This window comes from Apis mellifera, linkage group LG4, assembly GCF_003254395.2.
Source record: "Apis mellifera strain DH4 linkage group LG4, Amel_HAv3.1, whole genome shotgun sequence".
NCBI lineage: Eukaryota > Metazoa > Arthropoda > Insecta > Hymenoptera > Apidae > Apis > Apis mellifera.
The window spans coordinates 5410108-5531446 of NC_037641.1; the positions used below are offsets into that span (position 1 = coordinate 5410108).

Here is a 121339-nt window from a genome sequence, read left to right on the forward strand (position 1 = left end):
TGATACAAAAATCTTACTTTTCCGTTAGGTTTGTAGCACGCTCTGACGTCTACCATATTGTTCAACAAAGTATTAGTATCATCCGCGCCGTCCAGACCTAATTTCTCCACCAATTCCTCCCTCGTGCGTATCATTTCCCAATTCGCAATATTATATCCCATAGAAGCTTTCGAATCGTTTCGAATTATATTCACCTCCAACACGAATCCTCAGTGATAACTTTAATACTTCTTCAGTTATACTTCGATAAATATGTATTTATCAACGTATTCTTCAATATTTTCCAAATTTGCTATTACAGATTCTCTATGTACCTAAATGCCAAACAAAAAGTACATTTACATAACGCGATGGATAATTATAAACCACGTGCGAACTTTTCCACCATGCACAAATTTCATAATCCACTCACTAAACTCGGTCGCATATGCACACGACGTATCGATTTGACGTACGCGCAACATGTAAACATGAAAGCACACCATTCAAGTGCTCCGTTTTGTAATAGCAAATCGAACAAATATCTTGTATTTATTAAACTATATTCATTTTATACTATCATCGATCACATGTATTCGCACGTATACAAATTCTTTTATATAAGCATCGTCGAATAATATTTGCTCGTGAGTAGAAAGCGCAACTTTTTATTCGCTAAGAGCGCGCCTCATTGTGTCTCTTGCCTGCTGAATCTCGAAAGGAGGGGAACAACGAATGTCTATAGGCAAAAAATCTAGTATCACTATTAATATTTATTTCTGAATTAATAAGAAAAAAAATAAAAATGAATTTAATGGAAAGATTGAAAGTACTTCATTTGACTTGAAATTTAATACATATATTTTTTGAATGCTTAAAAAGATTTTGATAATTTCTTTTATGTATGTGTATTTATGAATTACCGGTTATAATCGACATTGTAACGATTGTATGATTAAATATTTATAGATTTATATTATTGCTCATAAAAAATAAATTTCCTTTACAGAGAAAATGAGAAAATGTATCGAAACAATTTTAAAACTCGCGGTCAATATATATATGATTATATAGCAATGTAATTGGTTTAATCTAATATAATACTATCAAGAGTTACTCACCATTTCATCCGTATAACACTGATTTACATATCGATTTTGTACTATGAGGCTATAAACACGCCGTGATGGAAGGCAGTTTGCTCGAGAAACGGTATATAAAATAATTAAACTATCATTGGATTTAATTAAATTGAAGAAATTAATTAAATTAAAATTACATATAAACAAATATATATTATATATTAAATATATAGAAAATCAAATATTCAAAAATTAAAAAGTCACAGATTTCAATTGAATTTAAATCAATATATTTATAAAGAAAATAACATACATTAATATTTTTCAGATATTTCTTCAAAAAAAAAGTGATTCAAGAAAAAAAAGAATTATAAATTATATTAAAAATTATTTAAAATTGCTTCAAACTGATGCACTATTGTAATTATATTATATTATTTTATACATCTAGAAGCGATAGTTTGGCGTCGCTACTGTTATTGATACAAGGTATTTTAAACATAGTGAATGTTTGAATTATATTATAGGTTATAAAATATATAAAATGTTTAATTAATATTTATTTAAAAGTAATTTATAATTTATAAAAGTGATTATAAATAATATTTTAACAGTATTTTAAAAATGGGTTCCGATCATATGCATAGACGATGGAGTAATTTACGAAAAGTATTAGAAAGATCGGGTCCATTTTGTAGACCAGATTTCGAACCATCAACAGAAACTTTACAATTTTTATTAGATAATTGTAAAATTCTCGTTGTTGGAGCTGGTGGTTTAGGATGTGAATTACTTAAAAATTTAGCATTAATGGGATTTAGACAAATTCATGTAATTGATATGGACACCATTGAATTATCTAATCTTAATCGGTACGAAAATATGCGATAATTTGCCAAAATATTTCTTATTAAATTTTGCTAAAATATTTTTTAAAAAAAAGTATGAAAAATTTTACCAAAAAAAAATTACAGGCAATTTCTTTTCCACCACAAAGATATTGGTTCATCAAAGGCAGAAGTAGCTGCAAAATTTGTTAATAATAGAATTCCAGGCTGTAATGTCATATCTCATTGTTGCAAGATACAAGATAAGGATGAAGAATTTTATAGACAGTTTCACATAGTAATTTGTGGTTTAGATTCAATAGTTGCAAGAAGATGGATTAATGGCATGTTGTTATCATTGTTAATTTATGAAAATGGAGAATTAGATCGATCAAGCGTAATACCAATGATTGATGGAGGTACAGAAGGTTTTAAAGGAAATGCAAGAGTAATATTACCTGGTTTGACTGCTTGTATTGAATGTACTTTAGATTTATATCCTCCTCAGGTAAATTTTTCTAATATGTTTTACATTTGATATAATATAGTTTTTCTTTCTTGAATTATCATTATATTGGAATATAGGTCACATATCCATTATGTACAATAGCAAATACTCCTCGTCTACCAGAACATTGTATAGAATATGTAAAAGTAATTCAATGGCCAAAAGAAAATCCATTTGATTGTGCAATAGATGGTGATGATCCTCAACATATAAACTGGATTTATGAAAAATCTAATGAAAGAGCAGCACAATTTGGAATACAAGGCTTAACATATAGATTAGTGCAAGGAGTAGTAAAAAATATTATACCTGCTGTAGCATCTACTAATGCTGTTATTGCTGCAACATGTGCTACAGAGGCATTTAAACTTGCTAGCAGTTGCAGTGCTTCATTAAATAATTATATGGTATTGTTATTTTAATTTATGATAATTGTAAAAATAAAACATAATATGCAAGTAATTTCTTTTTGTGAAGGTACTCAATAATGTAGATGGAATATATACTTACACTTATGAAGCCGAAAAAAAAGAAGACTGTGTGGCATGTAGCCAAGTTCCAAAAGAAATCAAAATTAATAATCCTAAATTTAAATTAAAAGATTTGATAGAACTTTTATGTGAGAGATCTGATTTGCAAATGAAAAATCCGGGTCTGACAACATATATTGATGGAAAAAATAAAACATTGTACATGCAAACTGTAGCAAGTATCGAGGAAAGAACTCGTGAAAATTTAACGAAAACGCTAATAGAACTGGGGCTTAGAAATGACAGTGAAATAAATGTTGCTGATATTACTACTCCTAATACAATTGTGTTAAAATTGAAATTTTTGTATTGTAATATAGATGTATGATAATCACACAGAAAAATCTTCATTTTTTTTTTTTTCATAAATTTATGACTATAAATCATATATATTTACAGTACTTATATTACTTTTTTTGTCAATTTAAAAAAATAATGTTGAGATAAAAAAATTCATTAACATTATTCTTCTTAAAATAATAAAAACAAAAATTTTTTGAATCTATTATTTTTTTACGAATCTATAAATGGACACGATAATGTTATTTTGAACGTTATTTTTAATATATTGATTCTAATTTCGTGTAATTAAGTGGTATTGCTATTCTTTTATAGTACTAATCTTTTTTTGACTATTCTTATATATAACAGAAGCAAGTATTAAAACTATATTTATACGACATACCTGTTATATTAATAAGACACAGCTGCAAATATGATTTTATATTTCTGATGTTTCGCTTTTCTTCACATCAGAGATTATATATTATAGAAAAATTAATAAGATATATTATTCATAAAATTCTATCTTTTTTGATCGTTAATTTTTAGTCAATAAATTTTGTAAATTTTTTAGAAATAGACAGTATCTTACAGATGCATCAGTATAATTATTTTGAAAGAGAAAAAAAGGAGCAATATAATGATTCTCGAAATATGCACGTGTCAAAATACTTGTTAGCTTGTCATTAATATTTTTTAATAACAATTTCTCTTTCATATCACCATATTAAATTTTAAGTTAAGTATGAAATTTGTACACAGTCCTTTTTTTGCCTTATATAAACATATGCATCATATATTGATAAATTATTTGTAATGAATTTTTTTCATATTTGTTTCAATTATTAATATAATGTTTCATTAAAAATTTTAAAGAAAATATCTAAATAAATACAATCTTTCTATATTTGATATTATCTATATTTATAATAAAAATATTAATAAATATTTTTTAGTACATATTTATTGTATTTTTATTATATAAATATAAATGATATCAAATATGAAAAGATTATTTACTTAGAGCAAATGAAGGACAGTGCACAATAACCTAAGACATCTTTTGTTTTACAAGCACACTCGATAACATTCGACATATGCACAACTTGAGTAGAAAAAATATCTAGAACAAATACATTATCTATCTTCCTTATACAAAACTATCATTACATTGTATTAATATTTCATAATTTCCGCCTTTTTACTTCGATAAGATCAAAAATCTTTTGCTCTTAAATAATCCTCTTTTTATTCACTTGAATGTGAATAACATAAAATGCTTCTATGATTATTTGAGTAATATTTACTCTCAATATTACTTTTCTTCAGTAAAATTGCACAGAGTCAAAATGGATAAGAATAAAAAACTTTTTGACGGTTGGGAAGTTTTTGCAACGAAACACTTCGAAATTCATTGGCATTTCATTGTTTATACGGAATTCCAATATGGACATTCTAATTCCAATTGTACAATTAGAAATCAGATTTTTTTTATGATATTGATTATTCATTCACTAGACACAAGATGCACAAAATCACATAGTGCAAAACTAGCATCAGGGTCAAAGTGAATTATCACGTTCGGCAGTGCATTCAGAAACTGTAGAACGTATTAATTATTTTGTTAAAATAATTTCGTTAGCATAATTAAGTAGACATTTAGCATGAAATAATTTTGTAAAAACATTTACAAAATCAAAATCATATTTTATTGGTTTCTTTTACGAAAGAAACACACAGTATGAATGCACGTGCGATTCACTTTCTGGCTCGGTCGAATTAAGTTGCACAAGTCATTATATTTCGACCATTATTTGCAAAATAGATTTCATGTGTTTGAAATGTAATACATTAGCTGCAAAATGACTTATGAATAATTATTGTTTAGTGTATAATAATACCATGGTCCATGAAAAAGATACTCCAGTATAAAAACATAAGTGTCAATAAGTTGTGGCATAATAAGTGTCGTAAAGTCCGATTCATTCAGGGCAGAACTCGACACTTTTTTTTTAAACTAATATAGATACGGACATTCCTGAATCAAGAAATGTAAATATAGTTATGTAATTAAACAAACAATAATATGAGTATAGTAAATATATAATGATATAAAGAATCACAATTTATCAATGGCTTTCCAATCAAAGGAAAAATGTTTAAGGTACAGTGACGCTGAAAAGTGTCTAATTTCTGCTCTGAAGCTGCTCAACCAAGAATAACGTAAAGTGCACGATGTTAATACGTTATAAAGAACGTTAAAATGGTTGTGTTAGGCCTTAGCATCAACTTCCATTGTCACTTCACCTGCAGCTTTTTCGGCCTTCTTTCTCATCCTTTTTGTAGTTCTCGGATGTACTGAGGTATACAAAAGTGTCTATGATCAAAATAATTAATTAATAAAAAAATAAAAAAAATTCATAAAAAAAGAAACAATTAAAAAAGATAATATTCGATTTATACCTTCAATTCAGGATCTTTGACAACATATTCTGATTGATAAATATCAAGATCTAAAGGAATTCCGGTAATTTTATGTTGTCGATTGTGCATTAATAGTACTGTAAATTTAAATTGTGCAGCAAATTCATTTGGTTTTTCATATAGTACCTAATATATGAATTATAATATAATAATAAATTATAATAAAATCTTATGATAAAATATGAAAATTATATATAATTAATAAAAACTCACTTGGAATGGTTCAATCAACCTATGATTTACGCATTCCACAACTGCCATTTTTGCTTTTTTCTCATCTTCAAAAGTACGTAAATTAAATGGCATAAGACCATGTTTATGAGTGACTTCAGAGTAAAACATGCGTGACGCTTTTAATTTCAGCTGATATGTTTCCTCTGTTTTTTTAAATATAGTAACTCGAGTGTCTTGTTCTCGACCTACTCCTTCGCCAGTACTAACCAGCACATCCATGGCATATACCTGAACCAAAAAAATCCACATAGATTTTGTCTTTGTTTTATTAGATTACATATTATTATTATTATTATTATACATAATTATACCTCATATGCTTCAAGAGTATATTTTTCATGTTCTTTTTTTTGTGCATCATTTGGATTTTGAATAATAGTTTTTTCTCCATCTATTTTAAATTGTTTCAATTGATGGCTTAACATTCCTTCAATTGGTTTACATTTGTATACATCACAAATCTTTTCTACTGTCTCTGTTATTGTATAAGTCTATAAACAGAAAACAAAATTATATAAAGGCTTTTTCTTGAAAATTTATAACAATTTATAAACAATTTATAAGTACAAAATATGTACATAACATACCTCTGTACCTGGCTGTAAAAGCCTAAGTGCAGCTTGTGATGCGAAATGTGCAGCTAATACTACATCTGCTTTTCTACCAGTAACTTTTTTTGTTGGTGAAGAACCTATAACAATAGTATGTGCTACAACTGCTATAAAGCCATCAACATGTGCTCCAAGATCTCTAAAAATACAAGTTATTATTTAAAAATTAAAATTTTTAATTAAACATATATTATATTTATATACCATAAACTTACACTTTTACCATATCTTCATCTTTAAGAATAAGATCTGGCTCGCTTGCAATTGGTGAAAAGTGACATATGCAATTATTAACAGATATGCATGTAGGAAAAGCAATTCCTTTCTTAAGTTCTTTTTCTTTTTTAAAAACTTTATTAGTTTCATCCAATATTAATTTATCTCCAAACTCACAAATTTCTCTTACAGATGCTCCAGCAACACATTTATCTAAAACTTGTTTTAATACCCCTAAAATTATAAAATGATAAAAATTTGTTATTAAACTATTAAAATTATTAAATTTTTATAATTTATCACTTATAATTACTAATTAATATTTTAAGCATTATATACAATGGAATATTTTAAATATTATTATAATAAAAATAAGATATTTAATATATATATACATAATATTAAATGTTAAAAATAAATTTAATACTTTGCAAAATGTTAAAAGAAGATATCAACATTCTCTTCATAATAAAATACTACAAAAAATTCAAAAAATCTTTAATATATTTTATTTTTTTTTATATATAATTTTCATTTTTATTTTTTACGAATTAAAAAAATACTAATTTTAATTAATAAACATATCCGTATTTTGTTTCGACAAAAAGTTATAGTTACCAATTTGTTTTGTAAAATATTCATTTTTAATTTTTTTCCATTTTTATTTTTCAAAAAAAAATACAAAAAAATTAACATTAAGAATCGATAACTTATTTATATGTAAAATTTTAAACAAATCCATTTCTAGTTAATTTTATAGACATTTTAAATATAGGTTTTAGTCAATATATAAAAATATAATTAAATATATTATTCAAACAATAATAAAAAGTAAAACATAAAAATATTCATATAAAAATATTCAATATAAAAGTTTTCATTGAACATGCAAAATCTATTCTTTTTATGGAAATGGAAACACATTAATATAGAAATAAAAGCGAATTATGGTTCCTATTAAAATTATTATGTTGCAATAATGATATAAAATAAGCATTTTTTGATATTTTATAATAAAAATATAGTAATTCTTGTAGATCAATCATTAAGAAAGTATAAAATATTCAATGCATCCATAAAATATTAAAATATAATAGTCAATGCTATCTATCCCACATGGTAAGAAAGCCCGGCATTAGCGCGCCACATTCCATATGGCCAGGCAGAAAATATGACATTAAGGAGCCTGTGCATGAATCAGGCAATTTCACTTTTGTTTGACAGGCTTCATTAGTGAACATTAAGTCGTTTTCTTACGATTTACGATGTCACCGGCCATTTTATACTTGGTGACAACGATGTCTTCGGCGATGGTCCTTTCTGTCTCCTCTTTGTCCGCCATGTCTTCAGCACACTATGTTACGATCACGTGACTTAGAGCCTCTTTGCAGTTGCTTCCTGTAACAACGCTACTCACTCTTAAGTTAACCATGTGTTCCGAAATTTTCTATGAATGATCTCTATTGGTTTCTTTTAATTAAAAATTGCAAAAAATACCATCTTAATAATATATTAATTATATTATACTTTTAATAACTTTTATTTCTATGATTATGAATATTTTTTTTACATTAATATATAAATTTTAAATAATACAATATTATTTTATATTTATATTTCTGTATAAATTTTATAATTAATAATGTTAAAAAATTCAAAAAATTTGATTAACATTTTTGGTAAAAGAATATGATAATAAAAACGAATAAATATTTTTAATCGTTACTGTAATAAATTTAAATTATTTGTATATTTCATTTATATAGAATATTTACATAAATACATAAACTTTCTGTCTGAGTTTGTAGTATTCAATGTTGGTTGACTTGCATCTTTCTAAAACATGTTTCATGCCTTATGGATCCTGAGGTTGGTCGTGTGGTCTATTGGAACGCGGATTTGATTTGCATTACTTTAAATTCGAGTCGTAACCATGTCTTCAGGTAAACATTTCTATTAAATAAAATTGAACTATTAATACTTCGATTATTTGAGAATATTTTCGATATGAAAAATTATAATATTATTCTACTTCTATTATTTTTTTCACGACATAACCAAACTTTTTACAAAACGCAGCATGCTTTCAATATTGCATTCTTATATATTGAAAATTTTTTAAAAAAATGTTAGCTTTTATCTATGTTTATTTCTATCAGGTAAAAAAGGAAAAAAGAAGAAGTGTAAAACTGTTGATTTAATGTCATTTTTGGCTGATGGGGGTGGAACACCCACTGTGCCAGTAAAACCATTCAGTAGTTGGATTGATGAAATGGAAGAAGAACATGGTATAAAAAATTTACATATTTTCCTAATTCCTTACATATTTATTTTTAAAATTTTATATACATATATATATAATATTTTATTATACATATATAACAAATGTATATGCTTATATGTATACACATATGCATATACATATATATTAATATATTTTATATATATATATATATATTTATATTTATATACTATTTTAAATTTTAAATTTTTGTTGAATATAATTTAAAATACATATCTAAATACATATAAATTATTATTATTTATAGAAGGGTTTTCATCAAGAAGTAGCAAAGAGCCAGTAGTTTTACCTACTGCTCCAAGAGCTGCAAGAGGTCCTCGTGTTGCAGATGAGGATATTCCTACTAATCCACCTTATGTAGCATATCTTTCAAATCTACCATATGAAGTGGATGAAACATATTTAACAGAATTTTTTGCAAATATGAAGGTTAGTATCTTAACAATTTTTTTTCATTAAATATTAATAAACCATTCACTTTATACTAGTTTATGCTAACTTAAATTATCATTTTTTTTAGATTTCTAATATACGTTTACCAAAAGATTCTAACAAACTGAAAGGATATGGATATGTTGAATTTGAAGATCGTCAAAGTTTGATTGATGCTCTTTGTTTATCTAACACAGTAAGTTTAAAAACTTATTTATAATCTGAAACATTTTACATCAAAATAACCACTTATCACTTATTGTACAATATTGCTTAGCCTATGAAGACAAGAAGAGTACGAATTGATGTTTCAAATAGTGTTAATGATGATCGTCGTGGAGGTCGAATGAGCCGTGATAATCGTAGAGATACTTATGATGATCCTGAACGTACATCCGGAGACTGGAGAAGTGGTCCACGAGACGAAAATTTGACATCAGAAGGAGATTCATATCGAAGTCGATATGATAACAGAGATCGAAGAGATGATCGTGAAAGTATGTTTATATTATATTAATTCTCGCATGTATTTATTTATAATTCATTTAGATAGGAAAACTAAAATTAATGTATTTATCATCTAGATTCTGATTATGATAATAAACCTGGTGCATGGCGTGAAAGTAGTGACAGAGGAAGACCAACATTTAGAGATAGAGGTGGCTTTAGAGATGAGGATAGGGATAGAGATTGGCCTCGTTATGATAGGGATAGTAGAGATCGAGATGGTGGAGATAGAGGAAGTAGTTTTGGTCCGCGTCGTAATTATGGAGATTCTGATTGGGATCGTGATGGTCAACGTAGACAAGGAAAGCCCCCTACAGAAAATAAACGTAGGTATTATTTATGATTATAGTCAATAAAATATATAAAAAAATTTCTTTCAATTATTATAGCTGAACCAAGAACTAGGCCGAAATTGCAACTTCAGCCTCGTACAAAACCTATTGATCCTATTATTGTAAAAGAAGAACAACAATCTGCAGCTCAAACTGCTGCTACACCTGCTTCATCAACAAATATATTTGGTGCTGCAAAACCTGTGGATACTACTGCTAGGGAAAGAGAAATAGAAGAACGACTTGCAAAATCGTATGCTGAATCAAAATCCAAAGAAGACGGGTATAAGAAACATAAAAATTGTTTATATTTTTAATCATTAATTAAATAAATAAATCATTAATTTTAAGATATTTAACAATTATTTTTCTTGTAGAGATTCAGAAAAACGTGGTTCTAGAGAAGGTACTTGGGGTAAACGTAATGGAGTAAGTATGTCAATAATTAAAATTTTATGATATTTTAAAAATTAAATATATCGCATTATTTTATTTATTATATTATTCTCATTAGGAGGGTCGCGATGAAAGAGAAAGGGGTCGACAAACTTGGCGATCGGAAGATGACAGAAGTCGACGAAATGAAAGATCGGCACCACGAAATCATCCTATTCATTCTGGTAAATATGATTTAATATAATTATAAATAAATAAATCCAAAATAATTTATATTACTTAATATCATACTTAAGATTTTTTAATCATTTAGATCAATATGGAGATTCTAAAGGTCAGCCTTCTTCCCGTGGTGGACGACCATCTTCAAGAGGTCCTCCACGATCAAATGATACTCGTGGTGGAGATAGGTAATAATCGAACAGAAATACTATTTAAAAATATATTTATGTTATTGCATTAAATTGCAATATATTTACAGAGACCGAAGAGAAAAAGACGATATTAGTAGGATGCCAAAGGCAAAGGATGAGCAAGCTCCAGTAAGTGGAAAAATTTTTTTAATTAATTTTAGTAAATAATTGTAAATGATCACTTTTTGTTTCAGAATTTTGTAGCTTCCAATAAATATTCTATGCTACCTGATGATGTGGATCCTGACAATATTGATGATTAGTCCTAATCATTATATATCATCCATTAAATTGTGCCACATGCATCATAATTAGTCTATATATGCATATTATTAATTTGTTTTACCTCTATTAAATACTTATCGAATTGATTCATGAATCAAACTCTAAGCTCTTGGTATTATTTTACAGGAATTATTGTTGATTTATATTTAATCTATTTTATTACTCGTAATATAATTATCTATCTACATATGTATTTACTTTATATTTCAATATGAATGTTCAGCATCATTAAATCGATGTGAAAATTCGGATAACTTTAACGAATTATATTGATTTCTTTAATATTTAATTTTGAAGATAATTACATCTGTAAGACTTAGGAATTGGGACTTTATACATCATACTTTATTCACTGTACAGTTATTGTACAATATGTAACTCATTTACATGTAAAATAATAATGAAAATTTAGGAGGAAAACAATTAAAATAATAAGTGTAATGGGAATTTACTGATGTATTACATTCTATTGCCTGAAATTCAAATGAAATTGTTAATAATTATAAAAAAAAATGATAGTAACATAAATATCAGAAAATTGATATCATAAGCACAATAAATATAAGATGACAGTACGAAAATCAATATGCATGTTAATAATCATTGTATCATGATAATAAGGAATCATGTGATTGATCAATCGAAATTTTGTCACAATTATTTTATTAATAATATGTTTTTAAATATGCTTTATATATTAAAAATTATATATTTACAATCTCTTTGAGGTATATACATAATGACTTTAAGTTCATTGTTGTTGTGTCGTTTGTGCTAATTGACGTAATTGTTTCAATACAGTTTCTAAAAGCTTTTTCTTATCTCGTTCACTTTTCTTTAATACAGAAAATACTGTTTTTTTATCGGATTCTTTTAATCTGTAAGTATAATATTTTTATATTTTAAGATATAGATAATGACAATACTGCATTATTTCACACATAAAAAATATGATACGTACTTCTCTAACAAAAGTACAGCCATATTTGGAGTTACTAAATGATATTTACTTGATTCATGGCCATAGTCATGAAAATACGTAGGCCAGTCCCAACTCATAAATAAGTCCAGTAATTGTCTTAACTGTGCAAAATGTTGGAGTAAGGTACCTTCGGGTAAACCAGAAACAGGTTCCGAGGCAGCAAATTCTAAAAATTAAAAAATTTTTTTAGAATAGTATATTCGAATCAATTCAATATCGCCACAAAATATTTTGTAACCGTATGTTGTACGTTTTATTTAAGAATAAAAAAAAATACATACGCTCACATTGTATTGTATCTAAATTGACTTGTTGAAGAGCACCCATAGATATTTGTTTTACGTCTTCACTAACTAATATTCCTAATATAGATTTTGCTATATGAGAACAGGCAGATTCACATGCAACTTGTGCAACTTCATCCTGAAATATATTATTTACTTTAATATCTATAAAATAAAAAATATAAAATTCTATAAATTAATAATATATGTAATACCGGTAAATTAGTAAAACATGTAAAGGTGCTTTGCAGAAATGCTATGAGATCAGTAATAAAACCAGATGCATGTCCTTGAGGTTCTGCCAAATTCCAATCATAGTTTTCCAATTCTAAAAATTCATCAAGTTTATTTTTTAATTTTTCACATATTTGTTTTTCAGCATCATCTCTTGCAACTCTAAACATAGCTGATTCAACATCCATACAACTCAATTGTCCTTCATGTGGTGTTCTGTAAAAGTATATATTTATTCATATTATAAAAAAATACTTTTTAAATAATTTATTTATTACCCTGTAATATTAGACACAAATTCTTCCAAATATTTAGTTGATTTTTCAAGATAACCAGTATTTATTATAATTTGAACTACTTGTAGAAGTGCTAATGATGGTTTTCGAAATAATGATGATAAACATCCACTAAATGTTCTCGTTAATAGTAAATTTGTTGATTTGCAAATCATTTCATCTATTTCGGTTTGAGTAAAATTTAAATCTTCGGAAAATTTCAAGCAAGCATAAATGAATTCTTTTACTTGTTGATAAACTTTTGGTACCATATCCGAAAATGGAAATTTTTTAGGAAATTCTATTTTTTGTAACTCTTCATCATGATATGGGAATAAATCAAGAACGTTATCATATTCTTCTTGTGTTGTTACCTAAAATATATATATATATTAGTGTAAATAATATAACAAAACTTTCTATAGTATTATAAAAATATACATGAATTGGCAAAAAACTATCTTCATCCAAAATATCTCTAAACACTTGAACCCAATGTTGCATTAGAACTTCATTATAATGTACTCGAATTTCTTGTAATAAATCCCAAAGTTGTCCTACTGAATATCCATAATTCTGTTTTTAAAAAAAAAAAAGAAGAAATAAATAAGAATTATATATTATATCATAATTTTATAATTAATAATAAATTTACAATATATTATAAATTACTTACTCTTAATGTTGTATTGAATAGCATTATAAGATTTTTTATTTTTAGAATAAGTGTCGCATCTGTGCAGTACGCCTAAAAAAATATCTTTTTAACATGGTATATTATAATTTAATAATATTTTATCATATTTTAAAATTATTAAAAATTATTAAAATATCATTATTACTTACGGAATGGGTACGTAATGCATTTACGATTTTCGATAATGCCATCTGCCATAATTCATCTAAATAAGTGCGTGTAGCTAAACCATTACCGGTATTTAAAATATGATCTTCTACTACGAAAAATCCTACAATGCCTTGTAAATATGTTTGATAACCATTTATACTTTCATGCTAGAAACAATATATATCAAAATAACAAAAGTTTAAGATATAGGAAATATTTTTGTGAAAATTAATATGTACCATATTAATAGGTGGTTGTAAAACTAATCTAGCTTGCTGTTTTCTTTGTTGCCTATAATATGCTTTAAATGTTTCTCCTTCACGAAGTACTGTATAAATATGCATACAACGATAAACGGGACTAAAATCCATTAAGTCTTGAGCGCTTAATTCTTCCTCTGATTCATTTGAATTTGTTACATGTGATCTTTTCTTTTTTCGACCAATAATTTCTGCTTCGACAGTTAACTGTTCTTGTGTCTAAAAGCAAAAGAAAACATATTGTATGTATAAAAATTAAATTTTCAAGACAATAAGTCCTCTCAAATTTATTTGATAATGGATTATATATTAGATTTATATACAATTTTATACAAAATTTTGGTTCTGTATTTCAACTGAAAAAAATTTGAATAAACTATTTTTTTGCATATTTTTTTCATTTAAAGAAATACAAAATTTTGAAAAAAAAATCTGATATATTATAAAATCAAACTTATATTAGAAAATTTTTTCAAATTTTTTTATTATAAATCTTTTAGATTAATAAGTATAAAAAGATTAAAAAGCTAACAAATTTTTAAAAATATGAATTTCATATAAATTTCAAAACAAGTATTTTTATTTTTGTAATAGCAATTTATTAATATAATTACTATTTTCAAATGTTTTTATATTATTTTGAATACATTATAATAAATTCCAAATTCTTTTTTGTGATATTTCATGCAAAGAATTAATTTTTTAAATATTTCTTTTATTATATATTAAGATTTTAAATATTTCTACATTAAAAAAAAACAAATAAATTAATACTAAATTAAAGAATATAAATTAATTCCATTAATTAAAAATAAATTTAAAATAAATTTAAATAAATATGTAAATTTTAATAATTATATATGTAAATCAGAATTTTTTCAAAATTTTTTCACATTTTCTTAAACATGAAGAATATAGCAAAACTGGATAATTCAAATTTTACTTTTAATTATATTTTTGAATTTCAGGATTGAAATTTGAACGTACAATATTTTCTTAGTAATTCTCAGTAATCATATAATTCATTATTAAATGAATTTAATTCAAAAAAACTTATTTTTCTTAATTTTTATTTTCTTTCTTACTTACATGTCTCATAGCAACTTCACCAATTTTTGGTGAATATTTTCTAATATTTTCTAAAAAGTCTCTTAAATCAGACATGGAAGCATCCTTTATATTTTCACGTAGTCTAAAATTATTGTAATCTGTCAATCACTTAATGTCACTTAATATGTCTGTGTAAATTATTCTTTAGTTACATTCTGCTGTAAAAATAAATAGTTTTTTATCTTATAACACTACTCACTGCGGAATTTGTTGAGTAATTTGTGAAGAAAATCTGTAATTTGTTACTTTTGGTAAATCATGATGTTCTAATTGTTCCAATGTCTTTAAAGCTGGATAAAATCGTTTATCTTTTAATTGTTTTTGTAACTTTGCATAAGCAGCTAAAACAGGAAGACACATAGTGAGACTATCTACTGCTGCAGCCATATTACTTTCTACTTTACGTGCTTTAACAAGCTCTTCTCCTTTTTCTATTACTTTGGTGGCAGTGGCAGTGATACGTTTATCAAGTTCTAATATCTCAGCCTATAAAAAAATATTTTGTTATCATTACATTTTTATTTTATATAGAAAATTAATTTTAAGTTACAAACTAACATTAAGCTGTTGAGCTTGAGAACGAACTTGTAATAGTTCTCTAATTGAATCAATGAAACCTTGATAATGATGATTGCACATTCTTTCAATATCTTTATCATGTGCTTTAATGCGCTCATCAAGCTTTTCCATAAATTTTTGATGTTCATGGCCATCATAAATTGCTCTAAAAAGGAAATAATAATAATAAGAATAATAATGATTGATTTTAATTTTTTTTGGAATTTTTTTTTCAATAAATGTCTAATAATAATAATAATAATAATAATAATAATAATAATAATAATAATAATAATAATACCTGAAAACAAGGCCTATACTATTAGTATCTGTAGATTCTATTTCATATAAAAGATATTCGTGTTTTGGAACCATAGTTGACAATAGATTATCAACTTGATTAGTTGACAATCTTGACATAATAGAACTCTAATTAAATTTTTCTTTATTCTTCTACGGGGGTGCTCACCCCCTTTTCAACCCTTCTAGTGCGCATATGCATGATAAATATCGCATCTGCGTGAAGGGATAATATTCCAAAAGCGCGTCTTTTAACAAAGTTTTCAATAAAAGAAAACTATTTAATTAAACTTACCGAAAAGTTGGACCCAAATAATCATCTATGGCTTCTATCTCTTGAATAAGAATATCGTATCGTTGCATTTTTATTAAACTTGACGATTCAAATGAAATGTCAAAAATTTTAGCAAATAAATTTATATATCCTTATATTAATAATATCAGGTAACTTCCATTTGTTGGATAACAATAAATTATATCAATAAACAAAATAAAATTCTTTGATTTAATTATGACATTTTCGTTATGAAAGTTATGGTTATCCCAATAACATTGTTAATATCGTTTAAACTGCCATCTTCATATAACTATAGTATTACTCTATCTTTTATGCATACGCATCATTATATGATGTAGTTAGCAAATTTAACAATATATAATATTTTGAATTAAAATGTTCAGTAACATTTTTTATATCAATCATTTATTATAAATTTATTATATTTAATTCTATAATTTCAATTATATTTATATTATTAAATTATTATGAAAATTAATTTTTTGAAGCAATTTTTGGTTATTTAACCAATAATTTATTAAATCAATAGTCAATTGTTTAGAATGTTTAAAATGTTTAAAAATATTTTTATTGTTGTAAAATATAATATTTATTTTACAAATAAATTTAAAATATCATGAAACTATTAAAATTTTAACTAATTATTGTTTTGTAGTGTATTTATATTGTTTTCGATATAATTAGCAACATTAAAAAGTATGAGTACGGTTTACTCAGATAAATTGTTCTATAAAAGTAAAATATAATGAAAGATTTCATTCATTTGAATGTTAAAATAATTTACTTAGAAACAATTATTGCATACTTTATCAAGAGAAAAGTTTCAAATGAAAAAAATCTTCTATTCATATTGTATATTCTCCTAAAATAAAATAATTTATCCGAGCAGACTGTATATGCATTTGGCGTCTGGGTTGGAGACGCCAAGACGTCGGATGCAGTTTCTGTGCACTGTGAACCCCGGTTGATTCTTCCCTATTGATTGTATGTAACAACGTACTGGATATTCTTTTTCTACTCAATTTTTCGAGAAATTTAGTTAAGAATTAAAAGTTATAAAGGAAAGTACAAGTAAGTACATTGATGTGAAGTTAATAACTATCTGTGAAATCATTGGCGCGCAAGCCTTTGATATGTTACTATTCAAGATTTGTTTTATAGCTTATACAGAATCCATTGTGAAAATTTATTATCTTAACAATTTTAATAATGAAATTTCATTAACAATTTTAATAATGAAATAAAATTAAAATATATAGTCGTACACTATTTGTATTCCTTTTGTATTATATATATTAACAAATTTCTCTAAGTGTAAAAACAGTTTTGTGTACCTCTGAATTTTTAGGTAAAAATGACACCAGAAGGATATACGCGTGTTTATGTCGGTGGATTAAATGAAAGTATAAAAAAAGAAGATCTTCAAACAGAATTTGAAAAGTATGGCAAGCTAAACAAAGTTTGGGTAGCATTTAACCCGCCAGGTTTTGCATTTATCGAATTTTTGAATATGAATGAAGCAGAACTTGCTTGCAGCAGTATGAATGGTACAGAGATTATGGGTGCAAAATTAAGAGTTGAGATTTCACGGGGTAGGGGTCGTGGTGGAGGCAGGGGTGGTATGGGAGGATTCAGAGGAAATCGAGGAGGTACAGCTAGGGGTTATGGTTCTGCTGCCTCTATTGCATTCAATTATAGAGGAAATAATATGTATGCAGATTATGGAGGTTATTATGCAGGCAAGGGTGGTGGAAGTAGAAGTAGAGACTATTACGGAGAAGATTATATGACTAATCGTGCCAGTGGGTATGTTACTCGAGATGGATATACACAGGATGTCTATAATAGTGGAGATCCAAATGCTGATTATTATACCAACAAAGGCACTGGCACATCAAGGTATCGAAGTCGTTCCCCAGCTGGTCGTGGCAGGTATTAATAATACCCAGTCCTTGTAAAGTTATATTGTATTTACATGAATTCAATGAAATTAGTTTCTTAAATGAATTGTTCAAAGATATAACAATAATAATTGATTTGTCTATATTTTCAATGAAAACAAATTTAATCATATTTAAATAAATAAAAAATTTAGGTTTATTATATAAATATATTGTTAGGTAGATGAATATTCAATATCTAAATATTAGATTTATGTTCAAATTTAAATCATTGGTTTTTAGCACAAAAAATATTTATATATATTAAAAAAAGAAGCATGATAATATTATCAATTGGCACTGAATTTTATTGCATGTGCAGATATATTGTGCAATATATACTACAAAAATATACTTTCAATTAATGAAAGATATTCGCCAAATAAAGGCGAAAATTATGTGACATTCTATTTTGCACTTCCATGTTCACAGTCATCGTCATCTTCGTGAATGCACATAAAAGATCTACACTGCATTGCCAATCTGAACTGTGGGCCAATCAACAGCCCATCCTGATGACTACATTTCTATCCAATCTACGCAGCGACCTGTATATAGACAAGAACTACCATTGCAGATCAAGTTGTGCAATACCATTTGTATAGTATACTTTAGTTCTACAGTTTATAATCGTTTTCAGAAACATTACCCATTACTCACAAACAAAATCATTGCAAACTTTATATAACATGAAAATGAATCATGAACGAAATTTGAATCAAGCTATATGAATAGTAGTCTAAAGTATTTATATATACAATTTCTATTTTATTTAAATCTGGGGTATTACATATATTTTATAGTTTCAAATAATTTTTTTTACATATTATTATTATTATTATTATTATTATTATTATTATTATTATTATTATTATTAATATTATTATTATTATAATTATTATTATTATTATAATTATTAATATTATTTTTTTTGTGTACTTTTTTAAGTTTCTTATTATAGAACTGAAAAAAATATAGATAAAAAAATTTAACATTATATTATAAAAAGATAAAATCATTCATAATTAATTTTTGTTATTATTAACATTTAATATTAATTGTCTATAATTTTTTATTATTTATTATAGACATGTTCATTATTGATTAATGATTAATAATATTATTTTAAAAAATGAAAAATTACAAGGAAAATGCCAATTTTAGCCAAATGCACACTACTGCTCGTATATATTGAACTGTGCAATTTTGCCTTACGAATTTTTATATGGCTTGCAAAATCAAAGTTTAAGAAGCTGCAAAATTGATTTGTTATAGATAATTCAAACTATGGCCTTGGAATATATGTGCAGAAATAGTATTGCATTTGGAATGTTTGGAGTATTTATTATTATGGATACTCAAATGAAAGAAAGAAATTGTGGTAATAATGTTTGCCATTGCTGTAAATGATATGAAATTGGATATCAATTAAATGATTTGCTCTCACTACTATCCGCCACCCTGCTTGCCTGCTTGCCTACTTTTTTAAAAATTTCAATATTTATCGATTTCTTATTTGGAATGATAAAAAAATTTGAAAATATTATGCAATAATTGCAATGTTTGAACATCATTGGTACATTGTTCAAAGTTTATACATAATTAATAGGTAGTAATTCGTATTCTAATGAATACATGAAAAAAATGTTTAAATGATGATTTTTATACATTTTTATACCCTGTCAATAATTTCGGTAATATTTGGGGTATTAACGTAAGTATTAAAATATACAAAAACTTAAAAATTTAAAAAATCTTAAATAAAAGATATGTTAACATTAATAATATAATCAAGTAACAAATATAACTTAAAATGAATTTAATCATATTATTTTTTCATATCAATTGTTAACATTAGTGATAATTTGTTATAAAAATTAATAAATGCAAATCATTTATTTCATATATACATTTTTGAATTTAATATTATTTTATATTAACTAATAAATTCGATCTGCGTTCAGTATTTTGAAACAGCGCTCTAATTAATTGTTTAACTTGGGATGCTGTAAATTCTCGTGCTAGTGGTCCTTTACCGCTATCCCATCTAACTTCGATTTCTTTAAGTGATGCACCTAATATTTGAATTAGTTCTAAAAATTTTTCCCATTTTTTAACATATTGATAAATCTTTTGATGATCCTAAAAGTATAATATTGTTTTTAATATTATCCTCAAAAAGTATTATCCAATTTAATTTTATAGGAATTTTTCTATGACATTATGTACGAAATAATGTTTTAATTTTAAGTTAATTTTAATGTAATTTTTTATATAGATTGAATTAATAAAAGTTTTTATTTAATAAAAGAAATTAATAAAAAACTTAATAAAGAAATTAATAAAAAAAAGTTATATCTTTTTGGCGTAAACTTACCGGAAATATTTGTGGTGCACGCTTAATAATTAAATTAAATAATGTTACCAATTCAGTTGCAACATCAGCTGGAATGTCTTCAACAGATAGTACTCTGATTATTAAATCTTCAATCATTGAATTCATAATGCATCCTAAAACATGGAATTATCAATTAATTAAATATTGAAAAATATAAAACAAAAAATATGAACTGACCTACAGCTCTACAATAAATATTTTCAGGTAATACATCTAGCCAAACTGTTTTCAATAATTCCAATTGTCTATTACACTGTCTCATTGCGCGTTCAGTATTAGGATGCAATTCAGAAGTTTGACCCAATGCAGATAAACCTTATTTGAAATAAATCATTTAAATTATTAATTAAAAAATATAAAAAAAAATATATTAAAATATATAAGGGAATACTAACCAGATTCTTTAAGAATATCAAAAATGATATTTCGTTGGTATTTCATATGTTCTAAAAAACATGATGATCCAACATCTCTTAATACCAGTACTTGATCCGCAAAAGTTAAGTTAAGATTTTGCAAGGATTTTGGTAATTTGTCTTTATATTCAAATCCTAATGTGAGAAGATGATGTGCGAGATACATACAATTGTTATGAAACATAGCTAGATAAAACATACATATGATTAAAATAAAAAAAAATATTATCTTTGTTTAGGTATTTTATTTATTAAATTATTTGTTTCTTACCAACTTGCTGCGGTATCGTTTCTAAAAATTTTCGATGATGTTCTGGTACCAATCCTGCATACATTTCAAAAAAGTTTCTACATGTACAAAATAATTGTATCGCACATGTATCCGAACTACAACAAGCTTCGTCTAAGATATTTCTTGCGAGATCTAGGATTTCTTTTGCATTTTTACTAAAATATAATTCGAGATATAAATTTTTTTTAACTTCATTAAAAAATTTTGAAATAATTTTGATACCTTATTTGGCATTTTGGAAGTTGAAAAGTATTGTCATTAATTTTTTTATTAACTTTTATCTCATTGTAATTGTCTATATCTTCTAAAAATTCAAGTGGTTCCTAAAATTTGTATGAAATTAATAAAAATTTGTATCAAATTTGTATATTTTATTGTAATATAAATGAACATGCCTGTGGTTCATATATAATAGAATCATGTAAATCTTTCTTCATAATATTTCGTGCTTTTGCTAATAAATCTTGACAAATTTTTTTTATAAACAATTTATCAATATCCTTTGTATATTCTGATAAAAAAAGTTGATCATTTGTAATAAAACCTAAAATATTGAATATTGATTGCTATAATTATATTTAATTTTAAAAAAATGAAAAAAAAAACTTACAAATTTCCTACCAATTTTGACCAAGAAATATTGGAAATCATTGATTGCTTGGACAATAGGTGTAAAATTTTTTAAATCGGCGCTTGATGTTGGTGTAATTCGTGAAATACAATCATTCTTTAATGATGTTGACAATTGCTCAAGCAAATGAGGTTGTATCTCTTTCAGGAATGTTTCATCATCATAAATTGTAAATTGAAAATGCTGATGAAGAAACTTAAACAATAATTCCAAGTTATACAGCACACTTTTATAACCAGGTAATTTTTTTTTTTTTAATATTTCAACTGTGAAAATTTTTTCATCAATTACATATACAGAACAATCATCATTAATGATTGGATTAATTATATAATCCATAAGTGTCATTGAGAATTTATGCAAATAATTTGAGAGATTATCAATATGATGCAAACTTTGAATTAAATCTTGTATATCATCAAATTCATTTTTTATACTTAATGTAACAGCTTTTGCATTTTGATCATCAATACCTATCCAACAAATTCGTTCATGTAATAATAATGATGTATCAGATAAAAAAGATGTATAAAGATTTAAATATTCTTCTTCAATTGCTGTATAAATATCAAGATCACGTAAATCAGTTTGTGAATTATACAAAATAGTTTGCATATGACATAATGTTTTAGCTACTTTCACATATAGTTTTTCTTCTTGATAATTTTTAATGGATTTAATACATTCATGTAAATTTAAAAGTTGATTAGAAAGTTGTAACATAATATTTGATTCTTTTAATGCTTGAGAAAGAGTTTTTAATTCTTTTGTGGAACCAGATAATTCTATTTTGACCTGAAATAAATAATATAATATGATGTAAATTATGATATAACATTTTAACAATTTATATTTTATATTTTTAATATTATATTTTATTAAACATACATGATTATCTATTCTCTTTTGCAATTCATTTATTTCTTCAAGTAATTTTTCTCCTTTTAATACCAAATGCTGATCTCTTGTAAGTTTTGATGTAAATTCAACATAATTATCATCCATGAAATCTTTGACATCATATTTTAATTTTGTTATTTCTTTCTGTATTTCTGATATCTTTTCGTGTAAATTAACCTTCTCTAATTTTCCTAATAAAAAAAATTTCAATTTTTTATAAAACACTTTTTATTTTTGAAATATAAATAAAAATCACAACTATTTATTTAAGAATATATACAAATTAATGATATATTTTTTATATACATTTAAACTTGTTTTAAATCAATTTTATATTTTTCATATTAATAATGTTATTAGTAATTAATATGATACATTTGACTATATCATATATTACATTTTGTATACATACCTGCTGTAACTAATACATCAGTTAAAAATGATGTCATATTGATAAAAATTTTTTCAAATATTTAGATTATTAGAATTAAAGATTAATTAATTATTTCACTATTAACTTAATATTAAATATATCTAATTTGTATAATAATATTTATAGAATATTAAATTGCAAAAAAATAAAATAACCTGCATTGCACCGGTTTATATGTTATAAATTATATGATAATGCATTACCATAGACTATAGAATATTTAGATATAAAATAGATTTATCACCTACCATCTAATGATATATTAATATGTTAGTTATGTAATTTGGAAATAAAAATAAAAAATATATATAAAATAGATATTATACAAAAATTATATATAAAAATTATTATTATTTAGATATATAATCTAAATTTTATTATATATTTAAATTTATTTAGATATATAATTATAGCTAATATATAATTATAAGTGTTAATATTTATGCAATATAGACAATAAAATATCGATAATTTTATGAAAATTTTTTTATAAAATAAAATTTCATAAAAAAAAATAAAAAAAATAATAAGAGAAAGATAAAAATTAAGAAATCAATGTCATTTTTAAAATAGATAAAACAAATATAAAAAAAAATTGTAAATATAGAGAAGAATAAAAATGAATAAGAATTGATTATCAGAGCTATTTTTGAATGCTAAAGATATTCTTAAAAAAGCTGATAAAGTGGGAATTAATTATCAGTGCCATGTTAAAAATATTCTAAAAACATTCAAAAGATGGCTCTGATGATCAATTCTTATTCTATTTTATATTTCTATTTTATATTTCGTTCTTTATATTTATTTCATCTATAGCACTATATATATGGCGTTGATTCCTTAATTTTTTACTCTATCTCTGTCCTTTTCTTATTATGCTTGTTTATACTTTGCAAAATTTATGCCTTTAAAAAAGTTCCGATATTTGATTGATTTTATTATTTTTTATCTAAATAAACAACAATTAAATATATGTAATTAATATCTAATATCAAATTGTAATTAATTAAATAATAAACCTAAATTAAATATAATTTTAAATTATAAAGGATATATTAATTTTTTGCATGATTGATTATGAAAATATCGTATGAGATATAAAATCTATCTTATTTCTAGTTTGAACGATATTTGTTATCATTAAGTAGCGCCATTATTGTTTAACTACTATTGTTTAACTACTCGAAAATTTTTCTGAAATAATAAGAATTTTATCTTCTTTTCTTTTCTATCTATTTTTTTATGTTTTAAAAATATTAATCATTATTATTAATATTAATTATTATTAATATATAGTTTATTAATATAAAACGCGTTTAAAATATAAATTGTTTTAATTTAAATAAAGTTTTAAAATTATGTTTAATAATTATATTTTACTTTTGAAATATTTTACGAAGTTTACGAATTAAAAATTGTTTGAAAAAGCATTATAATCAATATTATAAAAATCATATAAATATAAATAATTTAATTATTTGAAATGCCTATATAAAAATTAGTATTTTAAATATTTAGATTAATAAAATAATTTTTTTTTATAAATTTATTTATATTATATTATATTATTTTAATATGTTTAAGTATTTATTTTTATGTATTTATGTTTATGTATTTTATTTAATTTAAAATTTGGATACTAAAATAATATAATTGATATAATGAATTCAAAATTCTCAAAAGTTATAAAGGATTAAAATAAAAACAGGTTCTGAGCTTGAAAAGGAACTCACCTGTTTCACAACCTGCGTGACGTATTATACTCAACCATGTCACGTGACAACCTTTACCTTTCAGCGTTAGTAGGTGGTAGTAGTAATAATACTATAGTTCCTTATGGTAGGAACAGTGGGCCTGGAGAACGACGCGAGGTAAGATGCGATTACTAGAGAGACTACAAGAATATAACGAATTGAAAACCAGTTAAACCGCGCCCAATATGACGCTAGGTGACTATCGTACTATAAATTACAATTTATATTTATTTGTTCGTTATTAATATCATAAATTACTCAAAATCTTTTAATATTACTGAATGATTGTTATTTTAAGTATAATTTCAAATATTTATTGCATTGCAATATAATCTTGGAGGAATCTTGATGTAAACTATAATATATGAAAAATAGTGAATAGATTTTCTTATTATATTATTAGAATACATAAAAATAAACGGCGTCTTTCAGATTGGTGATTGGTAAAGACTTTTCATGACGGGAGACTAACAACAGCGGTGTAACCGAGTCGCCACAGTCGAGCTGCAATCTCTCGCGCGTGAAGAAGCACAACGAGAGAAAGGTTAACGCTCGAATTTAAAATACAGTATAACTCTGCATTTGTGTAAAAGTTCCAGTATTGTGTCGCGTGAAGAATTAATCTTGGTTGTGATTTATAAGATTTAAACTGATTATGTTGAGAAAAAATTGTGATTTAAATTAATCAAAAGAAATTTTCAATGAAATGGTAGTAAAAATATTCTAAATAACTAAAAAATTACTTAATGTGATTAATAAAATATTGACTAATTTTTTAAATTTTCTGAAATTAAAAATTTATCCAAATATTATGTTTCTCTATAAATATTAAAAATATTATATTGATAATAATCAACGATCGTTGCAATGATACATTAGTGAAAGTATAGATTTGATTATGTATTAACAAATCGAATTATCGTTTATCGATGTAGTGTCACAATAAATAACGAAGATTCATAAAAGGAAAATCGTAACAAAGTACTTAATATCTTTGATTTTACTTTAAATAAATATCACTATTTTTTTAAAAGACAGTGTATGTAGAATTATCAAAATGTTGCAACAAGTGTCATCAAAATCTAATGAAATTTTTAAACGAAATAAGAAACAATATAAAAAATCAAAACCTATTATTATTCTTAATTAGTGATAAAATTAGTGATTAATATTGTGCGAAGAATTTTATTTTTTAAAATGATTCTATTTTTTTAAAGTGATGAATCATTCAAGTGATTTTTTAAAGTTTATTTAATAATAATTATTATATTAAAAAAAAAATCTGAAAGTGTTGAAAAAAAATGCGTATTTTGTGTTTCTTATTAACTTTTTTGACTGTTTATGGACAGTCAGAAGAAGGATTTGATCAAACATCAATTTATTACACTGAACCAACTTTCGTCAATATCAGTAATTCCGATGACGATCTTACGGAACTACACGGTGGCCACATTGTTCAGGGCCAACGATTATTGGAAAGATCAAAGAGTCCTTATCTGGTACGAGAAGATTTGTTCGTGGAACGTGAGGGCGAACTCGTGATAGAATCAGGGGTAGAGATCCGATTTGGTCCCATGATTGGAATTACGGTTCGTGGTATCATAACTGCAAAGGTAATGCTTTAGAAATAATTAAATTAATTTAATAATTAAATTAAATTAAATTAAATTAAATAATAATTAAATTAAATTCATATTATTATAATATACATAATAATAAAAGTTATCGACAGAATAGAATAAATTTATAGATATATATATAGAAAGTTATTTAAAATAATAAAATATTATTAAAATAAATTAGGATTATTTGAATCAATAAATGAATGTATTTAATAAATATATTTAAAAAAATAGAAAATTTAATCATTTAATTTGAAGTAAAAAATTACAAATATTAGAAAAGAATAAATTGATTAGCGATAAAAATATGAATTATTATTATGAATATTTATATAAATATATGAATATATGAATATGCTACGTTGAATGAATGTGAATCATCTATATACATTATACACGTGTTACTATGGACATGCCTCAAATGACGAATAGTGATAATTCAAGTTCCAAGAAAATTTTATGATTATATTTCCAATTAGATTTTGCCACAATTCACAATAAAGGATTTTTACAGTTTTTTACGAACTTATTCATATAATTAATATCTAATAATTTTTTTTATAATTTTTATTCTTAAACAAATATAGCATCTCTCAGAATCGATATTACTATAGTGCTGATAAATAATAAAAAATTAAATTTATCTTCTTGTAATTTTCTAAAAAAATATATGATATTATCCATAAAAATATGATTTATAGAATTTTAATCATTTATTAAGCTACAATATTAATTTCATAAGTTTTATTTAGTTAAGTAATTAAATTAAGTAATTCTTATAATAACTTTAATAAATAAATAATATTATATTTAGCAATTAAATGTATTACAATTGATTTTAAATATTTTGAATAATATAATAATAATTTTATATTATAGGAAAGAATTTATTAATTATATCTAATAATTAAATATTTAAAAGTATCTTAATAGATTAATTTTTTCATATTATTCTTTCGTTATCTAGAATAAATTCTATACAATTAGTTCCTTGTAAAAGTATATGTTTTAAATCTATCTTTTCAATATTAAAAATTCGCCTAAATCTCGAATACTTGAATACTAAGATTATTTCATTTTTTATTACGTGCTTAAGTTCCATTTTGTTTTTATTCTTCGTCTGTTTCCGTTTTCTTCCGAGAGAAGGAATTGACTGAAGAAAGTTTCATAAATAATGAAAAATAATTATTTAATCTCATCATTTTCTCCTATGAAACAGATTCGAAAGTAAAGTTAAAGTTACAAAATCAAGAAAATCGCGATATATTTAAACCTGTTGTGAAAAAAAGGGATTTGAGGGATAAAATGTCTTTTTTTCAAAGGATGCTGAATGACCGGAAATTCCAGAAACACGCGAGTTAAGTTGATTGTTAGTTTATTCGCATCACGTAGGGACAATGTAGGATTGCACTACTCATTTGTTACGTACGTAAGTATACAGGGTGATACACAGAATAACCATATTCCAATCGTTAAAAAACAAATACTTATTGAAATAAAGAGAATTAGAACTATGGAAGGTTCGTTTATAACCTGATCTTATATCTTATCTTCTTTTTAGATTTTTTAGTTTTTTCAACGAGATAAGGATATAGATAAGGCTTCGAAAATGATTTAGATAAATTTTGAAATTTTTCAGGTATTTTATATAAATTAAAAATATTTTTCTATTAATATTTTAATCTATTAATATATTTTCTAGCATAGATATATGAATATGAATTATAAATTTTTTTAAAAAAACTAATTTTTCATTTCTAATAATTTTGTTTAAATAAATTAATCGCCACTATAAAATAAAGAAAAAAATCATTTATATTTTAAATTAGAATTCTGTTTTTTTTTTGTTCATAAATGAATATACTGAAAATAAAGAAATTCCTGTTACTTTTAACGATATTACCCTCGTATGATGTATATCTGATAAGTATTTAAAGGCTTAAAGAATTGTTCACCGATGTTGTAGCAAAAGAAGCCTTTAGTGAGATTAAGAGAAAACGAATGCAAGTAATCTATTTAAAGGGATTTTTAATCATAGCGTTTCCACGAGACCAGTTAGCAAAAGCTATCGAGAAGATAACTAATAAGCTGATTAAAGAACATAATACGGAGCACACTGTAAAAAAAAATAATATGAACGAGTGAATCAGCTCTCTATGCTATACCGCCTCCATCACGCGGTGCGTCTTAGGTCACAGATCAAACAGCAGTTCTTGGCCTGAATTGTTAACCTCTGACTTTGCTAATCCTCTTATACTTGGACTCAAATGAGATCTTCCTTTCACCTTATACGCGTACATGAACCATTCTTGATTACGGATAAACCGTAAAGTTTCCTGATTAATTCTTAAGAAAATATAAAAGAAATAGAAAGAAAAATTTATTTCCAATCTATGGCTAAAATTTTGTATTTTTATAAATATGTCCAAGTTCTATCTAAAATAAAAAGATGATTTGAAATTGAAAGAAATTGCTTGTAATTTGACAATTTAATATTAAATTGGATAATCCAATATTTAATATCAATCGAAAAATTAACATCGAAGAATGAATTTGGAATATTAAAAAGTGGAATACTAAATAAATATTGAATAATATTGATTCCAAAAAGATATACAGCGAGCATTAAGTATCAAATTTGGAAATCTATTATTTCGAATGGGAATAGAAAGAAATATCAAATTTATACATATAGATAACATCGTTAATTTCTGATTTAAGGGAGAACCACAAGCACCAATTGTACTAACCGCAGTAGAAACGAATAATCAAGTTCATCCCGTCGAATCACCACTTTTGATACGATTAGTCGATGGATCAACTCCATTTGAAGGTAGATTGGAACTTTTTCATCGTGGTGATTGGAGAGCTGTATGCACAAATTCTCGGAAGTAAGTATTCATCGTTCATTTATGTAAGTATAAATATTTTATATAAATATTTTTATTCTTAATACATATATTGATATCTTAATATATTAATGTACAGTTGGACCAGAGCTGATTTAGAAACGGCATGCAGACAGCTGGGTTTTCAAGGTGGAAAATGGTGGTCGTGGTTGGACCGACAATGGCCTGCAAAGCCACGATTACTTTATGAACAACCGGGTTGCCGAGGCACGGAGATATCTTTAATGAATTGCGAGAAATGGTCCGAAAGACAACTTGGTGGTGGTGTTTGTGGTAAAGTTTTAAATGAATTTATGAATGTATATGTTAGTGAAGGAGCATCAATATCGTAAGATTTCAGATTATCATCCTGATTTGGGAATATCTTGTCTACCTCGTCACGATGGAACCACAAAGGCGATAAAACATTGGCGAGGTATTCGTTTTGAGGAAGCGTTATATACTCGACCATTGATCCAAGAGAATACACTTTATATACGAAGATCAAAATCAATTTTACGAAACGTTATAATAGAGTAAGTATTTCTATTAAAATAGTTTTTTAGTTTTTAAAAATTTAACTTATTTTTGATATTGTTTTAAAGACATGCAGGAACAGGCCGAGAATACAATGTTACTTCCGCGATCGATATCGAAGGTGTTCCACCGCAAATGGAATCGATTTCAGTTCTTCACAGTGCCTTTACAGGCATTAATGTTACTAAACCCGATGCTCCTGTCATAATTAACAACTGTACTGTTCAAAACAATAGAGGTAATTTTAAATTTATTATCATATTGATTAATTAATCGTAAATATTATTTTATGTTTAAATTACAGGATATGGAATTTATGTGAATAGTTCATCTGGAATGACATGTATTAATGATTGTAACATATTGGACAATGGTGCTGATGGAATTAAATACGTTAATTTTGATGAACGACCCGATGAAAGATTAGATCGTACAGAGGTGTTCGATTTATGCACATTCCCAACTACGGCTAGTCAAACCTTTCCTGTTATAATATCTATGGAACAAAGCAAATATGCGCCTAATATAAAACATTGCCCACAAGTAAATGAATTTATAAATTATTTTATAATTAGTTATTAAAAATATATAAAAATGTAATATTTGGTTTAATATTAGCATATCTTCACGAGACCAGGACACGTGTTGACTATGCATTTTTTGCAAATGAAAAGTGATAGAAATAATAGTGCTATGATGGAAATTTATGATGGCATAAGTGAAACGGAAAAGTTATTAGCCAGAATAAAAGTGAAAAATGGTACATTGCCTCAAAGTATTACGACAACTAGACAGAATTTATATATAAAATTTATTGCTGAACCACGCACAAACACGATTGTTTTCGTTCGTCTATCTTCAGGCTATAGTAAGTTTCAAAGAATTAAAAAATTTTAACAAATTATTATGAAATAATTAAAATAGAATTTTAATAGAATTTTCAAATAAAATAAAATATTTAGTTATATAAAGATTTGAATTTTTGTAAATTGCTAAAAAAATTTTAAACATAGCAATAATATTGAGTTTTTATAATTATGATTTAAAGAAATATTTTTATGTATTTGTTTAGAATAATTATATTAAAAACTAGCATTTTATTCTAGAAAAAATCTGCGATCTTAATGTTACTGGAAGTATTGTAGCTGGTAATAATGGAAGAGGAATTGCAATAGAAAAATTACGATCAGCCCTACATATCCATGAAACCTCTGTATCTGGTAATAAACACTTAGCAGGTGTGCATGTATTAGGTGGTGCCGCGGATGTGAATATTACAAGTAGTCGTATATCTTTTAATATGGGAGATGGTGTGAACATTACACTCACAGGAGGAAATCGCAATTTATCTCGGACAAGTATTTCCTCCAATCAAGGTTATGGTTTTGCAGTATGGTTAAATGATAGTGTAACAACAGAATATCTCTATTTTAATCAAACCACTATAATAGAATATTCTCAGATATTTCGAAACAAAGATATTGGCATTCTAGTAAGTATATATATTTTAGATATATATATATATATATATATATATATATATATATATATTAGACTTAATATATCATTAAATAATATAAATAAATATTCGTAGTTAATGTTCATATTATTTACAGGTTGGAAATGCAACTGGTAATTCATATGTGAATGTGACGGGTAATTGGTTCAATAGTAGCGCTGAAACTGCGGTGCAAGTGGAATCTAGTTGGAGACACAATGAAGGATTATTGAGACTTCAAATTGGTCATAATTCTTTCGTACAAAATGCAAAATTTGGAATCAAACTGTTTCCTGTTCTCAATTTAAAAGCAACAATAGAATATAATCACTTTAGAGAACAATCTAATGGTTGTATATTGATCAAAAATCCACTTTATGAAGAATTTAATATTCTACCTGCGGATATCGTTGTTAGATATAATGAATTTTATAATAATCGTGGTGCCTTTGTAGTCAACATTGGACTTTCACCCTATAGTGATGTACAAAAATTATTATTCACTAGAAATTTTTTGCGAGATAATCGTGTTCGAGAGCTATTTGATAATGGCAATACCATAAGATCCAAATTAATTCCGCGTTCCAGAGTTGCAGCTGCAGTTGTTGTTTCATCAAGCAATGTCGAAATTTTTCGTAATATTTTACATAATCCTGAATCACGATATGAAATTGGTTCGCATTTAGAAGATCAAAGTAAAATTATTAATTGTACTTATAATTGGCTTGGATTTGCTGAAGAGAATAAAATATTTGAAAGATTGTTTCATAGGTTTATATTATATTTTTTTTTTTCCATTCATTTATAAAAACTTAGTTTTAATAAATGATTTTTAATATGCTATTTCATTTCAGAAAAGACAGATACAATCTTGCTAAAATTGAATATATACCATACTTGCTACATAGTAGTAATCCAGGGGCCAATACAATTGTTTCAAATCCAACATTTGTACCACGATTCTTGACGCCTGGTACAAATTTAGTTGGTGGTGAAGTTGATGGCCTTGAATCATTAAGTTCTGGTGAATACATCGTCGAACGAGATATCAATATACGACCAGGTGGAAAATTGATTCTTCAGTCTGGTGTCACTTTACATTTTCCACCAGCTGTAGGCATGATGGTTGCTGGAGCATTAGATGCCCATGGAAAACGACCAAGTGATATTTTATTTACACTGAAAGAAGAAATAATTACGGATTCAATTAACGAAACTTTTGTAAACAAAGGATTCAATGAAATAAATGAAATGGAATTTGCATCTGTGAGGCTTCTTGGAGGAAAAACAAATCTTGAAGGAAGATTACAAGTAAAATTTATTTATACAAAATTATCAGACATTGATTTGTAGAATAAGTTCTAATTTATATTCTACAGGTAAAAATAGGTGAAAAATGGGGAACAGTTTGTAATTATGGTTGGACAATTCGAGATGCAGCTCTTATCTGTCACCAATTAGGTCTCACTTTAGATCCTGATAATTGGTTTATGGAACGTTCTCAAATTCCAAATGCTGGTATCAATGAAGACATTATCCTAAGTAATGTTAGATGTACCGAGGATGATAATGATATATCAAAATGTAAAGCGGAAACGGAGCAGAATTTTGAAAATTCTTGTACTCACGAAAATGATGTAGGTGTCAGATGTTCAGAAGCAGCATGGGCGGGTTTACGATTGGGACCATTAGCTTTGAGAAGTGATCTCCAATTTGTAACAATAGAAAAAGCAGGCTTGCTGGACTATACCACTAATTCTTTCAAGCCAGGTAATATTTTATATTATAATTGTATCTAATAATTTTTATGTTATAAAATAAAAATGATTAATTTTTAGCTCTTCAAATCGATTTTTTAAGACATTCATTAGATAATGTTCGAATAATTGACAATCTACAAGATGGTTTAGGAATTTTATATTCAGATATATATTCAGCGGATGCGGTAAATACTGTCAGAAACAGCGATTTTTCACGAAATGGAGGCAGTGGAATCAGTTTCAAACAATTAGGAATGGAAATTATTAATTCTCGAATTGAAAACAATAAAATTGCAGGAATAAGACATAATCCTGCTCTTTCTGCAGTTCAACAAAGAGAATTCGCAGGATGGTTTTTGCGGATACCAGATTTAATTGATTTATCATATAATCCAATAATTATACCTTATGTTATATCTCATGTACAAGATATTGAATTGGCTAATGAAGAAACTAAATATATAATAACAACTAAAATTATTGGTAATCCTATTAAAAATCGTATTGTTATTAAAGTAAGTTTATCTATCAAAAGAATCAATATTTTTTCCTGTTTTGAAAGAAATAATATGATTTCTTTATTTTATTTATAGTGTACACCGGGATATATTATTGGTATTCAACTTTTAAATCCTATTGAAAATCGTAGTACAGAACAAATTATTTTACATGATTCACAATATGTTGATCTTAGTCGTGAAACTTGGAACTTAAAACGCGATTTGGCAGTATTTCCTGTAACATCAACCTCTTTTGCTATAATTCTAGAATATGATAGTGGTATAAATGCACTTGGAGGAGCTGTTTTTGTTATTACGTCTCTTCAAGCTCCGATACAGGTATAAAATTAACATATTAAACATTTAATAATATAAATATAATCCAATATAATAAAATAAATATATTAAAAATTTATAATTTTTTTTACAGGATATACGAAGCAAAATTGTAAAAGGTCCTATTCCAACATTGCTAGTAACTAAATCTAAAATAAAGAATAACAAGAAAGGTATAATTGCATCATTTTACAATCGATATTTAGATAAAATTGGCGATCATTTTCTTCGAAAAGCAAATGAAACCATACAATTGGTTGCTTGTGAGATTTCTCACAATCAAGAGGAAGCTATTTATATATATTCACCCCATTGGAATATTTTCCAAAATAACATATCTGAAATTGCAATTCATATTAATGATAGTTTAATTACGGACAATGGTAAAGGTATATATCAGTTCAGTCGTGATGCAAGATATTCGAATAATCTCTTCCATTGGATAATGCAAGATAGTACAATTGAAAGAAACAAAAGAGGAGGATTTGAAATACTTTTACCTGATGTATGGCAATACAATGAAAATTTCACGCACACATTATATTTTGATAATAATACTTGGCGAAACAACGAGCAATTTGGCTTTATAGTTGATGGACACTATGCTACTTTAAATATTTCTCATAATCGATTTGAGGGAAATCGATGCAAAACTGGTTTAATTTCTATTCAAGGAATGGAGAAAAAAATGAAGATTAATTACAATTATATTGAAAATAATACTGGAATGTATATGGTGGAATTCAAGGCAAATAGTCAATCGGAAATTTTAGGAAATGTCGATGCACGTTTTTATGAGAATGAAATTAAACGAAATAGTTATGATTTAGATGGTATGAGCACACGTCGAACAGACAATAGTCCTAGTTATGTTGTTGGTTTTCATGGTATACAAAAAGTACAAATAAATAGAAATTTATTTGGTGAAAATTCTTTAGATTATGAATTATTGGCTGGCATTAAAACAGCTAAAATTAATAACGAAGTCGATGTGACGGAGAACTGGTGGGGAACTGATAATGATACTAAAATAAGGTAATTAATTATTTCATGAAATATATATATAAAATAAATATTTATACATATTTATTTATTTAAAATTTTCTATTATTATTTATTTGTAGACAAAGTATTTTTGATTTTGATGATTGGAATGATCATGCAGTTGCTAATTATCGACCTTTCCTAACCAGTAATACTTTTGATTCTTCAGTATCTGCATCCTGGCAGATTGCAAGAGAAATAGATTTAGATAATTTAGGTGGACGCATAATAGAAAATCTATCTATTCACGCTAGAGATAAGCCTTACATTATAAAATCAGACATTACAATCATGCCAGAAGCTACATTACATATTTATCCAGATGTTGTTATGGAATTCGCTCCTAACGTTGGAATTCTTGTTCTTGGTACATTAAAAGCTATAGGAGCACCTAATCATGAGATTATAATGAAACCAATGAAACGTGAAGATGTTAACAATTCGAAAACGAACGAAAAATTAAGAAGAAATGGAAAAATCATTTCTATGTCCGAGGAAACTATTCGTCTTTGTAAAAATGGACGATGTTCTTCCTTATATAATGAAGGTAATTTTAAATATAATAATAAATATATTACGTATATTCATGCATATATAAATATTAATATTTTATTATAAATAAATATTAAATGTTTTTATAGGATTCTTGGAATTTTTTAATAAAACAACGTTACAATGGATACCTTTATGTGACACTAGATTTACTGAAAGAAATGCACAAGTAGCCTGTCGACAATTAGGCTACGATGTACTTAATGTTTATGTGTCCTATGATCGTAGATATGAGCTTCATCCTGGTTCTTTAATACGCGTTTGGTCGTGGCCAGAACCACTGCAGGTATATAAAAATTTTAAATATTTTAAACTTATGTTTCTTCATTTTCTAATAGATATTTTAATTTAGTGTACTGGAAAAGAAGAAAAATTAGAAGACTGTCAAATTAGATTAAACAGTGAATTATATGGGCACCGACATGAATGTTCATGGGATAGTCAATTCATTTTCATAAGTTGTGGAAAACGGAATCTAGATGATATATATGATTACTGGGGTGGAATACGAATTGCCAATAGTGAATTTGAACATCATTTATATGAACATCGTATTCACGATGTTGTAACTCACGAAACTGTAAGACGTGTTGAATCGATCTTAAAATATATTAATATTATTGGTGCTGGAATTTTACATTTTGAAAAATCAGCTGCTTTGCAAACAATTATGAAATCTCCGATAATAACGCACGTTAATATCACTCATAGCGCTTATCATGGAATTAACGTAATATCACCGATTCATACGGTTTGTATTAGACTTTTTTTTTGTTTTTTAAATGAAATCTTTTCTATATATATATATATATATATATGAATGTCTATATTATTATTAATTTACTTAGCAATATTTATTAATGTAGATTGAATTATTATTCAATACTATTAATAATGTTCTTGGAAATGGCGTGAATATACTCTCAATAACGGGAGAAGGTCGCGAGGCAGATGAAAGTTCGTTTACGCCAATTAAAGATCTTAGTATTCCTTATCATTTATTTAGTATGATTGATATTTGTGATACTACTAAGGAAATTATTCTGGAAGAACGAGTTATAGTTTATTATAAATATGATAATCATCCTGTAAATTGTGTTAAAATTTTTCGCAGTGCTTATAGAGCAAAACTCTTTGGATTTAGGTTTGTATTTTCTTCATATAAATCATTTTATTAATTTTTTATATTTACCTATTTAAAATTTAACATATATTTTTTAGGCTTTTGCAATTTAATCTATTTAACTCTACTGCAAAACCTGGTCGAACAGATACAATTACTTTATATGATGGAGATATTTACAATATTAGTGCTAAAAGTATAGGTCACTTGGAAGCTAATAGTATTAATGAGAAAAAATTATTTAGAACTCAGGGACCAAGTCTTAGTATAAGATTATTTGCTAATGGTGCAAGTAATGTACATGGATTTATAGCAGAAGTAGTTACTTTACCAATATCTGCTATTGGATTCAGTAAGTAAACTTAATATATAACTAGAATACAGAATATTAATGTTTTTTTTCTTGCACATTTAGATCGTGATGTGCAACATAATATTTCTTATTCTGTGATATCTAACTGCCGTGAAGGAGCAATTAAATATGCTAGTGCTGGTGAAGTAAATGCTATGATGACTCTTGAATATAATCAATTCATGAATAATTGTGAGAAACTATATGGTAATTTTTCAACTTGCAAATCAGCTGTATGGTTAGATGTGCAAAATACACAATCTTTATTCTTTAGAGTAAGCATTTTTATATTTATTATAATATTTTTAATAATATTTTTTATTTTTTCTTAATTATATTGTATTTATTTTTATTCTAGAACAATGCTGTTCGACGAAATCAAGGCGGTCTTTCAATTCGAGCTGATTCTAGAGGCTCGGCGACTTCTTTAGAAGGATGGATCCATAATAATGTTTTTGCAGAAAATTTTAATAAACCTGCTTTATATGTGGAAGGTCGTCAAAGCAGTCCTTATCAAGAAGTTACTATATTTAGGAATTATTTTACAAAGAATAATGCTCCTTATGATAATAATATTATTTTAAAACAAGTAGTTAGTAACATGACTCTTAATTATTTGCATGCCAATCTTGGTGCACATCTTTTAGAAATTTCTGGATTTGATGGAGTTCGTTTACCTATTTATCAAAGCACATCTCACAATGGTTTTTATAAGTATGCATTTTTTTCATTCTTTTATTTTTTATTTAATGTAATGAATTTTATTTATAAATTCTATAAAAAATGATTTTAGAAATTATGCAGTAGACTCTAATGGTCGCAGTACAATAGTTGCTGGAACCCCTGGACAGCAATATGTGGATAATGTTTTCTTCAATCCAGATAATGATTATGAAATGCTTACAACAAATAGATCACAGTATGTATTTATTATGTAATTTTAGATATTAGTATTGTTATATTTTATATATTAACGTTATATTTATATTTTATAATTATCAAATATTAAAATTATAAAATAATTTTTAATTATACAGGCAACTAGAAATATGGAGATCTCATATAGATGCACGACATAATTGGTGGGGATACAATGAAACACTAGCTGTAGCTGGTAGAATTAAAGATAGAGGAGATTCTCCAGAGTTATTACAAGTTGATTATCAACCTTTTCATATGAACAATGAATCCGTTTTAAATGGTAAATGTCCACCAGCATGGGATTTGGTAGGTGATACGTGCTACATATATATTGGTGCCCCTATGGATTTCTTTAGTGCTCGAGAATTTTGTAAAGTAAGTTAAATCAATTCAATTCTTAATGTATTTAATTATCTAATTTATAAATTCATTTATTATAAATATGTTCCTACATTCTTAGTCTGTAAATGCATCTATGCCATTCATTATGGGTAATTATTTGGAACTTTGGCAATTTTTGCGAAAACAACAGATTCAATATGATTATTCTGATCGTGCTTGGGTACAACAATTAGATCGAGTAGATCAATGCACAACTTTCACTTATCAAAGTATTGAGATTGACTACTGTAATCAGCTAAGTCCTTTCATTTGTGAAATTGGTATGTTAATTATATATTATTTGTTAATTTGTGAATTCTAAGAAAATATATATTAAAAGATCTTTCATTACAGATCCTAGAGTAAATATTGATCCATTATCCTGGAGAAAGGATATAATTGCAGTGGCTGTGTTAGGATCAGCTGGCATAGCTTTAGTATTATTAACAGCAGCTATTGCACTTTGGATATCTAAATCAAAAAGAAGAAATCTCGAAAGATTAGAAAGACGAAATTCAATCAGACAGTCTTTGCATTCTTTACGATCAGTTGGCTCTACATCTGGATTTACTGAACTTGCATATCGACGCAAACCTATTGCAGTAAATATTTTCTTATTTCAATCAATTTTTCTATAATGATTTATCGTATTAATATAACGTAATTATTATCAAAAATATTTCTAGACAAAACACTCTACAGATACTTTAAATTCAAAGTCATTAGATTATAGAAGAATGTTAAATGGTGGAAGCATAGATTCAATGGATAAATCTCAATTAAATTCTTCTATGGAAGACAATCAAAGCTATGATGTATATGAAGCCCACAATTTAAGATATTCTCCAAGCACAAGTGACTTCAAAAGTAATACTCAAAAATATGGCGCCTCACAAAGCGGAGATAATCCAGTATTTGATTTAACTTATCGTAATGAAGGTTTTAGAAATCATTCCACATTTACTTCAAGGAGCACCAATGTGTGGCCTATAGAATCTGCTACAGAAATTACCACTGACGAAACTGCAGCTATTGATGCTACTAACGAAAGTTCTTATCTTAATACTTCTACTCTTCCATTGAATTCTAGCCTTGCCTTGACTGATTCAATTAGTGAACTGAAACGTGACATTGAAACATCAGTATCTTACAGTCCAATGGATTATGATTCAAAACGCAGTTATGATAATGCAACATCAACTCCAAGTCAGACATCAGAGCCTGTTCCAGAATATGCTCCAAACTTTAATCCTCCAATACCACCTCATCCTTATCATTATCATGAAGATAGACCTAGGAGCGAGGTATTATTAGAAACTAATTTGGATACTGGAGAAGAAAAACCTTTACGTTCAAAAAGTGAAGTTTTGTTAGAGACTAATTTGGATGTATTCTTGGTAAATGAGCCAACAGAATTGACACAGCTTTCAGTAGGAACGCGAAGTAAAAGTCAACCTTTGGAGACAGCAATGTAAATTGTTGATAAAAAATAAAATAATTTCAATTATTTTTTATAAATGTAAAAAGAAAAACTGCCAGAAATAAGTTTATTGTTAGATTATAAATTTTATTTTATAATATATATTATAGCTTATGATGAATTTTTATGTGGAGAAAATTTCGATTCAATTATTATTGTTTAGCTCACCGAACTTAATATTTAAGTTACTGGAACTCAAGAAGAAGATAAAATGAAATATTATTGAATAAAATATTTCACGTTTATCTTTTTTTTGTAGTTTGAAATCGAGATCTCGATATTCGGTTAGCTCTTAATTTAATAGATATTAATAGATTTTGAATTTGAAGAACTATAAAGATTATTATATATTTTATATAAAAAGCATTTGCATACAATCTTAAAATATAATTATGTAAAAAAAATAGTATATTTACATATTAAACAAAGTAGATAAATCTTTTACATATAACAAAATTTTATAATTAAAATGATAATATCTACAATTAAGATAATTTAAAGAATTGTTTATGAGACATATCTCTAAAATAATTTGTGTAATTAAGATAATTTAAAAAATTGTTTATAAAATGTATCTAAAATAATTTGCATAATTCTTAAGAATTGCTGAATAATTAAATAATTAATCTAACAAAGAAAATAAAAAAACAATATAAAAATAAAAAAATGTCAAATACATGGTATTACACTGCCAAATATATAAAACAATATACGTTATTATACTAGCACGATGAGAAATAAACTCGCGTGTTAACGTTGTGATAAATAGCTCTAACCGAGCATAAATTGCATTTTAATTTTGTTAAAATACATTTGTTCTCATCATATACAATTATACATTATATATACACATTAAACATACACAATATTTGATTCAGCATATGAATTATTTAATTTTTTTTTTTTTTTTTTTTTTTAGTAAGTGATCTTCGTACTAAGCGTCTTCGTAAAAATTTTATAAGTATATTAACAGATTATCCGTCCATACATATAAGTTTATTATAATGATAGTGTCTTATTTAGCAATGCAATATATGTATTTATATATATATGTATAAATATAAATATCAAAGAATATCTTTTAATTGACTTAAAATACTTTTTTCATATTTTTTTATATTGTTATTGTAATAAAGATTCAGAAATTTACATTTTATATACAATTTATCAAGCAACAATAATTCAATAAACAATGATCTATTATAATAAATATATTTTTCCAAAGAAAAATTAAGAAATATTTTAACAAATAAGAATAAGCGTCGATTTTTTTGTGCAAAATATTTTTTATGTATTTTTAGAACATAATTATGTATTTTATGTTTAAATATTATTATATATAACTTTATTAAATATTAAATTATATATATAATATTTATACATTGAAAATTGATAAAAATAATAAACAATATAATTAAACAAATAAATAATTTAATTAAAATTTTTATTGTTATTTTATTATGGTGAAATTAAAGAAAGACAATTTTACTTTTTTTATATATGCTATAATTAAATAGATATTTTGAAATGTGTATACAATATATTACATGACATAATGAAAGGATTGACGAATAAATTATGGAAGACTATTTTAAAACAATATTGAATATATTAATATTAATATCGTTAATAACATTATTAAATATCAGGATCAGATTACTATTCGTCGTAGCCGCTTTTTTAAATCGCAAAAACGATCAATCGGCAACAGAAGATCGCCCATGTTTATAATAAGACGAAAGTATCTTACATTTTTTTTATTTTTTTATTTTTTTTATAAAGTTTTTTATGTACTTAAGATTATGGTGCACATATAAACAAAAAAACGGCTTTGTTTGCTCTGCATCTTCTAGATGCAATTTTTTTCATTTAAATATGCTGAACCTTGTTATAAGATAGGCATATAAATGTATATACAATTTTCTAATATACTTAAGTGATAAGAGAAGAGCCGAGATCGAATAGATAAAAATTTCTATCAACTATTTTCTATTAAATTTACACAAATTATTTAAATATTTTCCTTCAATTTCTTTTTATATAATACATAATATATAATATTTTATATAATATCTTTTAATATTAGAAAATGAAAAGTATAATTTAAAATAAAAAAATTTTTGCAGATTTAACATGAGAAAATATCTTAATAATTAGGAACTATATTCATAAAATCAAAAACTTTTGATGATTTACTGTTCTTTATTTTAAAAGAGCAACTATAAAATAATATTTTTAAATTTTTCAATTTATTATTAAAGAAATAAATTTATTTCATAAAAAAGAAATTGAAGGAAAATTATTTAAATAATTAATATTGAAACTTTATTTCAGAATTATAATTAAATTCAAAGTAATTAATTTAGCAAAAATAACAATAGTAGTACTTTACCTTATATTTTTTAATATGGGAAACTAGTTTTTTTATTTCTATTGCACACATCACAACAAAAAACAAAAAAATAAAAGAAATTATTGCACCAATATCATGTGATATAGCACGTTACGGTAACGAGAAACATAATCAACAATGGAATTTGTTCATGGTACTCATTATTAATTTAGAGCACTATTTTATCTCTTATAATTTAACTTAATTCTTAAAACATTTAACACGAATTCTGTCTATGAATCAATAATATTAACTCGGAGCACTCGTATTTTCGAATCACCTCGTCATTTTTCATTGCACACTTCATCGCGACAAGAATCGCTGAATAAAATACAACAAATCGCGTGTCACTAACAGTTTTGGCGCGTACGTTTAATCAGATAACTTCAGGTACTTTCGAGAGTTTTTCAGTAGTGAAAATGTGTTTTAAACATCTCAATATTATCGAATTAATCTGTATTACTATCTTTCATTTTTTGTTTTTTCTTTTAATTTTATAATTTGTATTTATAAAGTAAAGTATAAATTATCTTGTAAAACAAGATTATTATATATATTTTGATATTTTTTTTTCTTTTAGAACGTACGGTAAAGTTTTTGGTGGTTATTGCTACACATCGATTGTCGATTATTGAAGCTCGTTTCAAACTTAGCTATAATATAATATTTATGAAAGATATGTATATTTATATGTTCATATAATTTGTATATACAAATATTGTACATACATATATTTGTGAAATATTGCATAATTCATAAGATATTTTACCAAATTTAATTCTTAATTTTTATCCATAAAATAACCCTGGTTTTTTGAATGTATCTTTTTACATCTAAATTGCAGCTTTATACACGAGCGATTTACAGGAACAAAAATAGAGAAAAATATTTGCAAAACTGCAGAAATATGTTCTCTCAATTGAAATTTAATTCAATATATCTAATTCATTCCTCTCCCTATCTATAAAAGCCAATTATTTTTAATATTTTTAATATATTTAAATTTTCAAGATTTTAATTTTAAAATTAAGTTCTTTTTATTCAATAAATATATATTACTTTAAGATAATACATTGAGAAAACTGAAAATTAATTACAAAAAATATTAATATCACATTGCCATGGGAAAGAGATGAAAAAGATAATTAACTGTACTATTTAATTAGAAAAGAATAAAGTTGAAATGTTATACAGAATGTTCTATAATAAAGGAGGAAATTTTTGAAAATTGATTCAGTCCCTAAAAAATTTAAAAAAGTTTATATAAACATATTTAAAATACAAATGAATGATATTTTACAAATATTATACTCAACTCATAAAAATTAAGTATATATAAATACATTCATATATTCATTAATATATATATTAATATATATTCATGTTTATATAAATTTCTTTCATTGTTTTAGATGCTGAATGAGATTTCCAGAATATTTTCCATTTCCTACGGAACATCTTGTATAAACAAATTATGTAATTGAGCGATCAGTAAATCTCAGGTATTAACATTCTCAATCTAATAGTTTAACAATTAATAACATAACAAATGTATCATATAATAAATCACTGTAGAAGAATTATAATTATAAATATGTATTTTACTACATACAAATAAAATCGATTATAAGAATGAATCGACATTAAAAATCGAGGCAGTAATATTTTAACGGAAAATGTTTGTGAAATATTTATAATATTGATACCAGATTCAATGAAAAATAACTATAAAACCGCATCGTGCGATTCAAATAGCCTCCTACAGCGATTCAAATAAACCAATGAACCGAAAGCTAACATGAAACGTTACTTTGGAATTGCAAATAACTTATTCGGTATAATAAAATTTGAATCTTTATAATGAATTAACGATAATAATGTATCTCTTTGAATAACAATCAGAGATAGGGTATATATTAAATTTCATATTAAAACTTTAAATTAAATTAAGTAAAATTCTAAAAAATAAAAACGCTATTTCGCTAGTAATTTTATTTCTTTTTTTTTTTTTTTTTTTTTGTTTTTTTCCTTTTTAATATCTTCGAGCACTTTCATCATGTTAAGCGAAAAAGATTAACATGGTAAATGTGATCAAACGTAAAACTTTAATTTGATACACGAAACCACAATGTTACAAACAGAATTGTCAAAATCGAAATACATATTCCGAACATATTTCGCCAACATTACAGTTAATTTTATTAGAATTATTTAACATCACGCAAGTGATGTTAATAATGAAACAGGAAATTGCTAACTGACAAATAAAATTCCTCTGATTAGTAGAGTAATAAAATTTGATATATAAACATTTACGTTTTAAATAACAAGTCAGTATAAAATATACATTATTATTAGTAATGAATTATTAAATTCTTAATAAAACTAGCAATGTTAATAAAACATTGGAATATGCTTTTTTTTTTTTAAAAAACTAAATTTTTTTAAAAAAACACCCGCATAATTCGATTTTGATAATAATGTGATCACCGAATCATGAAAGCATTAAATCATTGCGAATTGGTATTTATCAATACGAATTTATTAATACGATGTTCATCAAATTTATTATTCGAATTTTGAAATATCGAATCTACATTGTGGCCATTCATTTTTCTGCAGACCTATTTAAAATAATTGAAAATCTAACACAACCAAACGACATTGCTCGATCGTGATTCTTTATCTCCAGGAATGTGTGTAGCACTCTGATCACTTGACTCATAGAGCACTGAATGGAATGAAAAGAAAAAGAAATACAAAGAAGGAGTAATAAAGTCAAAGCTCAGAAAAAAAAATGAAGGGATCAAGAGAATAGAAAACGTGCTGTGCACGTTCTGTTCCAGAAGAATTGAAATAAACGATGAGAAAGAAACGACATCACTGTGTTATGCTACGACGACTTGCATCTGCCTCTAGACTAGAAAGAAACGTGCCACATTGAGACACGTTACGTTTTATGGGGGGTAGGGGGGGAGATTGGGAAAGGCTTCTTTCGAAGATAAGAAAAAATATATGAATCCTGTCATCATTCTGGATACTTCTCGAGATCTTGTTTCACAAATTTCCTCGACGATTTTAGACAAGAACTCTTCTTATCGTAAGTATATACGTACGTTTTTTTTTTTTTTTTTTTGCAAGTAGTAGGAAAGCAGTTTCTGTCGTGCGAGGCTGAAAGATATACTCAATTCTGCCGATGATCGAACGTACTGCAGAATATTTAAGATGAATTTTCCATACGAATCTTGATCAAACGATCATCAAACCATAAATACTTCAACGAAAGGATTGCATTCTGCTTGAGAAGGTGCAGGAACAGGAACACGTTTTTCTAAATCCATTCGTGGAAGAAAAGCTTCAATGCGCGGTTCTGCGGTTGGTGTATTTGTAGCAGGTACAGTCGCTCCTGGTGCTAATTGCAAACATTCGGCTGGAGTTAACTGAAAATGCAATTATATGAAATAAGAAATTATCAAAAATACTTTTCGAATTAATTTATTTTTTTTTAAAAAATTAAAAAATTTTAAAAACATCGTTTTGGAATATTTACCAAAGCTGCTTGCTGAGGAATCGCCGCAATACCACCAACATTTGCTGGATTATAATAATTAGTTGGACTAACTGGTGGCGAAGGATAAGGCCAATAGAAAATTGGAGGCGGATAATGTGCTGCAAATTGTGGTGGTCCACGTGGTAGCATTGCAGCCGCGGGTGGAAATATTGCTACTGGTGGCGGCGGCAACATCGTGCCTCCTATAGATAGAAAAAAAAAGAGGAAAGATAATCAAGGTTCGATCAAATTTATCTGATTATTAGTATTACATCAAATATTATAAATATTTAAAATATTAATATTTCTATTAATAATGCGTTCAGTATTAAATCATATATATATATATATAATTTCAAAATATTGATAATATATTATACCTGTATGCATATAATTAAATTAATGATTTGAAAGTTTCTTTCTTCGAAAAAGAAACTTTAAAATTATAGAAAATATAACTAATATTCAAGATAAAAGAATCCTTTTATATCCGTTTTGCTTTCAAGCAATTATTTTTAATTAATTTACGATTTTCAGATAATTTTTAAAAAATTTAAAAAAAATTCAAAATAAAATTCAATACCCATAGATTCTATGTATATACAAATGTAAGAAAAGTGCCCAACTATGTAACCACACCACGACTCGTGGTCGATGATATCGTGCAAAATATTCGAATATATTCATTATTATTTGCTTCGTTATTTTTTTTTATAATATTAAGCTTATAATTTTTTATATATTGCTTTTCTATTCACGTGTTCCCGCAACCTATACGATTTCACGATTAATCTGACGTTTTTCTACGGTCCATGCGAAAATTTTTTTCTTTCAAAGTTTACTCTTCAATTATTTTTTCTAGATTTTTATTCGTAATCTCTCGCCTGGATCGTATAAAAGCATGTCATCCAATGGAATAATGATTTGGACTTGGCCTACCTGGAAGCACAGGAGTTAGTATTTGTAGATCCCGCTACCAAACAGCAATCGACACTGCACCATTGTAACACGATATATACGTATGTTTTATATATATGTAGCACCAACTTGCGATTTCGCCCCTCTGCCAAATCACCAAAATTCACTCAGACTCTCCCTTTTTCATTCTTTCTCTCTCTCTCTCTCTCTCCCTCCCCCTCCTTGCTTATTTCTTCCTTGCTTTCCTCTCTCAAATCGCTTTTTCTCTTCCTTTTCTCCCTTTTTTTCCTGCCTAATTCATTAAAATCTCTTGTGACAAATAACAAAATATTATTTACATTTTTTTAAAAATTTTTGTACCGAACAATATTTATTATTAACAATAATTGTTCTGTTGTTAATCCCCTTTTATTTAATTTGAATTCTAGAATTATACTTTTAATAATAAGTGAATTTTTATTAAATCGAGACATTGCATAAATGAGAAAGTTCACAAGGAAGTTTCTTATTCTGAACAGAAGTTAAAAATAATCGGAATATGTTACAAAAAAGATTGAAGGAAGATTTAAAAAATGAAAAAAAAAAAAAGAAAAAAAATTAAGAAATGAAAATAAATCCGAATTAAAAATTAAAAGGCAAGTTTTTAAATTAGATCACATTACATTAAATTAAATTAGAATATTAAATTTCATCATAGATCTTTATCTTAACGTTATATTAACATCGATAGAAAAATTATAATATATTATAAGTTGTAATCTTTTTAAATTTTTTGGAAATAAGTACAAAAGACAAATCGATCTAATATTAAAGGAAGATAAAAGATGAACAAAAAAGGCGAGAGAGCGGAAGAAACGGCAATGACGTAACAGAAAAAGAGAGATAAATCAAAAGATTAAAAGAAAGAAAGAATTTATATGTGAACCAAAAAAAACAAATAAAAAATAAAGAGGAAAGAGAGAGAGAGAGAGAGAGAGAGAGAGGGAGAGAGAGGGAGATAAAAGTTACGACACAGAATCTCCAACTTGATCTGTAGACACCAAAGATACCTGCGAGCCCAGTGAAAAAAAATGTATAGAACCTAACAGGGTAACAGTGGTCGCAATTTTCACAGACTACCATAAGGATAAAAAAAAAATCATCACAATACTGTCTTACAGAAATGCAATCTTGGTTCCATCCTTGAATACTTGTAAAATTCATTCGATCTATTAGAGTATTATTATTATTTATCTCTTATATTAAAAGAGAAATTTTTTTATTAGATTAAAAAATAAAAAAATTACGATTAAATAATTAAATATTAAAATGTCTACGAAAATTACCACCACCAGGCAAGGTAATATAATCAGGGTAAGAGTCCACCAACCCGGCAAGCAAAAAGATATGTATGTCCACAAGGCACATTTATTAAACATGATCGATTAATCATCGATATAATCTTCGTTATACAGAAAAAAGTGTGTATACAAGGAATAAAAAAAAGATATAATCCTGTTTCGTATATATGTGCCTGTTGTGCGTATATCTTGTATTTTTTTTTTTTTTTTGTCTGTTTCTGTGTATATGCATATTATGTATGTTGTGTACCCTATATCCCAGTATAAATAAAACGCAATCGGAAAAAAAAACAATTTTTCATAACTGGGATGGGATTTGAGGAAAAAAAAAAAAAAAGAGAGAAAGTGTATCGCATAGTTATGAACTCGTCCCATTTTTGTTACATCTGTGGACAGTATGCATGAAGCTAGTACTGCGTCATAATTATTAATTAACTTTCGCCAGGACAATCACGATTGGCCGTGAAAATTCTTAGAATATGATTAGAGTCGTTGATGACTTCGGAAACTTTTTGCCCTTCTCGTAAACTTCTTGTGAATTTTCAAATTTTATATATATTTTCTATATATTTTATGTAGAATCAAAATCAAAATTCATAGGACAATATTATCAATTATATTAATATATCAATTATATAATTAATTATAATTTATATAAAGTAGATTTTTTCGAGAAAGGCAAGAATCTGATTCTCATTTCACCTAAATAACCCTTAAGAAGATCTAAATGAATCATTAACATGAATGTGCCGCTTTTTATCTATTTTAGTCAATTTCCAAGTAGCGACAGATGTGACGCACTAACAATAATATAATAACTATTCACGATTAGTCAAAATGTAAATTTATAAAGGGGTGGGGAGGACGACACTGTCAATCACCAGGTTAGCGGATCACAAAATACCAAAGACAACACATTCAACACATTCAACGCAATGAAAGAGAAAAAAATTATTATGCCACGCCTTTTAATGGTGACGAGCTTTGGAGTTAGTACGGAGAACAATAATAATAATTATTATAATAATAATAATAATATTAATAATGATATTAATAATAATAATAATAATAATAATAATAATAATAATAATGATAATGATAATGATAATAATAATGATAATAATAATAAAAATAATAATAAAAATAATAAAAATAATAATAATAATAATAATAATAATATAATAATAATAATAATAATGGTGGTGGTGGTGGTAGTGATGATGTTGATGATGATGATGATAATAACAGTAATTGTAATAATAATAATAATAATAGTAGTAGTAGTAGTAGTAGTAGTAGTAGTAGTAATAGTAGTAATAGTAGTAGTAGTAGTAGTAGTAGTAGTAATAGTAGTAACAGTAATAGTAATAGCAGTAGTGGTAGTAGTAGTAATAGTAGTAATAGTAGTAGTAGTAGTAGTAGTAATAGTAGTAGTAATAGTAGCGATATTAGTAGTAGTAGTGATATTAGTAGTAATATTAATAATAGTAGTAGTACTAGTAATAATAATAATAACGACGATGATGGTGATGATGGTGATGATGGTGATGATGCTGATGCTGATGATGATGATAATGATGGTGATAGTGATGAAGATGATGATGATGATGATGATGGTGATGATAATAATAATAATAGTAATAGTAATAATAGCAGTAGTAATAATAATAATAAAATAAAAATGCTATATTTTTTTCACACTCGTTCTTTCTCTCTTTTCCTTTCGTTCCTTCTCACACTCCTTCACTCTTACTCTCCCCTTGGGTACCCCATAGATACGTGTATAATACGGCTCGTGTGAGTGCCCAGCGAAAGCTAATGGCAGATAATACACAATTGGATAACATTATTACAACAATAGTATCAAGCGGCTTTATGATATGAAAAAAATAAATTACATTTTATATAAGAAATAATGATTGATTGAAAAGAAAAGAAAATTTATTTAAAGATCATTATAAGTGATCTTAGCATTATGATGGATTTAATTATGTTTCAATTAGTAAATTATTAGATTTATAATTGAATCATAGATTTTATTCTTTAGACGCTTGTTGTATCTATTGATGTATAAGATTGTCCATTTAATGCACACATTATCTCGTTTTTTTTCGAGAAGGCGCATCTCATGTACACCGTTACAGGCCGCAATTATTGATGATCGTAAATATGCAATATATCGAGGAATATAGAGGAATCTTTGCGAGCATTGAGCGTATCAAGAGGTTCTCACGTAGTACAGTTTATGCGAATAAATACTAATAAAGAATAATTAATTTATTAATAATTCTGTTATTAACAAACTTTCAAGTTTACGAAAAACTTGGAAACTTCTTAATACTCTCGATCGATACATTTCTTAATTATTTCTCCATTCGAGTTTTGAAAACATACCAAGATGCGCCCCCAAGGTAGCAACGCGAAACGGAGATTGTATAAATCTCACCTATCGGGGGATGCCTTTTAGAATAAAAAGTAAGATTAAGTAGATCCGTTTCACGTTACCTTGGTAAAATTTAATTTCTAAGATATCTATAATGCTATATAAAAGCCGAATCAGGAAGCGTAATCCCGACATAAATATTATAATATCGGCAGGCAATATCCCGATTCTCGAATTACATCAGTAAAATGGAATGCAAAATGTGCACGAGCAGAATATTAAAATATATATCCATCACTTTATAATTTTAAATAATTTTTATCAAATTTTTGGTCAACGATTCTATTCTATATAAAGGATTTCTATTCATTTACATATAGATTTTGTTTTTTTTTATGAAGTATTTATTGAACGTCGTACACACTTTACACTGCAATGTTTTAACAACAAAACAGGACTAGGTGTATATCAAAGGTACTACTCATTTCTATGTAATATGCTATCGTATTCTGTCAAATAGAGAGAGGCATTGTACGAAAATTATAGGATACGTAAAAGTATTAAAGAGAAAAAAAATTGTTATCAGATGTATTGTTGGATATTGTGTGCATTATGGTATGGGAAAGAATGCGAAAGTAATAGAAAGGAAAGGAAAGGGCGACTTAAACGACTTTTCAAAAGAGAAAGAAATACAAAATTAATAATGAATATAGTTACGCGTTAAGGGGGGGTGGGGGGAAAAAGGAAAGAAAAGATAATTCAACGCGTTACGTAATGTCGTCTCATGAATGATAGATAATGAAGGATATTACAGGTACTTGTATGCACGTCCCTCCACAAAACCACGACATGCAAACCAATCATTTCTATGCCCATGGACTTTATACTTTGGAGCAATAACAATCATTGCGATTGAATGCATTTTCATACTATTTTTATGATTTGTAAAATTCCATTCTTTAAATAGCATTTTTTATATTTATATTTAAATATCTAAAAGAGAAAAAGAAACAAAAAGAGAAAGAAAAAAGAAAAAAACGAGAAAATGTGGCAAGAAAAAATTGCATAATTATTGAACAACACTTCACGCTGCTCCGCGTGAACACTGAGAGATCGAGCGCACAGAAAAACCAAACAAGTAAGAATAATAATGAAGAATGAAAGGCTGAACGAGTTTCGTGATTACGTGGATTATTTTGAAAAAAATAATTCTTTCATAAGCAACAGCAATAAAAACATTGATTCATTATCATTCATTCTGCGAAATATAAATTTTCCACGTACACTTCTCGTCAGGTCCCTCAATATATCTTTTTCCTCCAGTTTTTCTACCATTCACAAAAATATAAAAGAGAAAATAATCAAGAAAATAAATGCCGCTGACACCAAGTAAAAAAAAACCACAAGCTAAAATGTTTAAATATAGCACGAAGATCTCATTTTGATTATATTTTATGAAAAATATTTGTTTAAAGAGAATTAAATTATTGTGCAAAATAATATTTAAGCATTGATCCAATATTTTTTTTGATGGCATTATCATCATCTTATAACATATGCCATATTTTGAACAATGAGAGATAAATCTTATAATATGAATTTTATCATAATAAACGTATAAAAAAAAAGTTGAAGAAAAAACATTAAAGAAAAGAAAGAAAAATATTTCATGATTAAAAGGAATATCTATGATGCCTGTAATACTAATATTCATTATTTAACAAATAATGAATCATAATTTATATAATTTAATTGATTTTTCTTCGTGCTTTATATAATCTTTCACCAAATTCACCTCATTCACACTACTTTAATCCGATCAATAAATATATTTGCACTACTAGGATTATCAATCACGTAAAATGTGTCAAGATATGTATTGCTTCAATTGGTTTTCCTGTATCGAGTTCAAAGTGTTCTCTACGCGGCACAGAGAAAAGCAAATTCTGTTAATGTATAGCGAGGGCTAGAAATAGATTTGTAAATCCTGTCGTGGGATTTTGGTCAATCACATAGAATTGGCTCAGAAAGCTCTCTCTCGCGCTTTGCAATTGCGAATATTGTCCTAATATGAAACTACAACATAATTGCAGGCTCTTTCTTTTTTAAAAAACTTTTTTATTAGACGTGCGTAAAGTAGATGCCACGCAAAGAAGGTGCTACTCCATAAATTGGAGCTTAAAAAATTGATAACATTGGATGGAATGTCCATTTACTTATCGCTAATAAAAATATTTTTAGCAAAATATATAAATCATTCGTATATATATATATATATTTATATGTTTATATCCATATTTCGATTTTTATATTTATATAAATCTATATGTATATATATATATTTACATGCGCATATAAATCACGAAATCTTCAAGAAAATAAGAAAGTATCTTAGATCGAAGAATTCTTGATTCATGATAAGGCACTTTACACTGCACACATTATACATTAAAATACAAAATAATTGCTCTTGTAATATATAAGAACTTGTTTAACAAAAAAAAAAAAAAAAAGAAGAAGAAGGAATACACGATCACGTTCCAATGATATATATATATATATTCTTTCGGATGCAACGTGACCGCCAAAAAACTTATGTTATATAAGAAAGTAACATAAGAAGAAAATCATTCTAAGTACTGTTGCACAATTAAGTATAAAATACCAACTCTGAAATGATTATATATGTAACGTGTATATTCTCTAAAGAAAAAGATTTAAGAGAAAATGAGCTAATAAAAATAACAGTCACCGTATTAATGTACCGATACGAAAAAAAATGGTTGCACAAAATATCATGCGGAATGTCGCTTGTAAATAATTATCATGAACAAAAGTATTTACCATATATATTCGTAGAAGAATATAAATCATCCATTGTAACACACTTTCACACAGTAATGATGCAATTAAAATAAGTTTGTCTATACGTCATATAAAGAAATAAATGTCTCAAAATCACAACCTTTTGTTGCAAGCTACGAGAAATGTATGAAGGAACGAATGATTATTAAACGTTTTTCAAAATCTACTTACAATGGCATAAAAAAATACATAGAAAAAAGATTCGTTATAAAAGAAGACACATCGGCCACACAGTGTACGATCGTAATCAATATTTTAACAATATTTTAAATTTGAGGATAAAATTGAGCAGGATAAGGCAAGCCTGGTGCCGCAGCTGGAGCTTGCGCGTGAAATGCAGTCGCCGGTGTGTGCCATGTAGCACGTTTCGCGACGGTGCTTGATGTATCAGGTGGAAATGCAGTTTCCCAAGTTCTCTTTAGTCCCATTATGGCAGCCGGATTAATAGGGGCAGCCTGAACAATAGGTGTCAGAAGACTATGCGGTGCCGGTGCCCGTAAAATAGGAATTCGAGAGGGTACATTAAAGAGTAAGAAAGGTGTTGGCGCGGGTGGTTGAGCATGAAGCGCTGCAGCAGCCGCAGCGGCTGCAGCTGCTGCTGAAGGTGCCATGGCATAGGCAGGAATCTGATGCTGTGGATTCGGACCCGGTAGAGCAAGTGTTTTAGTTGTAGCTGATGAAGTAGGGGAAGCAGGAGTTGTAGAGGTGGGAGGAGGATTTGAGGCTAGAGCCATTAACCAAAAATCTTGATTTCGAATTGCCTGCGCTTGAGCCTGAGCTTGAGCTTGCGCTTGAGCCTGCGCTTGTGCTTGGGCTTGAGCCTGTACTAACGCGTGAATGTCCCAGAGGGGAGGTTGTGCCGTCGGTACCGGTACCGGTACCGGCGTCGGCGGAGGCGGATGTGTCAAAGTTGCGGGAGTTTGTGTGGTCAACGTACCGGGTGATAGTAGAGCCTTGGTTGATGGTGGAGTTACTGCACCTGTCAATACCAAATTCATATCGTCCCCACTGCACTGAAATACTTCGATATACCGTTGTTTTTTGCCATATATCATGTAACGATGATGTCGCTGCGATGCACATGCATATGCTGAACTTTCACTGTCCATTTGAATAAATGCTTCACCGGAAGGTTGACCCTGAATAAATTAACAAAATATATATTAATAATTTATATATAAATACGATTATGATATAGAAAAAATATATATACGTACTTGAGCATTATAAACCATATGTACACCCTGATAAACAATATTCTTAGAATGTTCGCCCATGAACTCAAGAATGTGTTCAACGAGAGCTTCATACGGAAGACCACGTAATCTAACACAATCCTTACGCGTACCAGAAGTGATAATATGCTGTGGAACTATGGGAGGAAGCTGTGGAATAGGTGGTGTTGGAAGTACGACTTGTTTAGGATCTATCGCCCTATTTAAAACCTAATCAAAATTAATATGCATATATATAATATTTACTTTTAATTTTTATTTAGTTCTTTTTTTTTATTTTATTATTCTCGTTATTTATACGTACTTGTTGAACTTCAGCAATCGTACTTCGAAAAAGTTCAATGTATCTACTTCCGATACAATCTCTGTGTTTACTTAAGGCTTTCACAGCATCTTCCTCTTTTGCAAAAAGAACGAATGCATCTCCAGTTGCCCTACCATCTGGCTTTTTCACAAATAAAACACCATCTTCTCCATCCAATACATGACAAGGCTTTTGCCCTGATAAAAAGAAGTCCAACTGAAAAATAATGTATGGATAAAATAAGAATAAAAATCATATCATAAAGAAATATATAGAAAATGTTATATATATACCACTTGTTTAGCAACACAATCATATGGTAAACCTCTCATTCTAACAATAACTTGAGCTCCTCTAGATAAAAATGCATGAGCTTCACCACTAGTTCCACCAGCTACACCAACAAAATCCTCTCCAGATGCCTTATATACTTCTATATATCTTCCACCCATATGATGTTTATGCCTTTTTAATGCCATGTCTCTGTGTTCTTTATTAACAAACCGTACTAATGCTTCTCCGTTACGTCTTCCCATAGGACTTAAACACAGAGCTACACCACCTCTATAAAATAATGATATTTTGTAATACAAATCAATGTACTAGTTAACATTTTATAGATAATGAGAAATAGTAAAAAATAAATAAAGAATAATGAAAGTATAGATATAAATATACAAATTATATATATTAGAATTATAATTCTTGAAAATCATTAAAGAATTCTATACAAATAATTCACAAGATTCATGACCCAAGATAATACTTATCATTGCATAAGCAAGAGATAAATATTAAAAAATATTTTAAATTTGTTCTAAAAATCTTATATATAAATTATTGTTCTTATAAATCTTATTTATGTAAAATAAACATTACAATTTGAATAATATTCATCCATAAATCTATTTATAAATTGGATATAAATTTTTACCTTTTTTATACGATTCCAAGTGGCTTGTATACAAATACCACAACAATTATTACAATATACTTTATTAAATTTCAATTTTAAAACTAAAATTTATAAATGTCACTTACTTAGCAACATTTAAGCCACGAAAAAATTTTGCTATGTCCTGGTCAGATGATTGCCAAGGAAGACCTCTAGCTCTTACTACACAGCCATTATCAACTTCTTCATCTTTTGAGCTATAAAAAAATATTATAAAATTAATAAAATAAATTTAATTAATAACAAATCAAAATTCAATGAGAACTTACCATATACCAGGTTCTAAAATAATATTAACTGCTTCAGGATTTTGGAAGATATGACCTATAATAAAAATAATAAGTAAAAACAATGAAATAAATATTGAAATGAATATTGAAATAAATGATTGATAAAAGCATTTTGATAAAATTTATAATAATACAAAAAGAACAAAATAGCGATTAACCTTAGTTGCTTATGTCATAATTGCAATGACTCACTTGAATCCAAAAAACGATTATCAATCGTTCAAATATTAATCATTAAAATATTTGTTTAAAAAATATTATATTCGATGAAATTAAAATATAAATGTGATAAATTTCAATATCGTACGTAACAGAATGTTTTTAATATAAATCTTATTTTATTATAAACAAAAAAATTAATTCTCCCGCAAAAAAAAAATATAATCATCGTTCCAAAATTGCTATTTAACACTCGCATTTTCTTTGTAATCATACACCGGCAAGTTTGTCTCTGATTTCTCAAGCTTGAGCAAAATGCTTAGTTTCGATTTGCCTACTCAATGTAATGTCAGCACATCTTTCAAAAACTTTTTATATTTTATGAACTGAAACTTTCCTTTCATTATCATTTTTAAAATTCTTTTTTATAAAAATATTTATACATTATATATGAAGAAAATTTTATCTGATATTTATAAATGATACAATAGATATACATACATATAAAAATTTTGCAAAATTAAATACAACAAACATTAAATACTTATAAAATAAACGTGCTTTCGTGTCTTAAAACAAATAATAACTCTTTGCTTATTAAATGCGCGCACGCACTTGTCATAGTTGGCACGTGATATGTAAGTACAAGATTGAAAATTAAAGTCAGTTTGAGTTGAGCACCATTGTGATAAGAAATATATTATGACCGTCACTGCTCATAACGTTACATAGCTTGACCTGCACTCATAAACTATGAACACACATAAAGAACTAATATATAGATCTGAAATATACACAACATTATTCGTTCTATTCTTTTATTCTTTTTTTTGTCTTCATCTTTTTTCTGTCGACATTTTTTCATTTAAGCAAAGCAAGCATAAGTAAGTAAAATTGGAAACTAAAGATGAATATTGTATATAGAAACATATTTATAATATGAATATCCAATAAAAAATTAATATGTTTACGAATGAAAGAATTTTAAATTCATAATAACTTATACATTGCAAAATTACATTTAACATTACAATTTAACATTTTATTATATTCTACTATTGCGATAATTATAAATATAAGAATATAAATATAAGAAATTTTTTTAAATTAAATAATTTTTTTTAAAATTAAGACATCAAAAATGTTTTTTTGCATATACCTCATATCATAAAAGGAATTTTTAATTTTTTTGAAAAATATCCTTAAATAATTCATTATTAATGACAAAAAAAATAGAGTTAAAAATTTAGTAACAAACTAATTGAAATTCAATTACATGGAGTTGAGAATAGAATGGCATTAATTTATAAATCTATATGTAGTTCTTAATTACAGTATTATCAAAAATCGATCAATCAAAAACGATCATGATTAAATATTCAAGTACGTTTACTGAGTGCAAGCAATACAAAATATATGTTTTTTGCTCATACTTCAAGAAAGATAGAGATATCATATGTGGTGAACCTTAATCTTTGTTGAGAAATAGATTACTTTTTTTTTAATATGCTACATTGACACATTAATTAAAAAAAAAAGAAAAAATTTATATCATGTATAGTGATAGAAAAAATATATTTTTTTTCTTTTTGGTTTCTTTTCTTTTTTTCTTTGTTTTTCGCATTGCACTCAAACTTGAAAAATATATAAAGATTTATTAATCGACTTACCATCTTTTATCATTCTCTGTATTACACAGATCATATCTTGTATTTCTTTTACATGATAATCATTCTCAGTATCTAATGGTAGACCGAAATCTAATTTTCATCAGTCAAGGATAAATCAGTTTTAATTTAATAATAGTAAATTGTTTATCGATATCGATATTAAAATGAAAATTTCAATAATTGATTCTTTTATATAAACATTAAAAATGTATTGAGATAAATAGAAACATTATTATAAATATACTATCATCAAAAAAATTATAAATTAATCACAAAATAATAATTAATTTTAACCTCTTTTGTTAAAATGATGTAGATTAATTAAAATTATGATACACTGATAAAAATTACAATATTATTTTTGTAAAAATAAAATTTTTTAAATCAGAATATCAATATGAATTTATAATATTTCACAAAGAATAGACGTGACTATGCGAAAAACATGGGTAACTAAAATGTCGAGAAATCGAACGAACTTGTTACGCGCATAATTATCCACATATCTCAGTTGGTCGTCAGGCTGTTAGCAATATCTCTACGAGCATGACCTTTAAACCGTGTTCTGCGCGTGATAAGACTGCGATGATTACTTCTTGAGACTTTCTTAAGTCATTCGATTGATATTGGCAGTACATTTTGATTTCATCTGTTTCCATCTCTTATTTGAAAAAAATTGATATCATTTTGAAAATACAAACAAAAAATATAAATAACCATAATAATTTTAATAAAATTTTTTATAATAAAAGAATATTACTTCTGATTTATTTATCAAGAATTTATACGAAGATGAAACCAGATAAATAAAAGATTAAGATGATCCAAATAATTATAAAATATTTCTGGATCATAAATTTATATAACCATTATTATTATTATTCTTAATTGAAATATTTTAAAAAATTTTCAATTGGAATAGATAAAAACAAATCAAAAAAAAGTCGATTGATTGTGATATGACACTGATATCGATCGATATTTGTGTATATTGTATCTCGTTAGCCACAGGTGGTTCTGTTTTATTAACGACAGACACATCGACACATACACGACCAGATAGTGTCGTGAAATGATTATAATACTATAGTCTTTACTCGTGTTTAATAGCGAGATTGGATTAGATTCATGATAGATACTCATTTGTATTAAGAATATTTTCTTTTTTGGATTAAATCTCATCTATAAATATATCTATAACTTTCATACAAATAAAAGAAATTATTGAATGAAGAAAGAAGTTAATCTAATATATACCCAGATGTAAAAGCGGATTTTTAATTTTAATCTTAAATATAAAAAGAAATATGTAAAATATATTGTAAATATATAAATGAATATTATATTATTCATACATATTCAAACAAATATAAAAATACAAGTGATATATCGAAAAATAATAAAAAATATTTTCTATGCAATTTTCATAACTACAAATACTACTTTATAAAAAAGAAATGCATATTAAAATATAAGTGCCATCAAATAAAAAATAAGTAATATATGTAAAATCAAATGATTTCCTACAAGTTTATGAATAAATGCTTCAACAAATATTACATGTTAAGAATAAAAAACATACCTTAAGTTTAAATTTTAATTTATGTTTCAGTAAATTATGCCTATTATCAAAATATTTTTCACTTTTACAGTACACTTTTACAATACATAGATTGAAGTAATAAATACAATTATACACTTTCACACGTTATTTAAAAAAATCTATTTCACGAAAATTAAACCAAGAGATATAGTTAAAAAATTGAATTATAATTTATTATAATCGTATACATATATGCTGACCGGTAGGAACGCAGTTAACACGATACGTATACACCCTCCACTCACTTGCGGACTGACTTTGCATCAGCGGTTAGTTCGTCATCAAGTTCATCGAATATGTTGGATTCGACTTCTGTCGCGCCGCCTAACGGCTGCACGCTTTGGAATTCTCGTTTCGACCATAGTCGTCGCCTTAAGACAATCATACGATATCGAAAACTAAACTTTCAATTTTGAACAACGAATTACGCTCATGACGACCAATCGAGTTCAATAATTAACTATGAATAAAATATCATCAAATTATAACATTTAAATTTTAATATGTTATTTTTTTTTCGTTTTTTTTTTTTGAATACTTTTTTAAATATCCAAAAATTAAAATATTTCGTCCTAACATCTCGAAAGAGGGAGTAACTTGATATTAAGATATCTTACGTCTGTTTATGCAAGGCAAGCTGAAAAGTATACGTATACAAGTAAACATATACTAAATGATTACTAGTAAATATATAGTATGTTTTGCCTAAATTTATCACTTGAAATATCTTGAAATTCGAAATTCGACTTGTAAACTTAATTTTTTCAAGTTGTTAAAGTCTCTTGTGAATATTTTATTTAATTTTCAAGTTTTAAAAACATTTCATTTATATCAACATAATTTTGTTTCTCTTTCTCAATTTTTACAAAATATAGGCAAAATATTAACATGAATATCATCATGATAATAAATATAATCAAGAATTGTTTAACATATTTAAATATGCATGTGACATTTAAAGTATAATGACAAATATGAAATATTCTCAAGAATAAACCAAAATTAAACAAAATATTACTTTATTAATGGAATATTACTGTGTCAATGGAAATTTTATTTATATAAATTTTAATGATTTAGATTTAAATTAAAAATTATAAAATGATATTGAAATTTTCTTTAAAATAATTATTATATACAAAAATATAATAAAGTACAATATTTCATTTAAAAAAGGTAAATTATTTAATAAACTCTTTCTAATAAAATAAGATATTATATATATTATTACCATATATAAATAATAAATAATATATATAATAATCATAAAATATTTATTTTTAAGAAAATATTTTTATGAATTCAAGACTTCAAATGATAAAGATAAGCAAAACATTCTATATAAAAATAATTCTATATAAAAATTCTATATAAAAATAATATAAAAATCAATATTTAATAAAATTTAAAAAAGGATACACTCCAACATCTCTTGTATCCCAAATGTTGAAAGTTCTCCATGAGTTGAATAACAGGCAACAAATTCCTTTCGAAGATCATGAAAGAGAGTATAATGTTCTGGCACGTCGATGTCTTTGTTACATGCCTCTGGATGCAAGCATTGTCTCATCGGCGCCTGACCGTCTACGACGAAACGTGGTGCAGAACCGGATGTCATGCACGACATAGAAGACCACCATGCTTCAAACTTTTATTAAAAATGAATTTTTTTTTTAATATTTCATATATTCATGAAAATATATATTTTTTTCATTTTTTTTGTCATTTATTAATTATAGATAAAAGATAAATCCATATCTTTTTTATTTATATAATATAATTATTTAAAATCATGTAGAGCTTTTTAATAAAAATCACCTGTTGAATGGCTTGCTCTAAAGGAATTCCATGTTCTCGAACTGTCCTCTCAGTTAACGCTGGAGCATGCGCCAATGCTGCTTCACTGATGACTCCGCTACTTCCGGCAACTGCCGGATTGTCGCTACCGGTTCCAGGTGTACAACTTTCGTCCATTACCATCGGTCGTACAATATATTGTTGCCTTCCCAGCACCTATGAAAATTGTTTTCGCAAATAATCAGTATCTACAATATATTTTCACTTATTCGTTTTTTATTAAAAATCTTTGAAAAAAATATGAATTATTTAGTTTTAAATATTTATGTAACATATTAAAATATTGAATAAAAAATTCAATGATATCTATATATTTTTTTATATAATATTTAAATATTTAATATTTAAAATATTAACAATATTTATTATGCTATTCAATAAAAATTATATGATTTATCAATGATAAAATTCAATAATTCTGATATTCAATAGACTCCTGTTACTATGCAACGTGTTATGCATTACCTACTTATTAGCCGAACAGGTTGCATGTACAAAGGGGTAGGTTAATGAAACGAATAACAAATATTTATCTAATACTTTTTCTTTTATAATCAAAAATACTTTGTTAAATTATGATTTTCAGTATATTCAATATATTCAATATAATTATAACAAATTATATTATTAGCAGTAAACTGTATTACTTTTTTTATTTTTTTCTTTTAAAACATAGCATGAAATTATTTTCATATTAAACATATAAAGATTATTCTGAATGTTCATCAAGTAAGTACTCATAGAAAATAAAGATTATAAAAAATATTATATCTATATTTCAAAAAATTTTTTTGAAAGATTAATTTAATACTTAAGAATTAATATAAGAAGAATTAATATACATATATTTATTATAATTAGAATAATAAGAATTAATGTATATATATATATTTGTTATAACAAGAATTAATATATATATTTTTTATTATATTTTATCATATCATATTATTATATTATTCAGTAAATTAAATTACATATCATCTATATACATATTATATACATATCACTTTATATTATGTTTTATGATTACAAAATTAAATTATAACAATTTTTTTTAATAATATTGTTATTATATGTAAACAATTGAATTTCATTGATAAATATATTAATTAATTAATTATTATTAATTATTATAAACCAGATATTTCAATTAATTTACAATTAAATTAAAATAAAAATAGAAATCTTTTTTTAAACAAATAAATTCTTCGACTATTTATGTTAAAATTTCATTGTATCTTGAAACACAGTAAATTATCTGAGTTTAAAAATGGTACGTAGCTTCATAATTAAATTATTAATAATTATTAATATATATATATATATATATATATAATATAATAATATAACTGTAAATTATTAATAATTATTAGAAATATGAAATAATTATTTATAATACACAAAAGAATATGAATGATAAAACAAACGTTGGAAAGAAAGGAAAAAGTAATATAAAAATAATGATCATCAATATATCATCAATTCTATTCAACAATCGTTGCGGCTTAAACTTTTACTACATTTCAAATACGGATAGAAAGTATCAACCGGTTAGAAATGAAAACTTCTTCATCAGAATAAATGTGAACACTGAACCCGATTTCTCAATTCGATTGGAGGGAACATTGAAAAATTTATTCATATACACTTTTAAGAAATAAAAGAAATGATTTACCAATATAGAATATTTTTAAATATGAAAATAAAGAATAAGTAAGGAAATATATCTGAAAATTAAATAATTATTAACATTTAAGATGTTTTCCTTATTATCAAAAAACATATATATATTTTTTTTAAATTTTTAATTGATACAAATATTTAAACATATTTTCTTTCGAATATTTGTAAAATATATCGTAAATTTATAGCGTTTCATTTATTAGATTTTATTCTATGTATTTAAATAAAAATTTTATATGTTCGCGAATGTCACATGGTAGTCACACATCGACACAGTAGAAAAACGTAAAAAAGAAGTAAAGTAAGTACAAGAAACTTAATAGGCAGGTTCTTTGATGTGGGGTTAACGGATCAAGGTAGTTCGGTAACAAGTAAGCCATCGTCTTGGACTATCTTCGTCGATAAAACCTCGTATACGACGTAGATGAACTAGTATTCTATTACGTAAATGCTAATTATATTAATTACTAATTATTCAGTTTTTTTATAAATCATCATTTTGAATAAATATTAAAAATATCATAATGCGATGAAGTATCACGATGAACAAAAATATTTCCTATTTAAATTTAAAATTTTCCTATGATAATAATTAATTAATTTTATTAAAAAATGCAAAGCAATAAATTTTTACCAAGTTGTAATTCTGCCTTATTAAAAATTATATTTTTAATATCATATTCTTTTAAAAAAATTTAATAATATTTTATTTTGTAAATGACATCTACACCATATGTACAACTTTTACTTGCAAAAATTTATAATCTTCACAATTTAATTTCACAATAATACTGCTATATATATATATATATATATATATATATATATATATATATATATGTATAAAATTTTTGACATTTACATATCTATAATCCATAAGAATATTCATATTGCATAATCATTGAATATAAATGTACAAATATTTTTTTACTTATTTGTATAATAGATATTTTTCCAGTATTTATATAGTAGAATGTATAATTGCATATGGAACTTTGATAACAAAATTCTACACCTGCAAATCGAGATTAAGGAAATAATGATAACGTTCTATGATTAGAATTTATTCTCAAAGAAGGCTTACAAATATTTGAATCTTTCAAGACAAGTTGTCAATTATATACGTCAATTATATAATAGGTTGAGAAGGTAATTTTTTAAAGATTTTTTTCGTCAAACAATTTTAATATAATCTTTCATAAAGATTTTTATTATAAGAGATTTCATGTTTTTAATTTCAGATTTGTTCTTAATTCTTCGAATCCGTAAAAAAATCGATATTGATAATATGAAATAATATGCAACAAAGTTAGAAATATATAATTATTATTGAGTTAGAAATTTTCATTAATTAATCGATTTTTTTTTATTAGATATTATTATAAAGGTAACGATCATGCTTGATTGAATAATCTTATGATAAAACGAATTAAAATATGATGAAAATAGGCAATATAATCGCATATTAAAATGTCATAACCCTGAATATCTGTCGTGGCAACAAAGTAAAGCGTGAAGCATGATTCGAAGCAAACTCATAAATTGCAAATCTTACAAGTCAGAGCGCAAATGCGAGACGGTCAACGAGCAAAAGAATGATATTTGCTTGGAAGGGAAAGGGGCGGGGGGTCAAAAGTCGCGAGTTGCGTTGCTCACAGAAACTATCTTGTCCTCGTTGAGGATAACAATGAAGCAAAGGAAACACCAAATTCCTTCAATTGAAGGTCTTCAATTTTCTGTATATGTATAATAGAAGAAATATATCCTGTAAACAATATTAATGACTACTTTATAAACTGTTATTTATCAGTTTAAAATAATCAAGAAATTTCAATTTCCAAAAAGTATCTAAATCTTTTGATCCGATCAAAATAATTGGGGGAAAAAAATCTTTTTTAGCCTACCATTCTCGAACTAGAGAGAGAATTTCTATCGGTAAAGTAAATAATAGTGACCTATTAAGATATAAATTTTTTACAAAAAAGAATATTGTCATTATCTACAAAACGGTTATCTTTCATATTTATATTTAGATATTGTAAGTAACATACTTTTATGCAAGTCTTAATCATATAGAATAATCGGAATAATTATTTCTATCGTTGAGTGACGACAGTCGAGGAAAGGATTTCAACGTCCTTCGAGCTCTTCTCGAATCTTTTTCCCACAGAATACATTATATCTTAGCGGTATTTACAAGACTAGAACCCGACGACATCAACACAAAGAAGGAGAGAAACTATGGAGTGAAGAGAAAAAGCTTTCAGAATGGTGAACCGGAATGGGACGGACGCAAATAATAGACTACACGCGTAATATCTAAAGTCCAGAAAATCGAAAAAAATAAAAAAAAGAAGCGGTTCTTGGTGTATGCAGAATCGAATAAATATTAAAATGAGTTAACGCAATCAAAATCATATTATGATTTTACATGACGTAGAAAGAAATGACACGTAAAATTAATAATAGTGAAATAAAGATACATGTTTTATTTAAAAGAAACCATTTGAAACGTTGAATAAGGAAATACACAGCAAAGGTTAAGCCTATAAATCAACGTCGCTCATTATAGTTCGACTTGACGATCGACTTTAAACGCCGGAAACGAATTACAATAGGTGAGTTGTGCAAGCATTTTTTAAACGAATTATGATTGCGATCAAATTAGAATTAGACAATACTTAAATCGAAAGTTAGGAATCTTTCCTAACCATTCAAATAATATTGAACATTTTAATTGCCATTTTAATTAAAAAAAAAAAAAATATATATATATAGAAATAACTATATATTAAGTTTTATTAATAAAATTTGTTTCATATTATGAGTAATTTTGTGATAAGTAAAATTATGATAAAAATATGATTATATATATATTCTGCTTTCAAAAACTTTTTTTAAACGGACAACATTTAAAAGAATTAATTCCCTAGAATTACAGGAATTATATACAACCTGGAGATTTTTGTTTGCTCAAATAAAATCACACGATGCTTGTGCTTTCGTGTTTCAACCTTAGCACAATTTTTCTTTTCTGATTTAAGTCAATGTCCTCTCTTTTCACACGGTGAGAGACATTTCACAGATCTTGGTGAAAGAATAAACCGAGGAGAGAATAAACAAGTTATTGCACTTGTAATGTACGAAAGGAAAGCGAGAGGCAATTTGGCGTTTGCTGACAATAAAAAATTCAAAGATGTATAGAGGGATGTATTTACTTACATATGTAATATTTATCAAGATATTCAATCCACTTTTAAATAGATTTGAATCTTTAAAAGGCTGTATATCTCATACCTTGCAATCTTTATTTCTAACAGAGAAAAAAGTAAAGTTTTCACAATCCTATATTAAAAGTTACTAGAAACTAGAAACTTTCGATTTTCCTATTGTATACGAATCTTTTGATACTTCTTTGATATTTAATTTATATTGTTACATGAAATCAATATTATTTCAGATAATATAGGATGATACAAACATTTTGATTAACCCGATTGTCTTTTACATTACATTAAATATTAAGTAATTTTAATTCCTATAATTCAAATTTCAAAATATACAAAATTTTGTTAAATCTTTTTCGTTGTTGTAATTTATAAAACTGCTTTTTAATTTATAAGGTAAAAAGTTTTTTTTAATGTATATATAAAACGCGCTAATATATATTTAACGACTAGTAGTATCGCATTTTGATAACATTATTGAATGCGCAGAATACACTGATAATTAATCGACAATGCTATTAGTATTTTATTTAGGAACGTATATTAATATAAAAATACCTATCGGATACCTAAATGATGCTAAAGATAAAAAATTTTAAATACCGAACAATTCGAATCATACAACGATTTATTGATAGATAATATTGGATAGTTATAACAACAATAATAATACTTATAAATGTGTATATATATACACATAAGATATATACTATATTTACTCCTTGTAGATAGATATATCAATTGTTAGATTTGCATGAAGACTTAACAAAACGAAAGGGCCATTGTCCACGATTGGTTTTGATTGGAGATAGTCAGGTATGTAACTTGAGGGAAAAAGGAAACGATCGTCCAGCTGGAACTCGGATGCACTCGTGCAAGACGATTCACAACAAAGAATAAAGAAAACTAGACGCACCTGTTGCAGCGCTAGATTCTCCCTTATTTCTCAAATTCATTGGTGAGAAAATTTTATTTTGTCACAATCAAATCGAAACTCGAAAGTTCTTCGAAATAAATATAAAATTAGACGCATAATGTAAATTATATAAAAATTTACTTTTTTTCAAACGTTTCTTAGAAAAATTGTTTCATTTACTTTTCTATATAATGATCGGTTTATAAAAGTTTGTCAATATTTTACGAAAGAATGCGATTAAAATGAAAATGAATCGAATATTACTTAACTTTGAATATTAATGAAAATCTCGATGTGATAAAAGTCCAATTTCAATCGATCAAGTTTAATGCAAAAAACATTGAATATTAATGGTAATATTTAAATAATTGTGAATTCTAATCAATATTCTTGTGTATAATCTACGTTAATAAAAAAAATATCATCATCTAAAATCACAAGATGATTTTATTGATCATTATTTTACAACATCTATAATTAGTTTGAAAATAATTTAAAATGATTTTTTTCAATTATATTTACAAATTATACGATCATGTATGTTTTCTATTTTCATTTAAAAATTCTTATGTACTTTTCAATTAAAACAATCATGAGAAAAATATTAATGATAATAAAAATTTATATTTTATATGATATTAAAAAACGATAAATCTAAATAATTAATATCAAATATCGATTAAAAATCACGTTTCAATAGGAAGTACAGTTTCGCTATCATAATATAAGAGAATTAATAAGAAACGGAATCCATGGCGCCAGATAATCTCGATGGCAAAGCTGGAGGTAATGGACGACCTTTCGAGGGCGCGACGCTCCGCCCCCACCGGATAATTCGAGAAACAATGGCAGCCGGAGACATGCAGAGGCACGGCGACACGGTTTCAGTGCAAACACGAAGATTGACAGCGGTAAAGAAACTTTTGTGAAAATTAAATGATATATCGATAATTTTTGGTATCACGGGTTCGATGAAATAATTAATTAATTGTTTGGAATCGTTCATTGATAATTATCTTCGAATCGAAAACAGAAACACGAAGGGAAACACTATCGATTATATTTCAGATTACTCGAAAAATTTGAATAATTTTTTAAAATAAGATATTTTTTAATCACTTAATATAATATATGTGAATCATATTCCATAAATATCATAAATCATACAAAGAATTGTAATTATTGTATATATTGCTCATAAAAATCGCATGCAGAAAATGAGTGACACAAATCGGTGAATCATTTAATACTATTTTATATTCTTGAATTAATTCAACTTTTCTTTTTTCATTCCTATCTTTTTTTTTTTTCTTTCCCAATAATTATTCTACATATGTAACATACCTTATTCTGTAGTACGTCGATAAGCACATAAACCAATAGCGTGATTTCCTCTTCATCAGAACCGAGAGCATTACCCTGGAGACCGGCCGTCGCCACGTAAAGGGCAACCAGGTGAGTCGGTCCCCTCGTAGCGCCCATAGTCTGCATCGTGCCAGGGTTTACCTTTCGTTTCCGTCGCGATCCGTTCCGTTCGGACACTACTCACTTCTGGGTCAATGTACACCTGAACCCTATTATCAAAGTAGCACACCGTACGGACACGGATTGTACGACACGTAACCGTGTCCTGGACGAGGCTGAAAAATTGACTCCAGGCCTCTTGTTATGCTCTTTTCCCACCTGATAAAACCTTTACACGTTCCACTAATGTTAAACACGTTCACAGATCCTTGGTATCCTTTTTCGATGACATTGTTGTCTTATTTATTGTTTGAGGTTAAGGATCGACAACCGTGATCGCGAGCCGATGGATGATATCACGATGTGCGACGCGCCACGTTTGCGCAAGTATCGCGTAATAATAACTTGACTAATTCGGCCCCCCAATAAACGTGAATAAAAATTTGTTTCCGCGGTTCTTTCACCATCAACGAACCGCCGCGTCGCGAGTGGCAAGGTTTCGTGCAACACTGGCGAACCCCAATCGTTGCGCGCACACGTCGTCGTTGCCTCACCTGGCGACTGCGCATCGAACCCGTCGCTCGTTGGCTAGAGAGACCCTCTTGCTCATTCCCGTGCGCTTCGTTTCCCGCACGGTGAACTCAGTACATGTTCGTGCAACAAGGATAGTTAACATCGACGGAACGAACGTACAAGACAAGGATCGAGCAAGTCACGTTGAAAAAACGCGGAAACTTCACACGATGATAACGGACATTGAATGTTTAAATTCGAGAAACTTCTTCGATGGATATTTTCTTTACAATGATTTGTGAAATTGGTTTCAGAATACTAGATTCGAATGTCGCTGCACGTTGCCATGACGAAAACGGAACATTGCAGGTTAAAGAGGCGAAGGGAAAGGCAGGTCAAAGCAGCGACGCACTGGCCAGGTGCGCAGACATTCCACTCGCCTTGCGGTACGCTCACCCCTCTTTCCCCGGCCGCGATTATTTTCTACCTGGAGCGCCACGTTTATTTCTTCATGGCGGATCGAACGATATATTCGATACATCGAACCGATCCGAAACGATAGTATTGTGTGTATGAATGAATTCTCCACGAAGAAGGTAAACATTCGAAGTGTAGAATGTTCGTCCTTTTTGATCAGGAATATATATGGTTGACAGATTCGAAGAGGTAGTAGGATGGTGATCGAAAGAAACAAAAATGGCGGCACTTCTGAGTTATAAGGAGCCTCTATAAATGATCACAGGTACGTATATTGTCGACTATGCCCTCGATTCGAGGTGCTCCCTCCATAACATGATCACGGCCTTGATAACGTGCGTGTATATATGTCTTATTTCATTATCGAGATTCTCTTTTTCTCTTTCATCAAAAACTGTGAATTTTTACAAATACAAATACAAATGCAAATATAATACATTTAATATTCTGAAAAATAAATTGAATATTTAATACAATTTGTTTACATAATGATTAAATTAATCTTCTTTTTTTAGTTTGATTTAAATCAGATTTATTTATCTATGGAAACGGAAGATATCAATTATTAATATTTTTTTCTTGCTCTCTATTTAATAATATTATTGTAAGCCATTTAACAAAATATATGTCCATATATGTTCTTATTCATTAGATATGAGAACTGAAAAATGATAAGTCATTTAAGAAATCTTATTTATGTCTATTTTCAAACATGCTGATTATTCGCATAGAAAGATTAAAAATCTCGTATCAAATTTCGCAAAATTAAAATTTTAAATTATTTGTTTGTTATATCTATTATAAAATTCGTATAATTATATATAAATAGTAATATTATATCTATAGTTTACATTGAATTGAAGGAGAATGAAGGAAACCTAACAAGCAACAGGTTGGCACGATCTCCGTATGGGGTGGGGAAATGAGAGAATAAGAAGAGCTATGTAAGTACTTATAGACAGAGAAGCAGAAAACGGGAAAGCAATCATCGTTGGATTTGGTAGGAATATCCGTAGAAACGAAATGCTTAGCACTACGTAAGAACAACGATATCGTGACAAGGAGACCGGATTGGTCGGTCACCTGTTGCCCGCTAGCTGTGATTGGTCGGACTCGACAGCGCGTAACGACAGCCAGAGGAAGACAAGTGCATTGTCGGTTGGTTTATGATGGACCAAGATCAAAAATAAATACTACAAGAATGTTAATTTCGTATTTTTGTTATATATATTTATATACATATATATTATTTGTTTTTCTTTGCGAACAAATTAACCATATTGAGATTACAAAATAGATATATGTTTATTCGCATAAATTTTTGTTATAGAATCCTTGTGTTATAGAATAGTAAGCAAATTCCGATTATTATTTTAATGAATTATTTACAATGAATTAAAGCTGTTTTTTATAACATAAATATTTATCAGCATTATCTTCGAATTATTTACATTTCCGGATAAAATTTAAGAACTTGTACGTGAGATAAGAGAAAGATATATATATATTTGATGAAAAATTTAATTTATTTATTTAAAATATGATTAATGTTAAACGAAATGAACGAATGTGATAAATAATGAAGATGAGATTTTTGTAAATTGAATAGATATAGAAAATTAAATAGATGACAAGAATTGCGCGAGACTAAAGTCTACGCTTGAGGAGCAAAGTCTGCGTTGATGATGGAAGGAAAGCCGGTTTACAATATCGGACTCTGAACTTTTCGTGTCTATATCTAATATCGATTCTCTATACTACTATGCTGTTACAAAATAAATGCAAATTTTAAGTGTTTTGTACATTCATTTGATGTTTTAAGACTTTTAACGAATTCTTTTTTTATCTGAAACGATAAGAATCAAGAAAAATAAACAAATACATAATCAAAATCGTTATTACAAAAATTATTAATTATAGTCAATAAAATATAATAAAAGCAATTGATATTTTGATATCATAAATATTTATAGAAAATATAGAAAAAAAAGAGTATAAAATATAATTATGATAGATATTAATAATCGAGATTAAGTTTGTCATACGATTAATAATTGAAATTGATAATTTTCTTAATAATATAAAAAATTATTATTTATTTAATATTCATTCTTTAAAAAAAAAGCGAAAGAAGTAAAATAAAAGATATAAAAAAGTTACTTTTTAAGTTAAGAACATCTATCTATCAGACATTTATTTTTTATGAATCTCAAATCCCAAATCCGATTTTATCTACATAAATCTAGAATTATTAATCGATAATATCAACAATTAATGTTTCTATAATTCAGAATTAATTATAAATATAAAAATTACATGAAAAAACAATTTTTGTTAAATAAATTGATAAAAGTAAAATATATTATACAAAAATTATTGTATAATTTAATCTGATATTTATAATTTCAATGTATATATATCTCATTTAGTTAGGAATAACTTTATATTTGTCGTGTTATCGAATTAACATAATACGATAAAAAGAATAATCATTAATCTATAATAAGGAAAAAGTATTTAAAATAAAATTTGATATATTTTTAATTGTCGGTCTTTTTTACATCGTTTAAAAATATTTCAATGTAATAGTTGGGTTTCTTATATTTTGTGATGAACAATTCATTTTGGATGCTCTTTTATGATAGAGAAGGAAGGGGAGTGGATTCACCGTTGCACAGAACTTTCTCTCTGACAAGGATTATATCCATACCTTTCGTACACGTAGCCGTACGTAACTTTCAAACCGTCACAAATCACAATACTTCTTCCGCAATGAATTGTTTCTTATATTAAATTATAATGCTATTCGAAATCGGAGAAATTCATCAAACATATGTACATTCCGATAACTCGTTTAAAATTCTTTCGATCGATGAAATGAAGTATAAAATAAAATTTCTAATATGGAAAAACAGCTATGAAGGAAGAGTATCATGATAGAGGAAAGGACACGAGAAGAAGTTGAGAGAGAAAAAGACAGAGCTGGTCGCTGACCCGCTCGGAACGTTGACTCCATGTAGTCAGTCCCCTCTTTATATTTTCTTCCATCCCACTTGCACCATTTTACTGTACCTTCGATTATAGCCACGAGTTACCTTACTTTACTTTGCGATATTTTACCACGTCCGCTTTTCTTTATTCGTGGTTACGACTACTATATTCTTCGACTTAACATCTTATGGATAACATCTTTTCTTCATTTCTCTTCACATTTAATTAATTTCTCTCTCTCTCTCTCTCTCTCTCTCTTAATAATGAGACATGATATACTTTTAATTTTAAAAAAATCAGAAATTTCCATTAGTTTTGTTTAATTTATTGAAAATTATTTGCCAATTGAAATAACAATCTGTTGTATAATTCTATAACTTTATATTGATATTCGCATAAACAATATAATAATTAAATATTTTGTATTGTAAACAAATTGATATTTAATATTATAAAGTAATATTATGTCACAAAAAATCTTTATTCAATTAATATAATTAATATTGAAATCAATATCATTGTACATATAAAGATTCTAAAATTCGAAACTATTTGATATAAATTAATCTTTCAATCAATTCAATTTTTTATCATCAAAAATCGAATAACAATCATTATCTATCTATAAATATATTTTATATTTGCAAATTATGATTTTAATAAAAATTTTTTTATTTTCCTTTCTTATTTTCTATTTATTATATTTGGTTATTACGTTTTATTCAATCCATCATTCAACAAAGTATAAAATTTAATTATTTTTATTTTATAATTTTATTATTTTTATTATTGTATAACTTATAATTATTGTAATAATTTATTCTACTAACTTGAAACTGAAAAATTTATTTGTTCATTTATGTTTATATAAATAAATATATTTTCCATAATTAGATTGTGGAAAATGTGTATAAAAAACTTCCGATAATAATTGATAATGACTTAAAAATCGATCTATTTTTGGTACAATATTATCAAACAATATTATATAATTCGGAATAGTAATATTTTTATTAATATCATAATTTTCAACCAACCATTGCATTGGATTTGTAAAAAATATGTCCGTTTCATCCATATAGTTTACGTTATTAATCAAATTAGGTTCACAAGTTAATATTTTAATAGATACATTTATATGTAAATGACTATATAGAGGAGTAGCATGACATGGAGTTAAAAATAATATGTTGTTTGTATCCTTATTATTAACAATTTCTTTATGAAGAATATTCATTACATCTAATGATCCACGTTGATGTACTAAATTAAAATAAAGACCAGGTAATACATTAGATAATATTAAAAATCCTACAAAAATTTTTCTTGCTGTTTTCATAAATTTCATATTCAAATGGAATGTACAAGAAGTACATATATATATACACATTGGTAAAAGAGGTAATAAAAATCGAAATTCTTTATGAGACAACAAAGAATAAATAGTAAGTGTCCAACATATAACAAATAACATAACTGCTTGATAATGAAAAAAAGATGGGTGTTTCATTATTTGCCAAATACATAATAAAAACACAATATAATAACACCCTAAAAGTACTGGTAATCCACATATAATATACCATAATAAATGTTGCGTACCATATGAATTTCCAATTTTATGAAGTATATTCATACGAAAAAACTCCCAAGGAGAAATGACTAAAACACCATAACAATAAGTATCTAATAATATTGAAGTTATGCAACAAATAATGCATATCACACTATATTGATATATTATTTTCCACTTATTTTGTAAATTTGTACATAAATGATAAAAACATAATGGTAACCATACAACAACAGCAGTAGGTCTAATCATACATAGGAATCCTACAATCCATAAATACTTTATAGTTTTAATATTGTTATCACGCCATGGAAATATTGACAAAGCTATCATAGTACATGTAGTTTCTATAGTATTTATTAATGTACGTGAAGCACAATAATACCAATACCAGTTTATACATAAACTATACAATGTCCATTTGTTTTTAGTCCACTCATAGAATTTGTATTCTCCATAAGCACTGAAAATTGCTTGAAGAATTCGAGGTACAGTTGTTAAAATTATTACATAATCCATACATATCAATGTCAATATTCTATATATGATAGATAATAAAAATGGATAAATATAATTACGAATTTTCATTGTCCACTCCCATGTGAGATATCCATATCCAAATGCTAAATGATGAGCAACTTCTAATGATTGCCAATATTCATCTGGTACATGGGCAGTTTGAACCATAAAGACAGAAAATAACCTCCATAATATTAAATATAAAAATATTTTCATTTTTTTCGTTACATACATTTTTTATAGTTTAAAATAATTCTAATTAAAATTAATATATCGCACTATAAAAATAATAAAAAGTATATATTCTCAACTTTTTATAAAATATAAAACGACGATATGGAATAATACAAATAAAATTTTAGGTTAATTTTCCAAAAATAAGTATTTACTTCATTAAATATTTGTATTCACTTATGTTTTCATAAAATTATATATTTCATAAAATTTCTTTTATTTTTATTAATTACTAATTATTATTAACAATTTTTTTTTATAAAAATTACACTTTTAATAGAATAAAAAAATATTTGACATAACAAGATACTGTTCTTACATTCAATCGAAAAATAATATATTTAATATATTAATATTACTGAAAATATTGTTTATAGTTTTTAATAATCAATATTATCTAAATAGCAAAAAATATTACTTTTTAATTTTTATATAAATACGTTTTTATATTTCATCTAAAGAACAAAATAAAGAATAATCGATATAGATGGCGCTTCATCGAAACTATACTATTTTATGGAATCGATTAGTTGAGAACTCTACGTAGCGATATTTCTTTGAGTAAGTGAACTAAAGTCGATAGCATCGTTACGAGAGGTGGTCGATAACCGATTGTGCATCGTTCTTTTCGAAACGAGAAATTGAAGTTCGATATCTGTGAAATAATTCGTCAAACATTGCTTTGAGATATCGTAGTATTCGCGGTAAATTTGTTATTCCTTTATAACCATAAAAAGACGAGAACGTGTAAAAAGGATTATGCATCTTTATAAACAGATATATTTTAAATTATGCAACAAAAATTTTTCATTTTGACGAGAAAAAACGCTATGAAATATTACAATTGTGAGAAATATTATATATGTATATTTTAATATCTAGAAGATAAGACGTACCGGTACCTATGTATTTTGAATTACAATTATGGAAAATAAACCAATAACATTGCCTAACAACAGAAAATCTGCAACAACAGATGATTCGAAAAGCGAGATGCAAATGGTACTCGCCAAAATGATGGAAGAAAAGTATACTTATACTTATAAAAAATTAGTAGTACCTATGTCAATGAGAAGTATTTACTGGAAATTTTTCGGATTTCCAGCTACAGATGATGGAGATATTCTTACTAAAGTAAAAATTGTTTGCATATTATGTAAAACTCAAATTGCATATAATCGTAATACCAGTAATTTACGTATGCATTTACAAAATAAACATGCTCAAGAACTTTTAGAATTAGAAGCTACTAATCCTCCACGTAGACAAGTACTTTCTCAGGAAACAAAAGAAAGAAGAGCACAAAAAAAATTATTAAAAACAGGTTTAACTTCTACTCAACATATTTATACTACTAATGCAGATGGTACTGTTCAAATAGATGGAGATATTCAATTTGTAACTGATCCAAATGTAAGTTTATCTAATATTGAAGATGATATCACAATTGGTCAACCTTTAAGAGTTATGATTAAAAGTGGTTCTAATATTGGAAGTAATAGTCAAAATGTGGCCTTTCTTATGCCAGAAGATAATTCTATTAATCAATCAAGTATTGATGGAAAAACTGTATCAGATGCTATAGCTGAATTTATTATAATGGATTTACAATTACCAGAAGTAGTAGAAGGACGAGGTTTTCAGAGATTAGTTGCCACTTTACGTTCACCCTGTGAAATTCCAAGTAAAAATAAATTAGAAGAAGAAATTATTCCAAAGATATATGATACTTTTCGTGAATCAGTAACAACAACTCTTTCTTGTATTACAAATGAAGTAGGTTTGACTATTGAAGAATGGAAATCAAATTCTGATGAACGATTTGTTACTGTATCTGTATATTATCAAAACTCTGGTGAACCAGTGTTAGAATGTAAAGTGTTAAGTACTATTCATGCTCCTTTAGATTGGGAGGAATCTCAATGGGGTAACACAATAGATTCTTTATTACTTGACTGGGAATTGAAAATAGAAAGGATAACTGCAGTAGTAGTAGCCACATCTAGAACAGAATTACTGAATGCTTTAACAAATCGAGGATTAACATTAGTTCCTTGTTTACTTTATACTTTACAAGTATGTGCTCAAGCTTGTTTTGAAAGTCCAGAAGTTGCAACTATATTATCAAAATGTAGAGCAGCTATTGGAGCTATTATAAGTCATCCAGCTGCATCAGCAGCATTAGCTATGCAAGAACAATTATTAGAAGTAAGTAAATTTTATTATTAATAAGTCATTTAAATTAATTTATATATATATATATATATATATATATATATATATATATATATATATTTATAATTTTATAACTTTAAAATATATTTAATATAATTGTAGCTAGAAGAAAATGCTATGTTAATGGATTATCCACCTGTATGGACATCAACATATAACATGCTTGAACAAATGGTTTTACGTCGTAATATTGTAACATCAATTTTGGAGAGCATGGAAGGTGTTGATCAAGAAATAGTTGATTTAACAAATGATCAATGGAAAATTGTAGAGGATCTTGTAAATGTACTTGAACCATTTAAAGTTACTATTATGACACTTAGTGAGGAGAAAATGCCATTGATTTCTTTATTAAAACCATTACTCTGGCAACTTGTATCTTCTCACCTTAAAATAAAAGAAAATGATAGTGAGAAAGCAAAATCTTTCAAAGAATCATTATCTGATATGCTTTATGATAGATATGCAGATTATAATGTTACTCTTTTACTTCAAATTGCAACTACTTTAGATCCAAGGTAGTTACATATTACTAAAATAAGTTCTATTTTAAGTGAAAAGAAATATAATTAATATCATATGGTATATACTAGGTTTAAACAATTACCATATGCTACTGAAGAAGACAAAAATTCAGTAGCAACTGATATAAAAGAAATGTTGACAAAATTAATACAAGAAGAATCTGGTGATAATATAAGCATCAAAGTTGAAGAGGAACCTTTAAATAAAAAAAGTCGTGTATCAGGTAAAATTTAAATTATGTAATAATTTTGATTTTTTAAATTTTTAATAAATATACATATTTTAATTATACTCAGGCATGGAATTTTTACTTGGAGGTTTATGTTCAATAAAAAGTGGAATGCCTGCAGAAGAAAAAGCAGATCTTGAACTTGTACAATATCATTCTGAATCTACTGCACCACTTGACTATTGTCCTCTTCAATGGTGGGCAAAGATTTCTGCAAAATGTCCAAATTTAGGAAAATTGGCTTGTAAATATAATTGTGTACCTGCATGTTGTGCACCACCCTCTAGAATTCCAGCAGAAGTGCAAGTTTTATATGATACAAGGCGAACGGCCTTACCTCCTCATTTGATAGATAAGTTACTCTTCCTTCATAGTAATCATACTGTATGAAGAAAGCATTAAGTTCAATTGAATTATAATGTTCATAGCTTTTATATAATCTAAGTTTAAAATGAAACATTTAGGCGAATTTGAACGAAAGAATAAGCCAAATCAGTTACTAATTTAAATTAGTTTTAATATAATATCAATGTATTCCAATTTTATGACATATAATTTATTCAGCTACTGTATAAAGTTTATATTTTTCATTTTTACTTTTATTTAACTTATCAGAATTTTACATTTTCTAAAAGTAAAAATTGAAATCAGAATGTATAAGTTTGTTAAATATCTTACAAAAGAGAAATATATTTATTTTCACAAAAATATAATATTAACTTCATATTTTGAAATTGTACTTCAAATGAAAGAATATTCGGAATTATGAATATAGTCTTGTTTTATTATTCAAATGAGCCTAAGATAATAAAATATCATTAAATTAATAAAAATTCACCAGTCAAAACAGTTGTATAGAATATTTAAAAAACTAAAAAATAATAAAAATTCAATAAAAAGATATAGAAATTAAAAAATAATAATTTCACATTTGCAACACATATGATGTATTATGATATGCTTTACAAAAATTCTTAAATATAAAGCATTGAAAATAAAATATTAATGTTGTAAATATTGCATAAAAATGCAAAAATAAATTTTTTACATCTTTGTATTTTTTACAAAGAAATATTATTAATACTTCATCTAAAGTTAAAATGCGAACATAAAATGATTAATAAATAATTTATAATAAATTTACCTTTATACAGTAAAATGTTAAATTAAGTAACATTGTAAACTTCATATCAACATTCTTTTTATTTCTAATAATAATGATAAAAATGATAAGATACCTTAATAAATAAATTATTTGATAATTTTCCTATTACTTTGTCAGTAATACACTTCAAGTGTATTTATGTGATATTAATTTATATTCTTTAAAAATATTAAAGTAAAGTAAAGTAGTACAAACTTAATATTTTATACTATGAAATAGAATTTATATTATAAATAATACTTGTATTATTGATATATTTTATTGATGTATTTTTATTTGTTTAATGACTTATAATTTAATGGTTAAATGTAATATAATGTTGTATAATATGAATTACATATGCATGTGCTTCTTATTATTTTAAAAATTGATATTTATATTTATAATAAATTGTACAAGACTTTATATTTTATTTTTGTACAGTATCAATATAATTGTAAAAAAATACTATAACAATACATTTTATATTGTATATAAAGTGAATTATTTTAAAAAATACATTTAAAAATATACGTTACTATTGTATATTATATCTACAGCATATCTATCATACTTAATTATTTTTTAAAAATTTAGATTAAAGTAAAAAAAAATTATGCAATTGTATTCAAACAAATTTTATTTTAATTATATTTTTTTTTGTAAACAAAGAAAAAATACTTACTATAACAAAAATCAAATTTCTTTGTTATCTTATGTTTTTCTATTTATTTCAAATGAAAATTTTTTATTAGTTTCTTTATTGTAACATTTAATTATAAATATTAATTATGAAAAAATAAATTGGCTTTGAATCCATGTTGAATTTTCATAGAATCTTGGATCTGCGATTCGAAGAGATGCCCTCTTATAGAAATAATAGTATAAAACTGCAACTTTAATGTAACTAAATATAAAAGAAATTGTAAAAAATAATATATATATTTAAAAAATATGATTGAAAATATGTTTACCTCCTCTATGTAATGAATAGAGTATATGAAAATTTGTAGTCCAATAATATTTGAAAGGTGATGACCAATGCAGTTTAATATCCCATATATGTAAAGTAATGCTTAATACCATATATATAATACATAATATTAATGTTATACGAAATTTTGTATATAATAATTGTATTAATCCTATCTGCATGAAAAGGATATATTTTTTTACAATATTATTTAAAAATTAATTTTTAAATTTTGTTATATTTTTAATAATAATTACCTGAAAAATGTAAGTAGAAAAGAAGTTAACTAGTAGAAGTGTGATAGTCATAACAATACATATATCTTGAGCCCTTAAAAACAAAAATTAAGTTCAATTTATATAAATATATTTATTTTTTTACTACAGTACAAAAGTAAAAAAACATACACATAGAGAATTAATAAATTGATTGAATTTGATCTAGAGAAGCTAGTAAATGAATTAACAAAGATATCAAAAAGTAATATTAAATATTGTATAATTATAATGACGAGATATCTTTTAGTATTTATTGTATTCATTTATTATGAAAAAATAATTCACTGATATAATAAATAATTCATTTAATCAACAATTTTCTTTGTGTTTGGTTATATCTCTATATTCTATGAGTTGCTATGACAACACAAAATAATATATCGCATATATATGTTTTTACTATTAATATACATCTTTAATTAATCATAACATATAATTTTTCAAAATTTTTTATATTATAAAATTTATATTATAAATAAATAATAATTTATTTAAAAAAATTATCTCTACTTTATAAAATTTTATGATATTGATATACATGATAAATTTTGCGATAAAATTGACATATATCATATAAATCAATATAAATATAATAAAATATTCAAATTAATATAGAAAAAAATATATTATGCTAGAATGAAAAATTTATTTAAGATATTAAAAAAAATTATAATTTATTACTTATTAATATTAATTTATTATTATATTAATTCTTAAATTAGAAAACAAAAAAGAATTGCAAAATATTTATATCCATAAAGAATAAGAAAATATTATAATTTGTGAATTAATTAAAATTAATAAAATGTAATATAATTAAAAATTTTGTACGAATTTCGTTCATAATTAATATTATTATGTTCATTAAACATAAATTAATAATTATGGATTTTTTATTTATTTTTTTAAATAGAGAATTAGTGTTTATAACAAATATCTTAAAGACTATCAAAGAAAATATTTATTTAATAAGATTTGAGATTTTATTTATGATTAAGAAATTTAAGAAGACTTTAAAAATTAAAACTCTATACATATTTATTTAATGCAATATATATATATATATATATATATATATATATATATATATATATATATGTATTGTATTATATTATATGTATGTTAAATAAATATAATTTTAAAAATTTCTTTAAATTAATAATATTTCATAAATATAATTTTTGCAAAATATTTAAGTAAAATATTTATTTTTCTAATAACTAATATAAATATAACTAAAATATAACTATAAATATGAAAGTTCTTTAAGTTTTTTTTATTATTCTAATTTTATAATTCTAAAATAAATATTTGAATTAATATTAATATAGAATTTATTTTGTGCTTTAAATTTCATACATTATAAATCTATAGTATTAAAATTATATTGAAATCCCTAACTCTAATATATTTCATATAACAATATATTCAAAGAAAGTGTGTCATGGTAGAATCAATAACAATAATTCGTACACTTTCATAAAAAAAAAACAATTAAATATGTATTTTTTTTTATTTACTTATATATATCTTTTATTTATATAAAGTATCAAAAATAATATTAAATTATTAAATTTCAAAAAGATTATATGTAACATAACACAAAAATATATATAAAAAATTGTATTAAATTTTTAGTGCATTTTTAATTATAACATTTAATAGTATAAATTTATAACAGTATAAATATTCATTATGACGTTCAATAACATATTATATGACATATTAATAAATTAAAAGTAATTGTATTCATTAAAATATATCAAATTATATTATATACTTATTAACTAAAATAAATAAATAAATATATATATATTTTATATTACAGATAATTAATCAAAATAAAAGTTATAACTTTTATATAATATAATGAAAATTCTAAAATGACAACAAAAATTAAGTCTTTATAGTTTAACTCTCTAAGGTTATTTTTAATATAAAAAATATTATAAATTTTGAATAAATCAATAATTAAAATTTATAACTCAATATTTATTATTATTATTTAGATTAAGTTGAAGATTATTTGATGATACATTAATATGGAAATTCAGACTAAACATACAAGACAAATTATTGATATTTTTCCTATATTAGAAATAAATATTGATGATGTAGATGTTCCTTTGAAAAATCCAACTGTATCTTATTTGGATATTTTTTTCCTTATATCTTCAATTCTTATGCATATTTTGGATGTAGCAATTGATATAAATCTTGCAATAAGATATTTATTAGCTGAAAAAATAATATATTTTACATGGACAACTGTTTTTATTTTTTTACCTTCATTTATAAATGTTATAATTAGCAGAAGAATGCAACAACAAGATAATAAGGTAAAAAATTATATTGAATAAAAACATTAATATGATTAAATATATAATATTGTTTTGTTTTTTCTTAGACAAATGAAACATCAGATTCTATTGATCTTAAATGCATATATGCAATGTTATCAAAAAAAGTATATTGTATTATACTTATAGCATTTCAGTTAACACCAGTGTTACGCTATTATCGAACTTTAAAATATGCTCTTAATGCTTGTAAGTTCAACAAACAGAATAATCGTAATGCTCAAAGACGATATTATCTCAAGATGCTTAAAGAAGATCAAGATGTTGCATTATTAAGAGTATCTGAATGTTTTCTTGAAGCTGCTCCCCAGCAAATTTTACAACTAACTATATTATTAAAACATGGCCATAATAATATTAATTTTGAATGTATGTTTATTATATAATTCATTTTATAATATTAATTAAGAGGAATAAAATTAATATTTATCTACATTATAGTTGTTCATCAGGTAGCTAGTATTACTAGTTCACTCGGAAGTATGGGATGGGCAATGGCTAATTATCATCGTAGTATTAGATTGGCTCAACAAGATAAGTTAAATATTAATATTATAGGAATAGTTTTACAATTTGTATGGCATTTCTGTATAACAGGTATGTATATATGATTATTATACAAAAAAATTAAAATGTACTTTTTAAAATAATTTTTCAGTTTCAAGAATATTATCTCTAAGCGTTCTAGCAAGTATTTGGCCAATATATACTATAATTGGTTGTATTTTTCATTGGATAAGTATGACTATTTGGATTATTGTTGATTCTCATGGTATATTAGAATTTTGTAAAGATTCTAATCATGCTCCACATTGTTCCCCAAAAATTAAAGAACGTATTTATTCTATATTATTTTCCATGGTAGTTGGTGTAATACATGTGTTCATATATCTAAATACAATAGATGGTAGTACATTACTTAAACATGTGTTCTTTTATATAATTTGTTTTCTTGAAAATATAATAGCAACTGTTATTTGGATATATGTTTCATCAAATGAAGTTAAAAATTCTTGGTATTTTAATATACTCATTATTTTTTGTATTGTACCATTTTTATTAGGTATAACAGCTATGATTATTTATTATGGTGTTTTTCATCCATCCTTAAAGCATCAAAATTGATAAATATAGATAAATGATTTTTAATTATTTTTATTTACAATATTTTAGCAAAATATATTTAATTTATATATAATTATGTAATTTATTAATAATTATTGTAATTTTCATAAAAGTTGTACAAATATTATTACAAATTAGTAGTATTTTATTATTTTTAACATTTTTATATTAAATCAATTTTCTAACTTTACTATAAATTTTAAAATTGAAAAAATAAAATTGAAATCATTTATAATATAGTATTTGTACAATTTTTATTGTGCTCTCTATAATTTTGTTTATAAAATATAATTATAATATAAAAATCAAATAATAAGCTCAAAAATTATAATAATATTAAATTTAAATATTATAAATCTTTATATATGTATATTTAAAATATTTTATAGTTTTGTAATAAAATATAAATAAATAAAATCAATTATTTTTATAATATCTATATATAAATCTTTTTGAAATGAAATCTTTATGAAATTTTAATATTACATATACATAATCTGTATAAGAATAATAATAAAAAATAATAATAAAAAACATTTAAATTCATTTGAAATGTTACAATAATAAATTGTACAATAATAAATGCTTCTTAAATAAAAATTTTAAGATTTATCAAATTTTGATGAAATAAAAATTTATTTTAGAAACAACAATATGAAGTGTTAATTATAACACAAATGGTTTAACTATATTAATTAAATTACAATTTTAGTTTGAGATTTATATTTATATATAGGTGACTTAATTATGCTTACATTAATTGCTTTGCAGTGCTTGAAACTTTGATAATAATATCAATTTCTACTATTAATTTATAAATTAAAAAATTTTTTATTTAAAATATTAAATATTATATATATTAAAATAAACTATTTAAAAAAAAATAATTTATCAATAATTACCAAAGCATATAATATTTTATATTTTAATTTTTGGTTATCAATCAACTGGATTCTGTATTACTATGAGTATAAATTCTTTATCTGGAGCAACCATAATTTCATGTTTCTTACTACGAATACGTAAGAAAGTAAGATCATTTGTTGGATCCAAATCTCGTACTACAGAGCGTGCTTTATCTGACAGTTGACTTATTAATCCTGCATATTGAACTGTGGTAGTATTATCCAATGTAGATTTGATTGGGATACCTACATAAATTTTTTTTAAGTTTTACATAATAATTTATATAAGATATTAAAGACTATATACCTTCTCCATTAACTACAATTGTTCCAACTACTCCTTTATGTGATTGAATGCGTTTCATAGTTTCTTCTACTTCTTGTGCCTTAGAAAAGATATGTTAACCTAAAGTATTTAATATAATTTATATAAAAATATATTATTTATAATAAACCTACCATTTTTTAAACTTATTAATTTATATCATATATAATATAATAATAATTATAAAATCCGTAATAATTTATAATGAATTTGATATCAATAAAGTATCACTTGGATTGTATCGTCTATTAGTTATTCATATGTTTCTATCTACATTGAAGATATATAGATGTTACTTTCTTAGTATTAACCGCCATCTATAAAAATAATATATACATGTATATATATATATATATATATATATATGAAGCGGTAAATTTAAATTATATACATATATATGAAGCAATATTAAATGAAAAATCTATTATAATATAGATGAAATTTATAAAATAAAAATATATAATAATTTATTTTTAATATTAAAATTTTATTTAGTTTTTGATTATAAATGTAATATATATGTATATATTAATTCAATTTTCTTTGATTTCAATAAAATATAAATTATTAACAATAAAACATTTTGTAAAAAATTATTTTCTTTTAGGAATCTTTCTTTTACTAACTATTTTTTTCGCAATTCTTTTTTAGAAATTTATTTTTAATTATTATATGAATACATATTTGTAATACAATATATAAATTTTTAAATATATTTAATAAAAAAATTATGTAATTAAATTTTATATAAAAAATTAATTTAATAAAAGAATTAAGTCAGTTTCTACATATTCAGGTAGATTAAGATTATATGTTTTTTCTAATTTTTTTGGTACAAATCGACCACCTAAGTAATGATATTTTCCTTGAAACTTTTTAGCACACAATTTTGGTGCTGTTAATGATACAAGCATTTCTGGTTTTATTCCACCTTCTGTAGGTGGTCCATCTTCAACATTCCAACCTGATGGTATATCAATGCTACATATTGGAATAATTGTATTTTCTAATAAACGAATGATAGATATAAATAAATCTTTTACAGGTGGTTTAAAACTAAATCCAAATATTGCATCAACTATAAGACCATATTGATGCAATTGTTTTGAAGCAATATATTCTACATCATTTTTTAACAAAGGAATATCATTTTCAATGCATTGATGTAGCAAATTTTCATATAAAATATTATTTGTTCTTTTTGGATAATAAATTTCAGGAAAATATCCAAATTGTTTTAAGTGTCTAGCACAAACAAGTCCATCACCACCATTATTTCCTGGACCACAACAAATCAAAATCTTATGTACAGAGTTTTTTAGTGATGGATAAGTTCGAGCAATAGCAATAGCACAACTTTGACCAGCAAGTTCCATTAATTGATCAACACTGAATTTGTATTTTTCAAATAAATCTTTATCTATATTGATGCTTTCCGTTTGATTCAAATATTTCACCATAGTGGCATATAATGCTTTTCCAAAAGAGAAAATAAATTTATTATTAGATAAGAAGGGTTTTGTATAACCCTTAATATATAATATCATTTATTAATTTTATTACATACAAATATATAAGAAATAATATTATAGTATATAACCTCTTATAGTATATTAGTTACTTGATTTAATAATATAAATAAATGTTAATCTTATTATAAAATATTGATTATTCTTGTTATGTAATATTTTTTAATAATTGTATATAAAATTATATATGTCAAATTAATTTTATTATATTCTTTAAAATCTTTTCGTAAATTTTATAGTTCGCAAAATGAACTGACCTCAATGTTTTTAAAACTACTTATATATGTGACGTATATATATTTTTTTGTTTTATTAAGTATATTATGTAAAATTGAGCGTAAAAAATTGTTATTAATTATATAAAAAGCAAAAATTAATATTATAATAAAATCAAAATATTAAAATAATTTTTTTATTTTCCTATCTGTAGTATTTTATTTATTGTTATTTTAATATACATTTATACAAAAAAGAATAATCTTAAATATGTACAATAAAAGATTTATATTATAAATAATTGTAATAATTTATATCATTTAATAAATTAATCATGAATTGCAGAACAATTTTTAATAGAATTGGATTTAAATGTTTCTACATTTCGTTGAATGAATGTAAGTAAACGCTTAATCATAACATGTGGTGTCCATGTGAATTCATAAGGATAGTTTTTTACTTTTTCTCTATAAACAGTATCCTGTGACGTTATATGATATATTGAACATAATTCAATAGTAGGTGGTTCTCGAGGAAATCCTAATGGAAGATGAATATACAATACTGCATAGAAGTCATTTTCACATAGTAAACATGATATATAGGTATATTTTATACTATCAAATTCTAAAATAGCCTCATATTTTAGAAGTAAAAATGCTGCTATATACTCTCTTCTTTTTTCTAAACTTTGAATAACTGAGTTTACCTACAATAAAAATATATTTTATAAACAATAATAATAATGTTTTTTAAATAATAATAATATTTTATAAACAATAATAATGAATTAAAAAAAATTACCTTTGCTGCTATAAATTTTTTTATTTTTAATATATAATGTATTAAATGTGTATCAGATGGAAAATAAGGTATGTATAATTCAACTATTTCATTAAGAATTCCTTCTAAGGATTTTGAAAACTGCAATTGTGAAGTAATACGATTCCAATCTGTTCCAGAAAATGTTACAAGAAGCACTGCAACATCACTCTCTGATTTGCAAGTACGAATTTGTAACTGAGAAAGATCCACTGATAAACTTATTAAAAATCTTGCTTCTGTTGGCTTAGAACTAAATGGTAATAATATCATTTCAATATCTTCTTGTCTGATTTCTTGCGAAGTCACGAGCATATTATATTCTATTTGTAATCGAGCTTGTTTTTGAATTAATTGTATCTAATTTATGAGAAAAATATATAAATTTAATATAGTTTAAATGTTAATGAATTTATAAACAAAATGTTACAAACCTGATGTTCCTTATAACATAATAAAAGTTCTTTAAGAACATTCAATAATGCATTTTCATCATTAGGATTCCAATTAGCAAGACTAGGTACTTTAACAGATAAAGTATCTACATCTATATCTGCTAAAAAAGTATTATCATTAAATATAAAATCAGGACCCATTTCAGGGCATTGTGAATCAAAAAACACATTCCACACTAAATTTTGTTTAGCATATGGAATAGACAATTTAAAACGATCTCCTTGTTCTTTTCCACAACTAGACGACAAAGAATCTATCTTAATTGTTTCACAACAAACCCCTAAAAAAAAAGAATTAAAAAATAAATTAATATAATATAAAATTATAATAATATATATTTTGTATTGTAACTAACCAAGTTTTTTTGTTGATAGAACACGAATTAAAAGTGGTTCGATGTATGAGTCAATGGCAGTTAATATTGCATATTGTTGATTGAACATCGTGATAATTTTTAAAGAATTTTATAAATTATAATATATACTATATAATAAAAAGAGAGAGTTTTTTTTTATGATATTTGTTAGATATATATATTCAAGATTATATATTATAAGAATCTTTATAAAAATAATATACGTTATGTATATTATGTATATTACGTTATTTTATTAAAAGATTTTATTATTTTTAAGATAAAAATTTTTAAATGCACATGAAAACGTTTGTCTGATGTTTAAATCAAAGATTTTTTTTCACTAGTAAAGCAATCATTATAGTAAAGCAAGCATTTCACTATAGTAAACACTATAGTAAAAAAATCACTATAGTAAAGCAATTCAATTAGTATATTTGTATTATATATATATAATTATATTTTTTTAATATACTTTAATGATATTGTTATATTAATAATAATAGTATAATAAGTAAAATTTATGATCATTAAAATTTTATGCAAGATCATTTAATATGATTTAAAAAAATCATATTATATCGAAAATAAATTTACTAGATTATATTCTAGGAATATAATTATAAGATATGTTGGTATTTGATCTGGATTTATTAAAAATTATTTGTTCGATTCAATTGTTTTAACTTTTAAACTTTGATATTATTATATATGTTATCTTACGTCTTGAATTTTTGAAACAATTTCTATATTTTAATTGATTTATATTAATGATTTAAAAAAATTATATTATATCGAAAATAAATTTACTAGATTATATTCTAGGAATATAATTATAAGATATGTTGGTATTTGATCTGGATTTATTAAAAATTATTTGTTCGATTCAATTGTTTTAACTTTTAAACTTTGATATTATTATATATGTTATTTTACGTCTTGAATTTTTGAAACAATTTCTATATTTTAATTGATTTATATTAATGATTTAAAAAAATTATATTATATCGAAAATAAATTTACTAGATTATATTCTAGGAATATAATTATAAGATATGTTGGTATTTGATCTGGATTTATTAAAAATTATTTGTTCGATTCAATTGTTTTAACTTTTAAACTTTGATATTATTATATATGTTATCTTACGTCTTGAATTTTTGAAACAATTTCTATATTTTTGATTTTGTCTTGATTTTTTTATAAATAATCTTAGATTATTTGTTCTAAATTCAATGATTATATATTATATCCGAGTTCATCTAAAATAATGGAAAATTTCTTCATATGATTTTTTTTTTTGGATAACAAAATGTAAATATATCGATAATTTAGGTGTATAATTTAAATTAACAAATCATACAATATACAATTATAGCAATCATAATTAATGACTGATAATAATTCTCTATTTATCTCTATCTCATATTTTATCTTCGTCTTTTTTTATCTAATGCAAAATTAAATTGTTTATAAAATTGAAAAATAAAAAAAATTTTTACGCATTAAATTTCGTATTATAATTTATTTTAATTTTTAAACAAAAAAAAATTCTTTATCTGTTTCATTCGAATATTCTATACATATTTTTATTTCATAATATATTGAAAGATTTGAGATATAGGTTTCTCAATAAATTCTAGAATTCAATTTTTTCATTCTTATTTTATTTATTTTTTATTTTAAAAATTATATTTCAACACTTCCGTTAGCATTATTAACTAATTTTTTAAAGAATTATGTAATTATTTTTTATCGTTTTCATGTTCAAATATCTTATTTCAATATAAAGAAATTCTAAGTTCTAACAAAAACTTAAAAAATAAATTGTTTTAAACGATATCTATACCTGGGATTATAATATGATAAATATATTCTATAAAATATGAAATTTTCATTTAGTTTTAAAATATGTACAAAATACATTTCTCTTGTGTAATATTACGACATGTAAATTATATGGTATTATTCAGATTTATTCCATAAATAACAAAGTGAATATAAGACTACATATAAAAGTAAAACTTCAACAAATTAATATTTCAAAAAAAAATTGAATCATTTTTTTCATATTATTTAAAACATAAAATAGTGAAATTATATTGTGACATTGAAATATAAAAACTATTATAAACGCATACATTGTATATATTTCTATCATAATTAAAATGTATTGAATGTTTATAAAGAAAACAGTTATTCATATATCCTATAAAAATATTACGTCCTGAGATAAAATAATTTGTAAATAATATTAACATTGATCACTTTTTATAATGTTGAAAATGATAGTAAATTTTACTTTTTTTTATTAACATAGAATTTTTATTTTCATTTCTATAATATCATAGATATTATACCGAATATTTAAATCATTTTTATAATTCTATTTGGTTTGAAATTTTTATTTTATTAGACTTTTTATCTTATATGATACAAGTCTAATTCAGATATATACAACGCATATATTATTGGAAAATTGACAGACCACGTTTATTTTTGTTATAAAAACTCCTATGAGTTAATTCCTATCATGTAAAAAAGATATTAATTATGATATAACTTTAACAATAAATTATATTTCATAACTGCAGGACTTCTATTCTCTAAAAACATAAATGAAATTTATCACAAAGTTGAAATTTTAATAAAGAAATTTAAATCTAATCTTTTATATATACTGTTAGTACAGCATTTCTCTCTCAACATCATTATTACTAAAAATCTGTTTTTTAAAACTTTTATATATCCAACTCTTTCTTTTATGAAAGTATCAAAAATATCCTTTCTGGTGTACATTTCCCAACAAACAACAAAAATGAAACGTCAGATTTATAATGAAACCATAAAAATTACAATTAACTTGTATAACATAAAGTTTCCCCGATTGTTATTCAAGGCTTTTGACTAAATTTCATGATATTCCCTTCTCCAAAAACAATATACAATGATCAATAACAGATTAGCCTAATTATCCCTAATCCGACTCAAAAATATAAAACTAAGTAAAATTTGTAAATATGATACAATTCATAGTAAGCTATAGAGTAGTAGTAGATTAATTACAGATACATATAGATAATAGCATTGTATCGTTGAATCTTATGGCGATTTTTTAAGTCCCCTGCTTACAGTATAATCAAGGATTTAGTTCAATGTCTGCTTTTATAATCAAATTGAGTATATCTCATTCAGTCAAACAATTGCATACACCAACCAGCACAGTGGACTAGCAGCCATCTTGACTAGCTTTTTTTCATATTTTTTTCATTTCCATCCCCTTTATTCCCATTATAATGAGAGTCTTTGAAATAAACAAGTTGCATTGTGCTATTACAACTTCAATAGGTATAAATCAATCTCCAGGATGTTCAGGACAACTACGGTTCACTTGAAACCATTTATCAATACAACTGTAAAAAATTATATTTTATTAATTTCATATAAATATTTATATTTATAAAAAATTATAAAATAAATATATTTTATAAAATATAAAATAACTTACTTTTTATGGTATATACACAGGCAAGGTAAACGAGCTATAACATCTCCAGGCTGTAATTCTTCAAGACAAATAACACATTCCCCTTTCTCATCAGATAATATATCTTCTACAATAATAATAAAAAAATATTTTGATAAAATAAAATAAATTATGCAAATTACATTATAAAAATAAAAAATTTGAAAATACAAGAATTTAAAATTGAATATATTAAAAAGGAATTATAATCATGCAGTATTTCATTATAAAGTTATATATATAAAATTAAAATAAAAATGAAGTAATATTTTAAAGAAATAACTATAATTATTTTTAAATAAATGAATATTTGGAATATATTTATTAATAATTATATATTATATTTATTAATATTTATTAAAAATAATAATAATTTATTAATAATAAGTAATAATTTGAACATAAATCAATCAAATCATTTTAAATTTCAAATCTTTATAATTTAAAAAAAAATATTTAAAAAAATTTTTTTTTATATATTATTATTATATATTAGTTGATATTGATTAAATTGATTAAAAACTTCTTTTCTTTAATATCATAATTGATAATTTAATTAATCAAAATATTTATTTATTTAATAAATATTTATTTATTTAATAATATATTAAATATTAATTAAATATATTAATTAAATATAATTAATTATTTGATTTTTTGTTTAAATTTTAAAAATATTTAAAATATTCTGCTTTATTTTATTCAAAAAATAAATAAAAAAATATCTAATATATTTATTTGGGAAATTCCTAAAATTTACATAATCTTAAAGAAAATAATTAAAATTAATTAATTATTTTTAACTTGTACTTATTTTTTTATTTTATTTGTACTTAATTTTTACTTGTACTTATTTATGCAAACAATTAATAATAATTAATTTTTTATAAAATATATATGTACATACATATTTTTTATGTTTTTTATTATATAGAAAAAAATTAATTATTTTTAATTGTTTCTTACATAAAAATATAATATTTATACAATAATTGAAAAAAGTTTATATAATTAAACAAAAACTCACCATTGTAACTAAGACGTGGCTTAGTTAAACACATAACCAAGTGACATTCTATATCATCTGGTAGAATAAACTTGGAGCAAACAGGACATTTTAGACCTTGAATATAAAGTAAAATATTATTTGCTATTTTAATATTATATTGTCATGAAACTAAGAGAAATTATACCATAAAAAATTCTTCTCACTTGATTTACTGGAACAACTTCTGTCTCAGATTCATTTAGGCATGAACTTATTATAATTCCCATAATAAAATTCAAATAACTTTATTATACCCATCACAAACAATATTATAAAATTACACAAAATTTTTTGTTTAGAATTATTATTTTACAATCGCAATTTAAAATTTACGCAACTAGGTTAAATCACACAATCGATTCATATGTGGTTACCGGGCCAACTATTATAACAACACGAATCAATCAAACAAATACTTTTTATATATTTCATCCACAATTATTTCAAAAAATTTTAAGATCGTAACATAACCTTACTTTTTTCAAAATTTCATTTCAATTAATATACATATATTATAATATACTATAACATTATAATGCACTAAATTTAAATTTTTAGCATAATCTATATATACAATCAATTTAAAAAATAAAAAAATTATACTTATACTATAATATACTATAATTATACTGATTCATATATAACATATTAATAAGATTATAAAAAATATATAATGAATCATTATTATTTTCCAAAATAAACAAAATTGAAAACAGAAGTTTATCTATATTTATATATAATATACTCTACATAGCTGCATATCAAAAAGAAAGTTATGTAATCAATGATAATATTTATATTATATTAATTAATTTATTTATTTTTGATTTTATGGATTATATAAATTTTTTATAATTTTCTAATTTTCTAATTTATTTCATATTAAAAATTTTGAGAATAAATATATCACTATATTATATATTTATATAGTGATTACATTGGATATATATATATATATATATATATATATATATATATGTATGTATATAATGTATGTATATATATGTATGTATATAACTACTTATATATGTATATATGTAAGTAATAATAAATGAGATGAAAAAATAATCATTATTTTGAATATTATAATATATTATTAATAAACTATAAATTATATATATATAAATTATATTATTATTATAAATATAATATATAATTAATAAACTTACCGTTAAGGGACCAAATATGAGATGGTAAACTATGTGCTGCATAAACTCGTCCACTTTCTTCATCAGCATCATCTGAATCAAGTTGTGGCAAACCAAGTGCTTGACCAACTCCAACTCCAACTGAAGAAGCAAGACTACTTTGTTCACCAGATGTGAGATCTGGTACTGAACTTAAAGAACGAGCACGCTGCCTATTATCTCCAGATATACGAGAAGTTTGTGATTGATTTCCTTGTTGATGTTGATGTTGTAACATGCTAACACCTCCAGGAAGAGAACGTAGCATAGAAAATCCTTGCATTGCAGTTTCATTTGCTCCAGTAGAGGATTGTCCATTGTCTCCAGCAGATTGTGCCACAGTACTTGCTTTAGCTCCCATCCCAATTTTAAATAATAATAACGTGTTTGTCAATTTTGATAAAAACTTTTTGTTTAAAATAAAAATTTTAATCCACAATTGAAAGAAAAATTAAAATTATTCCAAATATTAGTCTTGGCAGTGGTGCACGCACTGACAATTTTTGCAAATAGTCCTAGTTTTCTTGATTTATAATGTTATAAGAATAGTCTAAATTTGAATCTTAACTTCAGCAATATGACAACACTCTGGGATTTAATATAGGCCGGAATTTTGTATACATACACTGCAATGGGTAAGTCATATCGTCCAAAAGCATACCAGCGGCTTATCACGCAAAATACCCCCCGACATCTTGCTAGAAACTTCCTAGAAGTCAGTGACCAGCTACTACAGAATGTTCCATTCATGTATTTATAGTGCATATAAAGTTTAATTTTGTTTCAATTTACATGAAATTTCCCTAGTATTAAAATTTTTGCAATAATTATATGTAAATATAATAATATTCATAATTTTTTATTATTTATTATTTTAATCTCAAAATATATTTTATTTTCTTAAATACAATTATAAAAATATTACTAAATTATGAAATGTCTTATGTATATATAATATCTCTAGTTTTATTTTCAAATTTAAATATTCTGCATATATTTATAATTATTCAAATAAAGTGTATTTTTATAATATATAAATTTCTTAATAAAATTATTCAAACTTTTTATTTATGTAACTTATAATATATTTTTTCATAATAGAAGTTAAAATCTTGAAATTTAAAATGAAATATTTTTTAATCGTACTTACCTATCTTATAGTTGTAGTATTTATGCTTGAACTAATATTCCTTATAAAATATAGATGTAAAATATACTTATCGGAAAAGTGTTAGACTTAACTTGTTTCAACTTATCCTATTATATTTAAATTATAAAAAATCTTTTTTAAAAAAAGTATCATTAAAAATGTCTGCGTGGAGACAAGCGGGATTAAAGTAAAATGGAATTTCAAATTTCACATTGTTACAAAAATTATTAAAAAATGTTATATAACCTGTACTTATGTTTCAGTTACATCAATTATTCTCAAATAGCTGCTAAACTTGTTAGACAAGCATTAAAATCAGAGTTTCGAGCAGAAGCTTTGAAACGTGATGAAACAAATATAAAATTTACTCAATGGAAAGATGGTAAACCTACTAGTAAGTACATTATTTTTATTTTATGTAATTATTTTATAAATATTTTAATTATTAATTTTCACAATTATATTTTGTTTATTTCAATTTATTATAATATTAAATACAAATATTATATATAATATATAAATATAAGCGAATAAATAATTATATTTCATTGATAATATTTAATTTCTATAAAATATATCTTTTGCAATGAATTTAATTTAAATTTATGAATATATATTAAATTTGATCTCATTACTAATCATAATATATTAACTTACATATATTACTTATGGTAAAATTTTGATTACAGCTGAAAAGTAATAATATTTACAATAATATTTACAATATGTAAGTGTTATTTGTCTTTTATAAAAGTTTATATAAAAATGCACGATATTTATTAAATATTTATTAACAAAAATATTTGTAGAGTGTGTATTTGCAAGGAGTAGGGAAGGGAGGAAGATACTGTTTACTACTAAATATTTTATTATTAATATATTATCAAACAATATATTATCAAATTTATATTTCTATAGAAAATAATTAATATAATTAATATAAAATAACTAGTATAATTAGTGATTTATTAGCAAATTTTAAAAAAATAAATAAAAAAAATATAACTTTTTAAAAAGAATTGAAGTTCTAGATAAATCAATGTATATTCATCAAATATATATATTATGTATAATACATATATACATATATGTATATGTAGATTTTAACATGCAGAGTCATAGATTTTAATAATATTTTTTTTAATTTTTATTTCATTTAATATTATTTTATTGAAAGCTTATAATTTATGTTATAAATATTGCTTAAAAAATTTTACATTGATCATTGGATATTAATATAACCATATATTATATAATAGAATATTAAATTATATTATTTATTATTTAATAAGATTATTTAATTAAATATTAAATAATACAAAATTTCATTATAAATATATATATGTATGATGTAAAACAATATTTTTCATTAAATCAATGTTTAAATTATTTTGAAAGCAAAATAATAGTTCTATAAAAAAATTCATTCAAATTAATCACAAATATTCCACATTGATTTATCTTTCAAAAATCTATATTTTATTTTTTTTATTTCTATCTTCAATTTAAATAAAAATATAATTAAAAATATTTTATATTATTAATTTTATTAAAAACTTAAAATAATTTTATACATATTTGAATATTCAATTTAGATCCAAGAATTCAAATATTTGAATACTCATATAAATATTTATTAAAAATTTATATAAGTATATAAATATTATATAAGTATATATAAGAATATTTATTTAATTTATATATGTTGAAGTTTTATTATTTAAATATTTAAATATTCAAAATTGATTATAACTAATAAGAATATAATTCCTGAAAGTATTTGATAAATCTCAAAAAATATTTGATAAATATATTCTTTAAAATAGAATAATTTTTTTAATAAGATTGGATTAAACAACTTCAGTTTTTTTAAAAAGTTAGAAAAATTATTAGATGATATATAAAAAAAATTTTGGATTATTATAAAAATTGTTTCTAACATTATATTAAATATGTTAACATTTTTATTGTGTGATGCATTTAACATTTCAAATTGTAAAAATTATTTATTTTTATTTATTTATTAAAAAAATGTAATAATCTACAAAAATTACATTTTTTTGTTTTTGTTTCAGAAACTCATAAATTATAATATCACAGATTGATGGAGAAATCATCCTACACTTCTAATATATACATATATATATATATATATATGCATATTCTTGCATATTGTATATGAAACAAATAAGAGATTTAATAAAATAGTAATTTATGTATAGTAATTCAACATTCTTGTAAGAAGTAAAAATATCCTATAATATTATCTGTTTTTCTTTAATTTAATCCATTTTTCTCTTAGAAGATCATCTTATAGTAGGACAATGGGCTTTACAATGTACTAAAAAAATATATATGTTATAATTGAATATAATTTCTATATAATTTTATAAACTCACCTATAAATTCTGAAACAAGATCATTATCACTATCACCACGCATTGTACCTGTTATTTCTTCATCTTCAACCATAGGAAGAAATAAATGAATAAATTCGACCGTATATGGTGGAGCTATTGCTTCTAAAACCTAAAATATAATCATTATATTATTAAACATAACATACATTCCTTTTAAAAATAATAAATAATTTTATAATACCTCTGTAACAAAATATCTAATTAAAGATACATCTGTATCTCCACGTTGCCAACATTGTTTAATGTAACACACGACGGGTACCACGCAACCTCGACTTAATAAATTCACCATTCTATCAATTAACATTTTTTTCATTTCTAACTGTATGGTAAAAAAAAAAAAATAGTATTAATAATTATTCATTTACAATTGTGTATTCATAATTATTTTTTATAAATAATAATATTTATGCAAATATATATTTATTATATTATATAAATGAATAAGATTTTTCAACTTTTTCTAGTTTTCAACTATTTTTTAATAATATTTATAATAAAGAATGGAATGGTTATAAATAAAGAAATGAAAATTGAATTAAATAAATTACAAATAAAAAAATGAATTAAATAAATTTTTTAATTTTTAAATTCTTTTTCAATTTTTTTGAATGGTAGTAAATAATATTAAGAATATATGTTCCAAAAGTGTATATTCTCTACACTCTGAATATTTCTTATTTTGACAATTAAAGAAATCTAGATTTTAAAAAAGAAAAAAATCATTTTATTTCGTTTATAAAAATATAATTTATATTTTTTTTATTATTCTATTTTTACCTGCACAAGTATTTCTAGTTCATCTTGTTTACTTTCAAATAATTGTACAAGAAGTTGTAATACTTTTGGATGTAATAAAGAATGACAAACTACAACTTCATCAAGTAATGCAAGATGTACAGGACAATGTTCTGTACATAATTTAAAATATGATGGCTCTGTTACAGTACACTCTACCCATCTAATTACACCTACACTTACAACAGGAAATCTAAAAAAAAATAAAAATTAATTATATATTATTTTGTTGTAAATAATGATAAAAATAATATTTAGTATATCATACCTTATGCTCTGATATAAAGTTTGTAATTCTGCTATCAATTCAGTAGATCCTTTATTAATATTACAAATATTGTGAACTTTTTCTATAGCTTGAATAGTTGTTTTTAATTCATCTTTATTTAATTTTCGTGAATGTCCTTTTTTAGCTGGAATATCACATACACTAGCTGCATAAGCTAATAAATATATATATTTGGATTTATGTTCAGGATTAATTTTTACGCCTGGTTTAAAAAGTGCATCAACCAATAATTCTGGAATTTATTAATTATAACGTTGTGTGCATTAATTCTGAAAATAATTATAAATAATAATAATAATAATAAATTATATTAATACCTAAGAATTGTGGATTACGAAGTAACTCTATAGGCGGTGGTTCCGCTGTTGAATAATTTCGAAATAATACACTAATATCAGCAGGATTTAAAGTATTTCGTGATAACATAGATGCCAATGCTTGACATGCACCAGGACTACTTGAAGCTCCATTAAGTGCCATTGTTATTGGGGTAACATCATGGTGACTATAAACATACATATAAATTAGAGACAGATCAAAATCTAATTTTTAAATTTACGAAATTTGAATTGAAAACTGTCTGAATCTCAAAATTTTAAATACTTTTTATTTTTATTTCTTTTTTTAAGGATTATTCATTTTATTAAGAATTAAAATTTTAATTTCTGGAATTCTCAAATTCAGATTCGAAAATAATTAATAATAATAATTTTTTACAAATATTTCGAAAAAAGCAAAATGGCAGTACATACATAGAAAAAAGTTATTTAAAATTTTGTTTTCCATAATATATTAAACAATCATTAAAATTGATGAAGATCCTTTCCTATTCTGAATAATTATTTTTTTTTCAGTTAAAAAATGATAAAAAATAATTCTTAAAAAAGAAATTCAAAATATTATTTGTTATTAAATATATCTCCATTATATATATTTAATAAAATATTAAAAAATTTTTTCTTACTTTTGTTGAGCACATTTAGTGATTTCCTGAGAAAGCCTTTTCATCATAAATCCACCACGAGATTCTTGTGCGAGAATTTGTAATAGCACTTGACTATAGACATAAGTATGTTGTCCGTGACACACCATTTTCTAGCAGCAAAAAAATCATATAAATTTATATTTCATTATTTATCATTAAATTATAATATTTAAATATTTTATATTGGTATTTTTATTATTCCATTTATTAATTTTATTTATTAATTTATTTACTTAGATTAAAATTTTTAATTTTATAAATTGAAATTATATTCCAATATATGCATAAGATTTGAATAAAAAGTTCAAAAATTTTATTTATAAGATAATTTATGATCTTAATAATTGTATCCTGATATATGATCTCTTATAGATAATCTGCAATTCTTCACTTCTGAATAGAAAATTGATTGCAATGATTGTTTTATTTATATAAATATTGTATGCATGAAACAAAACAAAACAACATAATGATTAAATTAGAAATATTTTCTATTTAATTCTCTATTTACTTTTTGAAAAAATTTGTTCTTACATATAAATTATTTTTACATATGAATTACATATTTTATACTAACCGCACATTCTTGTATACTTGATTGCCAATCTTCTGTATTTTGTAAAAATCCAGCAATTGCAGTTTTTAAAACTCGTGAAAACACTTCAATTTGTTGAGCAGCTGTTGAAATACTTGTAATTTCACCTTGAAATCCAGCATCAGATATAAGCTATAAAAAATATATATATATATAAAAAAATATATTTATAAAAATTTAAGAAAAAAACTTTTATAATGTACATAAAATATATAAAAATAACTTTTGATTTATAAATAAATATATTGTACATATATGATATATTTATTACACACACGCGCGCGCGCGCACACACACACACACATATATAATACAATATACATAATAAATATACATATATATTGTATATATAATATATACAAAATGTTTTGAATTTTGATTTGTAAAGTTTAGTTCTTAATATCATTAAAATCATATAACATAATCATATAGTATAAATTAAATATAAAAATAAATATAAAACATTTTATAAAAAATTTGAATTATTAAATTATCTTTCTCTATGTTTTTACCTTTATTGTAAAGTTTAACATCAAACAGTCTGGATATTCTTCTGCAAGTCTATAAATAAGTGATCGCCAAGTGGGATGTTGTATCATTTCTGTTAACCAAGCAGGAGTCTAATGCATAAAATATTAAATTTTAAATATTAATTAAAGATTAATCTATAATTTAAAAATCAAATAAAAGTTTACAAACTTACTTCACCCTCCTCTGTGAAGATCTTATCTGCTTTTTTGGGATCAAATGTTTTTAATATCATATCCTTTAAATTATTTTCTACCATTGCTTGAACATCTGTAACTTTAACTCCAGCAAGAATAAGCCATTCTGCAAGAAGATTTGCCATTTGTGCACAAGCTGTATAATTTTTAGATAATAATTCTATTACTTGTTCTGGATTTCCACCAGCTTGGAAATATCTATAAATTAGAATAAAAATATTTTAAAATATAAATATTTTTATATTTGAATTTTTTAAATAAATTTTAAATGTTAATAAATTTAGAAATATCAATTTCATATTTGTTCATTTATATTATAAAATTAAAATTATATTATATTATATAATTATTAATTGTTATAAAAAATAAATACATAAATTAATATATAATAATAATAATTATAAATTATTAATTATATATAATATATATAATTTTAATACACCAAAACACACAATAAACAATATTTTTATAATTTCAATAATAAAACTTAAACAATAATTGAAATTCAATATATGTAATTAATTGCAATAATAAGAGCATAAAGTAATCAATCATTATAAAATATTATACCTCTTAAGTTGTGCGAAAATACCAGGTTCCATAATATAATCTGGTGTTTTAAATTTATCTAAACATTCATTTAATATTTCTTGAGGATTATCAAAATTATCTTCTCCACTACAATCTTCAGTTCTTGTCATTTCTTCTGTCCAAGTTCCACGATCTTCATCATAATCTGATTCCATTATTTCTAAAAATAATAATATTTTATAATAAATAATACTTATATTTAATTTTTTTTTTATCTTTTTTTATTCATTCATTATTTAGAAGATATTGTTAAGATTAACTTGTATTTTAACATTTAAATTTTAATTAAATACAATTAAAACTTAACCTAAAACTTATTTTATATTTAAAATGAAATATTATTAATATTATTTAATTATTTAAAATAAAAATTATTAAAAATATTATTAAAAAAATGTATATTTTATGTAAATGTTATTAAAATTAAAATTTTATTTTTATAATTATTTTTTTACAAAATTTAATATTTATTTAATATTTTTTTATATTATTAATAGAAAATTATTATAATTATGTAATAATATCAAAAAATAAAATTCAAGTGATTATAAAAGTTTATTATTATTAATACTTTGGGTGAAAATATAAATAAACATACTTGTAAAATGTAGTTATCCTAATGTGTATAAGGCGTCTTTATGTATTTACATAGCACGAATTAATATTCATATAAATTTTAAAAATAGGTTAACTTATTTATAAATATATGTACAATTTTATGATATTTCTATAGAATTAATTCTTAAATTTATGTTGTTATAATTGTAAATTAATTTTAAAAATTATTTCAATTTATTAATTACAAACTTAATATTTAAATCTCTTTATTATTTTATATCAATTAAATCATCAATTTAAAAAACTTTAGAAATGCAAATATCTATTTTTTCACATTACATATAATCCTTTGGTAAAGAATTTTTTGTTTTATAAATTTCAATATTTCAATGTAATTTCACTTTTGTGAAAAAATAATTTTTCATTGATACAATACAATACAATACAAAAGTCTTATTTATTCAATCAATAAAAGGTAAATTTTTTTTATTAATAAATTTTTTTTATATCATAAAAATAGCAAATAATATATAATTAAAAATTTATTGATAAATATATGAAAAAATCAGTCATTATTTTATGTTTAAAAATTATGTTTAAAAATTAGATAAATTTTAATTTGATATAGTAATTTTCATAATTTATAATAATTTTCATATATATTTTTATCAGATTAAATTAATAAAATTAAATTACAAAAAAGATAATGGATATATATAAAGGATATATTATAAAAATCACTATAGTTTAATTAAAGAATAATTTTTAAAAAATTTTTAAAATTATTTTGATATTTAATTCAAAATCTGTTATTAATTATATAACATAAATTCATTTATAAATAAATTATATATGATAATTTATTGATAATTATATATGATTTTATTTATCTATCTAAAATTGAATTTTTTTTTGTAATACAAATTTTATAAACAAAATTTATATATTTTAATTTTAATTTTATTAACACTTACTCGAGTTTTATCAATTCACATATAATAAATTTATATAAATATTTTTCAAGTTATATAAGAAATATATTTATAAATAAATTATCACATATAATGAAACTATCATTGAATTTAAAAAAATTCGAAACATCCTATATAGATTATAATTTATATATATCATTTATTAAAATAATATATTAATTTATCATATTATATTAAAAATTTAGAAAGAATTCTTTTCTTAATAAATATTTAAATATATAAAATTCAATAACTTTTTTAGCATATTTAATATTTAATAAAAGAATGTATTTAATTAGATATAATGTAAACCAACCCTTAAGGAAAATATGTGCTTTAGTTCACTCAATATGTATTTGTGAACATTTTCAAGGAATTATACATAGAATTGTATCGAACATTTACGTTGTGTCGTCATACGCGGTGTATTTTCACATATTTTTTTGTCCACTTATATTAGTGTTCAATTTGTTTAATAGTTATAAACGTTTGAATTTTCAGTGAATTTTACTTATTTTTAGCAATTCAAAACTTCTAATGATGTCGAAGTTTTTATTGCTTCTTTGCTTTACTGCTGTCCACGTTCTAGGTATGAATTTTTGAATATTTATAATTTTTATGTTCCTTACAAAAAAAACAATGAAATTTCTTTTTGTATAATCCGAAATTACATTTTTTGTTTATACTTTTATATAATAAATAAAATCATTTTTTATGAAACTTCTTATTATAGTTATATATTACTTGTAAATTTATGGTTTAATTAGAATTTTTTTATCTTTATAATGCATTATTTTAGCAGTGTTTTTAATATACTGAAAATATATATAGTTTCTTTAAAAAATACTATTATTTATAATAGAATTTTAAAAATTAAACATATAATAATAAGATATTTAAAATTATTAATTTGATTTATTAAAATTATTGTTTAAATTAAAATATTTAAAAATATGATATTTTAAATTTTTTTCAATTTTTCATTAATTTTACAATTTACATAATCACATTATTTTATTAGATCTAATCAAAAATAAAGGTTTTAAATATCTAAATTAAATTTTTACATAAAAAAAAATTGTGTTCATTTTTTAGTACTATAAAAATTTATATATAAATTAATAAAAAATTTTTAATATTAAAAATCCATATATACATGTAATTGATACAAGTTATTGAAGTATTTTAATATGTATTATTATTATGACTATAATTACTCATATATTAGTCATATATGACTAATATCTATAGTTTTAAAACAATAAATAATATGACATATCATAAAAAAATTAAAGTTCATGCATTAATTAAATTCTTAAATGTCAAATTTATATGTTTGTATGAAAGAATATAGAAAAATAGATTCTTTTCTATTAATTATTAATATTATTTATTTTAATTAATATTCCAAAATTATTTTAAACTACTTTATTTATTTTAAACTAGACTTTCTCAAGCTATTGTTTTTAATAGTTGATTATAGTTTTTAATAGTTGATCTATTATGTCATTCTAATGATTTAAATTATAATCTTTTATTTTGATTTTTCAATTTTTAAATTTTGTCAGATTATTATATTTTTTTCAAAAGTTATAAATATCAGAAAATATAAGTTTATATATATTTATATATATATTATATATATTGTATATATAATTATTAATAATATATTATTAATAAATATTTAATTTATAATAATGATAACATAATATTTATTTTTTAAAATAATTTTGTATATTCTGAAAGAGAAAAAATGATCTATAAAATTGATTCAAACATGATACAAATTCAAAGAATATTAAATGTGATTTGCTTTAACATATGTGTAATTATTAATATAATATTAGCTAATCAAAGTTTAACTTTTATGAATCTATTATATTATATATCTGATCCATATAAAATGATTCTGCAAATATAATTAATATGATATAATATAATATAATCTAATATAATAGAAATATGATTTATAAAAAAAGTATCTTTACATTAAATATAATAAATGATAATAATTAATGAAAAGACATGAAGACATTATAATTTTATTAATCAAAATATTAATTAGATATTCAATTATTAAATTTTTAAATTTGATTTAAAAAATTAATTAAAATGGAAAAATTTTATTTTATATGTGTATTAATTTAATTTAATTTTAATATTAAAACAGGTGAAGACCAGGAAAATGTTTTATCTAAAAAGAATGATACTCTTCTCACTTCTCCCAGGACATCTTTACAAAATGATTCCGAATATTTAAAAGCAAATATTCTATCAAATAAGAATATTTCCATGACAGATTTAGGAATTATTTCAAACACAGAGAATAAAATAAAGCAACAAGAAGTTATTAAAAATTCTCTTCAAACTTCTACAATTATTCCCAATCATTCTATTGTCATGCCATTAGATATGACAGCTATTTCAATTTCTACAAATGAAACATCTAAAAAAATTTCGGATATAACTAATCCAATAGTTATACATGCTCCAATAAATTCTACCTTGTCTTCTTACACAACTGGTAAATGGACAGTTGTTAATGGAACAGATCAAATTTGTATTGTAATACAGATGTCTGTAATGTTTAATATCTCTTATGTCAACATTAATAATAAGGTTTGTATGAAATGTAGAACTTTATAGTTTACCACCAAATAATATAAACATATCATATTAAGATAGAAATATAAGTTGTAAATGTTATATATCAACAATCAATTATTGGATTTCATATTTATTAATAAAATTAAAATTATAGAACATTATTGCTTATATAAAAATGGTATATCAGAGATGACATATATTCATTAAGGATTAAAATAATTTATAATATTATGGTACTAAATTTCTAGATTTGAAATCAATTAATTTGTTTTTTTATAATGATTAATTTTTTTTATTAGATGTATATTTTTGTACATAATATCCCATCCATTTTCTATCTATATACTTAAAAATTTTTTGTTTTAATTTTTAATTAACAAATTTGATGTTTTCTAACCAATCATTTGAAAAATCATTTATTTGAATAGATTTGTCATTTAAATATTTTGAATATTTTATTGTATATTTTAAAAATATAAACAGAAATATATATAAAAAAATATAAAATTACTTTTAAATTTTTATATAAAAATAAAATTTAAAAAATTTTTTTTATATCAATTTTTCATTTAATATTGATGAATTTTTATTTAATTATTATATAATTCAATTATGTTAAATTATCAAATTTAGTTTAAATATCAATTGATTCATTCAAACTCTATATATTTACTTAAAATATATATACATGTTATATAATAATGATAAAACTAAAATATGACGAATATATATAAAATTATTTTTTTTACTTTTCAATTATTTTGAATTTTATATAACTGTTTATATTTTATTAATATTTTATTTCAAGAAAAATAAAAAAAAATTAGATTAAAAATATTTTAATAATTATATACATAATATATATATGTATGTCATATGTATGATTATGTATATAACACTAATCCTAATTTATTATAGTTATTTAAAAAAAAATTTATATATTATTTAATTTTTCTTATTATATTTGTAATAAATATTGCTACTATATAAAAATTCATTGTCTATAGATTATCACATTTATTATTTATACACATTATATATTATTTATTTATTTTTCAGTTATTTTCAATATCTTCTTTAGAATCAATATACAAATAAAAAATACATGAAAATTATTATGTAAAATCCTTTCTCATTTTTGATAGATCTATGAAGAATGAACTAAGAATATAATCTATTATATATCACTAATATATTATATATAATATATAATATATATGTATAATATATAATTTATCACAATTTTTAATTCAAAATAACTATTAAACATTATGATAAAGTTTTGAACATCCTAATAAAAATTATATTTTACATTTTTCAAATATGATTTACATAGAATAATAGAATGCCGAATTCTATTATTTCCATTCTAAAAAATTAGATTCATTAAACTTAAATAAATTTAATGAGAATAAAAAATATATTATATATATTTATATGTATTATATATATTTATGTTTTATGTTTGTTGAAAAACTTTATCAATTCACATTAAATGAATTTTTTTAATTTTTCTTGCTATTGTATCTTTAAAATATTCGTAAAGAATATTGGTTATTACTCACTTTTGTAATTTCAGCATTTACTTATTATGTATTTAAAATTTCTTTATTTTGCATATTTCTGTCACAAAATCAATTTTTATTTTTAGATATTCATTTATATTATATTAATCTTTACAACACTTATATTTTTAATATTTCAAAATTATTTTAGTATTAAATTATTATTATTAACATAAAAAATTAATTTTTCAGACATCTTTTATAACATTCGATATACCAACAGATAATGTTACTACAAAAGCAAGTGGATATTGTGGAAAACTGGAACAAAATTTGACATTAGAATGGTCTGCTAAAAATATAACTAATGGTAGTATGACATTGCATTTTATGAGAAATGCAACTGAAAATGATTATTCTCTTCACCATTTGGAAGTCATTCTTCCAGCATCAGATTTTCCTTCAAATTTAAAACTGAGTAAGAAATATATTTTATTATTAATAACATTTTAAAAAAAATATTTTTATATATATATTATATTATACTATATTCTTAAAAAATATTAGGATATATATTAACTTTTTTAACTTTTTAATATAAGATAATTCATATTTTTGTTATGTAAATAACAGTAATATTTTAAAAGTAAAATTAATTTTATTAAAGATTTTATTAAATAAAATAAAATAAAATTTTTAATAAATAAAAAAATTTTTTTTAATATCTCAAGAATTAATATATAAAAAAAATTGTTTCAATATAAAAAAAAAAATAATATATTTGAAATATATAAATAATAAATATAAATATATAAAATGATTTTCAAATTGTCTTGAAAATTTTGATTAAATCAAATCTTTTCTTTAAATTATTATATTTTAAATTAAAAATACTAAAAAAAAAATATTTTATATTTTATAACATTAATCAATAATTATTGCTAGATATTCAATATTTCGTAAAATTTAATGAAAATTTATATAAATAACAAATATTTTATTATATAATTTATATTTTTATATGTATATATATTTATATTTTAATTAAATATATTCTTCTTAATAGATGGATCAGTATCTTTAGTACATGAAACACCTGATTTTGAAGTTAGATTATCTAATTCTTATAGATGTTTAAAACAACAAACACTCAACTTAAAACAGAATAATAGTAATGAGACATCTGGTTATTTAATTGTATCAGGACTCCAATTTCAAGCATTCAAAGTTGATAATTCTACTATGTTTGGTTTAGGTAATGAGTTCAATATTCAATATAATTGTATGTATTTAAAAAATTAATTTTTATATTTGTATACTATACATTTAAATATACTTTTTTAATTCATATAAAAAAGTAAATAATATTACTATTGTATTGTAGCTCATTAATTTTAAATTTTATCTAATTTTTAATTTATAGGTAATTTATAGGTAATAAAAATATAAAAATTTAATTAAATCAATAATATTTATTAATAATAATTATTTATTATTATTTTACAGCCAAAGATTGCGCTTTTGATACACCAGACGTCGTACCAATAGCAGTAGGCTGTGCATTGGCAGGATTAGTGATTATAGTATTGATCGCGTACTTGATTGGTCGTCGTCGAAATCAAGCTCATGGCTATCTTAGTATGTAATGTTAATATGTTTTTTATTTTTAATTTTTTTCGTTGATTCAGTGAAAATTTCATTATTTAGTTTATATAATGTATTATAATGTTAGCTGCAAAACTTAAAAAAAGATATTTCCCAAAAATCATATATTAAAAATTGCAATACGAACTTTTAAAAATATAATTAACAGAAAAATAAAAATATATAAAATTTATGATTTTATTACATCATGTTCACAATCATGTATGATATCTCTGAATTATAAAACATTTTATTTACATATTCAAATAATAAAATAATACAATATATAACATATAAACTATTATTATTATTATCCCGATTTTCATTACTATTGATTTAATTCATCACTAAAATTAAATCATGTTACTAAGAATTATGTCAAATTTGCAAAAATCTAAACTCAAAGTTTAATAAAAAATTTTATAAAATTCTCAATTGGTTGCTAAAATATGAATGAATGAAATGAATGCAATGTCTCTATAATTATAAATTGTCTTAAATGATTATTAATATTAATATTAATATTAATTTAAAAAATCAGTATATATTTATTATTATCATATTATTATATTTATTACTATATATTTAATTAAAAAATTTTTTTAGTAGAAATTTTTTTTATTTCAAGATAATTTATTGAATTTTCAATGCATATTCAAAATTTTTTTTTATTATTTTTATCTATAATCCACATTATACTATAATACTATTTATATATTATACTATTTTCTATCTATAATTCTAAGAGAATTCTATTCAAAAATCAACCATTATGAATTTTTTTGAAATTACATTTTTCTAATTTTTCAATCAAATTTATAGTGTAAATAAAAAAGAATTAAATATTTTTTTAAATTAAATATTTTATGAAATTGTCTTTTTTTCCAGTTTATATAAGTTTTTATGCTAGATTTTGATTTGTATCAATATTTTTGCTTGTAAATATTATATATTTATAAATAAATAAAAACTTTATATTATATTTTTATTAGTTTTATAAGTAAATAATCTATTTACTTTTATCACACTTTTTATGTATAATAAAGAATGATTATTTTTTATTTAAAAAGATTTTTATTTATAATTAAATAATAATAAGCAATAATTTAGTAATTTTCTTTTTTTTATATGAGAAAATATGATAATTTGGTTTTATTAATATATTTTAAATATTTTAAATAAAAAAAAGTAAATTAAATACAATATAATTTAAAATAAAAATAATTTAAAAAATAATTTAGAATATTGATATAAAAAAAAATTAAAATAAGAATAATGATATAAAAATTAATAAAGAAGTAACATAATTTCAATTTTTTTTTTAAATCTAAAAAAACATAATATGTTTAAAATAATTCTTATTTTTATCACGAATGCAAAGTGATTTTTGAAATTAATTATCACGCGATTAGATATTAAATTTGATAAAGGATTAGATGCTAAATTTGACGAAGAAATGAATTAATTATTTTTACTCAATTTTTTTTCTATAAGGTTACTTAAAATTGTGATTATGATTTTACAAATTATTATAAGTTTCGAAAGGAATAATAATAATATTAATATAAAAAAGATATTCAAATATAATAAACTTATTAGCGATTTATATTTTTTTTTTACTTATTAAATTAAAATTTAAAAAATGTCTATAAATATATGCTTATATTTTTTTTTATAATAAATTAATAAAATAAATATATATAATTATTTAAAAATTATAAATTTTAATAAAAATGGTTAATGAATTAAATAATTGTAACGAAATATATAATTTTTTTAAAAAAATAATTATACATTAAAAATTTTTGTTAAATAAGATATTCATATAAATTCTTTTTTTTGTCTAATCTAAATTTATCTAAATTTAAATATGTCATTTATATCATTATCCAATTATTTGATATGTGTTTGATTGATATGTGTTTTATTGAAATATAAATAATAAATATAATTAAATGATCATACAATTTGGAAATTGATTGTCGTATCAATCTATTGTATATTGAATTATCCGTGTTCTGCTATGACTGTAAAAAATATGTTCTACGTTTTCTAACAACAGATGACATAACCTAACCTATGCACCTGCGTATAGTTATGCATTAATATCCCCTCTACTTGATAAATAAATGAATACAGCTAGCAAGTTACCACGGAAAATTTACGTTAAAAGACTTGACATCTTCTTCAAACTTTTTCGTTATAAATCTGAGGTATGCTAATATTATTTATTTTTTACTTTTGTTGCATCTATGTATCATTTTATATTATACAACAAGGTTAATACTATTTTTTATTATTTTTTATTTAACTATGTTCATAATGTTAATAATTATTTATAAAAATTGTATAAATAAAAATTTGTAGTGCAAACATTGTTCTGGATTTTTTACTTGGAGTAAAATTATAGTGCTATATGTAATATTATAATTTTATGTTATATGATTTTTATTTTATTTTTTTTATTTTTATTCTTATTTTTTATTTTATTTTTATATTTAGATATAAAAAATAATAGATATATTCAAATGTATAATATTAATAATATTTTCTTATGTTTCTTATTCATCAATATTTCTTATACAATTTAAATATTTTTTTAATTTATACATATTTTATTATGATATGATATGATTTTATTATAATTTATTTATATTATATATATTCTTTTATTATATCAATAATAAAATAACTAAATAGTCAAAAATAGTTAAAATTAATTTTATTTAAAAATATATTATCAAAATATTAATATAATTATATCAATGTAAAAAGTCATTTCGGATCTCATTAAATTCATTTATTATAGTATAAAAGTAAAATTTTTCAATTTATTACTATTTAATATATTTTAATATATAACATAAATGATATAAGATAATTAAAATGATATGATATTTAAAAAAGAACATTTTCAATTAATATTAAATAAGTACAATTATTTTGTTGTTTATATTATTTATTTTATAGAATAAAATATTATATATAATAATAAATATTATTTAAAAAAAATATAAATTTTAATTGTTTTTTTAACATACATATTAATAAATTATAATAATAATATAAATGGATATTTAAAAAATATATATGTACATAGAGTTTTGTTCTGAAAAAAATTTAAAAGTAGTTGTAATTATATTTATAAATATAATAAAAATAATAAATTGATGTTAAAGTAAATTATATAAATAAATCTATTATAAAAATTAAATAATGTAATTTTATTATTTTTTATAATATATAATAAAATAAATTTTGTACAAATATAGTTAATATAATTAATAGAATATAATACATTTAAAAAATTTATTCATTGAGTTAAATATTTAAGAATCAATTTAAATATTCATTTTATGTGATTTTTAATTGTTTTTATTAAAATATTTAATAAATTATGTAGTGTATAGCTGTTGTGTGAAATAATTAAATAATTATATATATAAAATGATTATTAAAAAAATAATGAACTTATCACTAACAAATAGCTTAAAATTTTTATTTAATATAAAATAAATATTGTATTATGTATTTGATAATGTTAGTAAATTATTATGTAAGATATTTTTTGTATAATATTATATATGTATATTTTTTTCAGAATTCTAATTGAATTATCTTGTATCTAATTCAGTGAACATATCATAACATATCAATTTAAAATTTTTTAATTTTAATTGATATTAGCATAAAAATAGCATAAATATTAAAACATATTACAAATATCTTTTTTTTTTAATTTATTAATTTTGCATATATCAAATTTTCGATTATATAATTTACATAATTTATCATTTTACACATAAAATAATATAATTCATAGCAAAACAAAATTGATAAAAAAATATCTCATGAAATTCATTGCGATATTTTTACATTGTAACCTATCAATATTTATATTTATATTTTCTAACAGAATATTTATTTGATTAAAATATATTCGAATATTTTTATGATGTTTTTTTCGCATATTTTTATTATATAAATATTTCAAGAAATCTAATATAATTTTAATAATTATGACATATTTTATATTATAATATTATATTAGCTATAATATTATTTTTAAAATTTAAGTTTAATATATATTGTTTAAAATTTTAACATACATTCAAATATTTGAGAGAGTTATTAGTGAGGAATTAAAAAAAATGTGAAATTTTTAATTTAAATTATGATCTTCTTATGTTTTTTTTTTTTATATAATATTAATAAATATTATATTATAAATTAAAATTGAACAATGCAATATAGACAAAATTGATTAGACATTTCTATTTTTTTCATATTTCATATTTTTAAGTTATCTAAGAAAATAATTCATTTATTTTGTGATTAATCTTATTCTTGATGATATACTCTCATAAATTATCAAAAAATGTTGTTTTATTTGCTGGTAATTGGTGTATACTTTTTTATCGAGTAAGACTACATGTTTTTAATTTTGATTTTAGATTATATGATGATCAATCTAAAAACATTATTTTAATATCATTATGAAATTCTATTTGTATTTTTTAATTTTGTGTTTTGAAATATTGTCTCTTGAAAGATTATTAATAATATTCAATTTTTCTAAATTTTTATATTAATAAATTATGTTATTTAATTTATTATAAAAATCTATGATGTAATTTGATAAATTATCAAATTACATTATTGAGAAAGAAAATTTTAATCTCATATTAATTAAGCATTACATTATAAATTTTAGTAATAAAGATAATGAAATATGATATATTGAAATTATGTACAATAAAAAAAGTGATGTAAAATTGATTGTATAAAAATTTTGAAAATTACTATTTATGTAAAAAAATAACTTTGTTATATTTTCAGCATCATTACTATGATATTGTTCCATTTTCACCATTTCATATGCCCAGATTAGCAATAAAACAAATTTTTTTGAGAAATTTTTATGAAAATATATCAATATCTGAAAAATTATCCTGGTATAATTTGATGGGCAAATTCAGCTGCACAATGGCAAATTCAACTGCACAACAAAAATTAAATCAAACACCAATGGAACCTTTCTTGGAAACATATTATAATTCTAGCAATGGTTATGAAATTCCTTTAACATGTCCATCAGAAAATTTAGCATGTGAAAGCAATATGCAAACAGTCGTTCTTGGTACAGATACATGTGTTGAAACTTCAATGTCCTTGAAGGATAAGTATATAACTGATAAGCAGAGATATAAAGCAATGAGAAAATGGAAATATTCTAAGAGAGGTAAGATTATTATTGTGTGCATATGTACATGTATATGTAAAATGAAATGCTTGATATTCATTATATAATTTTTCCAGAAAAGCTGACCTCTAATTCTGAAGAGTGTTTTATTTTAAGAGTATTATCCTTCAACATTTTGGCACAATATTTACTGGAAACATATCGATTTCTATACAAAGAACATGACAAACAAGCACTATGTTGGGAGATTAGGAGGCAACTTCTCTTAGAAGAAATTTTAGCAGCACAAGCTAATGTTAGTTTCTAATAATTTTATATACATTTCTATACTACTGCTTTCTTAGTATCATATTTATTTCAACTTCTAAAATGTTTTAATATTTTAATTTCTAAAATTAAAATTAGCAACATTATAATTAAAATTAAGATAATTATTAAATGTGATAAAAAATAAAATATTTTATGATTATAAAGAAATATTTTATCTTTACAATATTAATATTTTAAAATGTTAATTCAAAAATAAAAAAAAAATATATTTTTTCGTTCAGAGTTTCGTTTTTGATTATCTATAAATAAATTTTTAATTTGAATAAATAGAAAATAGATTTTTAATATCGGAAATTTGTGATTATATACATAAAGGCTTAAAAGTCATTTTATAATTTTTGTTAAGATCACTTATCACTTTACAATCAAATTTGAAAATTTTATTTTTTAATGTAAATTATTATTTAAGAGTATGTAAAAAATGTATATTATTCTTCAGGTGATTTGCCTTCAAGAAATGCAGGAAGAACATTTGGAAGAATTTTTAATTCCATTCAAAGAATTGGGTTACAATTATTTATACAAAAGACGAACAAATGATAAAAAAGATGGATTGCTATTTCTATATCATTCTGATCAACTCACTTTAATAGACTATTCAAAAGTTGAGCTTTATCAATCTGGTATAGAATTATTAAGTAGAGATAATGTTGGAATTATTGCAAAACTGGCAGTTAAAAAGAATCCTCAAATACAATTAGTAATTGCTACAACTCATTTACTTTATAATCCAAGACGAAATGATGTAAGATTAGGACAAACTCAACTTCTTTTAGCAGAAATTGAAAGGGTTGCTTTTCTAGAAAATACCATGTAAGTAATTTTTAGAAGTATCTTATTTATTTCAACTTTTATTAAAAAAAATGTATTTGTAAAAAATATGTTTTGAATATATTCAAATATTATACAATTTTTTTCAATATAAGTTTTCAAATATGTATTTTATATATCCAGAAATTCTATATAACTTTTATAATTTTCTAAACTTTTACCATTTTTTTCATAATTATACAAATCTTTAAATGCTAAAGGCATTAAAAGTTTGTGTGTAAATAATATATAAGGATGAAAAAAAATATGACAAATTTTAATTAAAATTTGAATCCACACATTTTGATTAATGATTTGGAGTTTTACACTCATTTAAAACATTTTCTTGTCTATTTTTCATCATTTTGCACTTACTAAATCTTATAAATATAAATATTAAATATTGAATTGGCAAATGAATTCCTTTTTTGTTGAGATCTTTGATTTGGTTGCATTTGTAATAATAAAAAAAATAAGAATGCAAAAAAACAAGAATGTGAACTGATATTATATATTCAGCACATATGAACCATTCTGAATAATTAGCTTAATAAATTAAATTATTAAATTTAAGAATTTATACAAGATATATGGATTTTCTGGATGTAATATATTATAAAGAATAATATAGAATGATCAAAAAGAAATTAAATAATTTCATATTTAAATATTTTTTATGTATGATATAATAATTAATGCTGAATTTTTTTTAATGATTATATTATAAATTTTAATTACACATTGTATTATATCACTTAAGATGATTTTAAATTTTATATATATTTTTAATTATTCCTATCTATTTGCATGTATTTTATAAAATATAATTAAAACAATATCAATATTATTACATTTTAGCACTAGAATATTAATGAAAAAAAAATATATTTCAGATAAATCATTTCATTTATTTGATTAAAGTGATTTAATTTTGACAGGACGGGTTCTAAATATCTTCCAATTATATTAATGGGTGATTTTAATTTGGAACCTCATTCTGGAGTGTATAAATTTATTGTTGAAGGAGCATTTGAATATCAAGGAAAAGGAAAAAATCTTGAACAAACAGAATACCGACCTTTATCAAATTCTCTTATTCCTCCTCGACTTTTTATTACTGATAATTGTCAACATTTTAATGTATTAAAACATAGATTACATGGAGAAGGAACAGATAAAGTAATGGTATGTTAATAATAATGAATAAAAATAATAATGAATAATAATGAATAAAAAATTAATAATAATTAAAAAAATATAAATATTCAATTATGAATGAAGAAATATTAAATTCTTAATTTTTTTTTTCTTATGTTTTATTAAATATATACTTACATATATATTTACAATCTAGTTAATTCAATTATATTATACATATTTTATATTCAAAGATTTGAAGTATGTGAATATATAATTTTTTTTTAATTAATTACATATTTAATTTCTCTTAAAATATTTAAAGTATTTAAATGAATTAAATACTTTATCTGTTACAGCTGGAAAGTAGTGAGCATCAAAAATTAGAAGAAAATATTTCAGCAAATAATTCATCAAATTATTGCGAAGTGAATACAGATACAACAAATCTTCAAACAATAGAAATTGCGGATGATTATCATGTAAAATTCTGTTCTGGTACTTTAACACATCCTTTCCATTTTAATAGCGTATACAAACATAAAAATTATCATGGAGAACGGGAAGTTACAACCAATCAGGGCGAATGGATTACTGTTGATTATATTTTTTATAGTGGTTTAGAACTTCTTGAAAAATATAATTTACCTACGAAATGCGAAAATTTACCTACAATACCTAATTTTGCAGTCGGTAGTGATCATTTTTGTTTAGGAGCGACTTTTAAATTACATAAAAGCAAACTTTAGAAAACTGTTAATATTGTGTTAATATAGAGTGTTAATATATTCATGGAATACTTTTGGAAAGTGATTTTAGAGATCAAAACAAATATAAAATTTGATTAAAATTAAAGCTTATTTATCGAAATTATAAGTAATTAAAATTTCTGTTGAATAAAGACAAAATGAGATAATAATACAACAAAGATAGAAATGTTATATTCTATCTCTGTTTCAAGGTAGCTTATGAAAACTTATAATATACTTATAACTTAATTACTTATAATACAATATATATACCAATATTTCAACCAATATTTTTGTATCAATTTTTGTGTTTATTTTAGCCTCAAGAATCAACTTTCCAAGAATCTCACAAATATATGACATTCTATATAATATAGTAAAAGGTTGTTAATTTTGACACATAGAACATGTTTTTATATTAAATGAATGAAAAAAATAATATAAAAGATAATATAAAAAATATTATTTTGTTTAAAAAATTAAAAAAGTCGCTATTTTCCTTCATTATAATTGATAAAAATAGAAAATATTGTAGTTTACAATGATTTATAATATAGAATATGGTATATATTGTGTAGATTAAAATATTTATGTAGGATGTAAAGACTAAATTTATAATACAAAATTATTGTTCTTTATGTATACTGATATTTTCATTATTATACTTATTTTTTCTGATATTTTAGTAAATATAATTATATTTTTTTAAATATTTGCATCATAATATTTTTAAATTATAATATTTTTTGATTTGAAAATTTTTTTATATTTAGGATAAAAAGTAATTTAATTGAAGTGAAATTTTATTTTATTTCATATAAAAATGTTTACATAAAAAAATTAATTTATGTTTATATATATATATATATATATATATATATATATATATTTTAATTTAAACTTTTTAATAAATTATTAAATTAAAATTTAAATGAATAACTCTTAAATACATTTAATATTGAATATATTGGCAACTAAGTAATTGATTTTTTTTAGAAAATCAAAGACAATTTTTTCATGGAACTAAATAACTTTATTCTGTAATGTGTTGCCCATTTTGATCAATGACCTTTTGCCATCTTGATTTTGATCAATAACCTTTTGCCATCTTTCAGGCAGCATCATAATCCCACGTTCATAAAATTTCTGGTTTTTATTAGCAAAAAACTGAATCAGTCTTTGAGTGAAAAATCACCAGAACGAAATTTGTCAAACCAATTTTGACACTGCCATTCTTTTAAGGCTTCATCGCCATAAACAGCACATAACTTTTTGTGAGCTTGCGATGCGTTTTTCCCTTTGCGAAAATAAAAAAGCAAAATATGACGATAATGTTCCTTTTGATTTTCCATTCCACGAACGCCAAACGAAAACTACGCAACCGATCAAAAAACTTTTTTACTGATTGACAGCTGAATTGCCAACTATCAAATAACAAAATGTGTTTTACATTTGGACTACACCAGCAAACCTAAAAATTCAACTGAAGCCATCTATGAGTGAAATCCGCAATTACTTAGTTGCCAATCCAATATATTTTAAATAAATTTTATTAAATATTATATTATTATATAATATATTTGAATTTTTCAATATTTAAATTTTTGTCTGGATACGAAAATGTCTGGAAATGAAAATAGTAAATAATAAAAGAAAGAAAAAAATTAAAAATATTAAAATTGAGCATCATGAAAATGTCATATGAAAATGTCGCAAATGAAAGAAAAAAGAATAGAAAAAATAAGAGAAAGATAAAAATAATATACGAATTGATTGCTAGCGTCATCTTTTGAGTATCAAAGATATTTTTTTAGTATAAAAAATGAGAATCAGCGCCATCTGTTGAATGTTTCAGAAGAATATTTTCAATATTCAAAAGATGGCGCTGATTCAATATTTAAATTATATTATCATATCTTTAAAAAATTATTTAGGAAATAATACTATAATTAATTTTATCTATCTCTATTTTTCTTTTATTATTTTATTTTTTATCTATGTGTTTTTTATTTTTATTTTTGGCTTTCTCTTATTATTTATTTTTTTTATTTATATTGCTCTGTAAAATTTATGCACTCAAAAGAGTTTCAATATTTAATCAATTTTATTATATTCTTTATATTCTTTAATTTATTGATGAAAAATTTTACTAGAGATCATTCCAATTTTTATATATCGTAAATATGTTTTGAAATATGGAACACAAAATCCTATTAATTTTATTATCTATCTCGTTTGTAATAGACAAAAAATATATTTATACGTAATTTTATATATTAAATAATATAACTTATTTATTGCAAAAACTTCATTTTATTTTTTGAATTTATTAATATAAACTAATTTAAATTATATTACTAATATTTTTTATAATTGAAATATAATAAGGATTAATTCAATAAAATATATCACAATGATAAAATTCATTTATGTAAAATACCATGACTGACTTTTATTTATGTTTTATAATTTAATAACGAACGATACACAGTATTATATTGTACAAAATTCAATTCATCAAATTGAAAAGTGCAGAGCATCTTTAAATTATATATAATTTAACAGAATTTTAATAATCAATTTAACATATAACTTAAAGAAGAATTATGCGATGAAATGATATTACAGATATTAGACATGTAATGTCACGTTCTATTAAATGATTCTACATCAAAATATATTTCAGAAAGCAATATTTAATAAAGCAATATATATCTTGTTATAAATATTTGCAATTAAAACTGAATATTATTTTAATTACAAGACCAAATATTCAAATATTCCATGTAATATTTTTTCAAATTGATCAAATGTTTCTTATATTAAAATATTTGATAACATCATATACATAATAATAGTTAAATATATTATAAAATATATCTATAAGAATGCTGAAAATTTTCAACTATTGAAGCTGTATTAATCTATTGTAGAATAAAACATATTTAAAACATATAGAAGCAATTGTAGAATAAAATTATATTTAATGGTTATAAGATTCTACAACAAAAATTTGATTTGAAATATCCATTTTTAATCGCAAATAATGATGATTATATTGTATTGTATATTATATTTTAAAAATATTTAATTCGAATATTACGTCTTGTGATTCATTTCACGATGTTAGATTATAATTAGCAAATTAATATCAATATTAGATATATAAACAGCACTTTTCATTGTGAGAAAGATAATGATTTAGTTATTGATCGTGCATTATTGAATTGTTCGTAAAAGTAAAAACATGAATATTGTCTTTTTTACTAAATAGATTTAAACGGATTTTGAAAATTTTGTTATTTTTTATTTTTAAATAAAAATTAAAATTGAAGGTTCATATTTTTACGTTAAGAATATAATTTGAAATGTAATAATTTGTGTTTACTGAAAATTATATCCATTTTTTATCATTATATTATATCAACTAAAACAATTGCATTCATAGTTTTTAGATCAAGTCAGATTCTTTGGTACTGAATGATTTTCCTTATCGCGTTCATACGTATAACTATGAATATTCACATTTTAATAACAAAGTATATATGCAACTATATAATATATTCTTTTTCTTTAAATAGAAAATTATT

The 121339-nt window shown here is 23.5% G+C and overlaps 22 protein-coding genes and 3 long non-coding RNA genes across 40 annotated transcripts in view; 12 read left to right on the forward strand and 13 right to left on the reverse strand.

Annotated features, from left to right (window-relative positions):
* Window positions 1-712, reverse strand: part of LOC409316 (coronin-2B) — a 12241-nt gene extending 11529 nt beyond the window's left edge. The window contains exons 1-2 of one of the 2 annotated variants that reach the window (XM_016911656.2): window positions 413-712; window positions 18-314 (exon numbers count right to left, since the gene is read on the reverse strand). In XM_016911656.2, the coding sequence (XP_016767145.2) occupies window positions 18-161 (144 nt within the window). In that variant the 5' untranslated portion in view covers window positions 162-314; window positions 413-712. Of the gene's footprint in view, window positions 1-17 lie in introns of both variants that reach the window. The other variant, XM_006560599.3, reaches the window with a different exon arrangement.
* A 413-nt stretch (window positions 713-1125) lies between these two features.
* Window positions 1126-5245, forward strand: LOC409394 (NEDD8-activating enzyme E1 catalytic subunit). Of its 2 annotated transcripts, XM_006560597.3 has the most exons (6): window positions 1126-1191; window positions 1390-1550; window positions 1676-1933; window positions 2036-2396; window positions 2474-2803; window positions 2874-5245. In XM_006560597.3, the coding sequence occupies exons 3-6, from the start codon at window positions 1686-1688 to the stop codon at window positions 3252-3254; spliced, it is 1320 nt and encodes a 439-aa protein (XP_006560660.1). In that variant the 5' UTR covers window positions 1126-1191; window positions 1390-1550; window positions 1676-1685; the 3' UTR covers window positions 3255-5245. The 2 variants fall into 2 exon arrangements, with proteins under 2 accessions (XP_006560660.1, XP_026296193.1); XM_026440408.1 differs by lacking the exon at window positions 1126-1191 and having other exon boundaries at window positions 1420-1933.
* On the reverse strand, window positions 5065-8164 carry LOC412221 (proliferation-associated protein 2G4). The gene is made up of 7 exons (XM_006560596.3): window positions 8011-8164; window positions 6753-6987; window positions 6514-6676; window positions 6238-6417; window positions 5906-6154; window positions 5672-5818; window positions 5065-5585 (listed from the first exon to the last, which is right to left on the reverse strand). The coding sequence occupies exons 1-7, from the start codon at window positions 8093-8095 to the stop codon at window positions 5481-5483; spliced, it is 1164 nt and encodes a 387-aa protein (XP_006560659.1). The 5' UTR covers window positions 8096-8164; the 3' UTR covers window positions 5065-5480.
* A 388-nt stretch (window positions 8165-8552) lies between these two features.
* On the forward strand, window positions 8553-12688 carry LOC409560 (eukaryotic translation initiation factor 4B). Its single transcript, XM_026440409.1, has 12 exons — window positions 8553-8696; window positions 8913-9041; window positions 9303-9484; window positions 9576-9683; window positions 9765-9984; window positions 10072-10320; window positions 10384-10609; window positions 10704-10755; window positions 10841-10946; window positions 11036-11132; window positions 11204-11264; window positions 11330-12688. Exons 1-12 carry the CDS (start codon window positions 8687-8689, stop codon window positions 11396-11398), a joined length of 1509 nt encoding a protein of 502 aa, XP_026296194.1. The 5' UTR covers window positions 8553-8686; the 3' UTR covers window positions 11399-12688.
* Window positions 11707-16862, reverse strand: LOC410084 (exocyst complex component 6B). Of its 2 annotated transcripts, XM_003249662.4 has the most exons (14): window positions 16566-16862; window positions 16272-16486; window positions 15971-16136; window positions 15612-15898; window positions 15392-15494; window positions 14282-14521; window positions 14042-14209; window positions 13872-13943; window positions 13637-13771; window positions 13199-13569; window positions 12902-13136; window positions 12684-12825; window positions 12382-12568; window positions 11707-12298 (listed from the first exon to the last, which is right to left on the reverse strand). In XM_003249662.4, the coding sequence occupies exons 2-14, from the start codon at window positions 16388-16390 to the stop codon at window positions 12172-12174; spliced, it is 2352 nt and encodes a 783-aa protein (XP_003249710.1). In that variant the 5' UTR covers window positions 16391-16486; window positions 16566-16862; the 3' UTR covers window positions 11707-12171. The 2 variants fall into 2 exon arrangements, with proteins under 2 accessions (XP_003249710.1, XP_393572.3); XM_393572.7 differs by lacking the exon at window positions 16272-16486 and having other exon boundaries at window positions 16566-16861.
* A 599-nt stretch (window positions 16863-17461) lies between these two features.
* On the forward strand, window positions 17462-19263 carry LOC413508 (RNA-binding protein Rsf1). The gene is made up of 3 exons (XM_006560603.3): window positions 17462-17639; window positions 17917-18500; window positions 18941-19263. The coding sequence occupies exons 2-3, from the start codon at window positions 17923-17925 to the stop codon at window positions 18966-18968; spliced, it is 606 nt and encodes a 201-aa protein (XP_006560666.1). The 5' UTR covers window positions 17462-17639; window positions 17917-17922; the 3' UTR covers window positions 18969-19263.
* Window positions 19264-20312: 1049 nt separating this feature from the next.
* Window positions 20313-23789, reverse strand: LOC725793 (centromere/kinetochore protein zw10 homolog). The gene is made up of 10 exons (XM_001121600.4): window positions 23558-23789; window positions 23134-23336; window positions 22236-23040; window positions 22010-22158; window positions 21837-21937; window positions 21594-21769; window positions 21302-21508; window positions 21084-21221; window positions 20886-21019; window positions 20313-20650 (listed from the first exon to the last, which is right to left on the reverse strand). Exons 1-10 carry the CDS (start codon window positions 23592-23594, stop codon window positions 20435-20437), a joined length of 2166 nt encoding a protein of 721 aa, XP_001121600.2. The 5' UTR covers window positions 23595-23789; the 3' UTR covers window positions 20313-20434.
* A 2785-nt stretch (window positions 23790-26574) lies between these two features.
* Window positions 26575-40427, forward strand: LOC725269 (protein bark beetle). Its single transcript, XM_026440410.1, has 26 exons — window positions 26575-26945; window positions 29676-29845; window positions 29943-30136; window positions 30204-30378; window positions 30448-30617; window positions 30684-30922; window positions 30998-31247; window positions 31486-31871; window positions 31996-32648; window positions 32732-33188; window positions 33257-33647; window positions 33716-34152; window positions 34231-34476; window positions 34568-35508; window positions 35598-36064; window positions 36159-36355; window positions 36422-36820; window positions 36936-37213; window positions 37291-37544; window positions 37608-37819; window positions 37903-38258; window positions 38338-38463; window positions 38582-38840; window positions 38926-39127; window positions 39201-39448; window positions 39533-40427. Exons 1-26 carry the CDS (start codon window positions 26634-26636, stop codon window positions 40319-40321), a joined length of 8808 nt encoding a protein of 2935 aa, XP_026296195.1. The 5' UTR covers window positions 26575-26633; the 3' UTR covers window positions 40322-40427.
* Window positions 40428-43984: 3557 nt separating this feature from the next.
* Window positions 43985-44968, forward strand: LOC113218744. The gene is made up of 2 exons (XR_003304594.1): window positions 43985-44047; window positions 44131-44968. It is a non-coding gene; the product is annotated as an uncharacterized LOC113218744 (long non-coding RNA).
* An 851-nt stretch (window positions 44969-45819) lies between these two features.
* LOC102655838 (protein transport protein sec31) lies at window positions 45820-54847 on the reverse strand. The gene is made up of 4 exons (XM_006560605.3): window positions 54712-54847; window positions 47208-47331; window positions 46269-46471; window positions 45820-46158 (listed from the first exon to the last, which is right to left on the reverse strand). The coding sequence occupies exons 3-4, from the start codon at window positions 46461-46463 to the stop codon at window positions 45979-45981; spliced, it is 375 nt and encodes a 124-aa protein (XP_006560668.1). The 5' UTR covers window positions 46464-46471; window positions 47208-47331; window positions 54712-54847; the 3' UTR covers window positions 45820-45978.
* Window positions 46375-48863, forward strand: LOC102655878. 2 transcript variants are annotated; one of them, XR_001702690.2, is made up of 3 exons: window positions 46375-46507; window positions 47131-47287; window positions 47615-48863. It is a non-coding gene; the product is annotated as an uncharacterized LOC102655878 (long non-coding RNA). The 2 variants fall into 2 exon arrangements; XR_001702689.2 differs by lacking the exon at window positions 46375-46507 and having other exon boundaries at window positions 46661-47287.
* On the reverse strand, window positions 53900-69512 carry LOC413638 (RNA-binding protein fusilli). Its single transcript, XM_026440411.1, has 10 exons — window positions 69018-69512; window positions 61809-62003; window positions 61410-61638; window positions 58388-58477; window positions 56538-56592; window positions 56355-56465; window positions 55607-55877; window positions 55314-55529; window positions 54992-55219; window positions 53900-54913 (listed from the first exon to the last, which is right to left on the reverse strand). Exons 1-10 carry the CDS (start codon window positions 69162-69164, stop codon window positions 54041-54043), a joined length of 2415 nt encoding a protein of 804 aa, XP_026296196.1. The 5' UTR covers window positions 69165-69512; the 3' UTR covers window positions 53900-54040.
* On the forward strand, window positions 64941-71547 carry LOC102655779. 4 transcript variants are annotated; one of them, XR_001702685.2, is made up of 6 exons: window positions 64941-66148; window positions 67486-67715; window positions 68374-68584; window positions 69965-70246; window positions 70307-70392; window positions 70974-71547. It is a non-coding gene; the product is annotated as an uncharacterized LOC102655779 (long non-coding RNA). The 4 variants fall into 4 exon arrangements; XR_001702684.2 differs by lacking the exon at window positions 64941-66148 and having other exon boundaries at window positions 67150-67715; XR_001702687.2 differs by lacking the exon at window positions 64941-66148 and having other exon boundaries at window positions 67152-67715; window positions 68436-68584.
* Window positions 71548-73806: 2259 nt separating this feature from the next.
* LOC102655898 (GPI mannosyltransferase 3) lies at window positions 73807-75950 on the reverse strand. Of its 4 annotated transcripts, XM_026440415.1 has the most exons (3): window positions 75863-75949; window positions 75270-75353; window positions 73807-75164 (listed from the first exon to the last, which is right to left on the reverse strand). In XM_026440415.1, exons 2-3 carry the CDS (start codon window positions 75277-75279, stop codon window positions 73972-73974), a joined length of 1203 nt encoding a protein of 400 aa, XP_026296200.1. In that variant the 5' UTR covers window positions 75280-75353; window positions 75863-75949; the 3' UTR covers window positions 73807-73971. The 4 variants fall into 4 exon arrangements, with proteins under 4 accessions (XP_026296200.1, XP_006560669.1, XP_026296198.1 ...); XM_006560606.3 differs by lacking the exon at window positions 75863-75949 and having other exon boundaries at window positions 73808-75164; window positions 75270-75504; XM_026440413.1 differs by having other exon boundaries at window positions 73810-75353; window positions 75863-75950.
* A 51-nt stretch (window positions 75951-76001) lies between these two features.
* On the forward strand, window positions 76002-79198 carry LOC727528 (zinc finger BED domain-containing protein 1). The gene is made up of 4 exons (XM_026440412.1): window positions 76002-77652; window positions 77782-78197; window positions 78273-78427; window positions 78501-79198. Exons 1-4 carry the CDS (start codon window positions 76369-76371, stop codon window positions 78821-78823), a joined length of 2178 nt encoding a protein of 725 aa, XP_026296197.1. The 5' UTR covers window positions 76002-76368; the 3' UTR covers window positions 78824-79198.
* A 1075-nt stretch (window positions 79199-80273) lies between these two features.
* On the reverse strand, window positions 80274-81236 carry LOC102655942 (transmembrane protein 138). 3 transcript variants are annotated; one of them, XM_006560609.3, is made up of 4 exons: window positions 80958-81236; window positions 80808-80880; window positions 80552-80726; window positions 80274-80467 (listed from the first exon to the last, which is right to left on the reverse strand). In XM_006560609.3, exons 1-4 carry the CDS (start codon window positions 81089-81091, stop codon window positions 80367-80369), a joined length of 483 nt encoding a protein of 160 aa, XP_006560672.1. In that variant the 5' UTR covers window positions 81092-81236; the 3' UTR covers window positions 80274-80366. The 3 variants fall into 3 exon arrangements, with proteins under 3 accessions (XP_006560672.1, XP_006560670.1, XP_006560671.1); XM_006560607.3 differs by having other exon boundaries at window positions 80274-80484; window positions 80958-81228; XM_006560608.3 differs by having other exon boundaries at window positions 80274-80473; window positions 80958-81226.
* Window positions 81237-82655: 1419 nt separating this feature from the next.
* LOC727466 (XK-related protein 6) lies at window positions 82656-84313 on the forward strand. Its single transcript, XM_026440193.1, has 5 exons — window positions 82656-82752; window positions 82838-83167; window positions 83236-83557; window positions 83630-83785; window positions 83847-84313. Exons 2-5 carry the CDS (start codon window positions 82871-82873, stop codon window positions 84311-84313), a joined length of 1242 nt encoding a protein of 413 aa, XP_026295978.1. The 5' UTR covers window positions 82656-82752; window positions 82838-82870.
* An 898-nt stretch (window positions 84314-85211) lies between these two features.
* On the reverse strand, window positions 85212-85861 carry LOC726176 (dynein light chain roadblock-type 2). The gene is made up of 3 exons (XM_016911654.2): window positions 85678-85861; window positions 85526-85604; window positions 85212-85464 (listed from the first exon to the last, which is right to left on the reverse strand). The coding sequence occupies exons 1-3, from the start codon at window positions 85678-85680 to the stop codon at window positions 85253-85255; spliced, it is 294 nt and encodes a 97-aa protein (XP_016767143.1). The 5' UTR covers window positions 85681-85861; the 3' UTR covers window positions 85212-85252.
* A 279-nt stretch (window positions 85862-86140) lies between these two features.
* LOC727471 (NAD(P)H-hydrate epimerase) lies at window positions 86141-87174 on the reverse strand. Its single transcript, XM_001123179.5, has 2 exons — window positions 87111-87174; window positions 86141-87017 (listed from the first exon to the last, which is right to left on the reverse strand). Exon 2 carries the CDS (start codon window positions 87001-87003, stop codon window positions 86299-86301), a length of 705 nt encoding a protein of 234 aa, XP_001123179.2. The 5' UTR covers window positions 87004-87017; window positions 87111-87174; the 3' UTR covers window positions 86141-86298.
* Window positions 87175-87479: 305 nt separating this feature from the next.
* LOC412589 (BRISC and BRCA1-A complex member 2) lies at window positions 87480-89264 on the reverse strand. The gene is made up of 4 exons (XM_396044.5): window positions 88922-89264; window positions 88545-88846; window positions 88093-88470; window positions 87480-87997 (listed from the first exon to the last, which is right to left on the reverse strand). Exons 1-4 carry the CDS (start codon window positions 89007-89009, stop codon window positions 87617-87619), a joined length of 1149 nt encoding a protein of 382 aa, XP_396044.4. The 5' UTR covers window positions 89010-89264; the 3' UTR covers window positions 87480-87616.
* Window positions 89265-91296: 2032 nt separating this feature from the next.
* LOC552614 (E3 ubiquitin-protein ligase ZNRF2) lies at window positions 91297-95409 on the reverse strand. The gene is made up of 4 exons (XM_624988.5): window positions 94665-95409; window positions 93475-93570; window positions 92430-92535; window positions 91297-92334 (listed from the first exon to the last, which is right to left on the reverse strand). Exons 1-4 carry the CDS (start codon window positions 95041-95043, stop codon window positions 92277-92279), a joined length of 639 nt encoding a protein of 212 aa, XP_624991.1. The 5' UTR covers window positions 95044-95409; the 3' UTR covers window positions 91297-92276.
* Window positions 95410-95850: 441 nt separating this feature from the next.
* On the forward strand, window positions 95851-98098 carry LOC727483 (protein stunted). 2 transcript variants are annotated; one of them, XM_003249664.4, is made up of 4 exons: window positions 95853-96019; window positions 96096-96226; window positions 96522-96559; window positions 97908-98098. In XM_003249664.4, the coding sequence occupies exons 1-3, from the start codon at window positions 95991-95993 to the stop codon at window positions 96530-96532; spliced, it is 171 nt and encodes a 56-aa protein (XP_003249712.1). In that variant the 5' UTR covers window positions 95853-95990; the 3' UTR covers window positions 96533-96559; window positions 97908-98098. The 2 variants fall into 2 exon arrangements, with proteins under 2 accessions (XP_001123191.1, XP_003249712.1); XM_001123191.4 differs by lacking the exon at window positions 96522-96559 and having other exon boundaries at window positions 95851-96019.
* A 10-nt stretch (window positions 98099-98108) lies between these two features.
* On the reverse strand, window positions 98109-103785 carry LOC411415 (negative elongation factor D). 2 transcript variants are annotated; one of them, XM_026440063.1, is made up of 12 exons: window positions 103768-103785; window positions 102215-102395; window positions 101623-101842; window positions 101432-101539; window positions 100902-101051; window positions 100304-100434; window positions 99657-99844; window positions 99319-99571; window positions 99033-99243; window positions 98434-98574; window positions 98232-98361; window positions 98109-98173 (listed from the first exon to the last, which is right to left on the reverse strand). In XM_026440063.1, exons 2-12 carry the CDS (start codon window positions 102388-102390, stop codon window positions 98139-98141), a joined length of 1743 nt encoding a protein of 580 aa, XP_026295848.1. In that variant the 5' UTR covers window positions 102391-102395; window positions 103768-103785; the 3' UTR covers window positions 98109-98138. The 2 variants fall into 2 exon arrangements, with proteins under 2 accessions (XP_026295848.1, XP_026295847.1); XM_026440062.1 differs by lacking the exon at window positions 103768-103785 and adding an exon at window positions 102834-102989.
* A 308-nt stretch (window positions 103786-104093) lies between these two features.
* Window positions 104094-109818, forward strand: LOC409495 (lysosome-associated membrane glycoprotein 1). Its single transcript, XM_623284.5, has 5 exons — window positions 104094-104353; window positions 105935-106383; window positions 108129-108354; window positions 108943-109131; window positions 109383-109818. The coding sequence occupies exons 1-5, from the start codon at window positions 104302-104304 to the stop codon at window positions 109520-109522; spliced, it is 1056 nt and encodes a 351-aa protein (XP_623287.2). The 5' UTR covers window positions 104094-104301; the 3' UTR covers window positions 109523-109818.
* A 1563-nt stretch (window positions 109819-111381) lies between these two features.
* On the forward strand, window positions 111382-118167 carry LOC412416 (protein angel). Of its 2 annotated transcripts, none has more exons than XM_395873.7 (6): window positions 111382-111733; window positions 114360-114762; window positions 114840-115018; window positions 115493-115866; window positions 116802-117048; window positions 117360-118167. In XM_395873.7, the coding sequence occupies exons 1-6, from the start codon at window positions 111650-111652 to the stop codon at window positions 117747-117749; spliced, it is 1677 nt and encodes a 558-aa protein (XP_395873.4). In that variant the 5' UTR covers window positions 111382-111649; the 3' UTR covers window positions 117750-118167. The 2 variants fall into 2 exon arrangements, with proteins under 2 accessions (XP_395873.4, XP_006560673.1); XM_006560610.3 differs by lacking the exon at window positions 111382-111733 and adding an exon at window positions 113856-113942.
* The last annotated feature ends 3172 nt before the right edge of the window (window positions 118168-121339 follow it).

Excerpts from the sequence above, each read along its gene's own strand:
- LOC409394 (XM_006560597.3), top strand. The coding sequence starts at position 1,686 with ATGGGTTCCGATCATATGCATAGACGATGGAGTAATTTACGAAAAGTA. Across the intron at positions 1,934-2,035 it reads GAATTATCTAATCTTAATCG|GCAATTTCTTTTCCACCACA; the intron begins GTACGAAAATAT and ends AAAAAATTACAG. Across the intron at positions 2,804-2,873 it reads CTTCATTAAATAATTATATG|GTACTCAATAATGTAGATGG; the intron begins GTATTGTTATTT and ends CTTTTTGTGAAG.
- LOC412221 (XM_006560596.3), bottom strand. The coding sequence starts at position 8,095 with ATGGCGGACAAAGAGGAGACAGAAAGGACCATCGCCGAAGACATCGTT. Across the intron at positions 6,418-6,513 it reads TTTTACAGCCAGGTACAGAG|ACTTATACAATAACAGAGAC; the intron begins GTATGTTATGTA and ends TTCTGTTTATAG. Across the intron at positions 5,819-5,905 it reads GGTTGATTGAACCATTCCAA|GTACTATATGAAAAACCAAA; the intron begins GTGAGTTTTTAT and ends TTCATATATTAG.
- LOC409560 (XM_026440409.1), top strand. Across the intron at positions 9,042-9,302 it reads TGAAATGGAAGAAGAACATG|AAGGGTTTTCATCAAGAAGT; the intron begins GTATAAAAAATT and ends TATTATTTATAG. Across the intron at positions 9,684-9,764 it reads CTCTTTGTTTATCTAACACA|CCTATGAAGACAAGAAGAGT; the intron begins GTAAGTTTAAAA and ends AATATTGCTTAG.
- LOC410084 (XM_003249662.4), bottom strand. The coding sequence starts at position 16,390 with ATGTCAAGATTGTCAACTAATCAAGTTGATAATCTATTGTCAACTATG. Across the intron at positions 14,522-15,391 it reads GTGAAGTTGCTATGAGACAT|ACACAAGAACAGTTAACTGT; the intron begins GTAAGTAAGAAA and ends TTTTGCTTTTAG. Across the intron at positions 13,772-13,871 it reads TATTCAATACAACATTAAGA|AATTATGGATATTCAGTAGG; the intron begins GTAAGTAATTTA and ends TTTTAAAAACAG.
- LOC413508 (XM_006560603.3), top strand. The coding sequence starts at position 17,923 with ATGACACCAGAAGGATATACGCGTGTTTATGTCGGTGGATTAAATGAA. Across the intron at positions 18,501-18,940 it reads TCCCCAGCTGGTCGTGGCAG|TCATCGTCATCTTCGTGAAT; the intron begins GTATTAATAATA and ends CCATGTTCACAG.
- LOC725793 (XM_001121600.4), bottom strand. The coding sequence starts at position 23,594 with ATGACATCATTTTTAACTGATGTATTAGTTACAGCAG. Across the intron at positions 23,337-23,557 it reads TGATGTATTAGTTACAGCAG|GAAAATTAGAGAAGGTTAAT; the intron begins GTATGTATACAA and ends TTTTTTTATTAG. Across the intron at positions 23,041-23,133 it reads AAAAGAGAATAGATAATCAT|GTCAAAATAGAATTATCTGG; the intron begins GTATGTTTAATA and ends TATTTATTTCAG.
- LOC725269 (XM_026440410.1), top strand. The coding sequence starts at position 26,634 with ATGCGTATTTTGTGTTTCTTATTAACTTTTTTGACTGTTTATGGACAG. Across the intron at positions 29,846-29,942 it reads GTATGCACAAATTCTCGGAA|TTGGACCAGAGCTGATTTAG; the intron begins GTAAGTATTCAT and ends ATTAATGTACAG. Across the intron at positions 33,648-33,715 it reads CACTAATTCTTTCAAGCCAG|CTCTTCAAATCGATTTTTTA; the intron begins GTAATATTTTAT and ends ATTAATTTTTAG.
- LOC102655838 (XM_006560605.3), bottom strand. The coding sequence starts at position 46,463 with ATGTTGCCGCCGCCACCAGTAGCAATATTTCCACCCGCGGCTGCAATG. Across the intron at positions 46,159-46,268 it reads TTCCTCAGCAAGCAGCTTTG|TTAACTCCAGCCGAATGTTT; the intron begins GTAAATATTCCA and ends TTGCATTTTCAG.
- LOC413638 (XM_026440411.1), bottom strand. The coding sequence starts at position 69,164 with ATGCAGACTATGGGCGCTACGAGGGGACCGACTCACCTGGTTGCCCTT. Across the intron at positions 58,478-61,409 it reads GATACAAGAGATGTTGGAGT|ATTTCGGTCTACCATTAGAT; the intron begins GTATCCTTTTTT and ends GATGAAAATTAG. Across the intron at positions 55,878-56,354 it reads CGTGGCTTAAATGTTGCTAA|AGGTGGTGTAGCTCTGTGTT; the intron begins GTAAGTGACATT and ends ATTATTTTATAG.
- LOC102655898 (XM_016911655.2), bottom strand. The coding sequence starts at position 75,444 with ATGTATGTAACGAAAAAAATGAAAATATTTTTATATTTAATATTATGG.
- LOC727528 (XM_026440412.1), top strand. The coding sequence starts at position 76,369 with ATGGAAAATAAACCAATAACATTGCCTAACAACAGAAAATCTGCAACA. Across the intron at positions 77,653-77,781 it reads TGCAAGAACAATTATTAGAA|CTAGAAGAAAATGCTATGTT; the intron begins GTAAGTAAATTT and ends ATATAATTGTAG. Across the intron at positions 78,428-78,500 it reads TAAAAAAAGTCGTGTATCAG|GCATGGAATTTTTACTTGGA; the intron begins GTAAAATTTAAA and ends AATTATACTCAG.
- LOC102655942 (XM_006560607.3), bottom strand. The coding sequence starts at position 81,091 with ATGAATACAATAAATACTAAAAGATATCTCGTCATTATAATTATACAA. Across the intron at positions 80,881-80,957 it reads AATTTATTAATTCTCTATGT|GGCTCAAGATATATGTATTG; the intron begins GTATGTTTTTTT and ends TTTGTTTTTAAG. Across the intron at positions 80,727-80,807 it reads TTTCTACTTACATTTTTCAG|ATAGGATTAATACAATTATT; the intron begins GTAATTATTATT and ends CTTTTCATGCAG.
- LOC727466 (XM_026440193.1), top strand. The coding sequence starts at position 82,871 with ATGGAAATTCAGACTAAACATACAAGACAAATTATTGATATTTTTCCT. Across the intron at positions 83,168-83,235 it reads TGCAACAACAAGATAATAAG|ACAAATGAAACATCAGATTC; the intron begins GTAAAAAATTAT and ends GTTTTTTCTTAG. Across the intron at positions 83,786-83,846 it reads ATGGCATTTCTGTATAACAG|TTTCAAGAATATTATCTCTA; the intron begins GTATGTATATAT and ends ATAATTTTTCAG.
- LOC726176 (XM_016911654.2), bottom strand. Across the intron at positions 85,465-85,525 it reads AATTGTAGTTAATGGAGAAG|GTATCCCAATCAAATCTACA; the intron begins GTATATAGTCTT and ends AAATTTATGTAG.
- LOC727471 (XM_001123179.5), bottom strand. The coding sequence starts at position 87,003 with ATGGTGAAATATTTGAATCAAACGGAAAGCATCAATATAGATAAAGAT.
- LOC412589 (XM_396044.5), bottom strand. The coding sequence starts at position 89,009 with ATGTTCAATCAACAATATGCAATATTAACTGCCATTGACTCATACATC. Across the intron at positions 88,847-88,921 it reads TCTATCAACAAAAAAACTTG|GGGTTTGTTGTGAAACAATT; the intron begins GTTAGTTACAAT and ends CTTTTTTTTTAG. Across the intron at positions 87,998-88,092 it reads AAAAATTTATAGCAGCAAAG|GTAAACTCAGTTATTCAAAG; the intron begins GTAATTTTTTTT and ends TTTTTATTGTAG.
- LOC552614 (XM_624988.5), bottom strand. The coding sequence starts at position 95,043 with ATGGGAGCTAAAGCAAGTACTGTGGCACAATCTGCTGGAGACAATGGA. Across the intron at positions 93,571-94,664 it reads TCATATTTGGTCCCTTAACG|GTCTAAAATGTCCTGTTTGC; the intron begins GTAAGTTTATTA and ends TTTATATTCAAG. Across the intron at positions 92,335-92,429 it reads CTGTGTATATACCATAAAAA|TTGTATTGATAAATGGTTTC; the intron begins GTAAGTTATTTT and ends AATTTTTTACAG.
- LOC727483 (XM_001123191.4), top strand. The coding sequence starts at position 95,991 with ATGTCTGCGTGGAGACAAGCGGGATTAAA. Across the intron at positions 96,020-96,095 it reads TGGAGACAAGCGGGATTAAA|TTACATCAATTATTCTCAAA; the intron begins GTAAAATGGAAT and ends CTTATGTTTCAG.
- LOC411415 (XM_026440063.1), bottom strand. The coding sequence starts at position 102,390 with ATGGAATCAGATTATGATGAAGATCGTGGAACTTGGACAGAAGAAATG. Across the intron at positions 98,575-99,032 it reads AACTAGAAATACTTGTGCAG|TTAGAAATGAAAAAAATGTT; the intron begins GTAAAAATAGAA and ends TTTACCATACAG. Across the intron at positions 98,174-98,231 it reads TCTTGTTTCAGAATTTATAG|TACATTGTAAAGCCCATTGT; the intron begins GTGAGTTTATAA and ends ATATTTTTTTAG.
- LOC409495 (XM_623284.5), top strand. The coding sequence starts at position 104,302 with ATGATGTCGAAGTTTTTATTGCTTCTTTGCTTTACTGCTGTCCACGTT. Across the intron at positions 104,354-105,934 it reads TACTGCTGTCCACGTTCTAG|GTGAAGACCAGGAAAATGTT; the intron begins GTATGAATTTTT and ends ATATTAAAACAG. Across the intron at positions 109,132-109,382 it reads TTCTACTATGTTTGGTTTAG|CCAAAGATTGCGCTTTTGAT; the intron begins GTAATGAGTTCA and ends ATTATTTTACAG.
- LOC412416 (XM_395873.7), top strand. The coding sequence starts at position 111,650 with ATGAATACAGCTAGCAAGTTACCACGGAAAATTTACGTTAAAAGACTT. Across the intron at positions 114,763-114,839 it reads ATGGAAATATTCTAAGAGAG|AAAAGCTGACCTCTAATTCT; the intron begins GTAAGATTATTA and ends TAATTTTTCCAG. Across the intron at positions 117,049-117,359 it reads AAGGAACAGATAAAGTAATG|CTGGAAAGTAGTGAGCATCA; the intron begins GTATGTTAATAA and ends TATCTGTTACAG.